The sequence below is a fragment of the Chlorocebus sabaeus genome, chromosome 23 (genome assembly GCF_047675955.1).
Source record: "Chlorocebus sabaeus isolate Y175 chromosome 23, mChlSab1.0.hap1, whole genome shotgun sequence".
NCBI lineage: Eukaryota > Metazoa > Chordata > Mammalia > Primates > Cercopithecidae > Chlorocebus > Chlorocebus sabaeus.
The window spans coordinates 4,553,332-4,681,556 of NC_132926.1; the positions used below are offsets into that span (position 1 = coordinate 4,553,332).

General features: G+C 51.4%; 5 protein-coding genes across 27 annotated transcripts; 4 read left to right on the forward strand and 1 right to left on the reverse strand.

The window, feature by feature from the left end:
- Positions 1-1,643: 1,643 nt before the first annotated feature.
- On the reverse strand, positions 1,644-5,775 carry TMED9 (transmembrane p24 trafficking protein 9). Its single transcript, XM_008015465.3, has 5 exons — positions 5,548-5,775; positions 5,271-5,371; positions 4,135-4,260; positions 3,473-3,619; positions 1,644-2,487 (listed from the first exon to the last, which is right to left on the reverse strand). The coding sequence occupies exons 1-5, from the start codon at positions 5,729-5,731 to the stop codon at positions 2,338-2,340; spliced, it is 708 nt and encodes a 235-aa protein (XP_008013656.1). The 5' UTR covers positions 5,732-5,775; the 3' UTR covers positions 1,644-2,337.
- A 43,137-nt stretch (positions 5,776-48,912) lies between these two features.
- Positions 48,913-85,582, forward strand: FAM193B (family with sequence similarity 193 member B). Of its 17 annotated transcripts, none has more exons than XM_073010467.1 (14): positions 49,212-49,310; positions 50,213-50,395; positions 56,262-56,322; positions 65,597-65,839; positions 66,636-66,870; positions 68,287-68,674; positions 72,402-72,600; positions 73,523-73,762; positions 75,973-76,011; positions 76,099-76,170; positions 79,826-80,846; positions 80,998-81,073; positions 82,946-83,146; positions 83,259-83,358. In XM_073010467.1, the coding sequence occupies exons 4-13, from the start codon at positions 65,726-65,728 to the stop codon at positions 83,133-83,135; spliced, it is 2,574 nt and encodes an 857-aa protein (XP_072866568.1). In that variant the 5' UTR covers positions 49,212-49,310; positions 50,213-50,395; positions 56,262-56,322; positions 65,597-65,725; the 3' UTR covers positions 83,136-83,146; positions 83,259-83,358. The 17 variants fall into 17 exon arrangements, with proteins under 17 accessions (XP_072866565.1, XP_072866566.1, XP_008013645.1 ...); XM_073010468.1 differs by lacking the exon at positions 49,212-49,310 and adding an exon at positions 55,767-55,798 and having other exon boundaries at positions 49,339-50,395; XM_073010471.1 differs by lacking the exon at positions 50,213-50,395 and having other exon boundaries at positions 49,238-49,310.
- Positions 85,583-88,614: 3,032 nt separating this feature from the next.
- DDX41 (DEAD-box helicase 41) lies at positions 88,615-93,999 on the forward strand. The gene is made up of 17 exons (XM_008015439.3): positions 88,615-88,720; positions 88,803-88,913; positions 89,159-89,318; positions 89,413-89,487; positions 89,617-89,677; positions 89,785-89,921; positions 90,348-90,420; positions 90,537-90,690; positions 90,769-90,905; positions 91,741-91,903; positions 92,107-92,238; positions 92,496-92,567; positions 92,702-92,798; positions 92,932-93,081; positions 93,184-93,255; positions 93,371-93,481; positions 93,649-93,999. Exons 1-17 carry the CDS (start codon positions 88,694-88,696, stop codon positions 93,783-93,785), a joined length of 1,869 nt encoding a protein of 622 aa, XP_008013630.1. The 5' UTR covers positions 88,615-88,693; the 3' UTR covers positions 93,786-93,999.
- A 103-nt stretch (positions 94,000-94,102) lies between these two features.
- DOK3 (docking protein 3) lies at positions 94,103-103,284 on the forward strand. Of its 4 annotated transcripts, XM_073010475.1 has the most exons (7): positions 94,552-94,657; positions 94,997-95,320; positions 95,903-96,085; positions 97,002-97,307; positions 100,113-100,212; positions 100,308-100,480; positions 100,562-103,284. In XM_073010475.1, exons 3-7 carry the CDS (start codon positions 96,020-96,022, stop codon positions 101,237-101,239), a joined length of 1,323 nt encoding a protein of 440 aa, XP_072866576.1. In that variant the 5' UTR covers positions 94,552-94,657; positions 94,997-95,320; positions 95,903-96,019; the 3' UTR covers positions 101,240-103,284. The 4 variants fall into 4 exon arrangements, with proteins under 4 accessions (XP_008013631.3, XP_072866576.1, XP_072866577.1 ...); XM_008015440.3 differs by lacking the exon at positions 94,997-95,320 and having other exon boundaries at positions 94,103-94,657; XM_073010476.1 differs by having other exon boundaries at positions 94,552-95,757.
- Positions 103,285-108,608: 5,324 nt separating this feature from the next.
- Positions 108,609-121,564, forward strand: PDLIM7 (PDZ and LIM domain 7). 4 transcript variants are annotated; one of them, XR_501836.3, is made up of 12 exons: positions 108,609-108,709; positions 112,678-112,829; positions 112,920-112,950; positions 113,409-113,527; positions 114,193-114,329; positions 114,433-114,469; positions 115,272-115,532; positions 115,682-115,916; positions 117,068-117,248; positions 120,784-120,904; positions 120,992-121,107; positions 121,244-121,564. XR_501836.3 is itself a non-coding variant. In XM_008015444.3 (12 exons), the coding sequence occupies exons 1-12, from the start codon at positions 108,614-108,616 to the stop codon at positions 121,328-121,330; spliced, it is 1,374 nt and encodes a 457-aa protein (XP_008013635.2). In that variant the 5' UTR covers positions 108,609-108,613; the 3' UTR covers positions 121,331-121,564. The 4 variants fall into 4 exon arrangements, 3 of the variants coding, with proteins under 3 accessions (XP_008013635.2, XP_008013637.2, XP_008013640.2); XM_008015444.3 differs by having other exon boundaries at positions 115,471-115,532; XM_008015446.3 differs by lacking the exon at positions 113,409-113,527 and adding an exon at positions 113,920-113,936 and having other exon boundaries at positions 115,471-115,532.
- The last annotated feature ends 6,661 nt before the right edge of the window (positions 121,565-128,225 follow it).

A 128,225-nucleotide genomic window follows, 5' to 3' on the forward strand; every position in this document is an offset into this window, starting at 1 on the left:
ATGTCTTCACAATTTTTCTGCAATTTTAAAGCTGTTCTTTAAAAATACTTTTTTTTCTTGACACAGAGTCTCGCTCTGTTGCCCAGGCTGGAGTGCAGTGGCGCAATCTCGGCTCACTGCAAGCTCCGCCTCCCAGGTTCACGCCATTTTCCTGCCTCAGTCTCCCGAATAGCTGGGACAACAGGCGCTCACCACCATGCCCAGCTAATTTTTCATATCATTTTTAGTAAAGACAGGGTTTCACCATGTTATCCAGGTTGGTCTCAATCTCCTGACCTCGTGATCCGCCTGCTCAGCCTCCCAAAGTGCTGGGATTACAGGCGTGAGCCACTGTCCTCGGCCTTTTTTTTTTTTTGAGACAGAGTCCCACTGTAGCCCAGATTGGAGTGCAGTGGTACAATCTTGGCTCACTGCGACCTCTGTCTCCTGGGTTCAAGCGATTCTCCTGCCTCAGCCTCCCGAGTAGTTGGGATTACAGGCACATGCCACCACACTAATTTTTTGTATTTTTAGTAGAGATGAGGTTCCACCATGTTGGCCAGGCTGGTCTCATGGTCTCAAGCCATCCACCTACCTCAGCCTCCCAAAGTGCTGGGATTACAGGTGTGAACCACTGTGCCCGGCCAAAAAACTTTTTTTTCATGTGGAAGAAGAATTAGTTGGCAGCATGAGCCCAGATTGCATCCTCCCAGTAGGGGAAGCAGCCCCCAGACTTGTCTCCTTCTTCCCAGTCGTTCTCACACACTGCTGTAACCTTCCTCACATTTCTTGTCAGAAGGTTCTTCTCAAAACTGCCTGCCCATTTGCCTCCCCCAACCCCCCAACAACAACCTCACATCCCTGATCAGAAACACTGTGATTCGGAGGTGCCAGCAGGGCTCTCAGTGGCTTTACCAGCCCCTGGGTGATTACTGCAAAGGGCCCAGAGGCCAGAGGGAGGGGGCAGGCATTTACCCCACCACCTGCTCAGTATTAGCCAGCCAAGCTGCTGCCTTCAGCTTGTGCCTGTGGGTGCCTGCAGCCCCTCTTGAAAGATGGGCATATCCAAATCGCTTCCCTGGGGCTCAAGGCTTCTCTAACTCTAATCCAACCTTCCTTTCCAGCTTCCTCACAACACCCTCTGCAGCTGAAACAAAACACCCATCCACCTCCATTCCAGCTGTTTACCTCCACTTCTCCAGTCACCTCTGTCCTGCCATCTCTTTCCAGCAGAATCCTTCCTCTCCTTTGTGGTCCTGGTTGAAATCACTTGCTGTTGGTTTAGCCCATCACCATCCTTGTGCCTGCCAGCCCAGGGTGGCTGTCCTGTAGCACTCCCTGCTCAATGCACCTCCTTACCAGGCACTTCCTGGCAGCACCCGTGACAATGCTGCTGACTCCAGAAACAGAGGGGACTTCACCAGGGAGCTGGCACGGGGGAAAGGGTGTAGATTTGAGCCCCAGCCCAATTTACTTGTTGTATAATCTTGAACAAACCTACTATTCCCTGCCACAGGAAGGCCTGGAGAAGAAGGAAAGAATGAAGCCCACTGGCGGGAATTCACTTTGGAATGTGAAGTGCTTTGCTCTCTGGAAGAACTGACGTTCTCTGAAGCTTCTTGCAGTTATGCCCACTGATGGTTGAGTAACTTGCACTGGACAAGTTTTTGTTTTTTTTTTTTTATTGGGAAACTCATGTAACAAACCTAAATTTATTGAAAATGAAATCAGTAAGACTCTGCAGGCCCCACCTCAACCAGCACCAAGGCTCTACTTGGTCTGGTCCCAGTTCTTTAACCCCCAGAATGGACAACCATGTGAAGAGGCTGAGGTCAAATGCAGGGCCACATGCCCACACTGCAAACCCCTCCACCCACCCTCAACTCACACACACCCTGGGATCAGCAGGTCTAGGCTGAAATAGAGAACAGTGAGGTTCCCAGGGTGGCAGGTAGGTATGACAGGCACCATACCCCAACCTGCTCAAACCCTAAGTTAGCAAAGGAAGACAGAAGACTGGCTTGCCTGCCCATTCCCCTCCCCCCACCCCCGACAGCAGCCTCACATCCCTGATCAGTAACACTGTGATTCTGAGGTGCCAAGAGGAGGGACTTTACCAGCCCCTGGGTGATTACTGCAAAGGGCCCAGAGGCCAGAGAGAGAGGGCAGGTATTTGCTCTACCACCTGCTCAGCATTAGCCAGCCAAGCTGCTGCCTTCAGCTTGTGCCTGTGGGTGCCTGCAGCCCCTCTCCCTTCCAGAACAGGTATGGCTGGAAACCAGTCCTCCTGCCAGAAGTCAGTTCCAGGAGGTCCTTTCTCCCCCAGCCTGGGAGGATGGGTTGTGACACCTGGGACAGCTACACAAGCTTCTTGGCTTCAAAGAAGCTCTTGAGGTGCCGCATCTGCCAGACACCGATGGCCACGAGGATGAGGGTCTGCAGAATGGACCACCACAGCACCCGCTGGTTGGTGCTCTCACTGGTCTGCCGGAAGCGCTCCTCTCGCCACTGTAGGGGAATATAAGGTGAGCCTGAGTGGGCTGGGGCTGCTAGAACTGCTGCATTCCCAGCCCAACAGGATGCCCAAGGTCAGCCAGCTTTTCCCAGGTTCCAACCAAGTGCCTGCAAAGTGTCACTCTACCTGGGGACTATCTTTACCCTCAGGCAACCTACTCATTCTCCCAAGTCTGTTTCTTCATCTGTCAGGCATAGTCCTCACCTAGTCCTGCCCTGGTGCCTGGGAGAGAGATAAGGTAGTTGTGGTATCACCCCACAAGGCAGAGCTGTCCTGGAGCATACAGGAGTGGATGTGCTCTAAGCCCTCTGCCTAGGTCTCCAGGCTGCTCCTTGAAGATGTTGGGCACAGGCTGTAAACTGGCAGGCTGGGGGCTGGATCTGGCCTTTATGTATGTTTTGTTGGGCTCACACGGTGCACAGTCTTTTGTCAACATTTAAAACCCAGACAATTTGTGCAGCAGCAATAGAAAAAAATAAAAAATAAATTAAAATGTTCACATAAAAATCTTGGCTATTTCCTCTTGAAAAAACGGGACATCTGTAAACTCAAGGCTGGTATTTCTGCAAGGAGGCCCCCAGGTGACACCGAATAGTGGCTGTGCTTGTTTAGATGGGTCACTGCCCTACTAGTCCTTCAGGTCACAGATTCATTCATGGTACTCTCTGGTTCCTGGTCACCGGTAAGTTTGAGACCCTGGTCCTGGGAGCATGTGGACCCACTGAAACAGCACCCAAGGTGTTGGTATCAAATCCTACTGTGCCATTCTGTGTGTAACTGTGATTTAGGGCAATGACAGCCTCTTATGAGTCTGTATCCCCAATTACAAGGTGGAGTTAGTAATGCCCACCCCACGGCCTACAATGCAGTGCAGGTCAGTCCCTTGGGGGTCTCAGAATGAATCTGATGTGAAATTCCTGACTGAGCCAGTGGGCGGCTTCTAGAGAGAAGCCCACTGCTCCTGGCCCAGTCACTCACCCGCTGGTAGTTCTGCTCTTTCTGGATCTGCTCCACTTGTTCCACCAGCTGTCGCACTCGTAGCTGCAACTCACTCAACTTGTCTTTAGCAGCAATTTCTGCATAGTCGTTGGCATGTTCACCTACCTGGATGTCCAGGTGAACTCTCTGAGGACAGACAAAGGAGATAAGGGAAATCTGGCAGCCCTGCTCCTTCTTCCTGCCAGAGACTGACAGCTCATCCCCGACTTTCCTTCATCTGTTCATGTAGCCAACAGACTGGGCCCTCTTCAGTGTCTTAGCCCCATGGGCCTCTGGGCACACAAGCATGTATTAAGCTTGGGCTGGTGCTCTGAGTGAGGCATATACAAAGAGCTCAATCATTGTGTCCTGGATATCCACTAGAAACCCAGTGTTCTTAGGAGACACAAAATCTGACACAATCCTCTCACACCCACAGCACCACCAGTCCCCCAGTCCTCACCAAAGGATGAAGGCTGAGAGCTGCAAGTCTCATGTAGGCCCACTTATCAGCATGCCTCCAGCAGAGGGAGAACTTGGGGAATTGGAGTGAAGACAGACCTGGTGCTCTCCAGGGGCATGTGAGGTGAAACTGAATCTGCCCTTGGAGCCATACAAAGGATGAAGGCTGAAAGCTGCAACTCCCATGTGGGCCCACTTACCAGCATGCCTCCAGCAAACAGGGAGAACTTGGTGGAATTGGAGTGAAGACAGATCTGGTGCTCGCCAGGGGTATGGGAGGTGAAAGTGAACCTGCCCTCCGAGCCATACTGCCGGGCCAGGATGACCTGGAGGAAGGGAACAAGCTTCAGTCAGTGTTATGGTAGGGATGGGAATGGAGGAAAACAGTGTTTAAGACTCTAAGTACCGAAAAGTTGACAAGCACAGCCTCTGGCACCTCACAACACTAAAAGATCCAAAGCTGCTCAGCAGCTCTTGCCATATGCTTGTCTGAGAACTCTCTGGGGCAGGTGTTTAGAGTCTGAGAGACTGACATCAGGGTGGCAAGTGACTGACTGCTCTTGGGAAAGGCTTTCCTTTATAGTTCATGCCCTTTCAACTCTTTTCGTGTGAGTTGTTTTTTGGGTTTTTGTTTTTGTTTTTGAGACAGTCTCACTCTTTGTTGTCCCAGCTGGACTGCCATGGTGCTATCTCAGTTCACTGCAGCCTCAGCCTCCCGGGTTCAAGCGGTTATAGTGCCTCAGCCTCCCAAGTATCTGGGATTACAGGTGTGTGCCACCACACCTGGCTAATTTTTTTTTTTTTTTTTTTTTTTTTTTTTTTTTTTAACTAGATACGGGATTTGCCAGACAGGGGTTGCCCAGGCCGGTCTTGAACTCCTAGCCTCAAGTCATCCACCCGCCTCAGCATCCCAAACTGCTAGGATTACAGGCATGAGCCACCACACCCCGCCCCCCGCCGTGAGTTTGTTTTTTAATGAAAGTTGACAGAAGGTGACAGCTGAAAGATTTTGCCGTTCGTTTTCATATCCTTATTTGTGAAGATTAAAAGCTGCTCATTTTGTGAGGAAAGTATCATGTTCTGTGAAATCTTAAAGTCTAGATGGCTTTAATAGTTGACAAAACTCTTTGATTTTTATCATCACAATTAATCCGCCCATTTCACAGACCGGGAAAATGGTTCCGGGAAGGTAAGTAACTTGGAAGGGTCATGCAAGAGTCAGGATATACCCACAACATCAACTGTCTCTCCCACTTTAGCCAGGAACTAGAAGAGGAAGTGCCAGAGCCTGCCTAGCTGAAAGCTTGATGGAAAGGAAGCGAGGGGATTGGCTCACCTTGTCCTCTGGGTCCTTCACCTCCACAAACATGCCAAGCCCCGGGGTGGCCGGCTGGTACTCCTCCCGCTGCTTGTCATACAGCTGCGTCCGGTAGTTTCCTGGAGGGAAGCAGGGCGACCCCACGTCAGAGGAGCGCGAGGTGGCATGTGCTCCCCGACCGCCTGGGCACAGCGAGGCCGTCTCCTCTCGGCTCTAGAGAGCTGACTGTCGCGCACCCCCTGCCCCAAGACCACGGTCACGTCCCAAACTCGCCCCTTCCTCCCCGCCCCCGCACCTATGACCATGGTCTCGTCCGGGATCTCCTCAATAAAGCACTTCTTCTCCGTCTCTCCGATGTGAAAGTAGAGCGCGCTTCCGCGCGTCGCCAGCCACAGTAGCAGCAGGAGGGTCCGCATCACTCTGCCCAGCCCGGTTCCGGGCCAGGGCCGGACAACCAGCACGCCCAGCTCCACAGCCATCTTGCTCCACCTGCCTGCGCAGCCGCAACCGGCCGCGCCACGTCGCCCTGCCGCCGCCGCGGTGCCTGCCGGGACCGCGAGTTCCTCCGGTGGACCACAAATCCCGAGATGTCCCGCGACCCTGGCGCGGCAGTACCTGATTGGGGCGCGGCTCTTACCTGAGAGAGAGCGGATGCCCTAAAATAAAAACTTATTTCAGTTGACTCTCTTCATGGCCTGGCAACTGACGATGGTTACCAGCTTTTTATAGATGAAACTGAGGTCGTTTGTTTGAGGTCACGGAGAGAATTGCGAACGGGGACAGGATTCGAACCTAGGATCCCTGACTTTCCTTGGCACAGCATCTACCACTCTTGATTTGCTTCTACCTTTAAAAAATGAATTTAAAGAGAACGACAAAATAATGCACAAATGTATTATCAAACAAGATTAAAAGAAAAAAAAAGGTCTCCCATTACCACTTATTTGTCCTCATGCCCTGTCCACTCCTAAATCGGGTGTTATCCTCTCAAGCATTTTTCCGACCACCAACACACACACACACACACACACACACACACACACACACACCCTCTGCTGCCGGATCCCGACTGCAATGACCCGTTACTATCAATTCCACAGAAATAGGATCATAAGAGAGTGCTATGAGCAAATATAACCCAACAAACTGGATAAAGTAGATGAAATAAACAAATTTATAGAAATGCAAAACTGACTCAGAGTAGATAATAGAATCTGAATAAACCTATAACTAGTGAGGAGATTGAATCAGTAATAAAAATCATCCTTCCTTAATATAGTTAAGATGTCAATACTACCCAAAGCAATCTACAGATTTAATGCAATCCCTATCAAAATCCCAATGACATTTTTGTAGAAACAGAGAAATTCATTCTCCAATTCATATACTCTCAAGGGATCTTGATTAGCCAAAACAATCCTGAAAAAGAAGAATAAAGCTGAAGAACTCACATTTCCTCGTTTCTAAACTTACTTCCAAGCTTCAGTCATCAAGACAGTGTAGTACTGGCGTATAGACAGACATATAGACCAATGGAATACAGTAGAGAGCCCCAGGATATGCCCTCCCATATATGGTCAAATAATTGTTAACAAGGAGGCCAAACCCATTCAATGCGGGGAGGAGGGACAGTCTTTCCAACAAATGATGCTGGGAAAACTGGATATTCACATGCAAAAAAGTGAAGGTGGATCCTTCTCTAACGCCATATATAAAAATTCTCTCAAAAAGACCCAGAACTTTAAAAATCCGGAGGCATAAAACTGATAGAAAATATATGGCAAAGGCTTTACCACATCGGGTTTGGTAACAGACTTCCTGGATATGACACTAAAGGCACAGGCCACAAAAGAAAAAATAGACCAACTGGACTTTGTGAAAATTAAAACATTTTGTGCATCAAAAGACACTGTAGCAGAGTAAAGAGGCAACCCACAGAATGGGAGAAAATATTTGCAAATCATATATCTGACAAAGGATTAATATCTGGAATATGCAGACACTTCTAAAACTAGCAACAAAAAAAAGAACTATCTGATTCAAAAATCACAACAAAGGACTTGAATAGACATTTCTCCAATGATCAACAAGTGGCGAGTGAGCACACAAAAAGATGCTCAACATCAGTAACACAAATCACAGGGAGATAAAGAACAATGAGATACTACGTCATATACCCATTAAGATGACAACTAGAAAAAAAAAAGGATAAGAAAGAAAGTACAAACATTGGCAAGGATGTGGGGAAATTGAACCCTTGTGCACTGTTGGTGGGAATGTAAAATGGTACAGACACTGTGGAAAATAGTATAATGATTCCTCAAAAAAGTAAAAATAGGCTGGGTGTGGTGGTTTATGCTTTTTTTCTCTCTCTTTTTGAGACGGAGTCTCGCTCTGTCGCCCAGGCTGGAGTGCAGTGGTGCGATCTTGCTCACTGCAAGCCCCACCTCCTGGGTTCACGCCATTCTCCTGCCTCAGCCTCCCGAGTAGCTGGGATTACAGGTGCCCGCCACCACGCCCAGCTAATTTTTTTTTTTTTTTTTTTTTTGTATTTTTAGTAGAGACGGGGTTTTACCGTGTTAGCCAGGGTGGTGTCGATCTCCTGACCTCGTGATCCACCCGCCTCGGCCTCCCAAAGTCTTGGGATTACAGGCGTGAGCCACTGAGCCCAGCCAGTTTATGTTTATAATTCCAGTGCTTTGAGAGGCAGAAGCAGGAGCATTGCTTGAGCCCAGGCGTTCGAGACCAGTCGGGGCAACATGACGAAACCCCATTTCTACAAATAATACAAAAATTATCTGTATCTGGTGGCATGCGCCTGTAGTCCCAGCTACTCAGGAGGCTGAGGTGAGAGGATTGCTTGAGCCTGGGAGGTCAAGGCTGCAGTGAGCTGTGATCATGCCACTGCACTCCAGCCTGGCTGACAGAGCAAGATGCTGTCTCAAAATAAATAAATAAAAATAGAATTACCATATGATCCAGCAATTCCATATCTAGATATGTGTTCAAAATAATTAAAAGTAGGGTCTCAAAGAGATATCTGTACACATATGTTCACAGTAGCATTCTTCACAAGCAAAAAAAAATGGAAGTGACTCAGTTGTTCATCAGTAGATGAATGATGGGAAACATGGCATTCCACACAATGGAAGATCCTTGCAGCCTTAGAAGGGATGGGAATTCTGACACACGCTGCAACAGAGATGAGCCTCGAAAACATCACGCTAAGTGGAACAAGCCAGACACAAAATGATAAATGCTGGGTAATTCTATGTATACGAGGCACGAGATACATCAAAATCACAGAGACAGACAGCAGAATGGTGGTTGCCAGGGACTGGAGGACAGGGAGAGTAGGAAGTTATTGTTTAATAGGTCTAGAGTTTCAGTTTTCCGAGATGAAAAGAGTTCTGTAGACGGATGGTGGTGAGGGTTGTATGGCAACATAATGTACTTAATCCCACTGAACTGTACACTTAAAAACAGTCAACTTTATGTTATGTTTATTTTACCACAATCAAAACAATTGGAAAAAATCCACTAAGTAATAACCATTGTATGATGTGCCACAGTTTGTTTAATCATTAATCATTGAAGGACATCTGTGCTGTTTCCAGTTTGGCACTATTATAAATAAAAATGCACAGTGGTGGCCGGACTCGGTGGCTCATGCTGTAATCCCAGCACTTTGGGAGGCTGAGGTGGGTGGATCACCTGATGTCAGGAGTTTGAGACCAGTCTGGCCAACATGGTGAAACCCCACCTCTACTTAAAATACAAAAAGTAGCTAGGTGTGCCATGCCTATAATCCCAGCTATTCAGGAGGTGGAGGCAGGAGAATTGCTTGAACTGGGGAGTTTGAGGCCACAGTGAGCCATGATGGCGCCAGTACTCTCTAGCCTGGAAGAAAGACCCTGCCTCTAAAAAATAAGTAAATAATAACAATGACAAATAAGCCTATGAAAATATGTTCATCATCATATGTCATTAGAGAATTGTAAATTAAAGCAAAATGACATAAATACTAGTATGCTCCAATTAGAATGGCCAAAATCCAGAACACTTGACAACACCAGATACTGGCAAGGATGTGGAGAAACAGGAGCTCTCATTCATTGCTGGCGGGAATACAAAGTAGTATGGCCACTTTGGAAGAGTTTGGCAATTTCTTACAAAGCTAAACACACTCTATGTTTTTTTGTTTTTTTGGTGTTTTTTTTTTTAATGGAGACGGAGTCTCGCTCTGTCGCCCAGGCTGGAGTGCAGTGGCTCGATCTCCACTCACTGCAAGCTCTGCCTCCCGGGTTCACGCCATTCTCCTGCCTCAGGCTCCCAGGTAGCTGGGACTACAGGCGCCCACCACCGCACCTGGCTAATTTTTTGTGTTTTTAGTAGAGACAGAGTTTCACTGCGTTAGCCAGCATGGTCTTGATCTCGTGACCTCGTGATCCGCCCACCTTGGCCTCCCAAAGTGCTGGGATTACAGGCGTGAGCCACCACGCCTGGCTGGGAAAGAGAGTTTATGAGGGATTTAATATTAGAGGGAAGTAGAGATGGTGGCAGTAGGAGAATATGAATGTGTATGTATGTATGTGTGTGTGTGTATGTAATTTGGAACATAAGTATATAAGTTGTTCCAGAAATGTGTTCAAGGAAACAGGGAATTAGAAACTAAGGGTGGGGCGCGGTAGCTCACACCTATAATCCCAGCACTTTGGGAGGTTAAGGTGGGCGGATCACGAGGTCAGGAGATTGAGACCATCCTGATTCACATGGTGAAACCCTGCCTCTACTAAAAAAGGTACAAAAAATTAACCAGGCATGGTGGCAGGCACCGGTAGTCCCGGCTACTTGAGAGGCTGCGGCAGGAAAATGGCGTGAACCCGGCAGGTAGAGCTTGCAGTGAGCTGAGATTGTGCCACTGCCCTCCAGTTAGGGTGACAGAGCAAAACTCCATCTCAAAAAAAATAAAAAAGAAACTAAGTAAGTCAGTGTTGATGGTAAATGGAGATCTTAATGCAAAGTACCTGAGTGTATTCAAATTCTGCAGACATGTGACAGGACAGCCTATAATACTGAACACTGTGCCAGGAAGTTATTTTAAGTTACGTCTAGCTAGACAGTAATTCAATGGCTGACAAGACCTACTGTAAGGTTTTTTAGTGAATTATAAGATAACTTTAATGACAGCACGGTGGCTCACATCTGTAATCCCAACACTTTGGAAGGCCAAGGCAGGAGGATTGCTTGAACCCAGGAGTTCAAGACCAGCCTGAGCAACACAGTGAGACCCTGTCTCTATAATAAATAAATAAAACTTTAATAGATTATTGACTCACATAGACAAAATCTTTGCACGATTGTTCAAGTTGGTTTGGCATGTTATGAAAAGAGTTGACTCCAAATACTCCAGTATTTTGAAACTTACACTTGAACAAGTATGTTCTTGCTTTTTATATCAATAGTGTCTTTTGAATTTATTTAGATCTCCTCAAATTTTTTAAACCAGCTTTCTTGTAGTTTTTAGCATGTATGTCTAGTGCATTTTTGCTAGATTTATACCTACATATTTTACCTTTTAGGGTTATTGTAAATAGTATTCTACTTTAAATTGCTGTGTTCATGTGTGAATTGCTAGTATATAGATATACAGTTGGTTTTTTTCTTTGTCTTACATCCTGCAAACCTGTTAAACTCATTTATTAGTTCTAGGAATATTCTGTAGATTTTCTGAGATTTTCAATGTAGACAGTCATAGCATATGCAGATAGAGACAGTTATTTCCACCTTTCTTCTCCTTTCTTTTCTCTTTTTTCTTCTACTTAGACATGGGATATGGCGACAAAAGTGACTCCATCTTGGATGCTAACCTGCCATGTTGACTTTTGATTAGTCCCAGTCTCAGGAATGCCTCCTGATTTCTACTTTATTTACTGTCCTTAGTGTCCCTAGTTTACTTGTCAACCTTGATGTTATCACACCAATTATAGGTGATTATGCATATAGCATTATTGCCTGTTCTGGCGGGTTGCCTCCCTGGAGCACATATCCCCTTTTCCTATGATATATAAGCCCTGGATCTGGAGAGTAATTGTGGAGATCTACCTGTTTTGCAACTTCCCAAGACCATGCTACTACCTGTAAGTTCCCCAATAAATCACCCAATACTGACAAACAGGATTTGTGTGCCTCCTTCTTTGATTCCCTGGCTCTTTTGGCATTTGGAGATCGTTTTGCGTATAAGACCCTTTCATGGAACACAGGGTCTCACTCTGTCACCCAGGCTGGAATGCAGTGGCGCCATCATAGCTCCAACTCCAGCTTCAAACTCCTAGGCTCTTGGGATCCTCCTGCCACAGTCTCCTGAGTCTCTGCTATTACAGGAGCATGCCACCACGCCCAGCTAATTTTTTTTTTTTTTTTTTTTTTAACAGAGATGGAGTCTCCCTCTGTTGCCCAGGCTGGTCTCAAATTCCTAGCCTCAAGTGATCCTCCTGCCTTGGTCTTCCAAAGGGCCGGGGTTATAGGCATAAGCCACTGCATCTGGCCCTATGTCTTCCTTTCTAATCTGTATGCCTTTATTTCCTTTTTCCTACACTACGACTATAACTATAACTTCCAGTACTGTGTTGAATAGCAGTGGCGAGAGCAGACTTCCCTGCCGTAATGCTAATCTTAGGAGGAAAGCCTTCCGTTTTACACCTTTAGGAATAATTTGAGGTCGGGCACGGTGGCTCATGCCTGTAATCTCAACACTTTGGGAGGCCAAGGTGGGTAGATCACTTGAGGTCTGGAGTTCGAGATGAGCCTGGGCAACATGGCGAAAACCCGTCTCTACTAAAAATACAAAAAATAGTCAGGCATCGTGGCACATGCCTGTGATCCCAGCTGCTTGGGAGGTTGAGGTGGGTGGATCACTTGAGCCCAGAAGGTCAAGGCTGCAGTGAGCTGTGATCGCACCACTGCACTCCAGCATGGGTGACAGGATGAAACTGTCTCTCAAAAAAAAAAAAAAAAAGTGAGCTGTAGCTTTTTTATAAATTTTTTTTTTCCAAGTTGAGGAATTTTCACTCTATTCTCATTTTTTAAGAGGTTTTTTGTTTTTTTGTTTGCTTGTTTTTTTGCCATGAGTGCAAGTTGAATTTAGTCAAATGCTCTTTTTATTTTTTGCATTGATATGATTGTGTGATTTTTATTCCTTAGGCTGTCAACATGGTAGATTACAGTGATTAATCTTTGAATATTGAAATAGTCCTTCATCTCTAGAATAAATCCCCATCCAGGTCATGGTATATAATTCTTTTTATATATGGCTGAATTTGTTATGCTAATAACTATGCTAATATGTTAAGGATTCTTTTATCTAAACACTATTAGTCTTCAGTTTTCTTTTGTTACACTGTTTTTGTCTGGCTTTGGTATCAGGGTATTTGTTACTAGCTTCATAAAATGAATTGAGAAGTATTTCCTCCTCTTTTATTTTCTGGAAGAAATTGTGTAGAATTGATGTAAATTTCATCTGAACAGTGTGGTAGAGGCTGGGCGCAGTGGCTCACGCCTGTAATCCCAGCACTTTGGGAGGCCGAGGTGGGCAGATCACCTGAGGGCAGGAGTTCGAGACCAGCCTGACCAACATGGAGAAATCTCGTCTCTACTAAAAATACAAAATTAGGCTGGGCGCGGTGGCTCAAGCCTGTGATCCCAGCACTTTGGGAGGCCAAGACGGGCGGATCACGAGGTCAGGAGATCAAGACCATCCTGGCTAACACGGTAACCCCGTCTCTACTAAAAAATACAAAAAACTAGCTGGGTGAGGTGGCGGGCGCCTGTAGTCCCAGCTATTTGGGAGGCTGAGGCAGGAGAATGGCGTAAACCCGGGAGGCAGAGCTTGCAGTGAGCTGAGTCGCGCCACTGCACTCCAGCCTGGGCGACAGAGCAAGAGTCCGTCTCAAAAAAAGAAAAAATACAAAATTAGCCAGTGTGGTTGTACATGCTTGTAATCCCAGCTACTCAGGAGGCTGAGGCAGGAGAATCACTTGAACCTGGGAAGCAGAGGTTTGGTGAGCTGAGATGGCGCCTTTGCATTCTAGCTTGGGCAACAAGAGGAAACTCTTTGTCTCAAAAAAAAAAAAAAAAGTATGGTAGAATGCTCCAGTGAAATCATCTGGGCCTTGAAATTTCCTTTTGGGGAGTGTTTTAATTATGAATTAAATTTCCTTAATAGCTATAGGGCTATTCAAAGTATCTATTTCATATTGCTAAGTTGTTATAGTGTGTGCTTTTTGAGTAATTGATCTATTTTGCCTAAATTGTTACATTTATGTATGTAAGGGTTCAGTCAGGATGGTGAGGAAAATTATAAAATAAAACACAAATCTTGGAAGGCCAAAAAGTTTTTGCATAGCTTTAGATAGTTTGGCTGAAGGTGGCCTAATCCTCTTTGAGTGATAGCAAGGGTAATTAACATAGGAATGTAAAGGAGTCTATCTAAATAGCTTGTTTACTTGTGTGGTTCTAAAAGTAACCTTTAATCACTTTCCGGCAGGATGGGGCTGGCAGGATGGGGCTCTCTGGGAGGCAGGGAAGGTGACCAGGTTGATTACCCTCTAATGGTGTTTACTTGAGACTTGTTGATTACCCTCTAATGGTGTTTACTTGTGTTTGATGTGTGCTAAATAAATGTGGAGAAGGCCAGGGAGTTAGGACCACAGTTGCAACTGTTTACAGCACCCTCCTCAGGGTCCGTAAGGGGCCCAGACACTGGGCCAGACTGACAAGCAGAATATCTGTGTCGGTGTACGTTATTCATCCTTTGTTGAGTCAAGGTCTGCAGCACAGAGCCCCACATATGTATGTAAAGTTGTCCATGGCTTTATTCTCTTATGATCTTTTGAAGTGGGCAGGGTCTGTACTGATGTCACCCGTTTCATTACTGATACTGGTGATTTATGTCTTCTTTCTTTTTTCTTCATCAGTTTTGTTAAGAGGTTTGTCAATTTTATCAGTCTTTTCCAAGAATCAGCTTTTTGTGTCATTTATTTTCTCTGTTGCTTTTCTGTTTTCAATTTCATTGGTTTCTGCTTATTTTTTCCTTTTCTGCTTGCTTTGAATTTACTTTGTTCTTCTTTTTCTAGTGACTTGAAGTATGACTTTGCAGTTTTTTTGTTTTGTTTTGTTTTGTTTTTTGAGACAAGGTCTCACTCTGTCACCCAGAATGGAGTACAGTGGCAAGATCTTGACTCATCGCAGCCTCCACCTCCCAGGTTCAAGCTATTCTCCTGCCTCACAGTCCCAAATAGCTGGGATTACAGACATGTGTCACCACGCCCTGCTAATTTTTGTATTTTTAGTAGAGAGGGGGTTTCACCATGTTGGCCAGCCTGGTCTCGAACCCCTGACCTCAGGTGATCCACCATCTTCAGCCTCCCAAAGTGCTGAGATTGCAGGCATGAGCCACTGCACCCAGCCAGAAGTAGTTTAGATATTGATTTGAGACTTTTTTAGTTAGGATTTTGGTTGCACTTAGCTGGAGGAATGGAGAAAAGTATGTCTATATCATCTTCTCAGAAGCAGAAGTCCTAAACTATCAGGTATGTTTTAAAGAAAAACTGGTTCCAAAATAAATTAAATCCTTATTCTCTCCATCCCTTTCCAGATGCAGCGGCTTTAATAACTCTGATTTGTATCTATTCCACTAATAAGGAATTTCAAAAACAGGCTGGGCGTGGTGGCTCACATGGGTAATCCCAGCAGTTTGAAAGGCTGAAGCAGGAGAGCTGCTTGAGGTCAGGAGTTCGAGACCAGACTGGGCAACATGGTGAAACCCTGTCTCTACAAAAAAATACAAAAATTAGCCAGGTGTTGTGGCGCGCACCTGTAGTCCCAACTACTTAACCAGGCGTGGTGGCGCATTCCTGTAGTCCCGGCTACTTAGGAGGCTGAAGTGGGAGGATTGCTTGAGCCCAGGAGGTCAAGGCTGCAGTGAACTGTGATTGTGCCACTGCACTCTAGCCTGGGTGACAGTGAGACCCAGCCTCAATAAATAAATAAACAAAAATAAATTAAAAGAAATAAATTATGGACCAGGCGCAGTTGCTCATGCCTGTAATCCCAACACTTTGGGAGGCCAAGGTGGGTGGATCATCTGAGATCAGGAGTTCGAAACCAGGCTGGCCAACATGGTAAAACCCAGTCTCTACTACAAATGCAAAAAGAAAATTAGCCAGGCATGGTGGCACACACCTGCAATCCCAGCTACTTGGGAGCCTGAGGCATGAGAATCGCTTGAACCTGGGAGGCGGAGGTTGCAGTGAGCTGAGATCATGCCACTGCACTCCAACCTGGGCGACAGAGTGAGACTCTGTCTCAAAAAAATAAAATAAAATAAATTATGGCACACTTCTATAATTAAATATCTTATAGCCATGAAAAAAGAATGGGCAGGTTTATAGGTGCTAATTTGGCAGATCTCCATAATAAATTATTACATTAAAAAATAATATAAATGCATATGTATATAATTGTGCATAATGCAGTGTTCCATTTATGGAGTAAACAAAGGGGCAGATATATGCATATGCACATACTTGTATAGACAAAATATTTCTGATTAGCAGTAAGAACTGGTGACTGTGCTTGCCTATATAAAAGAGGAACATGGGTTTGGGGATTTATAGTGGGAGAGTAACCTGCTTTGTAAATGTTTTACTGAAGCATACAACAAATGCAGAAAAGTGCATAAGCTAAATGTTTACATCTCAGTGCATTTTCATAAACTGAATACAATTTGTGAAAATACCAATACCAATACCAGATGCCATGAATTTGTTTAGTTGCTGCCTCTGCATCTATTTTTAGGTCTGACATAAGTTGTCTGAAACCCAGCCATACTCTTTCACCTTTGGCCTAGTTAAAACTTCCCGTCCCCATGTAGTTGCTTGTGATATAATTCACTCATTCCTCTTCCCACTGACTCAAAACCCAACACACTCATAGCTGCTGACCATGATAAAACCTAATGGTCATCACCAGGGTCATGTAAATGTTTCCCCCTTCATGCATGCTTTCTTTAAAATGCTCAACATCACTAATGATCAGGGAACTGCAAACCTAAACCACAATGTAATACTATCTTACTCCTGCAAGGATGTCCACGATCAAAAAATAATAGATGTTGGGAGGATGCAGTGAACAGGGAACACCTCTATACTGCTGGTGGGAATGTAAACTAGTACAACCACTATGGAAAACAGTGTGGAGATTCCTTAAAGAACTACAAGTAGGGCCGGGCACGGTGGCTCACGCCTGTAATCCCAGCACTTTGGGAGGCCGAGGTGGGCGGATCACAAGGTCAGGAGATCAAGACCATGGTGAAACCCCGTCTCTACTAAAAATAGAAAAAAAAATTAGCTGGGCGCGGTGGCGGGCGCCTGTAGTCCCAACTACTCGGGAGGCTGAGGCAGGAGAATGGCGTGAACCCAGGAGGCGGAGCTTGTAGTGAGCTGAGATCCTGCCACTGCACTCCAGCCTGGGCGACAGAGCAAGACTCCGTCTCAAAAAAAAAAAAAAAAAAAAAAAAAAAAAAAAAAAAAAAAAGAACTACAAGTAGAACTACCATTTGATCCAGAAATCCCACTACTGGGTATCTACCTAGAGGAAAAGAAGTCATAATACAAAAAAGATACTTCCACATGCATGTTTACAGCAGCACAATTCACAATTCCAAAAATGTGGAACCAACTCAAATGCCCATCAATAAAAGAGTGGATAAAGAAACTGTGATACACACACACACACATATATGATGGAATACTACTCAGCCATAAAAAGGAATGAATTAATGGCATTTGCAGCATCCTGGATGGAACTGGAGACTATTATTCTAAGTGAAGTAACTCAGGAAGGGAAAACCAAACGTCGTATGTTCTCACTTATAAGTGGGAGCTAAGCTATGAGGCTGCAAAGGTGTAAGAATGACACAATAGACTCTAGGGACTCAAGGGGAAAGGGTCCGAAGGGGGTGAAGAATAAGAGTCTACAAATTGGGTTCAATGTATACTGCTTGGGTGATGGGTGCACCAAAACCAAAATCTCACAAATTACCACTAAAGAACTTACTCATGTAACCACCTGTTCCCCAAAATCTTATGGAAATTTAAAAAAAAAAGAAACTTTTTAAAAATAGCCAATTCGGCCGGGCGCGGTGGCTCACGCCTGTAATCCCAGCACTTTGGGAGGCCGAGGCGGGCGGATCACAAGGTTAGGAGATCGAGACCACGGTGAAACCCCATCTCTAAAAATACAAAAAAGTAGCCGGGCGCGGTGGCGGGCGCCTGTAGTCCCAGCTACTCAGGAGGCTGAGGCAGGAGAATGGCGTGAACCCGGGAAGCAGAGCTTGCAGTGAGCCGAGATTGCGCCACTGCACTCCAGCCTGGGCGACAGAGCGAGACTCCGTCTCAAAAAAAAAAAAAAAAAATAGCCAATTCACACTGCCTGCAGGAAAGCCTAAAGAATAAAGTCCATTTACTTAATAAAGGCAGGTCCACAAGTCCTGTCTCATGCACCCCCACCCCACCCACTGGGTGCGTTCTCCACTGTCTCTGGACTTCCCAAAGGACTTCATGGCACCCCTCTTCTCTCTGGGATCTGTGAGTAATCAGGTGCCACTGCTATTTCATGTCTTTCATTGTGCTGTCCCTGCTGTGTCTCATCCGACTGACACACCCAAACCCAACTCTCCTGACTAACTTGCTAGGAATAAGCTGGACACAGTTCAGACAAGAGCCACAAGGGTGTGTGCCAGTATAGACAAGTTTCCTGTGACACGGACACCAGTCGCAGGCTGGACACTTGAGTGTCCATCTGCCAGGATTAAAAAAAAGTACCCTGGCTGGGCGCAGTGGTTCATGCCTGTAATCCCAGCACTTTGGGAGGCCGAGGTGGGCAGATCACGAGGTCAGGAGATCAAGACCTTCCTGGCTAACACGGTGAAACTTCATCTCTACTAAAAATACAAAAAATTAGCCAGATGTGGTGGTGGGCGCCTGTAGCCCCAGCTACTTGGGAGCCTGAGGCAGGAGAATGGCGTGAACCCCAGAGGTGGAGCTTGCAGTGAGCCGAGATCATGCCACTGCACTCCAGCCTGGGCAACAGAGTGAGACTCCATCTCAAAAATAAAAATAAAAATAAAAAATAAAGTGTCCTGTGAGTCTGGGCACAGTGGTTCATGCCTGTAATCCCACCACTTTGGGAGGCCAAGGCAGGAGGATTGCTTGAGATCAGGAGTTTGAGACCAGCCTGGGCAACACAGTGAGACCCCATCTGTACAAAAAATAAAATTAGCTGGGCATGGTGGAATGCACCTGTGGTCCCATCTGCTTGGGAGGCTGAGGTGGGAGGAGGGCTTGAGCCCAGTAGGCAGTGAATGGTGATCATGCCACTGGGCAACAGAGCAGACCTTGCCAGAAAAAAAAGAAAGGAAGGGAGGGAAGGAAAGGAGGGAAAGGAGGGAGGGGAGGGAGGGAGGGAGAGAGAATCTTGTGAAAGGTACACTGTAAACAGCTCCCCCAGATTCCCATCAGGGCAGGGCTAGAACTTACAGCCACTTCCCAGAAAGAGACCTCAAGACCAAATTCCAAATTGGAAGCACATACACTTTTTTGCTGTTTAAGGAATTTTTTTTTTTTTTTTTTTTTTTTTTTTTTTTGCCATGGGCATCTTTTCTCTCTCTCTTTTCTGTACTAGGGTCTTGCTGTATCACCCAGGCTGGAGTCCAGTGGCTCAATCATCATTCACTGCTGTCTCAACCTCCCAAGTTCAAGCAATCCTTCCACCTCCGCCTCCCAAGCAACTGGGACTACAGGCATGCACCACCACGCCCAGCTAATTTTTGTATTTTTTTTAGAGATGGAGTCTCGCTATGTTGTCCAGGCTGGTCTTGAACTCCTGGGCTCAAGCAATCCTCCCACCTCGGCCTCCCAAAATGCTGGGATTACAGGCGTGAGCCACTGCACCTGGCCATCTTTCACATTTTCAATGAAAAAAGAAGTTAATTTTAAAAAATCAAAGTTATCAGTGGCTATTGTAAAAAATATAGACAAGTTGGCTTATGCCTGTAACCCCAACACTTTGGGAGACCAAGGCAGGCGGATCATGAGGTCAGGAGATTGAGACCATCCTGGCTAACACGGTGAAACCCCGTCTCTACTAAAAACACACACAAAAAAAATTAGCCGGGCGTGGTGACGGGCACCTGTAGTCCCAGCTACTCGGGAGGCTGAGGCAGGAGAATGGCGTGAACCCGGGAGGTGGAGCTTGCAGTGAACCAAGATGGCACCACTGCACTCCAGCCTAGGCAACAGAGCGAGACTCTGTCTTTGAAAAAAAAAAAAAAAAAAAAAAAAAAAAAAAAAAAAACCTATAGACCAGTCTTTGAATATCCCAAACTTCAGAGACAGACATTGTTTATAGAACTATGTCAGAAAGACAGGTCCTAACTTGAGTTTCTGGCCTTCGTATCTCAAGCATGTCCCTGCAGAGACTTGGTATAATACGTGCAAAGGCAGACTCCTGGCTATGCATGGAACTCTCTGTTGATCCTTTCAGAAACCTCTCTCCTTTCTTTGGTCAGGATGATTTTCAGTGAAGAACTTCTGACCTCAAGGTGGCTGCCCCCTAGATTGGTCAGGAGACAGTAACCCTTCCTGTACTCACCCTCAACTATGAAGAGCAAGAATCAAAAGGGTTTGTGGTTTCTGGGATACAGTACAATGCATGCATGAATGTGGGCTACAAGGCTGAATGTCCCGACTTGCCCTACTACACAACAGGTTGATGTCTTAGCAATAGTAACATTTAACTGTGACTTTTTGAACTCAGATATGAGATTGAACTTGTTATCATTGAGAAGAACTGTCCTCAAGCACTGTTACTGAAAACTGAATGGCTTTTGAAATTAGCTTTTGCTGAAGACTTGATCATGTTTCCTTTTTTGACGTAGGGTCTGGCTCTGTCACCCAGGCTGGAGTGCAGTGGTGTGATCACAGCTCACTGCAGCCTCAACTTAAGGAGTTCAAGCAATCCTCCCACCTCAGCCTCCTGAGTAGCTGAAACTACAGGTGTGCAACACAATGCCCAGCTAATATTTTTGAAAATATTTTGTAGAGATAGGGTCTCACTATGTAACCTGGGCTTGTCTCAACTCCTGGACTCAAAAGATCCTTCCACGGCAGCCTCCCAAAGTGTTAGGATTACAGGCATGAGCCACCACACCTGGCCATATTTCTTTATCGATTCAACCTAAACTGACAAGGCAAAACAGATCTTCTATTCGAAACTGTGTAGGGGGTCCCCGAGACCACTCTCAAGTTCAGTGATTCACTAGAAGTATTCATAGAATTCAGAGAAGTTGTGGAACTCATGGCTACGGTTTATCACAGCAAAAGGATACAGATGAAGATCGGGAAGAAGGCCAGAGATCAGGAGAGACTGTGTGCAAGCTTCTCGTGGGCCTCTCCCACTGGCGTTACACAGACAGCACTAGTTCACTTAGTAATGATGTCTGACATGTATGAGTATTGTCAGTCAGGGAAGCTCACTTGAGCTGTGGTGTCCAAGGATTTGACCTCATGGACAATGTGGCTAATTCCCCAGAGGTCAAAACTGATACAGGTCGGGTGCAGTCGCTCATACCTGTAATCCCAGCACTTTGGGAGGCCGAGGCAGGCAGATCACTTGAGACCAGGAGTTCAAGACCAGCCTGGCCACCATGGTGAAACCCCATCTCTATTAAAAATATAAAAATTGACTGGGCGCGGTGGCTCATGCCTGTAACCCCAGCACTTTGGCAGGCCAAGGCGGGTGGATCACAAGGTCAGGAGATCAAGACCATCCTGGCTAACACGGTGAAATCCCGTCTCTACTAAAAATACAAAAAAAAGGTAGCCAGGCGTGGTGGCGGGCGCCTGTAGTCCCAGCTACTTGGGAGGCTGAGAATGGCGTGAACCTGGCAGGTGGGGCTTGCAGTGAGCTGAGATCATGCCGCTGCGCTCCAGCCTGGGCGACAGAGTGAGACTCCATCTCAAAAAAAAATTAAATTTAAAAAAATAAAAATAAAAATTAGCCAGGCATGGCCAGGTGCAGTGGCTCACGCCTGTAATCCCAACATTTTGGGAGGCCAAGGTGAGCTGATCACTTGAGGTCAAGAGTTCAAGACCAGCCTGGCCAACATGGTGAAACCCTGTCTCTACCAAAAAATACAAAAATTAGGCAGACGTGGTAGCTACTTGGGAGACTGAGACAGTAGAATCACTTGAACCCGGGAGGCGGAGGGTGCATTGAGCTGAGCTCATGCCAGTGCACTCCAACCTGGAGAAAGAGTGAGACCCTGTCTCAAAAAAAAAATTAAATTAAATTAAATTTAAAAGAAAGCCTGATCATGTGCTTGGATGTCATACCAATGTCAAATGTCTATAAAAATTTCCTAAACAATTGCTTCCAACCTCCCCTCCCCTTCCCTTCCATTCCCTTTCTTGAGTCAAGGTGCCGCTCTGTTGCCCAGGCTGGAGTGCAGTGGCACAATCATGGCTTTCTGCAGCTTCGATCTCACAGGCTCAGGAGATCCTCCCATCTCAGTCTCCTGAGTAGCTGGGACTACAGGGACATGCCACTATGCCCAGATATTATTAGTAGTAGTAGTAGTAGTAGTAGTATTTGTAGAGATGGGATTTTTCTGTATTGCCCAGGCTGCTCTCAAGCTTCCGGGCTCAAGCAATTTTCCTCAACCTCCTGAAGTGCTGTACTGCAGGCGTGAGTCACTGAACCTGGCTCAAATTTCTATACTTAGCTTGTTGCAGACCTGTAACAAACTTGAGAGACCAGGGCTGGCCTGCAGATCACACTGTGTTTTGCACTGTGCCATGGCAGTGGTCCAGTGGTCAGACTGCCCATAGAAATACCCTAAAGGGATAAAAAAGAAAAATTCTTTTTTTTTTTTTTTTTTGAGACGGAGTATCGCTCTGTTGCCCAGGCTGGAGTGCAGTGGCCGGATCTCAGCTCACTGCAAGCTCCGCCTCCCGGGTTTACGCGATTCTCCTGCCTCAGCCTCCCGAGTAGCTGGGACTACAGGCGCCAGCCACCTCGCCCGGCTAGTTTTTTTTGTAGTTTTTAGTAGAGACGGGGTTTCACTATGTTAGCCAGGATGGTCTCGATCTCCTGACCTCGTGATCCACCGGCCTCGGCCTCCCAAAGTGCTGGGATTACAGGCGTGAGCCACCGCGCCCAGCCGGCATTTTTTTTAAAATTTAATTTCAGGGATACATATGCAGGAGTATTCTGATTTGTTACATAGGTAAACATGTCCCATGGCGGTTTGCTGCACCTATTAACCCTAGGTATTAAGCCGTGCATACATTAGTTACCTTTCCTGAAGCTCTCTCTCCCCACTCGCCTGCCCTGATCAGTTTTATTTTTTATTGGATTTTACAAAAATACTCGTTTGTGAGGGGTTGGGAATTTAAACAACCATGGCCGGGCGCCGTGGCTCACTAAAAAGACAAAAATTAGCTGGGCGTGGTTACAGGTGCCTGTAATCCCAGCCCCTCAGGAGGCTGAGGCAGAAGAATCTCTTGAACCCGGGAGGCAGAGGTTGCAGTGAGCCGAGATCACGCCACCGTGCTCCAGCCTAAGTGACAGCGAGACGCCGTCTCAAGAAAAAAAAAAAAAAAGAAACAAACAAACAAACAAAAAACAAAAAATACGCTACCCCACCCCCCACCCCCACACACAGATTTTTTATACAGTTGATAGTACCGGTTTAGAATGATTCAGGACCATGGACAGCGCCTCATTCTCCCTCCCAAACCCTATCGTCATTGCCTCTGCTGTTTCCAGCTCCAGTGAATACCACCGGTGAGCTCCTAGCTACCAAATCCTATGGGTGCTTTTCAGCACGTGCCTTAATTGACGTTTCTAAAGCGTTTGACTTTTAACAACATCTGCATCTGTCATTTTTGTTTAACAATAATTCCCAATGAAATAATAGAAAACGTTCCCCTAGGATTATCGAGATGCCATACCGCTAGAATGAGCGGACAGTTTTTTGTAGCTGAAACATATTATTAATCTTAAGACACCGTATTAACAGTTTCCATGTACTTTTTAGCGGGTTCTTGGAGGCGGGAGACAGATTTTATTCAATATTGTATTCAACATGTATCATAAGGCCTGGCCCAGAGTTTGTGTGAGCAAATGCCTGCCACTTATCAGCGGGATGACCTTGGACAAAATATTACTAAACTTCTTTTTGATGCTGTTTGCCCCGTTATAAAATTATTATGATAATAAAGTCTATCTCATGGCATTGTATTTAAGATGAAATTAGTTAATACCCTTAAAAGTGCTTAGAACAGTGACTGAAACAGAAGGATAAAAGATATTATAATTTTAAGCCAGTCACGGTGGCTCATGCCTGTAATCCCAGCACTTTGGGAGGCCGAGGTGGGCAGATCACCTGAGGTCAGGAGTTCAAGACCAGCCTGGCCAACATGGTGAAACCCCAACTCTAATAAAAACACAAAAATTAACCGGACGTGCTGATAGGCACCTGTAATCCCAGCTACTCGGGAGGCTGAGGCAGGAGAATCACTTGAACCCAGGAAGCAGAGGTTGCAGTGAGCAGAGATGGTACCACTGCACTCCAGCCTGGGTGATACAGTGAGACTCTGTCTCAAAAATAAATAAAATAAATAAACAAACAAACAAATAAATAAAATAAAATAAAACATGGGAAATTTGACTCAACTTTTGGCATTATTTTCTATCCTCCAAATACTTTTCTCCAGGTAAAGGAAAGGCCGCATACAAAGAGGTAAGACTCACTGCCTCTGTCTTTAAAGAGTTGGCCATATCAGGGGGAGTATGTTCATTCTTATGGCTTCTGTAACAAATTGCCACAAACTCTATGGCTTTTCCATTATTCTCTCGCAGTTCCGGAGGTCAGAAGTCCAAAATCAAGGTGACAGCAGGGCTGTGTTCCCTCCAGAGGTTCTAGGGGTGAATCCTTCCTTGCTTCTCCCAGCTTCTGGTGGCTCCAGGCACTCCTTGGCTTGTGGCTGCATCACTCTCGTCAGTCTCTGTCTCCATCTTCACACGGATTTCTCTTCTGATGTCTCTTCTACTCTTCTGACTCTTATGAAGATTCATGTCACCTGGATTTAGGGGCCACCCAGGTAATCCCAGGTAATTCACCCAGAATGATCTCATCTCAAGATCTTTATATTAGTCATATTTGCATCTAGGTGCAGTGGCTCATGTCTGTAATCCCAGAACTTTTGGGAGGCTGAGGTGGGAGGATCACTTGAACCCAGGAGTTGGAGATCAGCCTGGGCAACACAGTGAGATCAAATCTCTACAAAAAAAATTTTAAAATTGGCTAGGCATGGTGATGCATACCTGTACTCCCAGCTACTTAGAGGCTGAGGTGGGAGGATCACTTGAGCCCAGGGGGTCAAAACTGCAGTGAGCTGTGATCTTGCCACTGCACTCCAGCCTGGGTGACAGAGAGGGACCCTGTCTCAAGAAAAAATTATTACTATATTTGTAAAGACTCTTTTTCCAAATGAGGTCATATTCAAAGGTTCTGGGGGTCGAAGCATGGCCATATCTTTTTTGTAATCACTAGTCAACCCATTATGGAGAGCAAGAAGTGTACACACGATAAGGTACCCAGTGACATTAAAAAATGGAACAATTAGCCGGGCACAGTGGCTTATGCCTATAATTCCAGCACTTTGGGAGGCTGAGGCAGGTGGATCATTTGAGGTCAGAAGTTCAAGACCAGCCTGACCAACATGGTGAAACCCCATTCTACTAAAAATACAAAAAAAAAAAAAAAAAAAAAATTAGCTGGGCATGGTGACGCATGCCTGTAGTCCCAGCTACTCAGGAGGCTGAGGCAGAAGAATCACTTGAACCCGGGAGGCGGAGGCTGCAGTGAACCGAGTTCACGTCACTGCACTCCAGCCTGGGTGTCAGAGCGAGATTCCATCTCAAAAAAAAAAAAAAAATGCAAGGCAGGGGGCAGCAATAAGAGCTCACAGAATTCAGGATGGGGTGAGACTCAGACGGATGGATGGATGGATGGATGGATGGAAAACGAGTGTGAGTAGAGCACTGAAACTTGGGAGGGTTTGAATCTGAAGAGAGGGAAAGGAATTCCAGGTGGGGATAAAGAAGCCTGCAGAGACACAAAGGCAGGAAGGATCTTAAGAGCACTTGAAGTGGCTTAACCCTTAATTACATAACATGTTAAGGTTAGAGGCTTTTTCTGAGACAATTGCAGCCTCAGCCTCCCAGGTTCAAGCCGTCCTCCCACATTAGCCTCCAGAGTAGCTGGGACTATAGGTGCATGCCACCACATTCTGGCTAATTTTTCATACTTTTTTTTTGTAGGGACAGGGTTTCCCTATGTTGCCCAGGCTGGCCTCCAACTCCTAGACTCAAGCGATCCTCCCACCTTGGCCTCCTAAAGAGCTGGGATTACAGGTGAGGGCTATCATGCCAGGCCAAGATAGAGGCTTTTTTTTTTCCTTTTTTTTTCCTTTTTTTTTCTTTTTTTTTTTGGAGAGTCTCTCTGTCATCCAGGCTGGAGTGAGGTGGCGTGATCTTGGCTCACTGCAACCTCTACCACCCAGGTTCAAGCGATTTCCTGCATCAGCCTCCTGAGTAGCTGGGACTACAGCCGCCTGCCACCACTCCTGACTAATTTTTGTGCTTTTAGCAGAAATGGGGTTTCACCACGTTGGCCACGCTGGTCTCGAACTCCTGACCTCAGCTGATCCACCTGCCTTGGCCTCCCAAAGCGCTGAGATTACAGGAGTGAGCCACCGCGCCTGGCCAATAGAGGCTTTGAAAAGGAATGGTTCAGCCGGGCATGGTGAATCCTAGCACTTTGGGAAGCCAAGGCGGGCAGATCACGAGGTCAGGAGATCAAGACCATCCTGGCCAACATGGTGAAACCCCATCTCTACTAAAAGTACAAAAATTTATCTGGGTGTGGTGGCGCGCACCTGTAGTCCCAGCTACTCAGGAGGCTGAGGCACAAGAATCACTTGAGCCCAGGAGACGGAGGTTGCAGTGAGTCAAGATCACGCCACTGCACTCCAGCCTAGCGACAGAGTGAGACCCTGTCTCAAAACAAAACAAAACAAAAAGTAAAATTAGCTGGGTGTGGTGTCACATGCCTGTAAGCCTGTAGTCCCAGCTACTTGGGAGGCTGAGGCAGGAGGATCACTTGAGCCCAGGAGGTCAAGGCTGCAATGAGCTATGATTGTGCCACTGCACTCCAGCCTGGGTGACAGAGCAAAACCTGTCTTTAAAGAAAAAAGTACACGTGGCCGGGTGCAGTGGCTCACACCTGTAATCCCAACACTTTGGGAGGCTGAGGTGGGTGGATCACCTGAGGTCAGGAGTTCGAGACCAGCCTGGCCAACATGGTAAAATCCCGTTTCTACTGAAAATACAAAAAATTAGCCGGGGGTGGTGGCAGGCTCCTGCAATCCCAGCTACTCGGCAGGCTAATGGAGGAGAATCACTTGAACCCGGGAGGCGGAGGTTGAACTAAGACTGCACCACTGCACTCCAGCCTGGGCAACAAGAGTGAAACTCTGTCTCAAAAACAAAAAAAATAAATACAATAAAATACCACATGTTGAAATGATAATATTTGGAATACATTTAGATAAATAAATTATATTAATAAAATTAGCTTCACCTGTTTCTTTATATTTTTTTTTTAATTTTTTTTTTTTTTTGAGACGGAGTCTCGCTCTGTCGCCCAGGCTGGAGTGCAGTGGCGCAATCTCAGCTCACTGCAAGCTCCGCCTCCCGGGTTCACGCCATTCTCCTACCTCAGCCTCCCGAGTAGCTGGGACTACAGGCGCCCGCCACTGCGCCCGGCTAATTTTTTTCTATTTTTTAGTAGAGACGGGGTTTCACCATGGTCTCGATCTCCTGACCTTGTGATCCGCCCGCCTTGGCCTCCCAAAGTGCTGGGATTACAGGCGTGAGCCACCGCGCCCGGCCTCTTTATATTTTTTTAATGTGGCTACTGGAAAATCTTAAATTAATATATACATCTTATTCTGTTCGAGTTGAATAGTGTTGCTCTAGCTCTCCAGCCACCTCCTGAGGTCTCTCCTCTGAGCTTTGGGAGCTAGAAAGTTGACAACATGATTAAAATGAGCCTTAAGGCAGCTGGGATAGGGAACAGAGTAAGGGTTTGGATCAGACCCTGGATTGACTTCCAGGCTCTGCAAGTCTCTAGCAGCATGCCTTCCAGTGAGACACTTACCATTCCTGACCTCGTAAATATAGTCTAAAGGTTCCATGGGACACGAAAGGCAAAGCACCGGGCACAAGACCTGGCACGTAGTAGGGACTCAATCAGCAGGAGCTAGTTTCCATCACAGAGGGCACTGCTCCAGTATCCGCTACTGTGCAAATATAACTAGACTGCAAATACAGGTCTAGACATGCAAATTTAACGGGGATCTGAGAGTTAAGAAATCCATTTCCTGGCAGGGCACGGTGGCTCACGCCTGTAATCCCAGCACTTTGGGAGGCTGAGGCAGGCAGATTGCCTGAGGTCAGGAGTTTGAGACCAGCCTGGTCAACATGGCGAAATCCCATCTCTACTAAAAAATACAAAAATTAGCTGGGAGTGGTGGCAGACACCTGTAATCCCAGCTACTCGGGATGCTGAGGCAGGATAATTGCTTGTACCCAGGAGGTGGAGGTTGCAGTGAGCCGAGATCACGCCATTGCACTGGAGCCTGGGTGACAGAGTGAGACTCCATCTCAAAAAGGAAGAAAAAAGAAAAAAAGAATTCTGTTTCCTAAACTGGGACAGCTTCCAAACCCCACTGGAGTGGGCCCGGGAACATCCTGCAGGAAATTGGGCAGCAATTCATGTTTCAAGTTTCCTGTGGCCTCAAGTGAACAAAAGATCAGTTCACAGGTGGGGCACTGGCTTTGGGCAGGTGAGAAGCAGGCAAAGATGTGTGAGGTCAGTCCGCCTTGGGAGAGTATCACAGGCAGGCAGGTGACATATCCCTCTGATATGGCCCGCTAAGAATAAGGGGGAGCAGTTTAGGGATCTTAGGCAGAATGATGTCTTCAAGTAGCCACTGAAGAGAATGATACCTGAGAAGAGAAAAATAGGACTGCTGGGTAGGGCTTGTAAAAAGTAAAGTAGAGGTTCCTCTTCAAAGACTTTCCTTCCCATCTAATTAGGAATAAATAGTAACTTCTCTTAGAAGCAAAATTTATTCAAAGACCTGTGCTAACATTCTTAAATATCTGCTAGCCGTAATAAAGAAATCAATGGACTTTATGTTCTTAGCTCCCACAATTTAGCCTGAATATTTGCCCTGGCATGCTTATACTAGTCCAAGCAAGCATTAGGTCATAACCTGTTCCTCTTCCTTATTTGAAGGTGTTTTTTTTCTCAGCATCTCACAAGTTACTTCCTCCTTGCTTTGTTCTCCTCTGTCTTTGCCTCTTTTAAAAAGTTCTAAGTTACTAGCCAATCAGGACAAATACAAAATGTGAGGTCCTGTTCCAGCCAATAAAAACTGGACACAGTAGGAAGGTGGACGCGTCAGGTTATAAATGACCCTGTCTCCTTTGTTCAGTGTACTCTCGTGGCAAAACTGCTGGTGAGTGTACCCTTTCTGCAAAAAGTAAAAATGGCCTTGCTGAAGAAATTCAATTTATATTAAAGTGCTATTTCTTTACAGCACCGAAGGACAAGCATTTCTAACAGGCCGAAGGTCAAGAGAGAGACTGACCTTCTAGATCTCTCCTCGGAGCTAGATCTGCAATGTGGCCAACCCACAGATTGCCTGCAAAGTCAGGGGAATAGAGCGAGCTGGATGCGGAGGTGGGCAGAACCCTGGGGAATAGAGCGAGCTGGGTGAGGAAGTGGGCAGAATCCTGGGGAGGAAGGATGATTAGGGAGAGCTCAAAAGAGGGATGGCAATCAGGAGAGTGGTGCCATGGCCTCCAGGAGATGTGGGTACATGAAGGCAGCATGTGTCAGCCTTGGTGCCGTTGAGAGGGCTGATCCAGTGGAGGCTGAAGTTTCCAAGACCCCCAAGACCTTACTGTCATGCTGATCCAGAGTAACTTCTTGATGTGAGGAAAACCGGAGCCAAGAGTGAAAGGGAAGTGAAAATGCGTCTTCTGCTTTTTGGAAGGCAGGGAGAAACGAAGGGCTATCCCTAGAGGATGGTCATATAGTCCATCTTCATTGTTGTCATTGTTAAAAATAGGATTAATAGGCCAGGTGTGGTGGCTTACACCTGTAATCCCAGCACTCTGGGAGGTCAAGGTGGTGGATCACCTGAGGTCAGGAGTTCGAGATCAGCCTGGCCAACATGGTGAAATCCCGTCTCTACTAAAAATTCAAAAATTAGCCGGGTGTGGTGGCGCACGCCTGTAATCCCAGCTACTCAGGAGGCTGAGGCAGGAGAATCACTTGAACCTGGGAGGTGGAGCTTGCAGCGAGCTGAGATCTCGCCACTGAACTTCAGCCTGGGCAACAAGAGTGGAACTCTGTCTAAAAAAAAAAAAAAAAAAAAAAGGTCGATAGGTCGTTTATATTCTTAGGAAGAAAATGTAGCAGAAACGGGATTTAAGATAACAGAAGAGAAAATAGAAGAAGCCAGGTCCTCAGCAAGGTAGGAGGAAGTTGAATCAGAACCCAGGTGGAGAGATTTATCTAGGATGGAAGGGAGTCGTTGACACCTGGGACAGAAGGGACACAGAAAGAGAGCAGTTTTATGTCTTCTATTCATGGCTCCACAGATATACTGTGAAGAACCTGCTATATTGAGGAAGTCTGTAGGCAGGGATCGGGGTGTCCCACCTCTATTCTTGCCACTTGAGGAAAGAACGAGGATAGGGAACTTTTTTTTTTTTTTTTTTTGAGACAGAGTCTCGCTCTGTCACCCAGGCTGGAGTGCAGTGGCGAGATTTCGGCTCCCTGCAACTTCTGCCTCCAAAGCTCAAGCGATTCTTATGCCTCAGCCTCCTGAGTAGCTGGAAAAATAGGCATGAACCACCATGCCTGGCTAATTTTTGTATTTCTTGTAGAGATGGGGTTTAGCCATGTCGCCTAGGCTGGTGTCAAACTCCTGGGCTCAAATGATCTGCCCATCTCAGCCTCCCAAAGTGTTGGGATTACAAGCATGAGCCACTGTTCCCGGCTGGATGGGGAAAACTAAGAACCTGAAGGGGATCAGAACATGCCACCCAAAATATGCCACTTTGACATATCAATTATTTTAAGCTACAGGCAACTGAGACACAGCAGATGCAGGAGGAGCTCTTTGACCTCCCCCTTTCTACCTAAAAGAAGGGTATACATTTCCCAAGAGAAAGGTGCCCTTCTAATAACAGGAAGTGAAGAACATTATAATCACTGGAGATGAGGAGTCAATGCTGAGATGAATCTGGACAAAACAAGCCTTATTCAAATAGCCCTTATCAAGCTGAGCACAGTGGCTCATACCTGTAACCCCAGCACTTTGGGAGGCTGAGGTGGGTGGACTGCTTGAGGCCAGGAGTTTGACACCAACCCGGGCAACATGCAAAACCCCATCTCTACAAAAAATTAGCCAGGTGTGCTGGCATGCACCCGTAGTCCCGGGAGGCTGAGATGGAAGGAGGTACCCGGGAGGCTGAGGTGGAAGGATCACTTGAGCCCAGGAGGTCAAGGCTGTAGTGGGCCATGATCACACCACTGCACTCCAGCCTGGACAACAGAGTGAGACTCTGTCTCAAAAAACAATAATAATATCCCTATTAGCTAGGCACAGTGGCACACATCTATAGTCCTAGCTACACAGAAGACAGAGGTGGGAGGATCACTTGAGTCTAGGAGTTCAAGACCAGCCTGAGCAACATAGAAAGACCCCGTCTCTTAAAAAGAAAAGAATTCATCTTTCATTAGCTTCCCCCATATATTTCCTAGTCACTTTTCCACAATTTTTTCAGTCCCAGCTCAACTCCCCTTTTTCCTTTGTCTTGTCATGTGTCCACAATTTATAATTCATTGTTAAAATGGTTTATAAGCTGTTTCTTTGGATCTTTATTTCTTTTTAAATTTACTTTTCTTTTTAATTTAATTAGAGACAGGGTCTCACTGTGTTGCCCAGGCTGGTACCAAACTCCTGGGCTCAAGTGATCTTCCTTCCCTGGCCTCCCAAAGTGCTAGGATTACAGGCATAAGCCACTGCACATGGCCTGGGTCTTCATTTCTTTTCTAGGAAGGTCTCCATGTACACATAAAAAATAAAATTTTAACATCAAAATTTGCATGCTTTCCTCCTGCTAATCTTAGATCCGTTCAATTCACAGAACCTAAGACGGGAGAAGAAAAGTCTTTCCTGCCATACAAGCCTATTACCTCATGGGGTTGCCGCGCCGAGATCAGAATCTCCTCAAAACCTTCGCATCTTCATTTCCTTGTAATCACCCTGGTTGTCCAGCATCAATGCTCCATGTCATAAAGGAATCTAGGGAAGCTCAGAGAGCGTCCCTGTTCTCAGCTTGAAGCTCCTTCCACTCTCCTATTTGGCTTCTATCCTTCACTGTTCACAGCCCCTCCCACTGTGGAGGCGACGGAGATCAGACTGCAAAAGCCACAGTGTGGGCAGAGCCCCACATCAGGTTCTTGGGGCAAATTCCTCCCCTCAGGTTAGATGGTGGCTTTCCAAAATTCTCAAATTCCCAAAACCTAGCATATCTTAGTCCATCCAGGCTGCTATAACAGAATACCATAGACTGCACGGCTTACAAAGAGCATACATTGGTTAGACGTGGTGGCTCACACCTGTAATCCCAGCACTTTGGGAGGCCAAGGCAGGTGGATAACAAGGTCAGGAGTTCGAGACCAGCCTGGCCAACACGGTGAAACCCTCTCTCTACTGAAAATACAAAAATTAGCCAGGTGTGATGGTGGGCGCCTGTAATCCCAGCTACTCGGGAGGCTGAGGCAAGAGAATTGCTTGAACACGGGAGACAGAGGCTGCAGTAAGCTGAGATCACACCAGCCTGGGTGACAGAGCGAGACTCTGCCTCAAACAAACAAACAAAATACATTGATTTCTCACTGTTCTGGAGGCTAGGAAGTTCAACATCAATGTGCTGCCAAACTTGTCAATTGAGAGCCTACTTCCTGGTTCAAAAACGGCCTTCTATTTTTTTTTTTTCACCTGGCCTGGTCTCGGACTCCTGGGCTCACATGACCCATCTGCCTCAGCAATTACAGGTGTGAGCCACTGCACCCCAGGAATTTTTTTTTTTTTTTAACTTCTTTTTACTACAACCTCATATGGTAGAAGGGGCAAGACGTCTGTCTCAGGCCTCTTTTCTTTTTTTGAGACAGAGTCTTGCTCTGTTGCCCAGGCTGGAGTACAGTGGCACGATCTTGGCTCACTGCAAGCTCCGCCTCCCGGGTTCACGCCATTCTCCTGCCTCAGCCTCCCAAGTAGCTGGGACTACAGGCGCCCGCCACCACACCCGGCTAATTTTTTGTATTTTTAGTAGAGATGGGGTTTTACCATGTTAGCCAGGATGGTCTCCATCTCCTGACCTCGTGATCCACTCGCCTCAGCCTCCCAAAGTGCTGGGATTACAGGCATGAGCCACCGCGCCTGACCTCAGGCCTCTTTTCTAAGGGCACTAATCCCATTCATAAGGGCTCTGCCCACATGACCTAATCACCTCCCAAAGGCATCATCTCAGGGCCAGGCCAGCTTCAGGTGTCAGGGGCTGCTTTTGCCCTTTCTCACAGTCTGATGTTAACACTATCGTATGTAAATAAATTGTCCAATAACTAATAAGTGAATTTTAATAAAAACCAACCCATCTGTTGTATGATTGCTTTTGCATGAGGTTCCTAGAATAGCCGAATTCGTAGCGACAGAAAGTAGAAGAGTGACTGCCAGGGGCTGGGGGAGGAGGAACGGGGAGCGGGTGTTTAACGGGTACAGAGTATCCATTTGGGAAGATGGAAAAGTTCTGGAGAGGGATGGTGGTGATGGCTGTGCAACGGTATGAAGATACTTAATGTCAATGAACTGTGCACTTAAAAGTAATTAACATGGTTAAATCTTTTTTTTTTTTTTTTTTTTTTGAGACAGAGTCTCACTCTTGTTGTCCAGGCTGGAGTGCAATGGTGCGATCTCAGCTCACCGCAACCTCCACCTCCCAGGTTCAAGAGATTGTCCTGCCTCAGCCTCCCGAGTAGCTGGGATTACAGGCACCCACCACCACAGCTGGGTAATTTTTTGTATTTTCAGTAGAGATGGGGTTTCACTATGTTGGCCAGGCTGGTCTCAAACTCCTGACCTTGTTATCCACCTGCCTTGGCTTCCCAAAGTGCTGGGCTTACAGGCATGAGCCACCACGCCCAGCCAAGATGGTAATAAGTATATTTTACTACAACTTATAAAAGGGAAGTATCTACGAGAAGTACCACTGCGGCGACTACCGAAGTGCACCCCACTAATTTAATGTGTTTTTTATTCTTTTTTTACTTTTAAAACAATAAACAATTTTAAAACAAAGATCAATTTTAAAAGATACTATTGAAATTCAATAAAACCACTTCATATATCAATTAAAATCTGCACTTTCCCACTGTTTTACATGCTAAATATAAATAAATGTGGTCACATACGGGATTACAGAAATGAAATAAGAGAATTCTGTTTCTTTGTCTTTAAAATCATTATACAGGCCAGGAGTGGTGGCTCTTGCCTCTAATCCCAGCACTTTGGAAGGCCGAGGCAGGAGGACTGCTTGAGCCCAGGAGTTCGAGTCCAGCCTGGGCAACAAAGAGAGACCCTGTCTCTACAAAAAATAAAAAAAATAGCCAGGCATGGTAATACACACCTGTAGTCTCAGCTCCTTAGAGGCTGAAGTGGGAGGATCGCTTGAGCCTAGGAGGTCGAGGCTGCAGTGAGCAGTGATCATGCCACTGTACTCCAGCCTGGGTGACAGAGTGAGACCCTGTCTCAAAAAATAAAAAATTAAAAATTAACAAAAACATAATTTAAAAGGGAAAAATCATTATACTATCATTTTTTATTTTGAATCTTTAAACACAAGAATATGTACTCTCAGGGGGTTGGAGCCACAAACTGCCCTTGACTCTCCGTACTCCCACCTCAGGGTCTTTGCATGTGCTCTTTGCTCTGCAAAGATGGCAGCAGCTGACCAAGGACAGGCAGTGAGGCTTCTGTGCAGCATACGGGTAGTCAGACATGTGTCTGCAGAGAATTTCGTAACAATTAGAACCCTGACTAAAAATTGGTCTGCATTCTTTTTGTCATCACCAAGCGCTGGCAGTTCTAAGCAGTGTCACTGATGAAATACTCTCCCTAGGAAAGTATTTTACCAGTTTCTGTTGGTCTAAGTTACTAATATAAACAGTTGCTGGAGTTACTGATAAGTTTTTTTTGTTTGTTTGTTTTATATTTGAGACTGAGTCTCACTGCATCACTATAACTCAAACAATTCCAAACAGCTACAATTTTACTTTTTTTTTTTTTTTTTTTTTTTTTTTTGAGATCAAATTTCGCTCTGTCGTCCAGGCTGGAGTACAGGGGTGTAGTCTTGGCTGACTGCAACCTCCACCTCCGGGTTCAAGAAATTCTCCTGCCTCAGCCTCCCGAGGAGCTGGAATTCCAGACCCATGCCACCATGCCTGGCTAATTTTCGTGTTTTTAGTAGACATGGGTTTTCACCATCTTGGCCAGGCTGGTCTTGAACTCCTAACCTTGTTATCCACCTGCCTCAGCCTCCCAAAGTACTGGGATTACAAGTGTGAGCCACCACACCCGGCCTTTTTTTTGAGACGGAGTCTCTTGTCTCGCTCTGTCACCCAGGCTGGAGTGCAGTGGCACGATCTCAGCTCACTACAACCTCTGCCTCCCAGGTTCCAGCGATTCTCCTGCCTCAGCCTCCCAGGTAGCTGGGATTACAGGTGCCCACCACCACTCCCGGCTAATTTTGTATTTTTAATACAGACGGAGTTTCACCATGTCACCCGCCTCAGCCTCCCAAAGTGCTGGGATTACAGGCGTGAGCCACCCTGCCCGGCCAATTTTACTCTCGAGATGAATGCTTCTCTGCTTTCATTTCAGACAGCAGTTGCGGGGAGTTGGGGAGGAGACAACTGTATGACTGGAAGTTCTCACAATTAGTTTCCACACAAAACACAATGTTTATTAAAGGGTAAGTAGAAAAATTAATGATTTGAAGCATACATATATATTATTAAAACTTATCGGCCAGGCATGGTGACTCACTCCTGTAATCCCAGCACTTTGGGAGGCCTAGGCGGAAGGATCACCTGAAGTCAGGAGTTCAAGACCAGACTGGCCAACACAGTGAAACTGCATCTCTACTAAAAATACAAAAATTAGCCAGGCATGGTGGTGTGTGCCTGTAGTCCCAGCTACTCGGGAGGCTGAAACAGGAGTATTGCTTGAACCCGGGAGGTGGAGTTTGCAGTGAGCTGAGATCGTACCACTGCACTCAGCCTGGGTGATACAGTGAGACTCAGTCTCAAATATAAAACAAACAAACAAATAAAAACTTATCAGTAACTCCAGCAACTGTTTATGTTAATAACTTAGACCAACAGAAGCTGATAAAATACTTTCCTAGGGAGAGTATTTCATCAGTGACACTGCTTAGAACTGCCAGCGCTTGGTGATGACAAAAAGAATGCAGACCAATTTTTAGTCAGGGTTCTAATTGTTACGAAATTCTCTGCAGACACATGTCTGACTGCCCGTATGCTGCACAGAAGCCTCACTGCCTGTCCTTGGTCAGCTGCCGCCATCTTTGCAGAGCAAAGAGCACATGCAAAGACCCTGAGGTGGGAGTACGGAGAGCAAGGAAGGCAGGTGCCTGGGATGCAGCGAGAAAGCGGAAAGGAAGAGCTCAGGAGGAGGAGGGCATCCGGTTAGGATTCTGGCTTTCACTCTAGGTGATATGCAGGTCTAGCTAACTCCAATTCTCACGGTCTGATGAATAATTGTCCAACAACTAATAGTTGTCCAATAACGATAACATGATTGGCATGTTCCTGGGTGCATCCAAGTAGCTGGAGAGCCAGAGGACTCGCCCCTGGGAGATAAAGGTATCACTGATATAAGGGAGGCATTTGCCAGATGAGACAGTGAGAAAATGCTTCATCCAAGAGCCAGGCTCTCTGAAGAACTATCTTACCTGTGAAAATCCTCAGCACTACAAGGTGCCCTCCAAGAAAGGATTTTTAGAGGGAGGTTGTCACTTTGTAAATAGCTGTGAAGATTTATCTGCAGAGGAAAAGGTAACCAGGTTAGTTTCTTCCCATCTCCCCAAGCAATGCCCCTCTTCTGGGACAGGAAATGAAGGAAGGCTTTGAAATAGGGGAAAGGAAGCTACTCCCAAACTCAAGGCTGCAAATGCGGTCCAGCCCAGCAGCAGAGAACCTCCGGAGGCTGTCACAGGGAAGAACTGCTTTTCCTTTCAAGTAGACAGCCAGGGCAAACCACATCCTGGGCCCTACTACTGTTTTCTTCCTTCCCAGAGGCACTGACAGTAGCAGAAATGAAGAGGACAGAGCCCCAGCTTCCCAAGGGCACTCCAGCTGCACCAGAAAAGCACCCCCGCCACCCCACCCCACTGTCCTGCTGGACCTCTGACCACACCATGGGGCCCCCGCAGCAAAAGCAGCCAGAGAAAAACAGAGTGCTTCCAGAGCTTCTCCAAGCTTTCCGGGGTTCTATCCTGCAAAAGCCTCACCCAATTGGCTGGGCACCTGAGTTGTAGACAGCACAGGGAGGTGAGGAAAAAAAGACATTCTCGGAATGGTAAGTAGGACTCCAGGCCAATTAATATGAACTTTTTTTTTTTAAGAGACAAGAAGCCAGGCGCAGTGGCTCACACCTGTAATCCTAGCACTGTGGGAGGCTGAGGCAGGCGGATTGCCTGAGCTTAGGAGTTCGAGACCACCCTGGGCAACATGGTGAAATCCTGACTCTATTAAAATACAAAAATTACCTGGGCATGGTGATGGGTGTCTGCAATCCCAGCTACTGGGGAGGCTGGGACAGGAGAATCACTTGAACCTAGGAAGTGGAGGTTGTAGTGAGCCAAAATAATGCCACTGCACTCCAGCGTGGACAACAGAGCAAGATACTGTCTCAAAAAAAAAAAAAAAAAAAAAAGAGAGAGAGAGAGAGAGACAAGGTCTCACTGTCTTGACCAGCCTGGTCTTCAACGCCTGGGCTCAAGCGATCCTCCTGCCTCAGTATAGCTTGTACAATAGGCATAAGCCTCTGTGCCCAGCATTAATATGAATGTTAAAAAATACATAACTTTCTCTGTGTGTGTAGGGGGAATCCAAGCTATTCCTGTCAGCATGATGTCATTTGAATAGCAGACCAGCCTGTTATCTGTGGTCAAGATCACTGTACACTGACTTATTGCCCAGAGCCAGAAAATGATACACCCTAGGGCAATGGGCAGTCAGATGCAAAGCCTGACCCTTGAGGCTCCCTAAATCAAGGTCTGCCACAGGCCTTCAGGGCTCGCTGAAATTATGTGCCTCTTTTTTTTTTTTTTTTTTTTTTTTTTTTTGAGACGAGTCTCGCTCCGTTGCCCAGGCTGGAATGCAGTGGCACGATCTCAGCTCACTGCGAGCTCTGCCTCTCGGGTTCATGCCATTCTCCTGCCTCAGCCTCCCGAGTAGCTGGGATTACAGGTGCCCACCACCACGTGCAGCTAATTTTTCGTATCTTTAGCAGAGATGGCGTTTCACCACGTTAGCCAGGATGGTCTCTATCTCCTGACCTCATGATCCGCCCGCCTCGGCCTCCCAAAATGCTGGGATTACAGGCATGAGCCACCGTGCCCGGCCTGATATGCCGCTTTCTCCTGACCCTGAAGATGTCCCTTACTTCTTTTGAAGGTGAACAATGCATCTACATTTTGTATCGTATTTTGTGTCTGGAGTGGAAGGACTCCTCTTCCCTTCTGTCCTGGCTGAAGACAACCTCCCTTGGGTAACCAACCTCCGAGGTGGCCCCAATGACTCATATTTCCTGGTGTTCACGCTTCTGTGTTGTCCTCCCTCACACTGAAAAGGGTCAGTCTGTGTAACCAATAGGCTGCGGAGAGGCCCACACGGTGAGGACAGGGGCCTCCCACCGGCAGCCTGACTGCACCCTCATGGGCATGGCTCCTCCAGCCCCATCGAGCCTGCAGATAGCTGCAGCCCCCAGTGAAATCTTCCTTTTTATTTTTATTTATTTTATTTAGTTTTTAATTTTTAATTTTTATTTTTATTTATCTTTTTTTTTTTTTTGAGACGGAGTCTTGCTCAGTCGCCCAGGCTGGAGTGCGGTGGCGCGATCTTGGCTCACTGTAAGTTCCGCCTCCTGAGTTCACGCCATTCTCCTGCCTCAGCCTCCCGAGTAGCTGGGACTACAGGCGCCCGCCACTACGCCCGGCTAGTTTTTTTGTATTTTTAGTAGAGACGGGGTTTCACCGTGTTAGCCAGGATGGTCTCGATCTCCTGACCTCGTGATCCGCACGCCTCGGCCTCCCAAAGTGCTGGGATTACAGGCGTGAGCCACCGTGCCCAGCTATTTTTATTTTTGAGATGGAGTTTCCGCTCTGTCGCCCAGGCTGTGGTGCAGTGATGCAATCTCGGCTCACTGCAACCTCTGTTTCCTGGGTTCGTGCAATTCTTCTGCCTCAGCCTCCCGAATAGCTGGGATTATAGGTACCTACCACCACGCCCAGGTAATTTTTGTATTTTTAGTAGAGATGGGGTTTCACCCTATTGGCTAGGCTGGTTTCAAACTCCTGCCCTCAAGTGATCCACCTGCCTTGGCTTCCCAAAGTGCTGGAATTACAGGCATGAGCCACCGCACCCAACCTTCGAGGGACATCTTGCCCTCACCTTTCATGAGAGATCCTGAGTCAGATCCACCACCTAGCTAGGCCACTCCCAAATTCCCAGCCCAAAGAAACTACATGAAATAATAAATGCTTATTTTTGTTTTAAGCCACACTACATTTTGGTGTAATCTGTTACTTACACACCCCTTCTCTCCAATTAAGCATCCTTCAAGAAACCACCCCCTCACCTTTTTCCAGACCCCCCTGTCATGGGCACTCTGGGTGTGAGATCCTATGCAGGATCCCCATTCCCTGCAGAATGGGTATGGATTTCAAGCCCATTGGAGTTCATGTCCCTTGCAGACCATGAGAGCTCTTGTCTCCTGGCCCAACTGTAAGCCAAGAGGTATCAGTGGGACCAGGAAGTGAGCAGAGGGAGATCACCAGCAGATTTCCTGTCTGCACTCTGCCCTAATCAGAATGACTTCCTGCCGGACCACGCATTTTCAGATGTGTAGGTGAGACCCTTCCTAATGTCCAGTGATGAAGACTAATTGTTCCTATTACTTTGGTTTGCCTATTTCAGTAGGAGCTCAGAAAAGGCTATGCGTCAGAAGCACAGATGTGGAGAGCCACTTCAGAACGGAAACTACTGAAACCCTCGGTTACATTATTACACCTATCAGAAAATTCACTCTGGGTCAGTGTATGGCAGGGCTGGAAGGTATAAATGTCTGGAGACAGGGGGCCCTGAGATGGGGCTGTTATTGTCCAACACAGCGGTGACGACTTCACTATCATTTCCGTGATAAGTCATTTTGTTAGCTGACCTTTTTCCTTTCTTTCTTTTTTTTTTTTTTTATTTAAATGGAGTCTTGCTCTTGTCGCCCAGGCTGGAGTGCAATGGCACGATTTCAGCTCACTACAACCTCCACCTCCTGGGTTCAAGCAATTCTCCTGCCTCAGCCTCCCAAAATGCTGGGATTACAGGCATGAGCCACCACTCACACAGCCTTGTTAGCTGACTTCTGATGGGCAGGCTGCATTAGTTATCAGAGGCACTGAGAACCACACACCACATTTCTATTTTTTGAGAGGGAGTCTCACTCTGTCGCCCAGCCTGGAGTGCAGTGGTGGGATCTCGGCGCACTGTAACCTCCGCCTCCTAGGTTCAAGCCATTCTCCTGCCTCGGCCTCCTGAGTAGCTGGGATTACAGGCATGAGCCACCGTGCCTGGCTCCACACCACATTTCAAGATGCCTTGGCCTTTAACTCTGTCTGTGTCAGGCTCTTGTTAGGGTGCTCTTGTTTTTGTACACCCTACTGTATGTGCCAGACACTCTGCTAACATCTCCATTTATCCATAAGACACTCTTTTTGTTTGTTTTTCAGATGGATTCTCACTCTGTTGCCCAGGCAGGAGTGCAGCGAAGAATTCTTGGCTCACTGCACCCTCCGCCTCCCAGGTTCAAACCATTCTCCTGCCTTAGCCTCCCAGGTAGCTGGGATTACAAGTGCACGCCACCACGCCCAGCTAATTTTTGCATTTTTACTAGAGACAGGGTTTTACCATGTTGGCCAGGCTGGTCTGGAGCTCCCGGCCTCAAGTGATCCACTCACCTCAGCTTCCTCAAGCGCTAGGATTATAGGCGTGAGGCATCGCACCTGGCCAAGGCACTACTTTTATCCCTATTCTCTAGATGGTGAGACTGAGACCCAGAGAAACTGAGGACTTTCCTGGAGTCACACAGCCAGGAAGTGGCAGAGCTTTTAACGTAACTGTCTGACTCCCAAGCCTTTCCACTACAATGTACAGCAGAGTGAGTCCACAGATGGTTTCAAAGAAGAAGGCACCCTTGACCTGGTCCTTGAAGGATCAGTACAAGTTTATCAGCCCCGGGAGGCGTAAGGGAGAGAATCCAGAGAGTTGAGCACATCAAAGTTGTAAGATGTGGCTAAAATCCAGGGTTCAAGGTGGAGAGTGATGGGGAAAGATGCTGCTGTCAGACAAAGTCCAGAAGGAAATACCAGGCCTGGGCTGAGCATGGTGGCTCATGCCAGTAATCCCAGCGCTTTGGGAGGCCAGAGGCAGGCGGATCACTGGAGGTCAGGAGTTTGAGACCAGCCTGGCAAACATGGCAAAACTCCATCTGTATTAAAAATACAAAAATTAACCGGGTATGGTGGTACATGCCTGTAGTCCCAGCTACTCAGGAGGCTGAGGCAGGAGAATCGCTTGAACCCAGAAGGCAGAGGTTGCAGTGAGCCAAGATCCCGCCATTGCACTCCAGCCTGGGCGACAGAGCGAGACTTTGACTTAAAAAAAAAAAAAGGCTGGGCGCGGTGGCTCACGCCTATAATCCCAGCATTTTGGGAGGCCGAGGCGGGCAGATCACGAGGTCAGGAGATTGAGACCAGCCTGGCTAACAAGGTGAAATCCTGTCTCTACTAAAAATACAAAAAAAAATTAGCCGGGCGTGGTGGCAGGTGCCTGTAGTCCCAGCTACTCGGGAGACTGAGGCAGGAGAATGGCGTGAACCCGGGAGGCACAGCTTGCAGTGAGCCGAGATAGGGCCACTGCACTCCAGCCTGGGCGACAGAGCAAGATTCCGTCTCAAAAAAAAAATTCTGGATTTGGTTTCAAAAGGACTTAGGGAAAAGAAGTCTCAGACATAGCTGAAAAGTTCCAAGAAACATCAAGAGCAAGAGGAGGGGGAGGAAGGATTAGGGGAGATGTCTATTCCTCACTGTTTCCAGGTGGTAGGCCCCACAGGCCTGCTACTTCTGCACCGAGGGGAGAGAATGCGTCCTCTGATCCATGAGTCTGGAGAGTCAGGCGCATGGTCTGCTCTGTTCTGCCCTTCTTCCTCTTGGGATCTCCCTGCTTGCAAGGGGTCCACACCCACCGCCCCCACAGGGAATCTGAGAGGAAGGCCTACCCAGTCCAGTACTGCCATGACTCAGGGGTCTGGGAGGGTGTCTGCCTAACTTAGGGGCTCGGTCATCGGCCCACACCGAACAACATACTCTGACCTGGGGCATGACTAAGTTGGTAATAAGGTGAACATTGAGACTCCATCTGCCTTTCCTTTGCTTCATTTCCCAGTGTGTTTAGAACCCTGGTCAGGGAGACACAGCCATTTCTTGAGGGTCTTCCAGAGACCCCAAAACAGAGGTTGCTGGAGCCTAGAGAAAAGGAAGGAAGGAAGTGAAGAAGAGAATGGAGGGAAGTGACAAGAGCATCTGAGGGGCCCCAAGAGGGGGCACAAAATCCAAGAGCAGAGAGAACTTATCCCAGGAAGCAGCAACGGTCAGCATGGAAATGGCTACGAGGTGTGTCCAGGAGAAGACCTTAGATAGCCTCACCCAGATTCCCACAGGCAAGAATGGCTGGAGGAGGAAAGCCAGCTGTGGGGAAGAACGAGCCAGGTCTCAGCACCAACCAGTGGGGACCAATGACCTCTCCATGAACGCCTGTGGGGACAGATGACACTAAGAACTAGATCCCCCCAACACGCACACACTCACCCCCAACACGCACACACTCATAAGGCCCTGAGCCCTTATGCCCAGAGAACCCTAAGTTAGCTGAGATTAAATTTCTGTCACTCCAGCAGAGTGCAAAGTAGAAAGTAGGTGGAGTTACAGAAAACTTTATATTTCTTGCACACTTGGGTTTATAAACAGAGATTCATCCTAGCCGGAGTAAATATTTTGGAAGCAGAATCAACAAGACTCAGAGGTCAGATGATGATCGAGTGGTGAGCAAGAGGAAGTCTCTCCTCCCTTATTTGGGAGGTTTGTTTCCCAAACACCCCAGGCAAATTCAGGTTCCTCGACACTGTCTGTGATGTTTTATCCCTTCCCCTGGTGGTGTTCCCTCTTAGGGCCTCTAGTATAGGTTTAATTGTTCTTGCCCAGTTAAGTAATGATCAGGAGTAATTACCATTTACCTTAATGATGCAATCTACTTTACTAGCAATTTACTATATACTTCATAGAAAAACATTATCTGTTAAAAAATACACCATTAAAACTTTCAATAACAGTTACTATAACGTTTAGGCCTGTAGGGCTTGGAAAAGATCAAGGCAAAGTCCAGCATGCTTCACCTCCCCAGAGGGCCTTATCAGGATTTCCCTATTTCCTTCTTCTTCTGTGCCCCAGCTCCATCACCCTTGAGGAAGGTCCAATCTCATCCTGGGATTCAAGATCCCCGACACCCGACCCCATCCCTCACCCTCTGCAATCATATTTCGTCTCCTCTAAACTCCTTCTCCCTCTCCATGGAGGTGGGGAAAGTCTACCTCAGGCCTTCCTGCCCAAAGGTACAAGCCCATTCTCAATGTTAGAAGGAGGAGGACTGAGGAAGAGGGGATCAGAACTGGTTTCTTCCCTCAAAAAGTGCTAAGAAATCCCTCTGACTGAGGTCCAACTCCAGAACTCAAGGAGAGGAAGGGGCTTGGATCTGCTTTCCTCTGGGATGAGGGGGATTGGGCAGATGGTGCTCAGTGACTTCCCTGGAGCTGGATGAAGCACACACCTGTGAGGCTCATCAGCACGGAACATTACCTGTGCAGACGGAAAACAATGCTGAGATGGTAATCTAGTTCGCATTGCCCTTGCAATTTCCCCTTCCTTCCTCTCCACGCAAGCAACTAGGGATTCCGTGCGTGCTGCCTTGGGAGGGGAGACTAAGTCACAGGGTGGAAAGGAGGAGGCCTTGCAAACCATCCTGGATTTGGAGTTCCAAAAGCCCAAGCGCTTAGTGGCTTTCAAAACTTTAACTTGCACTGGCGCAGTAGCTTACACCTGTAATCCCAGCACTTTGGGAGGCCAAGGTGGGTGGATCACATGAGGTCAGGAGTTCAAGACCAGCCTGGCAAACATTTTTTCTGCCTTGGCTTCCCAAAGTGCTGAGATTACAGGCATGAGCCACTGCACCCATCCTTTATTTATTTCTTACAGATACAGGGTCTTGCTTTATCATCCAGACTGGACTGCAGTGGCAGTGATCACAGCTCACTACAGCTTTGAATTCCTGGCCTCAAGCAAGCCTCCCAGCTTAGCCTCCTAAGTAGCTGGGACTACAGGCATATACCACTTGCCAGGTTTTTTTTCTTTCTTTCTTTTTTGGAGAGACAGGGTCTTGCTTTGTTGCCCAGGCTGGTCTCAAACTCCTGGCTTTAAGTGGTCCTCCCACAGTGTTGGCAATACAGGCATGAGCCACTGCACGTTAAATATATTTTCTTCCAGTTCTCAGAGCAGCATAATAAGCTAATTTAATGCATGAGAAATGTTTGTCATGACCGCTCATCAGCACCGAATGGATACAAAATGTGATACTTCCGTACAACGGAATACTACTCAGCAGTATAAAGGAATGAGCTATCTAAACACGCTACGGTGTGGGTTAATCAAAATAATTATACTGCAGGAAAGATGCCCGGCAAAGCAGAATACATACTGTATGAAAATGCAAAATATTCTGCAGAAACAGAAAGCAGATCAGTGCTGCCTGGGGAGAGAGGAAAAAGGAGGAGGGAAGGATTATCCTCTGGGGGAACCATGCGGTGGAATTCTCTCCCGATGGCGTGTGAGTAAAAGTGATGTATATTCATTTCTGGGTACAGCTCATAGAAATGTCCCATGCGTGGGAGGCTGAGGCATGAGAACGGCGTGAACCCAAGAGGCGGAGCTTGCAGTGAGCCAAGATCAAGCCACTGCACTCCAGCCTGGGCGACACAGTGAGACTCCGTCTCAAAAAAAAGAAAGAAAGAAAAGAAAGGAAAGAAAGGAAGGAAGAAAGGAAGGAAGGAAGGAAGGAAGAAAGGAAGGAAGGAAGGAAGGGAAGGAAGGAAGGAAGGAAAAAAAGAAAGAAAGAAAGAAAGAAAGAAAGAAAGAAAGAAAGAAAGAAAGAAAGAAGGAAGGAAGGAAGGAAGGAAGGAAGGAAGGAAGGAAGGAAGGAAGGAAGGAAGGAAGGAAGGAAGGAAAGAAAAAGAAAGAAAGAAAGAAAGAAAGAAAGAAAGAAAGAAAGAAAGAAAGAAAGAAAGAAAGAAAGAAAGAAAAGCAAGCAAGCAGGGAGGGAGGGAGGGAGGGAGGGAAGGAAGAAAGGAAGGAAAGAAGGAAGGAAGAAAGAAAGAAAGAAATGTCCCAGGCAACCCTCACTCTATCACCTTTCCCATCCTCTAGATGAATGAAGAGGACTTTGAGAGCCCAGGTGAAGGCAGAGCCACAGGATCAAAGGAGACTGGATCCCTGAGTGACTGCAAAGTCCTCTTCAATAGGCATTGGCCTGCGACACGAATAAGACAAGATCTAACGTGTTAAAACTCTTGCTATGTGAGGTTTGTTTGTTACAGCAGCTAACCAGCCCTAATACATAGTCCAAAGTAATCACCCTGCTAGAAGAGAGCTGGGTGTGCCCCTCAGAGTAAGGTTCCACACAGGGGCTCTGGCTGGTTCCTGCAAATTGGACTCAACACTGAGAGTAGATAGGTCAGCCAGCCTTGGGGAGGAGACAGTCCAAATTGCTGGGCCAGTTTTCTCATGGAGCCATTGAATAAGTTCTTAAATAGTCGGGAAGAGACAATCTGACAGCCACGGAAACGGCCATACTGCCCATTGGGCTTTTTTTTTTTTTTTTTTTTTGAGACGGAGTCTCGCTCTGTCACCCAGGTTGGAGTGCAGTGGCCGGATCTCAGCTCACTGCAAGCTCTGCCTCCCAGGTTCATGCCATTCTCCTGCCTCAGCCTCCCGAGTAGCTGGGATTACAGGTGCCCGCCAACTCACCTGGCTAGTTTTTTGTATTTTTAGTAGAGACAGGGTTTCACCGTATTAGCCAGGATGGTCTCGATCTCCTGATCTCGTGATCCACCCGTCTCGGCCTCCCAAAGTGCTGGGATTACAGGCTTGAGCCACCGCGCCCGGCCCCATTGGGCTTTTAAGAGGTTCTTTTGATGAACGTTCATCTGGGACTCAAATAGCCTTATGTTCTTAAGCCATTCTGGGCAATCTTTCCACATCTGTCATCCTCAAAACTTCCTGTCACTAAGGCTGCAGGCTTTTTTTTCCCCCAAGTCCCTCAACAACAGAGTAAATCATGATCCAATGGCCAGGAATTGATGTGTCTTTATTTCAAGGTCTTTGCATGGATTTCCCTTTTCGATGCCCTTGGGCCCTGTCTGAGGAAGGCTAGAACACGCTAGCAATTTGCTTCTGGCTGGAGCCAGCACGCCACTCAGAGCCATCTGCAAACTGGGCTTTGGATTTTTCTTCCTTAGTCAACTCATCATTAAACTGTTCATGAAACCATTGATCCAGGTTGAGGGATGGAATGGAGAAGAGTGTGGCACCAGAGGAATGTAAGTAACTTGCTCTGGCAACCCACTTGTGCTTTAGGACTTGCGTGGACCCAACCCACACATGTCACTTCCTCTTCATGACAGGGTGTTGCTAAGCACCCCTGATTTTATGGCTGAGTAGATCAGATGACACTCAGTTCAGGTCACGCAGTCACGTGGTATGCCAGAATCAGGCATCCAATTTCACCGGACCCCTGAAGCAAGCCAGGAGCTATTTCTAAAATGGAGTATAACTATTTACTGAAAGAAAGCGTAACTTTGCTCCAAAATCCAATGTCTAAGTATTAAGGCCAAAGCCAGAACTATTTACTCTGCAGCCTGGTCCAGTAGGAAAACTTTCTCTTTTTGTATGATCCTGCCTTAAAGTTGGCAGCTTTCAAGTGACCCAGTAACTGGTCAAAATAATGTACCTAAATACATCTATGTTACCCACCAAGTCTAAAGAAGCCCAAGCCCAAGTACTGAATCTCTTCCTTAGCAGGGAGTGTGATCTACTCTTTTCCTTCACTTTATAGGAAATATCTCGACATATCCCAGACTCCTAGATGGCTTACTGACAGGCCCCTATATATTTGTGAGATTTATTATCCATCCTCTGGCACACACATCATGCTTTACCAAATCATCCAGGATATCTGTGATTCCCTTTTCTTAAGGTCCATCAAGATGATGTCATCAGTGCCTTGGTAGATTAGCCTGATATCCATTAGAATGGAGATTTAGTTAAAAAAAAAAAAAAAAAAAAAAATCCCTGTAAACTGGCAGGGTGCAGTGGCTCACACCTGTAAACCTGGCACTTTGGGAGGCCGAGGCAGGCGGATCATCCGAGGTCAAGAATTCGAGACCAGCCAGGGCAACATGGCAAAACCCTTTCTCTACTAAAAATACAAAAAATTAGGGGGCGTGGTAGCATGCGCCTCAAATCCCAGCTACTCTCGAGGCTGAGGCACAAGAATCCCTTGAACCCAGGAGGCAGAGGTTGCAGTGACCTGAGATTGCACCACTGCACTCCAGCCTGGGAGATAGAGTGAGGCTCTGTCATAAAAAAAAAAAAAAAAAAAAAAAAAATCCCTGTAAACTAAGTGGCTGGGTCCAGAGAGTGACATACCCTGAAGCCAGACAGTGAGGGTTTACTGCTGCCTCTGCCAGATCAATGCAAGGGAATCCTTGTGTTTGGTACAGAAGAATAACCATTGACCAGACCTCTTGCTGCCTATTAGAGGCCAACAAATGTGCTGACCTCTCCCAAGAAGGACCACATCTGGAAGAGCGCCTGAAGGTGGGGTTCTTACCAGAATAAGTTTATCATAATGCTCTGTTGTTCTTCAAGGCCATCTCTCTCTCCTATTCTGGACAAACTGAAGAGGTAATGGTGATGTGATGGGACTCACCCTACATCTTTCAAATCTTTGAGAGTGGTATTAATCCCTGGGTAAGATAAGGTACTATTTTTGATTTATTTTCTTGGTAGTTAAGGAGAGCTCTAGGGCCTTCCATATAGCTCTTCCTTTCAAAATAGCCCTTGCCCCATGGGTTAGGAAGCCAATGTCAGGATTCTGCCCTTCTTGATATCAATAGCAACTCTCCATATAACCACAGTTTCAGAGTACATAGCCTAGGCATGAGACAGACTTCACTCACAACTTTTTTTAAAATTTGTGCCATGTGCATGTATTACACAGTATATTCACAAAAATAAAAGAGGTGGAAATCCCATTTTTAACAATTAAATACATAAGTATTAAGTTTTAAAAATTATCCCTTGTGTACGATTCCAAAATCCTCTCCTGCATATACTATTTTTTTGGAAACACCTAGTCGTCTCATCGTTATCACACCGGTTGTAACTATGTACCGACGTGTCTACCTTCTCCATCAGACTCTAGAACAAGGAGTCGGATCTGAGTCCCATGCCCCAAGCACAGAACGCTGGACTCCCAGTAGACCGTATGTTGCAAATAAAGACCGTCCCTTTCAACTCAGGCCGTCCACGAGCCCAGCAGTTCCAACAAAATGATGTACAGCAGCCTTTTGCAAGCCTTTATGTTGCCTCAGTATTTCTCCCCTGCAAAATGGGAATGATCCGTATCTGCCTTGCTGTGCTGTTGGAAGGAGTCAGACGACGGGTGTGAAAGTATTATTGTAACACTATAGAAATTAATTCACTCATCCATTTAACAGGCAATTATTAAGTGCTAGGGTGCTGCACCGCGATTACCACCGCGTTACACGCGTTTCTCCAGCAGGTAGCATCCTTCCCGTCCCGCGTAGGGGGGAAGGGCGTCTCCCCACCAGGCTTTTCTCCCACGGAACTCCGGGTGATGACCTTATTCAAAATGGCGCAGGCGGCCTCGGGGGCTAGTGCGGCGGCGCGGACTCCGCGTGCCCTCTGACCTGCTGGCAGCAGGCGGAGGGGGGAGCCGGGCGCCGCCATATTGGCTGTTGTCCTGTGAGGGGAGCGGTAGCGGCGGCGGCGGCGGCGCGGCGTGTGGAGCGAGGGAGCGGCGCGAGCGGCAGCATGACTCGGAGGCGGAGCAGGCCGAGCGGCGGCGCGGGTAGGCGCGAGCGGGCTCAGGCCGCGGGGCCGCAGAAGCCCCAGGCGCCCGAGCCCCCGCCGCCGCCAAGCCTGGAGGCGGGAGCGGGTGCAGGCCCCCCGGAGGCGCCGGCGGAGCCCGATCGCGACGGCTCCAGGGAGGACGACGAACCCAACCTGGTGCCCGGCCCGCAGGTAGGAGCGAGCGAGGCGACTCCGGCGGCCCGGGTGCTTTCACCTCCCACGAGCGGGAGCGGGAGTGGGGCGGGGTTGGGGATGGGCCATCCTGCCGCGGCTGGGGCAGCAGCCTTCCCCCGGGTCCGGCGCCGAAGCTTTCTCCCCCGGGGCGGGAATGGAGGCTGGACCCCTCTCCCCAAAGCCGAGGCTCGGTCCGCGCTCCTGCGACTAGGCTGAAGCTGCTCCCCTCTCCCCGCCGCCTCCGGCCTGGAGCGGAGACTAACGTCCGGCCGTACACCCACACTGGGACTGGGCTGTGATCCCGAGGCCGCAGCTCCTCTCTCGGCCCGCCACCTCCCCCTGGGCCCACCTGCTCCCTCAGCCACAGGCCACCTCGGGGCTCTGGGACTGGACGGCCGCAGCCTCTTCCCTCTCCCCTCGGGAACGGCTCCACTCCGTCCCCTGCACCGCCTGCAGCCGCGGCCGCTCAGCAGCTGTGTCTCCTGGCACCTCCTCGCCATACCCAGCAGAGCAGTCGGAGCAGACAGCCAGGCTGCCCGGAAGAGTTTTTGGTGGGGTTTCTGCATTGAGGTGGAAACCCAGCAGAACCTGCCCTTTCTCCCTTCCCCTGCCCCGCAAGGCAGCCCACCCCGACCCTGAGATCCCGGGTTTGGAGACTCCTGCTGAGAGTGAACAGTAGGAGGATTCCCCAAAGCTTCCAGCTTGCCACCTGGAAGAAGGTCACTTTCTTTTGAGCAAAGGAGATAATGGGAGGTACCCTGCCAATGTTCACTGAGAGGCGGGGGTGACATGGGCCACGGTTGCTCTGGGAGGGTTGTGGCACTCGGGGCTGGGTGGCTCTCCCTAAGCTTGCTCTGACAAAAGAGTTTTGAGTTGGTCTTTTGGCTGAGCCTGCCCAGGAAGGCAGGCTCCTGCAGGAGTCTTGGAGGGTCGGATGCGGCGCCGGATGAGGATGAGGCGTGGCGGAAGATGCGTTTGGCTCTGCAGACACTGCATCGGGCAGCAGGGGACTCTGGGAGGCTGGTGCAGCCAGAAGGCATGGCTCTTGACAGCCTTCTAGTAGAATCTCTGGAATTGTGCATGTGAGTGGGGTTGCCATTTGGGGTACCTTCCTACAAAGCCTCCCCTGACCTCCCCAGTTGCGTCAGGTGCCCTCTCTGTGCCCACAGCCCTCTGTGCCTCCCTCTGGTAGCACTCCCCTTTCTGTGATGAAACGTTCTGTTGATATGTCTGTTGCCTGCCCTGGACTGTGAACTCCGCAGGGACACAGGCCATGCCATCTATCTCTGATCCTCCACGCCTGGCCCAGGGCCTTGCTAACACAGAGTAAAAATAACTAGGTGAATGAGAGAGAAAATGAATCAGTCCAAAACCCGTGCTTATTGTAACCCAGTTTTCATGCTGATTTCCTCGTGTCTCAGATCACAATAAGGTTTTTAATTAATGAAAATGTCACCACTTATTGAATGTCAGAAGCTCCACCTTCATCCCCATCCCCATCTCCTATCCTAGGCTGACACTGCTTCCATAGGAGACTCCCCAGGTGGGACCCCCGACCCCTACTGGGTCTAGCTGCCAACCCTGAGGCTGCTTCCCCCACCAGCCTACTCTGGGACCCCCCTGGGAGTGCTGTTACCCAAAAAGGGAGAGTGGGAGAAGGGAGAGCCGGGAAGCTGTTGTCTTCTCTTCTTCTCATTCAGCAGACCATAGAATACTTTAGGGTCTCTGCCACATAGAGATGCCAGAAAGCCTGGATGATGGCTCAACCATTCAGTTTTTATTGAGGATATAACTTTGCCAAGAGCTCTAAGCTTCATCAATTGCTTTGACATCTAGTTTCCTACCGTGTTCTTATCTACTCCACTGCTTGACCTACTGATTCATTTATTTGTGCTGGGCACTTTACATACCTTACTTATAATCTTCCCCCCTCCACTGTATTTCTCCGCAGCATTTAGCACACATATGATGAATTGACCATTGATTTGATTATCTGTTTTTATTTGTGAACTCTGTGAGTTCAGGGGCCATGTAAGTCACCATTGTACCCCTGTGCCTGGTGGTTAACAAATGTTGATCAACAAACTAGAGGATATAAATATTATTACCCCATTTTTCAGATGAAGAAACAGAAACTCAGAGCAACTAAACATTTGCCCAAATGACTCCAGCTATAGGTGTCAGACAAAAGAAAAGAAAAGGACTCTTAGGTAGTTTGGGGGATTTTTAACAAGTCTTTTTTTTTTTTTTTTTTTTTTTTTTTAAACTACAGCCCCAAAGAAGGGAAACAAACTGGTAAATTCAGTTCTGATTATGCCCCACTTTGACCGGGGGTGAGGTCTGGAAGCAGGCTTTTGTGCCCTGGTGCAAAGCACCTAGTAGAAAGGTAGGGTTCAGTCATTGCTCTGCCTGCAAGCATGTCTTTGTTGAGGTTCTCTGGCTCTCACTGCCACTCATAGCCCTATCTTACATATACAGAGTGGATAAGGAAGATGAAACTCAGTGTCATACACCAAACTGAATCCCAGGGTGGCAAATAAGACCACTCCCAGTCCACAGGCTTGTTGGAATGCCCCAGCTCACACATTGTTTTGTTTCTGTTTGTATTTTCATTTGAGACCATATTTTAAAGATCAAAAGTTTTCCCACACATTTGGATTTGGGGCTCTTTTTAAACTAAAGATATGGTGATGCTGGGTCCACTTTTCCACAAGGCAGTAATTAGTAGTCTCTGAGTAGCATTTGGCCCTTTTAGACAACGTGTGCTCCTTAGGCCTCTTCTGGTTCTTCCCAGGCCCCTTCACTCATCTGCATAACCTGTACACATTTAAAGCAGAACCTTGAGTTTAATTGGGATCCCAAACGGCTTAACTCTCAATTGTTTCAGGCCACTAAACCACATTGATCTGTTTCCTAACAACCCAAATCCTTGTTTACAGCACAAGAAGGCTGAAACAGTTACTACCTTATTAGCAAAGGAAAAAACAAACAAACAAGGAACAACTGAAAAAGCAATTGTGGGAGGCAGTGGGGAGTAGTGTTTAGGGACTTGGACTGAATTCCCAGCTTAGCTTCCTAGCTTTGTGACTCCGCAAGTTGCTTCTCTCTGACACCATCAAGAACTTCACAAGAGGCCTTGGTGGCTCACGCGTGTAATCCCAGCACTTTGGGAGGCTGAGGCAGGAGGATCCCTTGAGGCCAGAAGTTTGAGACCAGCCTTGGTGACATAGTGAGCTCTCTGGTTCTACAAAAAAAAATGAAACCAAAACTTAGCTGGGCATGGGTGCATACCTATAATCTTAGCTACCTGGGATGCTGAGGCGGGAGGATTGCTTGAACCCAGAAGTTCAAGTTACCCAGGACTTCAAGTGCACGCCACTGCACCCCAGCCTGGGGCACAGAGGGAAACCCCATCTCCTTCTTCTTAAAAAAAAATAAATAAATAATAGTTCACAAGAGAAGCAACCTATGTAGCAGCTAGTACATAGAGGCGCCTCACCTAAGAGAGGTGGCAGGAGCTGTGCCAGGTGGCCATACAAAGCCTGAGTGTTCTGGCCTATTAGCTCTGCTAGCTGTCTTTCGTCTCTCTTGGACCACTCAGTTTGTAATCCAGGTACACTCAGTAAGCCCCCAGGAGACTTGCTAGGATGTAAACCAGCAGTTGGTGAAGAGAGGTGAGCTCATCCTACCCTTGTCCACCTCTTGTTCCCCTCCACATTGTCCTCTGGGCCTTTGCCCAGTCTAGTTTAAAGGGACTCTAGAGTTCCGATTCTCCCACTGCTCCCTCAAGAAATTGGAGCAGATGATTATGTTTAGTTCACTCAGTAGATATCAAAACAACCTCTGTGCCAGGACCTTTATTTGGGGTGCACAGATGGATAAGACAGTTCCTATCTTTGGGAACCTCCCCCTTAGAATCGCTGCCTGCCCAGCCTGCACAACTTCCATTGTCAGTAGGAGGAAATGATACTGAGGGGATCCCTGCCACCTCTAGTTCTTCTTTGTAAGCCAGTAGAGACTCACTCAGTAAAAATGTCAAAAGACCTTTGAAAATGAAGACTTACCGACTTAGGATTTTATTTATTTATTTTTATTTAGAGATAGGATCTTGCTATGTTGCTCAGGCTATCCTCAAACTCCTGGACTCAAGTGGTACTTCTCCTTAAGCCTCCCAAATAGCTGGGACTACATGTGCATGCCACTGCACCCAGCTGAGTTTTAAATTTTAATTTCTGATATCAGATAGATGATCCTAACACCTTTACTTACCTCATCTAGAAGTTTTTAGAGCAGGGTCTATGTTTTAATTTATTTGGGGGGTATATACTGTGTGTGGTCCTGTGGTCCTTATATACTCAATGCCTGGCTGTTAAACTAAATTCTAGTAAGTGAGGATTCTACCACTTCGTTCTTATCTGCCCCCAAACTGGGCCAGGTTGGCAGTTATTCGTTCATTTAGGCCAGCCATTCGCATGCTGTGATGCCCAGTCTTATCTCACATGGCATTTATTGTGCAAATATTAACCGATCCCAGCTCTGTGCCAGGCCTGGGCTAGCTGCGCACGCAGAAGTGAATCAGACATAGTCCCTTCCCACAAGGGGCTCATAGTCTAGAGAACGTGTGTATAGTAATTGCAGTGATGCTAGGAGGTATAGCATCGGCTTCTTCTGAATGAAGGTTCAAATCCTGGACACTTTTTTTTTTGAGATGGAGTCTCACTCTGTCGCCCAGGCTGGAGCACAGTGGTGCGATCTTGGCTCACTGCAAGCTCCACCTCCCGGGTTCACACCATTCTGCCTCAGCCTCCCGAGTAGCTGGAACTACAGGTGCCCGCCACCACTCCCAGCTAATTTTTTGTATTTTTAGTAGAGACGGGGTTTCACTGTGGTCTCGATCTCCTGACCTTGTGATCCATCCGCCTCGGCTTCCCAAAGTGCTGAGGTTACAGGTGTGAGCCACCGTGCCCGGCCATCCTGGACCCTATTAAGTGGCCTTTGGAAGTGTTTCAGCCTCTTGGTTTGTTTTCTTATGTATAAAATGACAATCCAGGCCAAGGGTGGTGGCTCACGCCTGTAATCCCAGCACTTTGGGAGGCTGAGGTGGGCGGATCACAAGGTCAGGAGATGGAGACCATCCTGGCTAACACAGTGAAACCCTGTCTCTACTAAATATACAAAAGAATTAGCCGGACGTGGTGGCGGGCACTTGTAGTCCCAGCTACCTGGGAGGCTGAGGCAGGAGAATAGCGTGAACCTGGGAGGTGGAGCTTGCACTGAGCCAAGATGGTGCCACTGCACTCCAGCCCGGGCGACAGAGTGAGACTCCGTCTCAAAAGAAAAAACAAGACAATCCAGTCGTACAAGGTTAATGTTAGGGTCCAACAAGTGCTGTGTGCTTAACACGAGAGGCAGCTGGTGTCGGGGTTGCCCAAGACGTAACCTAGAGGAAGATGGGTCAGAGAATGTTTCTCAGAGCTAAGTCTTCAAGGTTCTCCAGAGAACAAGGTGGGAGAAAAGAGTCCAAACAAAGGAAGGAACTTGTACAAAGACCCAGGGCGAGCACCACTCACTTGGAGAGTCGGGAGAGATCTGGCTGAAGGGGCTAGCAGGGTTCTTGAAAACCACACCAAGAGGTTTGGGCTTTATCCTGTAGGTGGTGAGGAATCAATGAAAGGTTTTAAGCAGAAAAGAGAACGTCATGTGCTTCAATTCATTCTCTGATAGCATGTGAAGAAGTAATTTTCAGTGGGAGAGACAGCTGTGATTGCTTGATTCCACCTCTCCCTTGCCTCAACCTAATAATCATCAGATCCCCTGTGCTTTGCTGGACCCTATCCCAGACTTACAGAATCAGTCTCCAGGTCTGGATCCCAGGTGTCTATTGTTGAATTGTCTCCAAGTGACTCCGACATGTGGCTGGGTCTGGGAGCTGCTGAATTGAGGGTGCCAGGGGGATCTTTGAGAAGACCTAGGGTATTCAAACAATGAGCTTCCCAGGGAGGAGCTTTTCCATAAGCAAGAATAGAAACAACCTTAGTTTAAAATAGAACAAAAAACCTTCCCCCAGTTCTGATCTATTAATGATATTTGCCAACTGCTAATCTTCCATCGTGTATCCAAACACTTACCTGTGCCTACTCTGTGCTACAGGCTCTGCTGAATGACTGCAATACAGTGACTTGTGGGACACAGGCTCTGCCCTTGAAAAGCTCACAGTATTGTGGAAAGGACAGATTTCAACCAGTAGAATATATTTGATAAGCTCTATTCTAGAGATATGTTTTTAAACAAAAAAGTGTTAGGGTATCCCAGAGCAAAGCCGAGTTCATTCTTCCTATGGACTTAAGAGGATATAACACCCAGATCGAGCCTTAAAAAAAAGAGAAGAAAAAGGCAGAAGGAACAGCATATGTGAAGGTGTGACTACTTTATCTATTTGGTCCTTCTTGGCAGGATGTGCAGAAACAGAGAAGGACTGAGGAGAGGTATGCTATGTCTTGGGAAGGGCCCTGTGTTTGTGCCTTCAATTCTGTGCCTGTGAGCCTGCCTTCGTCCTTCAAACTCTGGGTGGCTCCCAGCACAGCAGCTGCATGGTTGCGCAGCCTGTGGGCCAACATGCTGCCGTCCATCTCCCCTTCATTCTCCACCAAAGGCCGTTAGCTCCCTTTATTATTTCCCGCTCCATTCTTAGCATGCTTAGCACAAGTGGTAGCTACAAGTAGATCTATCTGCTGTGAAAAATGATGTAGGGAAACTAAGGCAGAAAGAAGGGGCTGGTGGAACTGCAAACACTGAAGGTTTTATTAGGAAGTTATAGCCAGAAAACAAGGAGCTGGGGGTTCAAAGAGGCCTTGAAGTCACTTGTCTAGTCCTTCTGTCCTTTGCTTCAAGAAATAAATTTGGTTTGGGCAAGTCTCACTTAGTAAGTTTCCCTGTCATTTCTTCCAGGGCAGAAGAGGAAAGAAACTAACGGGTATTGAGCACCTACTTTGTGCCAGGCCCAGGCCAGGTACTTTACATAATTTATTTCCTTCTGTCCTCACAGCTCTGTAAAATATGGTTTTATTCCCATTTCATAAATGAGGAAATTGAGGCTCAAAGAAATTGAGTAATATTCCAAGATCATATTGAAAACGACAATTGGGATTTGAACTCACAACTGTGTGTCTCATCCCCAAAGTTCATGTTCTTCCTCCTCCATGAGTAACGTGTGCTGGGGTTACAGTAGCAGAGTAGCAGTTTGACCTGAGGATTCAGGTAAATCTGCGGCTTTGGCCCTCCTTGTGGCTGATTGCACCCAGGAGGCAGTTCAGCAGATGAGCTAGCCTTGTGGGGATATTAAAACTGAGAAAGTTTTAGGGTTAAGGTCACTAGGATCAGAGAGACTCACTCCCAACCAAGCTTGTACAACCAGAAAGGATTCTCCACTGACTAGTCTTACAGTGTGAAACAGCTGTTCTACCTCCTGGAAGGGCCTGAGCCCACAGCCTGCATGGAAGTTTGGGTAACAGCTCCAGGGCACTGAGGTAGGGTTGTGTCAGCTCTCTTAAGAATTAACTGCAGCTCTGATTGTCAGCATTAGAGTGGTCTGAGATTCTTCTCACTGATTGCCCTCTCATCAGTGGCTCAGAGTGACTTATAGCATGTTGGAAAATGCACTGGTTTGACTCTGTTTTACATTCTGCCTTTGTGTTGAAAAGCTGAGACATGAGCCAGGTGGGCTTTAAGCTTTCATTTGTTTATTCAGTGAATGCCTGCAATGTGCCAGGCCCAAACCAAGTTAGGTTCCTGGGCATACTTAAATGACCAAGGTCCACACCCTGCCCCCAGAGAGCTTACATTCTACCAGGAATTTAGGAACAGACAGAATACATCTATGGCACATTTTTATGATGCTGTATTAAATAGAATCAGTTGTGCTTAGCTTGACCAGCAAAAGCTTCATTGACCTTTGACCAGAATCTTAGGGAATGAATAGGAATTGTCAAGGATAGATGTTTCCCAGCACTTAGCACAATTGGCAGGAGATACGGACTCTGAGAATGTTGAATGAGGGAATGAATGGGTGAATGGAAGAGTGAATGATGTTAACTATGACAGTGAGTTTTTCTAGGCTGAGGAGTGATCATTTTCTCTGCTTCTGAAAGGGAATTTTAGCTGCTGGTATTGTCCTCTGCCTGCCTTGGTGACAGAGAGGCTCTTGGAGTTGGGTGCCTCGAGAGTAGAGTGCTCCAGTGGGCCATTTCAAAATAGAATTTGGGATCTGTTGCAGGGCAGCTGGTTAGATACAGCATGTGTCTTGGGGAAATCCTGTACAAACATACACAAACCCTGGAGATGAAAAAGAATCCATGGGATGAATGAGGCCAAGTTGAGTGCTGGAAATTCAGTCCAGCTTCAGAGTAGTCTTTGACAGCTGTCTGGTCTGGCAATGGGTTATTCCCAAATTGGGGATAGAAAGGCCAAGCTAGAAAACTGAGTCATGTCCCCAAAGAGCTTTTTTTCTTTTTTTTTTTTTTTGAGACAGGCTCTCACTGTTACCCAGTTTGAAGTACAGTGGTGCAGTCTTGGCTCACTGCAATGTCCGTCACTTGGGCTTGGGCTTGAGCAATCCTCCAACCTCAGGAGACCCTTATGTATTCCTAAAAATGATTGAGGAACCCAAAGAGCCTTTTTTTTTTTATTTTTATTTTTATTTTATTTTATTTTTTTTGAGAGGATTCTCACTCTGTTGCCCAGGCTGGAGTGCAGTGGCTGGATCTCAGCTCACTGCAAGCTCTGCCTCCTGGGTTTACACCATTCTCCTGCCTCAGCCTCCCGAGTAGCTGGGACTACAGGCGCCCGCCACCATGCCCGGCTAGTTTTTTGTATTTTTTTAGTAGAGACGGAGTTTCACTGTGTTAGCCAGGATGGTCTCGATCTCCTGACCTCATGATCCGCCTGTCTCGGCCTCCCAAAGTGCTGGGATTACAGGCTTGAGCCACCGTGCCCAGCCTTTGAGCCTTTGTTTATGTTGTTTATATCTATTGATATTTACCAAATTAAATATTAAAGCTGAGAAAGTTTTAAAATATTTTGTCACTAATTCATTTAAGAAAGACAGTATTGAAGCTATCATGTTAACATAACAATTTTTAATGAAAACTATATTTTCCAAAACAAAATTAGGAGAATGGCCAGGCGTGGTGGCTCATGCCTGTAATGCCAGCACTTTGAGAGGCTAAGGCAGGCGGATCACTTGAGGTCAGCAGTTCGAGACCAGCATGGCCAACATGGTGAAACACTGTCTCTACTGAAAATACAAAAATTAGCCAGGCGGGCCAGGCGCAGTGGCTTACGCCTGTAATCCCAGCATTCTGGAAGACTGAGGCAGGCAGATCACAAGGTCAGGAGATCAAGACCATCCTGGCTAACACAGTGAAACCCCATCTCTACTAAAAAATACAAAAAATTAGCCGGGCGTAGTGGCAGGCACCTGTAGTCCCAGCTACTTGGGAGGCTGAGGCAGGAGAATGGCGTGAACCCAGGAGGCGAAGCTTGCAGTGAGCGGAGATCGCGCGCCACTGCACTCCAGCCTGGGCGACAGAGCGAGGCTCTGTCTCAAAAAAAAAAAAAAATTAGCCAGGCGTATTGGCGGGTGCCTGTAATCCTAGCCACTTGGGAGGCCGAGGCAGGAGAATCGCTTGAACCCGGGAGGTGGTGGTTATAGTGAGCTGAGATAATACCACTGCACTCCAGCCTGGGTGACAGAGCGAGATTTCATCTAAAAAAAAAAAAAGAAAAATTAGAAGAATGGTCTTCTTTTCATTTTTGCAAATTAATTTCCATCTGGCTTAATAGACTAAAGCTGGCTTCTCATGTATGCTTCTGTATTCAGTCTGTTGCAATACATTGTTTTGGTTGAAGTATATGAAAAAAAATCCAACCTCACACAAATATGTAAGTGAAAAAGAGAGGAGTGTTTCAGTAACCTTGCCAGATAATTTCCAGTATTAAATTTGAGCCCTTATCAGTGAAGTCTTCATACTCATTTACACTAAAATCTATTGGTCAAACCAGTGCTTTGAATCCATCATGCTTTGGTCATTTGGAAAATAGGCTCACTGGATTTTGCAGATCTTCCAAATGTTTTCCATTTCATTTTACAGTACCAAAAGATAACATTTGTTAATATCATCACCAATTTCATCAGAAAAGTCTTCAAGTATTTGGCAGCTGTGAAACTCGTGGTGGTGGACAAAAGTTTCAGAATTCTAATCTTCACTTGAAAGCTTGCGTTTTATATCATTGACTATAAATACTGTCAGTTGTTTTCCTTGAAATGACAGGCTAATTTTATTCATTGTTCATCTTTTTGAGAAAATGTCTGCCAATTCCCAAGTCTAAATAGTAAGTCATTCTTTCAGTTAAAAAATGGTGTTCCAGGGCTGGGCGCGGTGGCTCAAGCCTGTAATCCCAGCACTTTGGGAGGCCGAGACAGGCGGATCACGAGGTCAGGAGATCGAGACCATCCTGGCTAACACGGTGAAACCCCGTCTCTACTAAAAATACAAAAAAATAAGCCGGGCGAGGTGGCGGGCGCCTGTAGTCCCAGCTGCTCGGGAGGCTGAGGCAGGAGAATTGCGCGAACCCGGGAGGCGGAGCTTGCAGTGAGTAGAGATCCGGCCACTGCACTCCAGCCTGAGCGACAGAGCGAGACTCCGTCTCAAAAAAAAAAAAAAAAAAATGGTGTTCCATGAAAAAAAGTGGCTTCCTCTTCCTTGGATTTTATCTCTCTTTTATCCAGGAAAAACTAGAATGCCCTAAGTTAATGCTTCTCAGGTCAAGGCAAAAAAGTCTTGGGCCTGATCTGGTAAGGAAGCAGAGATAATGGTTTTAATGGCTACAGATGCCAGCCCCCTAGGCCCTGGAGTGTACCTAGAGCTCACTTGGCCCCTTCACTGCTCTGGGGCAGTGCATGCTACAGCATGGATCTCCTATGAGTAATCTCACACTCTCCAGAGATTCTGGTTTTGCTTAGAGTGAAGAAAAATTATCTTGGAGCTTTTTTGAGGAGATCCAAAATCAGTAGAATCCCCAGAATTTTTCTTCCCTCATCTTTTGCCTAAGGCTAGACCTGCATCCTCAGAGTCTCTGAAATTTAAACTGAGGTGAGCAAGAACAACGGGCTGCTGGATTCAAGAATCAGTTCCATCAACCTTTGTGATGAAGAAAAATGGAGTTTTCATTCATTCGATGAACATTTGCTGATTATGTTCTTTGTGTAGGAATACTGTGCCAGGTGCTAAAAATACAGCTTGGGAGCAGCTGATTGAAAGTCTGGGTTGACTGACTTTTCAGGGCATAAGGGTTCATGAATGCCAGAATTTGGAAAATGGCAGCAGATGACAGTCAGAAGGAACTCTGAACCAAGAGCTATTCTCTGCCAAAGCAAAAATTTGAAGGAACCAGTGGCATTACTGACTGAATATAACATCTCTAGGGCTTGGGATTCTTATCACCCTCTAGCAATTAAAGCAGAGATGAAAATAGCAGAAAAAAGTTCCCAGTTCCACAAGGCATCATACCCAGGGGCAGGCACCAGGGCCTAGAGTTAAGACATCAGCTTTAGGAGTGGCCTTCTCAAACTGCCTGGGCCTGAAAGAAGGACTCAAGTGTACCAAACTCAGAGAGGACAGTGGATAAACTAGTCTTCAATGTAGACTTAGAACAGAACAGCCGGCCGGGCACGGTGGCTCACGCCTGTAATCCCAGCACTTTGGGAGGCCGAGATGGGCGGGTCACGAGGTTAGGAGATCGAGACCATCCTGACTAACACGGTGAAACCCCGTCTCTACTAAAAATACAAAAATTAGCCGGGCGCGGTGGCGGGCGCCTGTAGTCCCAGCCACACGGGAGGCTGAGGCAGGAGAATGGCGTGAACCCGGGAGGCAGAGCTTGCAGTGAGTGGAGATCGCGCCACCACACTCCAGCCTGGGAGACAGAGCAAGACTCCGTCTCAAAAAAAAAAAAAAAAAAAAAGAACAGAACAGCCAAGGGGCTTAGATAATAGATTGAGTGCCTACTGCCTGGATCCCTTGAGCTAAGTGCTTTGTATCTCTAATGTGACTTAATCCTATGGGTAGCTTTATGCAGCATGGTTGGTATCATCACTCAGTCCTGTGGGCAGCTTCAATTAGAGCTTAATTAGCTTTTCAGGCCCTGTGTTTCTTGCTTTAACTGGGAAGACAACCTGTCCTGTAAGGTCACTTCCAGTGATGGCTAATCTCATTTATTTTGTGTACCATTTTGGCTCTAGGGAGAGTCACATTATTTCGGTTAACTGGGGGCATCTCATAATCCCTAAAGAATGCAGTCTTTTACTCTAATGCGGTTAAGATTGGAACCATTCTGGAGGTCAGGTGGACAGATGGGCCCTTCTCTGTAGGAAGCAGTAATTTCAAGCAGTGTCTCATTGGACTGCCTGATGGCTGCATTGCCACGGGGACACCTAGCAAATCTGAGTTCTCTACCACATGCCCAGCTGAGCCCATGCCTCACGCCAGGCCCTGTGCTGCTCCTTGAGGGATCCAGACAGGAATCAGACCTGGCACCTGCCTCTTGTAGAAGGGACAGAAGATACAGGTAAATAAATTAAATAGAAGGCACAACTACTATAACCAAGGCACAGTGTACTAGGAGGAGATGGGAGAGGAGAAGTGAATTACAAGAGGGACTCTGTAGGAGAAAGCCTGGAGGAGGTTGGACTTAAATTGGGCCTTTCGTCTCAGCTACTCATTGGTAAACATGAGAAGAAAGTGGATTTTAAGCAAGGGATCCCCTTTAGCAAAAGCATGACATAGAAAAAGGCAGAGATTATTTTGGGAACTTAGGGAATGACTTCATGGGGTTGAGGGGAGAGATTAAGATTTCTAACAAGTCAGCTTAGATACATCATATATGAGAGACTCATGTTCATGTAAAATACAGTGACCATTTATTGTTTCCTATTGTTCCTGTCGTGTTAATGATTAATACCATATGTTGAGCAACATCTATATGCCTAGCAGTGGACTAGGTGCTTTATCACATTTATTTCTCACAGCTGACCCTACAAATTGAAACTTAATCCCATTTTACAGATGAGCAAACAGAGAGGGTAAGTAGAACTAGCGCAGCATCATACAGCTGGTAAGTGATAGAGGTCAGGATTAATGCCAAAGCCAGTGTTTCCACTGCACCCCAGTGCCTTCCACAAGTACTTTGGCACTAAATGCAGTCACATTAATTACACGCTTAATTTATAAGAATTGTGTATTTGCTTTTAAAAACAGAAAACACATGTATCATACTTTTTATTATACATTTGAATTATTGGTTATAACTACAAAACCATATACAGTCATTCCTCCACATCTGTGGATTCAACCAATTGTAGATAGAAAATATTCAAGGAAAAAAAAAGGATGATTGTGTCTATACTGAACATGTGTAGACTTTTTGCCTCGTCATTATTCCCTAAACAATATGGTATAGCAACTATTTACATAGCATTTACATTGTATTAAATATTATAAGTAATCTGGAGATTGTGGGAGTATGTGCATTGGTTATATACAAATATGACACCATTTTATGTCAGAGATTTGAGCATCTGCAGATTTCGGTATCTGTGGGGTGTCTTGGAACTGATCCCCCATGAGTACTAAGGGATGACTGTATAGTGTGGTTTATATGCCATATAAAGAATTTCAGGCCAGGCGTGGTGGCTTACACCTGTAATCCCAGCACTTCGGGAGGCCGAGGCGGGTGGATCACGAGGTCAGGAGATCGAGACCGTCCTGGCTAACGCAGTGAAACCCCGTCTCCACTAAAAATACAAAAAATTAGCCGGGCGTGGTGGTGGGCGCCTGTAGTCCCAGCTACTTGGGAGGCTGAGGCAGGAGAATGGCGGGAACCCGAGAGGCGGAGCTTGCAGTGAGCCAAGATCGTGCCACTGCACTCCAGCCTGGGCGACAGAGCGAGACTCCATCTCAAAAGAAAAAAGAAAAAAATTTTTTTCAAGAATAACTATACAAGATTTTAATTATATGTACTGGCTTTTGAACCTAGCATGCAAATGAAATGAAACTTGTAGTAAAAGTACATGTCCTGGTGCTCACCTTGTGGTCATCATCATGGCAGGAAAAGGGACTCTATCTAGAGTTACTGTGGCACTTCGTAGCTATGGAAAGTTTCTTCTTTGCCTTAATTTCTCTGAATACCATCCTTCTCTATCAACCTTCCACTCCTGCAGTGGCCATTAAACAACTGTCTTGCTCACTGAAATGTTCCCTTGGCAGAGACTGATTTAGGCTGTATCTTTTGTGAGTTCCACATGTAAAATTAATGTCTAAGTTCCTTGTACTTCCCGAAATGTTTCATTATGCTTCTGGTACTATTGTTTGGTTCTCTTCTTTTTTGAGAAACCAAGGACCTAAGTCAGTGTAACTGGTAGCATTACAGGTTTAAGGATACCCTGGTGCTAACTCATTATGAGAAAGTAATTTCATGGGAGAAAAATGATGGCATTATCTTATTGGTAGGATGAGGGTGATACCCTTATTATTCCCGTAGGCCTCTGCAGACACATGTTACCTACTGTTGAGTAAGTTTGGAAGGTATGTCCGTTAACTACCATTGCATAACAAACCACCTCCAAAACCTAGTGGTTTAAAACAATACCACTTTCTCTCTCTCACGAGTCTGCTCTCAGCTGGGCTCACTCATGTTTCTCTGATCAGCTGGCCAATCAGCTGGGAAGGCTTCGCTTTCTCCACAAGTCTCACATCCCTCTAGCAGCTAGCCTCGTCTCGCTCTCAGGCCATGGCAGAGGTACAGGAGCGAGCAAGCCCAGCCATGCATGGAAACAAATGGAAATGCATACACACTTTTCAAGTTTATGGCTGGCAGCCTGTTTGCTAACATCCCATTGGCCAAAGTGACATAGCCAAGCCCAGTGTCAGAATGGGGGCAGATACAAAGTTGCAGGATATAGGAAGCTATTAATTGGAGGCATTAAATGCAATCAGTCTCCCAGTCAGGACCCCTCAGTGCGAAAGCAAACCTATAGACTTATATTTATTTTTCTTTTTTTTTTTTTTGAGACGGAGTCTCGCTCTGTTGCCCAGGCTGGAGTGCAGTTGCGTGATCTTGGCTCACTGCAAGCCCCACCTCCTGGGTTCACGCCATTCTCCTACCTCAGCCTCCTGAGTAGCTGGGACTATAGGCACCTGCCACCACACCCAGCTAATTTTTTGTATTTTTAGTGGAGACAGGGTTTCACCGTGTTAGCCAGGATGGTCTCGATCTCCTGACCTCATGATGCTTCCACCTGGACCTCCCAAAGTGCTGGAATTACAGGCATGAGCCACCACGCCCGGCCTGACTTACATTTCTAAGTCAAGTTTATCATAGAAGGAAAAAAAAAAAAAGTCCAAATAATGACTGTATTGGGCCTATGTTATGGGCATACACAGGGTAGACACTTTACATGCTATGCAGTGATGATCCTTACAACAACTCTGCAAGGTAAGTAGGAATTGGAGCCCAGAGAAGTTAAATAACTTGCTCAAGGTCACCCAGCCAGTATGTGTTCAGGCAGGGATTAGAATGCCTGTTTGATTTCAAAGCCCAGATTGTTTTCACCATACTCACTACCTCTCAGGAGTACCAACCAAAGCCTTACCTTCCCTCTGACACAATTTCCCATTGAGTTGATACTTTCTGACTAGCTGTACAAACGCCTCCTCCAAAATGTTGCTGCGATCCTAAGGGAATTGTGCAATTCTTCAGAAAACCCACACATTCTCCTAAACTGTCCATTGACTAAAAGCATTATTTCCTTCCAGATGGGCATTGGTCCCTGGGCTGCACAGGCAGCCCAAGAATTGTAGGCACTCCCAGCCATGCCAGAGAAGGAAGGGCCTTTAACCTTTAAGATTAAAGGTTTTTTTGGGGATGTCAGAGAATTAGGACATTTGAGCATGAGCTTTGGAGTCAGACTCACTAGGGTTCAACCACTCGCTAACTTTATAACCTTGGGCAACTCATTTAACTTCTTGAAATCTGTTTCTTCATCTTAAAAAATGGGAATAAGAACACCTCATTTGCAGAGCTGTTACAAGGACTAAATTTAAATTATGTCTATAAAGTGCCTAACCCAGTGCCTGGCACGTAATAAGTGGCATTACTAACATTGTTACCATTATTTTGAAGGAGAGCCTTTCCCCTCCTGGGAAACCCTGTTTCTGTCTGTTGGACAGGTCCCCCCCGCCTCCAGCCAGCCTGTGCAGACTTGCTGCCTGCTGTGTCACCGGGAACGCAAAGGCTGGGAAGAAGGCCCTTCTCAAAATGGACTGGTGTTGCAGGGTGAGAAGCTGCCCCCTGACTTCATGCCAAAGCTCGTCAAGAATCTCCTAGGCGAGATGCCTCTGTGGGTCTGCCAGAGTTGCCGAAAGAGCATGGAGGAAGATGAAAGGCAGACAGGTCGAGAACATGCAGTGGCGGTAGGTAACCACTGACAGGGGTCCCTGAATGCAGGAGGGCTGCCTTCCCAAGGAAGTCAGGCTGTTCCCTGGCCTCAGGTAGCTCTCCTTGGGCAGCTCCCATGCCCAGACACTGAGAGACTTCTGGGCTGCACTGGCACAGCATTGGCAGCTCAAGTTCAGATTTGGGGGAAGAAGAGAAACTTCTGGCAGCCCATCGGTCAGTCCCTCAGGGTGGTCTGCGCACAGGATGAGGGCCCACTCATAAGTACTGATAGATCACGAGCCTGCTGTCTTTGGCTCTGTGGCAGCTTGAAAGGCAACCAGTAAGACATGGAAGACAGAGATGAGTTTGAGGGTCTGAAATGTGCCCTAGTTAGAAGGACAGACACCAGGGAGCCATCTAAGTCTGCTGTCTCATGAATCACGATGACCAGACTTTCCTTATTTCTCACGTCGCTGCAGATCTTCCCTTTTACCCAGGATCAGTTTAGCTTCAGGACTCCTGGCCAAAAGGCCCTTCATGTCATTGGCAGCTCTCTACTCCCCAAAGGCCCGCAGTTCACAGGCAGTCTCTGCCCCTACCAGAATCTCTCCCCAGTCTCCACACATTGCACGTAAGTGGGACCACCACAGCCCTTTCCCAGCAAAGGCCTGGCCCTCATTTGTTCTTATAGCTGGAGTTGTATTCATTGTGTTTTTGCTATGGCACATGGCCTGGAAGAGAAGGGGCTCCCTCAGCAAAAGCCGAGGCAGCAGCGGGTCAGCTCCAATGTTTGCTCTTTGACCATGAGCCTTTTTCCTCCCACTTCTCCAGATCTCCTTGTCACACACATCCTGCAAATCACAGTCTTGTGGAGATGACTCTCATTCGTCCTCGTCTTCCTCTTCATCATCCTCATCCTCGTCCTCTTCTTCCTGCCCTGGGAACTCAGGAGACTGGGATCCTAGCTCGTTCCTGTCGGCCCATAAGCTCTCGGGCCTCTGGAATTCCCCACATTCCAGTGAGGCCATGCCAGGCAGCTCTCTTGGGAGTCCTCCTACCATTCCCGGTGAGTCTCCAGGCTCGGGAGAGAGCCAGGCCCTATACAGGTGGATAGCTGTGCTTTCCTGTCCACTTTGTTCAAACAAATCATAAGACTGGTTACTAAAATAAGTAAAAGTGGAACTGTTCTGGGGGAAGCAGGGGCAGCTTAGACCTTGACTATCTCTGGAACTCCTTTCCCCACAACTCTGAACTTGAAAAATACTGCTAGTAGAAAACCGTTTGCCTCTCAAAGTTGTCATTGGCTCTGGTAGTTCACATTGGATCAAGAGGGCACCCAGTGAGGTCTGAGTAGAAAGTGGAGTCGTAGGACTTAGATCACCTGACCCCTGCAGCACCACAGAGGATCTGGGCAACCGTGTCTTCCTAGGCCTTGATTTCCCCACCTAAGGGATGGGTATAAAAGCATTGCATTTCTGTAATCCCAGCACTTTGGGAGGCTGAGACGGGCGGATCACGAGGTCAGGAGATCGAGTTCATCCTGGCTAACACGGTGAAACCCCGTCTCTACTACAAAATACAAAAAAAAAAATAGCCGGGCGAGGAGGTGGGCGCCTGTAGTCCCAGCTGCTCGGGAGGCTGAGGCAGGAGAATGGCGTGAACCTGGGAGGCGGAGCTTGCAGTGAGCTGAGATCCGGCCACTGCACTCCAGCCCCGGCGACAGAGCGAGACTCCGTCTCAAAAAAAAAAAAAAAAAAAAAAAAAAAAGCATTGCATTTAAATGCCCAAGAGATTGGCAGTATAAGCCGTAATGGTTATTAGCTAATTTAGCAGCTGTGTAAGTCTTCTTTGACTCTGAAATAACTCTCAGAGACCCAGAGACAAAACTCTTGGGTTATTGGTTTATTATGTAAATATGATTTACTGTCGTACTTCTAAATGAAGGAGCTGAGTTCTTCAAAGTGGTGCTGCCCCCAGAATTATGAGTGTATATAATTCCATTAGTTTTTGTACATAAGCTAGAGAGTCATCAGAACCTTTTTCCCACTTCTATGAAATCTGGGGCCCTCAGGGGTCTGGCGTGCCCTTTTGCTTTGCTGCACGTGGCACAGAGGCAGAGCCTGGGCCTGCTGCTCCACTGGCTTCTGCAGATCATCCTCCAGGCCTGAGGAGCACCTGTGTACAAGCAGATCCTAGAGAGACCCTGAGAGACAGAATATACATCCCCTGCTCATGCTACAGAAAAGGCATGGGGCCTTCTGTGGAATCAGCATTCCTAGTACCTTCTTGCTTGGGCCTGGGCTCCTTGAGCCCGCTCACCTGTGTTGCTGCCCACAGAATCTTCTCCAGCTCCAGGGTCCCCTGTGCTGAGAGGCTGTGCTCTCTGGTCACAGAAGCAGGATGCTGTGGCAGTGAGCCTGTGGGCTTTCCTTCCCAGGTCTGGGCTCCTCTTCTGACCCCTTTCTCCTTCCTCTGCCCACAGGTGAGGCTTTCCCCGTCTCGGAGCACCACCAGCACTCAGACCTCACTGCTCCCCCTAACAGCCCCACCGGCCACCACCCCCAGCCAGCATCTCTAATCCCGTCTCACCCCAGCTCCTTTGGCTCCCCACCCCACCCACACCTGCTGCCCACCACCCCGGCAGCACCTTTCCCTGCCCAGGCTTCAGAGTGCCCTGTTGCTGCTGCCACCGCCCCCCACACTCCAGGGCCATGTCAGAGCTCCCATCTGCCCTCCACCAGCATGCCACTCCTGAAGATGCCCCCACCATTGTCGGGGTGCAGCCACCCCTGCAGCGGGCACTGTGGTGAGCACTGCAGCGGGCCTCTCCTCCCACCCCCGAGCTCTCAGCCACCCCCTAGTGCTCACAGGTAAGTGCGCTGCGTGAAGGGCACACTCTCTACCCACTTGAACTTAGAATTGTGGACAATTTGGGGGTAACTTTGAGGTGGAAATTAAAGAGTAGACTATGTCTTTCCTTTCATTATTTTTCCAATTGTAAAGAAGTATGTATTTTGGCCTGGCACAGTGGCTCACACCTATACTCCCAGCGCTTTGGGAGTCCTAGACAGGAAGATCACTTGAGCCTAGGAGTTTGAGACCAGCCTGGGCAACGTGGCAAGACCCCCTTCTCTATAAAAAATTTTGAAAATTAGCTAGGCGTGGTGGCATGCAACTGTAGTCCTAGCTACTCAGGAGGCTGAGGCAGGAGGATTGCTTGAACCCAAGAGTTTGGGGTTGCTGTGAGCATTGATCATGCCACTGCACTCCAGCCTGGGTGACAGAGTTTAAAAAAAAAAAAAAAACCAGTACGTGGGGTTTTTTTGTTTTGTATTTTGTTTTGTCTTTAACTTGGAACAATTCAGAAATGTATAAGGAAAAAAATGTCTTCACAACCTAAGCTTCTACCACTGTGGTATATTTTCACCATGTTTCTGTATATAAATAACATAATTAGATATTTGATATACCTTTCGTGTAGTAGTAATTTTTTAACATCATGTCATGATCATTTCCCCAGTTAAAATTCTTCAAGAAACTTTTCAATGGCCATATAATGTCTTACTGTATAGCTCAGGCATACTTTATCATTCCCCTGTTCCTGGACATGTAGGCATTTCCAGTTTAACCATGATGAGTGAGACTGTAGTAAGCATCCCTGCACCTAAATCTGTTTGAATGAGAAATCATATCTTTTGGGGAGATTCCTAGAAGTAACTCTAAGTACTGAGAAAGGTTATACTAACATGTATTTGAAAGATAATTCTTTGGAGAAGATAGAGGTATATTTTTATGTTAGAAATCAGATCTGTGTTTATCATGCATTTCTGTTTTCCTATTGGAAAGCTTCCTGTGTCTTGCACATGCCGGACTGACAGTGTCTGCAATCTGCCACCCGCCGGTTTTCACTTAGTGTTGCCTCCTCAGCATACTTGTGTTCTGGTGTGGTGTTCTTAGCCCCAGCTTCAAAGGCTGGAGAACATTGACCGCAGTTCATGTTATTGTTCTCCAGTTGCTGAGCATTTGGGTTATTCCGACATTTTAACATTACCAACAGTGTCTCTAAATATGTCTTTGCTTAAAGCCTTTTCCCTCTTTTGGATTTTTCTTGTTGGAATCAAGTTCTCAGAATGAAAAAAGTTACTAGTTAAAGGCTGTTTAGGTGTTTTTTGTTCTTTTTGAGGGTTCTTAATACACACTGAAAAACTGCTATCCAAAGGGGTCTCCAAATTGATGTAACCACCAATGAGTGCTGGTTTCCCATATTTGCAGGCACACTATTTTAATTTTTCTAAAATCAATTTTGTGGCCTGGTGCACCAGCTCATGCCTGTAATCCCAGCAGTTTGGGAGGCCAAGGCAGAAAGATTGCTTGAGCCCAGGAGTTGGAGACTAGCAAGGGCAACATAATGAGACCCTGTCTCTACAAAAAATTTAAAAACTAGTGGGGCATAATACGCATGCCTCTAGTTCCAGCTACTCAGGTTGTGGGGGCTGAAGTGGGACAGGACCGCTTGAGCCTGGGAGATATAGGCTGCAGTGAGCTGACATCGTGCCACTGAACTCTAGCCTGGGCAACAAAGTGAGAGCCAGTCTCAAAATAAAAAATAAAATCAGTTTTGCTGGCCAGGCGCAGTGACTCCTACCTGTAATCCCATCACTTTGGGAGACTGAGGCGGGCAGATCACAAGGTCAGGAATTCCAGACCAGCCTGGCCAGCATGGTGAAACCTTGTCTTTATTAAAAATACAAAAAAAAAAAAAAATTAGCCGGGCATGGTGGCGTGTGCCTGTAGTCCCAGCTACTTGGGAGGCTGAGGCAGGAGAATCGCATGAACCCGGGAGGCGGAGGTTGCAGTGAGCCAAGATTGTACCACTGCACTCCGTCCAGCCTGGGCAACAGAGTGAGACTCCGTCTCAGGAAAAAAAAAAAAAAAAAAAAATCAATTTTGCTAATGCAATAGATAATGAATGGTTGATTTAGAATAAACTTCTGTAACCACCACTGACAGTGATTCCTGCCACCATGTTTTTTAATCCATGTCACATGCTTAGCATCCTTTCTAGTAGCAGAGAGGGCTGCTTTGGACTGCCCTGGAAGCTGGGCTTCTACACAGCTCCTTGAGCGCCGTCCTTGCTCTCGGTTCCCTTGCCACCTCAGCCGCAGCCTAGCACTGGGACCAGCCCAATGGGTGCTTCAGCTGCTCATGGCCCAGCCTAAGGCTTCAGCTCTTCCTGGCTCAAATTATGGGATGTTTCAGGCATATGTCTCATTCTTACCCTGGGAAAATATTCTGTATTACAAGATATCCCAGTACTTCCTGAAATCCAGAGGCAGAACAGTACAGTGGAGAGAGTAGAGTTTTGCATAGAGAGAAACGTGGGCTTGAGTTCCCCACGTCTCCCCTGCCTGCACCCACCATGCACGCCTTCTCAGGGCACTATGCACACCTCACTTTATCCTCCTGTTTATCATGCATTATTGTCACGGTCTGTTTGCATCCTTGAGTCCTGGCCACCTGTTGGGCAAAGCAGTCAAGTACTCAGCTTCACTCTCCACCACTGCAAAGTGGGGATAATGACACTTATTTTGCAGGACTTGGGGGATGGTTAGACATAATATGCCAAGGCTGGGCACGGTGGCTCACACCTGTAATCCGAGCACTTTGGGAGGCCAAGGCAAGTGGACCATGAGGTCAGGAGATCGAGACCATCCTAGCTAACACAGTGAAACCCTGTCTCTACTAAAATACAAAAAAATTAGCCAGGCGTGGTGGTGGGCACCTGTAGTCCCAGCTACTCGGGAGGCTGAGGCAGGAGAATGGCATGAACCTGGAAGGTCGAGCTTGCACTGAGCCGAGATTGTGCCACTGCATTCTAGCCTTGGGCAGCAGAGCGAGACTCCATCTCAAAAAAAAAAAAAAGAAAAAAATAAGATGCCGAATCCAGAACCTGGCACAAACAGTGGCTCTTACAGTTGGTGTCCCAGAAGTCACTGCTTGTTCTCAACTCCATGCCCCGTGGTTAAGGCAGCTCCACCTACTGCTCCAGAGCACCAGAGTCTGCTCAGAAGCACCTTAGAAAGTGAAAGGAGACTGACCTCATGGATAGCCCTGAGTGTTCCAGAGGAGCCTTCAGCCCACCAATGGGTTCAGGCCTATTTACTGAGCAGCTGCTGTGTGCTGGGTTGTTATGCTACACACTGGGACCCAAAACTGAAGCAATACAGCCTCTGCCCTTGAGGCGCACAGTCCAGTTTAAGAGACACATGCACAGACAGACCGTGACCGTGACGCACAGTAAGCAGAGGATAGAGTGAGGTGTGCACGGCAGCCTGAGAAGGGGTGCATGGTGGGTGCAGGCAGGGGAGGTGTGGGGAAACCTTTCCAGAAGAGCCACATTTGTGTTTGGGATGGGCCTTGAGGGACAGTGCAGGTGTTCGCCCTGTTCTGGTGAGAGGTTCAATGTAGTTGGACTGCCTGGGACCTCTGTGGAGTGGGGCAAGTGAAGGACGGTCAGGATGGCAGGTGGTGGTTGGGATGCTTCCTGGGCTCCTGCATCACCCTCCCTCACCTCTGGGCCTTCCTCCCCATCATCAGGGATCCCGGGTGCAAGGGGCACAAGTTTGCACACAGTGGCCTGGCTTGCCAGCTGCCCCAGCCCTGCGAGGCAGATGAGGGGCTGGGTGAGGAAGAGGATAGCAGCTCTGAGCGAAGCTCCTGCACCTCGTCCTCCACCCACCAGAGAGATGGGAAGTTCTGTGACTGCTGCTACTGTGAGTTCTTCGGCCACAATGCGGTGAGTGAGCCTGCCCAGGCCAGAGAGGGCTGGGGGCCAGCCCAGGTGAGCAAAAGGAGCACACTGCTCTCCCCAGAGAGACCCCTTTGCTCACAGTGGCGATCACCGCGCTGGGGCCATGAGTCCTTGCACCTGCGGCCGCTCGCTTGATCCTCACAGCACATTCGTGAGATCGGGGTTTTTAAACATTTTGCTACCTTTGCTCTTCTCGTGGTTTCTCTTAAGATTGACTTTTTTTCCTTAGGCAAAAGGAAAGGAAATGGCAGAGAGAAAGCTATGATTCTGATGAGTATGTATACGTGTGTAATCCCAGAGAAGTGAACGCTTGGGCGTGATGAAGGCAGAGTGGAAGCAAAAAGGCTCTCAGTCCCCCAAGTGTGACAGCCAGCCGAGGGACAGGCCGTGAGCACAGACGGCGCCAGGAAGGAGGCTCAGATCAGAGGGCATGCTGGCTCTGGCCAGGGGGAGGAAGCAGTGCAGAAGTCTCATAAGGTGAAGAGGAGAGGGCTGCTGGTTAGGGTAGAGCAGTTGAGGATAGAAGAAATGAAAGTAATTAAATTGCTAGTCACCTTTGAGCTAGGGGTTATTATCCTCATTTTAGAGATGACAAAATTGAGGCTCACAAAGACTTGGTGACTCGCCCAAGGTCATACAGCTTCCCGGTGACGAAGCCCGGGCTCCAACTTGCTTTCCTGGCTCCCCAGTCAGTGTTTGCCCAGCTCTGCCCTGTTCCCTCCTAGTCCCTTCACCCACTGCCACCTGGGTTCAGCCTGGCTGACAGGGTGAAGCCATGTGGCCTTGGTGGCTAATGGTAGAGAGAACAGTTGTCTTGCTTCTCATCACATACTTGGTGCCAGCGGGTGGGAGTGCTATGGGCCTCCCAGGCTCAGGGTGTAATGTCAGCACCTCCCCCCCCCACCAGCCGCCCGCTGCCCCGACGAGTCGGAACTATACCGAGATCCGGGAGAAGCTCCGCTCGAGGCTGACCAGGCGGAAAGAGGAGCTGCCCATGAAGGGGGGCGCCCTGGGCGGGATCCCTGGGGAGCCCGCCGTGGACCACCGAGATGTGGATGAGCTGCTGGAATTCATCAACAGCACGGAGCCCAAAGTCCCCAACAGCGCCAGGGCCGCCAAGCGGGCCCGGCACAAGCTGAAAAAGAAGGTGGGTGTAGGGAGAGCCCAGCTCTGCCATCTCTCCTCCCTGAGGACCCTCGCCCCAACCCCCAGGACTTCTGGGGCGTGAACGATGCTGGCTGCCAAAAGCCTCAGCTTGGCTCACTGTTCTGGGAAGGTCCGAATGAGCTGGGGAGGCATCAGGGTCAGGGAGCCTGGGGGCAAATAACTGGAGGAAAAAACGTGTCGTGGCCTGAGAAGCTGCTTGCTGGATTCCTCCAAGCTGAGGACTTGCTTCAGTCATGTATTCATTCAGCAAACACTTCTACAAATACTGGCAGCCAAAGTGTGACACAGTTAAGTTCTCACCCAGGAGAAGCTGCCCAGTGGGGAGACTGACACAAAACTGGACAAGCATATTAGCATGTGACAAGTACTGGGATGAGGGAAGTCCCCCATCCTGCCTGGAAATGGCTTTACAAGAGGCTGACTGTGAGTACAGACTCCTCAGGAGGGCCCTCCTGGCAGCAGGCATGGCACATTCCACAGCAGCTTGACAGCCAAAACTGAGCAGAAGAGAGGCGGGATGGACACTGTTGTTGAGGGAGGGCCCTCGAGGCCCTGCGGAAGAGCTTTGGCTTTATCCTACCAGTGAGAGAAGTCACTGAGGGTTTTAATCAGAGAATGCAGTTGGTCACACCTGCATCCTAAGATTATGGCATGGTCAAATGGAAGGTAGCTTGGAGGGTTCCAGGCAGGAAGACCTCGAGTTTGATGCCTCAGGCAGGAAATGCAGGCCAAGGGAGCGATGACTGATGGTTGGGCCAGAGAAGAAGAGAGGGATTTTCAGAGAAAGCCGAAGTGATGGGCCTTTGATCTGATGGCAGGAGAGGGAGATGGAGGCAGGGATGTCTCCCAGGTGTTTGCTTGGTGACCAGCAAGATGGTGGTACCTTTCACTGAGCCAGGATGGGATTTGCAGAAGACAGTGAATTCAGTTGAGGCATGTTGACTTGAAGGTTCCCGTGAGACATCTCAGAGGAGAAGTGCAGGGCTAGCCTTTACCAGCGCAGAGATGTAATTGAAGCCAGGGGAATGAACCAGTCCTCGGGACTGAGGACAGAACCTGGTGAACTATTCCTGGGCAGCCTTCCTGCCAGATGAGCCCCGGAGCTTGATGGCTTGTCCTTTGTGGCTTCATTACCTGTTCACCTGCCTACTCCCAACTGCATCTGCACAGTGACACGCTTGGGAGCCCAGCATCCGAAGAGATTTGGGTGTAACAACCAGCTAGTTCCAGTTCCTGGGTGGTCAAACAGCCCTAGTGCTTTGGAAAGCAGAAGTGATTCACCATCCTTTTTCAGCCCCAAGGACAACCAGGATCCTGCTCCTGCCGCCTGAAGTAGTGAGCCAAGGGGTCCCACCGCTGCCTTCTGAAAGGAGTCAGCACTATCTTTCTCCCATGCAGAATCACCTAGCCAGAAAGGTTCAGTGGCTGCAGCAGTCTCTGGCCTTTCCTGGCTTCTTAGGGCAGTGCTTCCCAGTTAGGTCCCCAGAGAGCACACCCGGCAGTTCCCAAGTCTGGTGTGCTTTTCATAAATATGTGTGCCCACATGTCTCTTCCCTTTTACTGATAATGCTATCTTCTCTCACCTTTTCTTCTGACAAACTTTCCTTCCAAGTTCAGTTCAGCTGTTTCCTCCTTCATAGCCATCCTTGGGTAACTTCCACTGTACTCCCATCCCACTTCACATATCTGGAGGCTCTGCTCAGTCATCCCATACTGCACAGCTCCTGTCTGGCAGGCCCAGGTGGAACCAGGCAGCCCTCCCTTTCCAGACTTAGTCGTGGGGCTGCAGGCAGGGACAGACACGCAGTGGCAGTGGCATGCATGAAGTGATTATGGTCATTATCTCTGTAGACAGCAGCCTTCTCCCTTGTCTCCCTCCACCTCCTGGACTTCATAGTCTGGCTCTCCACGAAAGCCCAGCTGCTCCTTCTCTCCTGCCTCAGGAGATGGACAGAGCTCAGTGTCTCTCTGCTCCCTTCTCCCACTGCCAGGCCGTGACTCTCTCACCTTGTCTTTGTGTCTTCTGTCTACACGAAGGTGAGAGAGTCATGGGCTGGCAGTGGGAGAAGGGAGCAGAGAGACGCTCACCCTGCTCCTTAAAAACTGTACCCCTGGCTCTGTCATCTGTGACCTCCTGGCCACTCCTCCACATCCACTGAAGACTCTCCTCCCCCTTTCTCTTCTTCCCAGGCCAATCCGTTCCTCACTCACTTGAATGGAGTAAGCATTGTAAGTATTGGTAGGAGGGCAGGCAAATTACCCATCTCTCACTCACTCACCAGTACTCAGTTCCTTGTCCCACTATCTTTCTTTCAGACCCACTCAAACACCACAGCCCTGGGTTCCACTCCAGCCTGGCTCTCCCTTTCTACAGCTCAAGAAAAGCATGTGAGTGAATCTGTGGCAGGCGGCCATGTGGGCTTCTGCTTGCTGAGCTCCCGTGTCACCAGGCGGGCCTCTCATGGTTCCCTGGGCTTCCTGTGCCTTAGCACGTCCATTCCCCACAGTCCTTCTGTCAGGCCTCCAGTCTTCTCAAACCACTAGACCTTCCCAGCCCACACCTTATTTTTTGTCAAATAACCTCACTTTCGATTTCAATGAGGAAAAAAGCCATTGTACAAGGATTCTCCCACTGTTTTGCCATTCCCACCTGCAAACATACTTTCTTCCTTGTCATGAGAGTCACCCTTTTCCTGCCTAAGGCCCGTGTAGTACTTTCTTGACCCCTCAGCCCAGCAGTAGGCTCCTGGTCTAGCTTAGCCTCTCCTCCGTGCTGTTTCCATCCACATTTCATTGTGCCCATCACTCTCTTTTTTGGAAGCAAACTGCTCCCTGAGACTGTTACCTCTCTCTCAACCCCTCTCCAGCCTCTTTCCTCTCATCACAGCCACATTTCTTGAAAAATGATGTCTGCATTCACTGTCTTCACTTCTACCTATTAGCTCACTGCAGACTGTTTTCTACCCACACCCTCTCCAGAGTCACTGGTGACTTTTTTGTTGCCAAATCCATCCTCCTCTCCTGTTCCTGTCGTATTCGTCCACTAGAGAATAGCTGGCATTTTGTGTTTGTTCTCCTTTTCATGCATTGTCTTTGGCTTCTTTGACCTCAGCCAGGCAGGAAAGGGAAGGGGGAGTATCATGTTCTCCAGATGTCTTGCCTGCCTCTGACATCCTTTCTGTCTCCTTTGTGAGCTCCTCTTCCTCCACTTGACCACTCCTTCATGGGGACATCTCCCTGGGAAAGAGAGATGCCATCTAGAAAGAGCCAAATAGTGTTTCCTCCCCACCTTCCATATCCACGTCTCCAACTGCTACTGGACACCTCCTCATGGACGTCCCACAGGTATCTCAGACTCCGCACATACAAATTTCAGCTTGTTGTCTTTCTCCAAACAGGCCTGCTAGCCCTTCTCTGTTGTCTCTCTAGTCAGTGGCACCGCCTCCCACCCTGTTGCCTGAGCCGGAGCTCTGGGCGCCAGCCTGGGGAGTGCATTATAGCAACCTGGAGCAGCATGCCTGGAACTGGATCTCAGTTTGACACTTGGCTCAGCCACATTTGCTGTATGACATTGGGCAAATCACTTAACCTCTAAGCCTCAGTTTCTTCATCCATAAAATGAGAATAACAGAACCTAAGTCATAGATTGTTGCGAGGATGAAATGGAGCAATGCATGGGAAGACTGGGCAGAGTGCCTGGCACGTGTGAGTGTTCAGGCAGTGGGGCTGCTGTGGCAGCCATAGTGGCCGTCAATGTTTCTCTGACTTTTCTCATTCTGTCTCCCTACCCATCACCAAAAGCCCTATCCATGCCACGTCGCTGATAGCTCAGACCAGTCCACTGCTCTCCACCCTACTGCCACTGCCTTAAAAGCCATTAGTAGCTGGACGCTGCCCTCGGGCACAAACTCTGTAGGGCCTGCAGGGCTCTTCACGATCAGCCCCTGCCAGCTTGCCAGCTTTATCTCTCAGCCTCTCCTTTCTGACCTTCCTACCCACCTGCCCCACCCAACCCCCACATCCCCCAAAAAATCTGGGCTGCAGCTGTACTTTTAAATGATTTGCATTCCCAGAAGATACTGAGCTTTCCCATTTCCAGCCTTTCCGCTTGCTATTCCTTCTCTCTAGAAAATGCTTGTCCCACTGCCTCCAGGATGATCCCACTCCCCCTTCAGTGCTCAGTGCAGATCCTGCTGCCTCCAGGAAGCACTCCCTGGTGACCCAGTCTGGGTTGGGAGCATCTCCTCTAGGTTCCCAGATCACCCTGTGCCTTCTTCCATGCAGCGTTTGTCACTGTCACTCTGAATTCAACAGGCTGTTTGCTGTTGTCTCCCTCAGCAGACTACAGTCAGCGAGGCAGAGAATGTCTCACGTACGCTAAACTCACAGGGCCTGGCCTGCTGCCTCACAGCCCCAATGGTCGGTAAATGGTCGTCAGATGGAATTGAGAAACACAGGAACTTCTGAAGATCAGGACTGGGTGTATTGTCCTGGCTCTGCCACTTCCTAGCTGCCGCCACCTCCTGTTCTTTCCAAAGTCGAGGTTTCTCTCCTATAAGCAGAGGGTCATGATGCAACAAAGACAGTGGCAAGGATTAAAGGAGACATCTATGGGAAGTGCTCATGGTACAAAGCAGAAAGTGTGTGTTTCTGTGCTTTCTCCTCTTGATACCAGAGTGTATATGGTTCCATGTCATTCCCTCCACACCAGTAGTCAGACTTTTTGTTTTAGCAGCAAAACTTTTCTGTGAAATCTGTGTGGTGCTAGGGGAGCGAGCTGAAGGGCCCTTGGTCCTTGTTGGTCCAACCCAGGGCCTCTAAGCCCTACCCACAGCTAGAAAAGCTGCTCCCTGCGGGCCATGAAGCCCAGCCCCACCTTTGCACATGGGAAAGGACCCCACAGAGACTCTCAGCTGTCCTCATTGTGACCCTGGAATGTAGAGATACCTCTTCCTCCTAACTTACAAATAGGGAAAGTAAGGTTCAGAGAGAATAAGTGATTTGTCCAAGGTCCCACAGAACAATCGACTGTAGTCCATTGTGGAGCCAGGATTCACAAAAGATAAGTGCCTGCCTGGTGGGACGCAGGGTCACCCTCTTTACATTGACTCTGAGGTGGCAGCAAGCCCTGGTTTCTCTCACCAGCTGCCCTTTCATGTTTCTCTTCCTCCATTCCCAAATCAGCTGGAAGTACAGGAGGCAGTGGGAATCAGTGGTGCCAGGCACATCACAGCCACCTCCTTCCCGAGGGTTTTGGTGTCTGCCTCCTGTCTCCCTCTAAAGGCGTCGTTGGCCTTGAGGTGGGATGGAGAGGTTGGGGTGACTCAGATCCCACAGACTTTCATTTTGATTCCCTAGATCCAGGTCTATCGAAGCCAACCAGCAGGGCGTGGCCTCTCTCAGCCTTCCAGGCCTCACCTGGGCAAAGGAGCAGCCTTCACATCTTGGCTGTGTAGGACAGTGTGGTTGTCCATGGCATGCCATTGGGCACAATCTAGATGTGGCCTTGATTACTTGAGACCAAGTGTGTAGCAACTGGCCTTTCTATGGGAACACTGTCCTCTTTAGTAATACCCAGATATAGTATCAGGAAGGCACATGTCCTCCCAACCAGAACAATCTCATCTACCCCCACACCTGCCTGCTGTAAGACCCCGTGATGGCATGGCTTTTTCCCTACCAAGCGCAGGGGTAGAGAGAATGCCTCTCTAGTAGTGGTCTTCTTCACATGCATCCCCACTTTGGCTTTACTCCGAAATTATTGTCCCCATTTTGCAGATGAGTCCACTGAGACTGGGGCTCTGGGTGAACAAGCTGTAAAAACCCTACCCTCTGTGGGTGTGACTGTACCCCTGCCCCCAGGACATGCACCTGTCTGGCTGCAGTTTGCTGTCACTCCTGCAGGGTGGGTAAGCAGGCTAGGATTTTAAGGCTTTGCCTCCAGCAAGTTAGTGGCAAAGCTGGGCCCCAGGCTGATGGGTCAGGTATCACATTGTGCCTGGCAGTTGACAGCCCCTGCTAAAACTGCCTCTTGTCTTGGCAGGAAAAGGAGAAGGCCCAGTTGGCAGCAGAATCTCTAAAGCAGGCGAATCGTGTTTCTGGAAGCCGGGAGCAAAGGCCTGCCAGGGAGAGGCTCTTGGAGTGGCCCGACCGGGAACTGGATCGGGTCAACAGCTTCCTGAGCAGCCGTCTGCAGGAGATCAAAAACACTGTCAAAGACTCCATCCGTGCCAGCTTCAGTGTGTGTGAGCTCAGCATGGACAGCAATGGCTTCTCTAAGGAGGGGGCTGCTGAACCCGAGCCTCAGAGTCTACCCCCATCAAACCTCAGTGGCTCCTCAGAGCAGCAGCCTGACATCAACCTTGACTTGTCCCCTTTGACTTTGGGCTCCCCTCAGAACCACACGTTACAAGCTCCAGGCGAGCCAGCCCCACCATGGGCAGAAATGAGAGGCCCCCACCCACCATGGACAGAGGTGAGGGGGCCCCCTCCCGGTATCGCTCCCGAGAACGGGCTCGTGAGGAGACTCAACACCGTGCCCAACCTGTCCCGGGTGATCTGGGTCAAGACACCCAAGTCGGGCTACCCCAGCTCCGAGGAGCCAAGCTCAAAGGAAGTTCCCAGTTGCAAGCAGGAGCTGCCTGAGCCTGTGTCCTCAGGTGGGAAGCCACGGAAGGGCAAGAGGCAGGGCAGTCAGGCCAAGAAGAGCGAGGCAAGCCCAGCCCCCCGGCCCCCAGCCAGCCTAGAGGTTCCCAGTGCCAAAGGCCAGGTTGCTGGCCCCAAGCAACCAGGCAAGGTCCTAGAGCCTCCCAAAGTAGGCAGCTGTTCCGAGGCTGGAGAGGGGAGCCGGGGGAGCCGGCCAGGACCAGGTTGGGCTGGCAGCCCCAAAACTGAGAAGGAGAAGGGCAGCTCCTGGCGAAACTGGCCAGGTGAGGCCAAGGCACGGCCTCAGGAGCAGGAGTCTCTGCAGCCCTCAGGCCCAGCAAGGCCACAGAGCTTGCCCCAGGGCAAGGGCCGCAGCCGCCGGAGCCGCAACAAGCAGGAGAAGCCAGCCTCCTCCTTGGGTGAGTGCACCAGGAACCGAGCGGCTGACCCCTACCCCAGCCAGGCCACGGGGTGGAGGGGCAGCCTTTGTGTGTAGGCAGTGCTGCCCCCAGAGCATAACCCCAGAGGCCTGGCCATGGGCACTGAGCCCTCCTGGCTGTGTCTTCCTAGACGATGTGTTCCTGCCCAAGGACATGGACGGGGTGGAGATGGATGAGACTGACCGAGAGGTGGAGTACTTTAAGAGGTAGGTGTGGGCTGCCTGCTCTCCCACTTGTGGAGGACTCCAGGTCCTGCCCACACTCAAGCCCCGTGTTGTGCCTCAAGCCTCAAAAAGGCCTGCTCCCTTGGCCCTGACCCCTTGGGGAGGCTCACCGCCCCCCCCCAGGCCCTCTCCCACCAGCCTGCCTGCTGAAAATCCACGGAGCAACTGGGCAGGATGGCACATCTAGGAATGTGCAAGAGAGACAGGAGGAGGCATGTCAGGCCCCTAGAACCAGGGCTTTTTCCAGCTATATTCACTTTGTGTCTTCACTTGCACATTCTCTGCTTTGCCTGGGCTGAAGTCAGTGAAGCAGTCTGGACTAGGAGTCTAGATGGCCATGAACATGCAGCCTACTGTTACATGGCATAGGGTTGGGGAGGATAGAAGGGGTGGGGGCTGGCCAGGAGGCCTTCCTAGGAGAGGTGGTAACCAAGTTGAAACCTGAAGAGTAAGAATGAGTTGGCCAGACACGATGAAAAGGTATTCATGCCAAGGGGGGCAGTGAGTACAGAAGATTAGGGTGAAAGAAACACAGCATACAGTCACCCTCCATATCTGCAATCGAAAATATTCAGGAAAAAAAAAATAGCAATACATTACTAAATAATGCAAAATTTTTAAAAATTAGTATTTTTGGCCAGGCACAGTGGCTCATGCTTCTTACTCTAGCACTTTGGGAGGCTGAGGCGGGCAGATCACCTGAGGTCAGGAGTTCAAGCCTGGCCAACTTAGTGAAACCCTGTCTTTACTGAAAATACAAAAATTAGGCAGGCGTAGTGGCACGTGCCTGTAATCCCAGCTACTCAGGAGGCTGAAGCAGGAGAATCGCTGGAACCTGGGAGGCAGAGGCTGCAGCGAGCTGAGATTGGGCCACAGAGCAAGACTCTGTCTCAAAAAAATAAGTATTTTTACAGGCGTTGGCGCATACCTGTAATCTCAGCACTTTGGGAGGCCAAGGGGGGTGGATCACTTGAGGTACTTGAGGTCAGGAGTTCGAGACCAGTCTGGCCAAAATGGTGAAACCCTGTCTCTAATAAAAATCCAAAAATTAGCCAGGCATGGTGGCAGTGCCTGTAATCCCAGCTACTTGGGAAGCTGAGGCAAGAGAATTGCTTGAACCTGGGAGTCAGAGGTTGCAGTGAGCCAAGATTGTTCCATTGCACTTCAGCCTGGGTAACAGAGTAAGACTCTGTCTCAAAAATAAATAAAAATAAAAATATAACTACATAGCATTTACATTGTATTAGGTTTTTTTTTTTTTTTTTTTTTTGAGAGGGAGTCTTGCGCTGTCGCCCAGGCTGGAGTGCAGTGGCGCGCGATCTCAGCTCACTGCAAGCTCTGCCTCCCGGGTTTGCGCCATTCTCCTGCCTCAGCCTCCCGAGTAGCTGGGGCTACAGGTGCCCGCCACCTCACCCGGCTAGTTTTTTGTATTTTTTAGTAGAGACCGGGTTTCACTGTGTTAGCCAGGATGGTCTCGATCTCCTGACCTCGTGATCCGCCCGTCTCGGCCTCCCAAAGTGCTGGGATTACAGGCTTGAGCCACCGCGCCCGGCCATGTATTAGGTATTTTAAGTAATCTAGAGATGATTTAAAGTATATGGGAAGGCCAGGCACAGTGGCTTCCGCCTGTAATCCCAGCACTTTCGAAGGCCAAGGTGGGAGGATCGCTTGACCTCAGAAGTTCAAGACCAGCCTGGGCAATATAGTGAGACCCCATCTCTTATTAAAAATAATAATAATAATAAAAGTATATGGGAAGAGCCGTGCAGATTATATGCAAGTACTGCACCATTTTTTATATAAGGGACTTGTGCATCTGCAGATTTCGACATCTGGGTAACTAATCCCCAGCAGATTCAGAGGGACGACTGTACTTAAGGGAATGATGGAAGCCAGCCCAGCAGAGCTAGAGAGTCAAACACCAGATGAGGAAGGAAGTAGAATCCCAAGGCAGTTTCACTGTCTTCATATGTTGTCCCCTGGACCCAGTCCAGAAGCCACCAAGCCAGCAAAGCTCCTATGCCTGCTAAACACTAACACCTGAGAGCCAAAGAGGTTTGTAGAGAACCTGGTGTCTTAAAAAATGGGGACATGGTACCTTAGGAGTCCAGTGAGGAAGAGAAGGAACCTCTGATTGTGCTTCTCCTGTGTCCCCCAAACCCAACAGGTTCTGTTTGGATTCTGCAAAGCAGACTCGTCAGAAAGTTGCTGTGAACTGGACCAACTTCAGCCTCAAGAAAACCACTCCCAGCACAGCTCAGTGAGGTACAGAGACCCTAAGAGTTACATCCACTGCCTCTCCCTGTGCTTGGCCACACTCTATACCCCCGCCAGACCATTCTGTGCTCTGGGGCATAGGGAGTTGGGCTTTGGGTGTGGAAGCCCTGGCCTCTGTCTACACCTCCACAGCAATGGCACAGTTGGCTACAGCCTCCAAAGATCTAGGCCCCATCTCCTCCTACAGCCACTCACCTGTAGGCCTCTGTTCTCCTGTTACTCCTCCCTGGGCCCTCCTGCCCATGCTCCTGAAGGTCCCTGGAGCATGGCATCTCCTGGACTGGCATCTCCTAGGGCATCACCAGCAGGGTCTTACCAGCTGCTTTCAAAAGTGCCCAGATAGCCATCAGACCCATGGGGGCTGTCCTCACCCCTGATGTTATCAGTCCTTGTGTCAAGTCCCACTTCCTGCCCTGGGCTCCTCAGTGTAGGCTACCAAGGTGCTTCCCAGCTGAAGCAGTGTAAGAAGGGGCCAGCCCTGAGTGAACATCGTGGGGGTGCAGATGGGCTGGGCCGAAGGCTTGTAGGTCATTTAGGCATGGAGGGGTTGATGGCAGCTCCCCAAAGCAGGACAAGTTCCATGAGGATATTGGTAGCCACACTGCCTCCTATAAGAAGAGACCTGGGTGCCAAATGGCTTTGGAATCCTCTCCCAGCCACCCACACAGGTTCTTTTGTCTGAAACGATGTACCAGATGATGATCTGGACTGGGAACAGAAAACTGGAGAAGGCACTGGGCCTGGAACCCTGCTGATGAAGAGAAGGGCAGCTAGCAGGCAGGCCTTAGGCTGGGCTGGGGGCTGAGTGGCTCTGCAGTTTCATACCTCAATCCTCAGCTGCGTTCCTGGGGTCAGGCCTTTTCCGGCTGGCAACCACATAGCTGTCCTGGAGACTACAGAAGGCTGGGGCAGGCAGACTGAGCTCACAAACAACTCGCTTCTCCTATGATGGCCCCACCTGTCTTTCTTCTCTTTCCAGTGCCAGGCCAGCTCCTCTCTGGGCCTAAGCAGCAAACTTCCTGGACCCTCAGCTCCCCAGGGGCAGCTCAGAGAGCCTGCAGCCAGGACAGCCTTCAGAGCTAGGGCTCCCTATGACCCTTGTGCCGCCCCAGAGTCCAGAGTCTTTATGCCCACTTTAGTCCTCCTCTGCTCGGAGGGGGCTGGGCTCAGTCAGCCCCCTTTGCCAAATTGAGATGCCCACAAGCCCCAGAAGCATCTTCCAGATCCAGGGTGCCATCCTGCCTCTCTTCTCCACCTCCATGGGAACCAGAAGTAGCAGGAACCCCAGGCACTTCCTCTGTTATCCCTACTGAGAGAAAGGAGATCGCGTCTCCTACAAGCCCAGTTCTGTCATCCAGGAAATCAAACACAATTGTCTCCTTCCACTCCCTCCTCTTGACCCTTTTTCACCTGGTCTGGCCTCTTTTCCAAGATAGCAGATGCCCCTTTCCCCACCCCCTAGTAAGTGCTCTCCTTTGACCTTCTTCACCCTCCCCCGGGCTGTGTACCTGGAGTCAGAGGCAGGAGCACAGCTGCACAGCTAGCCTCCTGGCCCCTGCTGATGGACTTCGAGTGCCAAAGGCTGGATCTACTCAAGGATTGTCCCACACCTTGTCAGGATCCCAGGACTGGGGCTTTGTCTCCCAACCCATTAACCTGCCTCCTCTGCTACAGGTGATTCAGGGAATCTGTTCAACATTTTCAGCCCAGGAAACAAAAATAGCCAGCTGTTTCTGCTACCAGAGACCCATGGGTACCCAAATGGCATGGGGAGGCTGGAGCATGGGCTGTTGCTTACTGTGATTCTGCTCTTTTTCTTTCTCAGGCCCTGCCCAGGCTGAGCTTCTTCAGGGCGTCCTGAGGCCCCGACTGCCAGCTGAAAGCCTACAATTTTTCCGTGTGCCCCACCTACCCGCCCAAGACCTTCTCTGCTCCCCACCATCCTGGACCAACCAAAATCTGAACGGATGCCACACTGTGCTGGGGCCCCTTGACCTCAGCAGAGCCGCTTCCTGGTGCTACGCAGCCTCCACACTCAGAGCCCGTGGACTGGGCTGGCCTAAGGGCCGGGGCTGATGGTACTGCTAGCCCAACACTGCTCTCTTTGTGTTCGGTTTTTTTGTTTTTGTTTTTATTTTATTTTTTTCCAATTCTTTACTTTTGATACTGTGAAGATCTTTCATGCCGAAAGATAAAGCAACATTTGGACACAGAGTTGGCATGTTGGTGATTTGCGGGTCTGGGCAGGGAGGGAGTTGAGGGTGTGCTCAGAAGCATGGGCTCTCCCTTAGTCACTAACCCTAGCATGTGCCATGCATCAGCAGTTTGGTGCTGCTGTCCCATTTTACAGGTGAGGAAACTGAAGCCGATAGGAAAGTGACTGAGCTGAAATCAGTCTAGCTGATTAGGCTCGAGCACAGACTGGTATGACTCTGGCATCTATGCCCTTTTCTCCTGTTGGGAGGTCTCTGGTATGTGAGCCTAGGGCAGCCCCTTCCCCACTCTTTCTTGTTTCCCTCTTTGCAAGATGGGTGAGTTGGAGGGGTTGAAGTTGGTCTCTGTGCATCTGGATGTCAGAAGAGGTCTAGGAAAGACCCTGAGGATCTGTAGCCTGGGCCATCAAGGCCCCTCACACTGACTTCACACAGTCAGGGGAAGTTGGGGGTAAACTGAGGTTTTTTTATAAATTAGATCTGATTAGGCTGGGCGCGATGGCTCAAGCCTGTAATCCCAGCACTTTGGGAGGCCGAGACGGATGGATCACGAGGTCAGGAGATTGAGACCATCCTGGCTAACACGGTAAAACCCCGTCTCTACTAAAAAAAAATACAAAAAACTAGCTGGGCGAGGTGGTGGGCGCCTGTAGTCCCAGCTACTCGGGAGGCTGAGGCAGGAGAATGGCGTGAACCTGGGAGGCGGAGCTTGCAGTGAGCTGAGATCTGGCCACTACAGTCCAGCCAGGGCGACAGAGCGAGACTCCGTCTCAAGAAAAAAAAAAAAAATTTAATTAGATCTGATTTTCCAGTGGGGGTGGGACATGTAGCTGAGGACTTGAGAGTTAAGAGGATAATGAACTCTTATGTAAAGTCAAGCAAACTACCTCATCCCCTGTAAATTTGGATTTTAATATAATGAGTTTGCCCAAAATGCCCCTCACACACTTGTGTCCAAACTCCATGCCCCAAAGTTTAGTTTCTGCTCCTAAAACCAACTCAAGTTTACGTAGGGAGCTAACAGGGTCACTAAGAGCCATGTATTTGGGTGTTGTGAGCAGGACCAGAAACCATGTATCCTCCTCCATCCCTCCCAGGTTGAGACCTACCAAGGGACTGGCAGTAAGCACCAGCTTCTTTATTTTTTTTACAGAGATGGGGGGTCTTGCTATGTTGTCCAAGCTGGCCTCGAATTCCTGGCTTCAAGTGATCCTCCTGCCTTGGCCGCCTAGAGAGCTGGGATTACAGGAACGAGCCACTGTGCCCAGCCTAAGCTTTCTTTACTAAAGAAAAGAACAGCAGTGCCCACAGACTCACAATTCCTGGTCCCTGGCCTTTCCCAATCCCCAAGGGAAATGTGGACGCTGTGAAACCTTTCTCTGTAAATTTATTGGCTGTGTTCCCCTCTCCCATGGGCTCTTGTATTACACTCCTGCCCTGCAGTTGAATTGGCAACACTACCTAAAATTCTGCTTCATTCAAAATGTGCAGGTCTGATCAAGCAGCCCATCTACCTACGGAAACAGACTTCTGTGGCATTTGAGACCTTCGTGCCTGGGCCCCTGACTCCAGTACTTGTTCCAGCCATGCTGGACAACCTTCCTCTCCAGTAAGGTCTCACAACCACAGGTCTCCCAACTTTCACATATTTTCCTCCTCTAATTTTCCCCGTTTTTCATGAATTCCTGTGTATCCTTCACATCCCAGCTAAGAGACCATTGTACTATGAAAACTATTACACTTCCAAAAGCGATACCTTGTCTTAGGTTTTTTGTTTTGAGACAGAGTCTCGCTCTGTCGCCCAGGCTGGACTGTAGTGGCCGGATCTCAGCTCACTGCAAGCTCCGCCTCCCGGGTTCACGCCATTCTCGTGCCTTAGCCTCCCGAGTAGCTGGGACTACAGGCGCCCGCCACCTCGCCCGGCTAATTATTTTTAGTAGAGACGGGGTTTCACCGTGTTAGCCAGTATGGTCTGGATCTCCTGACCTCGTGATCCGCCCGCCTCAGCCTCCCAAAGTGTTGGGATTACAGGCGTGAGCCACCGCGCCCGGCCCCCAGAACCTTTAACTTCAAGACTAGTTATCTGTCTATATTTCTAGTGTCAACTAATCCATAAGCTCCTCGCACACCAGGTATGTGTCTTGATTGTCATCTGCTTGAGCGCAGTGCCAATGCCCAGCACACACTTTTGAAGGAAAGAAAGCACAGAGCTGACCAAGTCATTCCTCCTTAGAAGTCTCTAATAAAGTTGAAACCACTTACTCTGAGAGTCACAGCAGGTATGCTCTGGTCGCAATCTCCTTTTCTGGCCTTAGCTCGGGCTTCCCCATCCCACCCTAGCCGCAATGCTGTTGCCTGGTGAATCTGTGTACTTGCACATCGCCAGACCTGCATTCCTGCAGCGCCCTGGCCCAGGACGCTTCTCCTCTCCCAGCCTGAGATTCCCACGCTTCCCTGGAAGCGCCCCCCAGGCAGCTCTGTTAGGGCATTTACAGTAATAACCGTTTACATTTATACAGGGCCTCCCAGTTCAAAACCACTGCCATCCGTTTCTGATGCGTCCCCCACCACTGAACATAGGTGTCACACAGGCGCAGTCAGGGCGGCAGGGTGCGTGGAGCGGTTTATCCCGCAACCCCGGCGGCCCTGGCAGGGATGGAAGCGCAGGCGGCCCACGCGGACTCGGCCCATAGCTCCCGGCCCTAGAGGACGCACTGTCCGCCAGTAGGGGGGTGCCCAAGACGCCATGCTCTGGGAAAGGTTGGGCACCCGGCGGCCGGCCCCGACTCCGGATCAGCTGTCTCCGCTGCGTGCGTCTTCCTTTTCCAGCGGGCCCTGGGTTGAGCCTTTTAGCTCATGCTCCAAGTCCTCCGGTGTCCCACAATGCCTTGCAGCCGGTTTCGCCCTCGGTCCTGGCAGCTGTCGCGTAACCACCCATGAAAACGTCGACGCTTCGCCGTGCGATAGCAGCTCCGGAGCAAATTTGTCCCTCTGCGCGATCCGGAACTCCGAGGTCGTTGCTAGGCGCCGACGTTCGCTTCTTCACATCGGATTGGGTCCCACGCAAAGATGAGGCGGGGTTTCGCCGTGGCGCGCATGCGTGCAGCAAAGAATGGAGGAGTCGGAACCCGAACGGAAGGTAGGAGAGAGGCGAGGCTCCTCGCGGGTGAGAGCGGGCGTGAAGTGGGGAGCAGGCCGTGCCTGACTTAGTGTGCTTGCAGCGGGCTCGCACCGACGAGGTGCCTGCCGGAGGAAGCCGCTCCGAGGCGGAGGATGAGGACGACGAGGACTACGTGCCCTATGTGCCGTTACGGCAGCGCCGGCAGCTACTGGTGAGGGGCCCGCGTCCGGGGAGGGATGGGGCCGTGACCGCCGGTCGCAGGGAGGGCAGTCTGAGGAGTGAGCTTCAGTACACCGGGGCGCAGCCCCCAGACAAACGAGGGACCGACGGCCTGATCTGAGGGGTAGGGCGGTTCTGCGCCTCGGGCACAGGATCCTCGTCCCAAAGCCAGGATCCTGACGCTGGCCCTGTGGACCCGATTCCCGTTCTATCTGTGGGTCTCGGCTGGAACCTCAGCTCCAGAAGCTGCTGCAGCGAAGACGCAAGGGAGCTGCGGAAGAAGAGCAGCAGGACAGCGGTAGTGAACCCCGGGGAGATGAGGACGACATCCCGCTAGGCCCTCAGTCCAACGTCAGCCTCCTGGATCAGCACCAGCACCTTAAAGAGAAGGCTGAAGGTGGGCTGGGCAGCACTGCCGGGGCGGGAAAGCAGAAGCCGAGCCTGGCGCACCGTGTTGGTATCTGTCTGACATCTTCCACTTCTTTTCTCAGCCCGCAAAGAGTCTGCCAAGGAGAAGCAGCTGAAGGAAGAAGAGAAGATCCTGGAGAGTGTGGCTGAGGGCCGAGGTATGGTTGCAGCCAGGATAGTGAGGAGGTAGACTGAGTCTCCTCCTCCCAGCCCCAGGCATGTTATATCTCAAGGGATCTGGCTTCTCAGAAGTAGGAGCCAGCCCCGAGCCATGTCTTTCTCCTCAGCATTGATGTCAGTGAAGGAGATGGCCAAGGGCATCACATATGATGACCCCATCAAAACCAGGTATGTTTGTACAGTCTGCAGTTGCCCTTGCTTAGGATGGTACATGCAGGGTTGCTCCAAGGCCAGCTGTTCCCAGAGCTCTCTTGATCCCTGTTACCCATCCACAGCTGGACTCCGCCCCGTTATGTCCTGAGCATGTCTGAAGAGCGTCATGAGCGCGTGCGGAAGAAATACCACATCCTGGTGGAGGGAGACGGTATCCCACCACCCATCAAGAGCTTCAAGGAAATGAAGTTTCCTGCAGGTAGTCAGGGACTGGAGAGAGATACCACATTTTATAATCAAATGCCTGTGAGGTTATGTCCGAGCCCACCCTGAGTTCAGCCACATCTGCATTGGATCCAGTCACTGGGGCTGGAGGGATTTGAGGAGAAGTGTCTTTAGGTTCCTTGTTGCCCCAGCTGTACATGTTCATTGTTCTCTGCTGTGACGAAGCTTCAGGAGGAAAGAGCCACTGGGCATAGACACTGGGTACAAGTCCTGGCTGCACCTAGCCTGTGGGCCTTGGACAAGTCTCTTTTTTGTTTTTTTTTTTCCTCCCTCTCTCTCTCTTGCTCTGAGCCTCAGTTTCATCATCTGCAACTTGTAGGGGTAGTGCCAGTTTTACAGGCTTTGGGGCTCTCAGAAAGTACCTGTGAGTCACAAGGACGATGTCTGTTGGTTTTCATAGCCATCCTGAGAGGCCTGAAGAAGAAAGGCATTCACCACCCAACACCCATTCAGATCCAGGGCATCCCCACCATGTGAGTGTGGACTGTGGACCTGGGGTCCTTGAGGAGGGCGGGAACAGCGAGGAGCAATGGCTAGGTGTCCTTCATCTTCTGTTGAAATTGGCTCTCGGGTCATCCTCTCCCAACAGTCTGTCTGGCCGTGACATGATAGGCATCGCCTTCACGGGTTCAGGCAAGACACTGGTGTTCACGTTGCCTGTCATCATGTTCTGCCTGGAACAAGAGAAGAGGTTACCCTTCTCAAAGCGCGAGGGGCCCTACGGACTCATCATATGCCCCTCGGTAAGACAGGCTGGCCTGGAGGGCAGGCCAGAGACTGGGGCTGCCATCTGGTACCAGCCTTTGTCCCTCTGCCTGCAGCGGGAGCTGGCCCGGCAGACCCATGGCATCCTGGAGTACTACTGCCGCCTGCTGCAGGAGGACAGCTCACCACTCCTGCGCTGCGCGCTCTGCATTGGGGGCATGTCCGTGAAGGAGCAGATGGAGACCATCCGACAGTGAGTGCTGGCGCTCCCTGCCCCCACCTCTGCCACCTGCGAGTCTGTGGAAAAGCTAAAGGACCCTTTACCTTAGCCACTCCACAGATCTTCACAGAGGGCTGCTGTGAGTCCAACCGTCAAGGAGCTCCCAGTCTAATGGGGAGGACAGAGGGATGTGGTCCGGTGCTGTGGGAGCACAGCAGATGGAATGGCGCACCTTGCTGGGGACATCTGGGAGGTGGGAGCTCAGAGCAGGCTTTGCAGGGAAGGTGATGTTTGAATTTGGAAGAGGAGCAGTCCAGGCTGAAAACACAGAGGTGGACGGCCCAGGAATGTCAGGGTCATTCAGTGGTCAGTAAAGGAGGTTGAGGCACTGGGGTAGGGCTGGATCCCAGTGGCACTTGTGTCCTTTCCGTGCTGTGCAGTCCTCTGCAGACCGCCAGAGGCCCTGGACGAGGCCCTCTGTTTACAGATGGGCCAGACCCCATCCCAGAGGCCTTTCTCTATGGACTTCTGAGTCTTAGGGAGATGTGGGCACAGAAAAGATGAAGCCAGTGGACCAGGAAAGTGAGCCCCAAGTAAAGCCTCTGGAGCTTCAGGACAGCGCTTCTGGGTGAGAGGACTGACCCAGGAGAAGGGGGAAGGGCGTGCCAGGCTGAGCGGTGGTGAAGATGGCTGCAGCGCCTTGGGAGAGAGTTGTGTGCTATCCATAGGGCAGGTGGTGGGAACGATGAGAAGGGGACAAAGAAATAGGAAGGAGGACAGAGAGCAGAACAGATGCAGAGTGTCTGCTTGCCTTTAGGTAGGTGTTAGGCCAGTGGCCCCAACCTCAGGGTCTCTGCTTGGTCCCCAGCGGTGTACACATGATGGTGGCCACCCCAGGGCGCCTCATGGATTTGCTGCAGAAGAAGATGGTCAGCCTAGACATCTGTCGCTACCTGGCCCTGGATGAGGCTGACCGCATGATCGACATGGGCTTCGAGGGCGACATCCGCACCATCTTCTCCTACTTCAAGGTGCCTGCCCCCACCCAGCCAGGGCACCCCTACACCACCCCACCACCACACACCACATCAAACTGTGGAGACCCCACGCCTCTGACCACACCACCCACTGCTCGTACTTCGTGGGCTGTGTCTCAGTTGCTCAGCTTCCTCAGACCCCATGCCCCTCAGCCCAGCCCTGCGTGCCCTTGGTCGCAACCCCCCCGCTTCCTCAGGGCCAGCGACAGACCCTGCTCTTCAGTGCCACCATGCCGAAGAAGATTCAGAACTTTGCTAAGAGTGCCCTTGTAAAGCCTGTCACCATCAACGTGGGGCGCGCTGGGGCTGCCAGCCTGGATGTCATCCAGGTGGGCCGGCGCTCCTGATGGGCGGTCTCTCACCTGTGGGGGCTGGATCTGATAAGGCTCCCTGAAGCTGATTGGAGCCAGGGGTCCACCTTGTGGGAACTGGGGGTTTCATTCAAAGCCCCTGAACCTTAACCAGGGAAATTTTTAGGACACCCAGCCCTTGGCGGCCAGGGGCTTCTGGTCACCTCATGGTCCAGATGACGGGCTGTGGCACGGCTATGGCGGGTAAACCTAACCTCAAGATCACCTTGTGGCAGGAGGTAGAATACGTGAAGGAGGAGGCCAAGATGGTGTACCTGCTCGAGTGCCTGCAGAAGACGCCCCCGCCTGTGAGTGCAGCCAGGCCAGGCTGGGGCCAGAGTCCCTAGGACCAGGCAGGGCTCTGGAGGGGACAGAGTGCCGGGGGAGGTGAGGTGGGTGCCCAGGCAGTTAGCCCCTGACTGGAGTTTGTCTTTCCGGACAGGTACTCATCTTTGCAGAGAAGAAGGCAGACGTGGACGCCATCCACGAGTACCTGCTGCTCAAGGGGGTTGAGGCCGTAGCCATCCATGGGGGCAAAGGTCAGGGTGGTGCACGCACTGGCTTGGACCCTACCGCAGTAGCGGCGCTTTACCCCACGCCTTCCCCTGCTTGGGCGGCCTGCCACTCCCCATCCGGTGGCGGCTCCGACAGTGTCTGCCTGACCCTCCCCAGACCAGGAGGAACGGACAAAGGCCATCGAGGCGTTCCGGGAGGGCAAGAAGGATGTCCTAGTAGCCACAGACGTTGCCTCCAAGGGCCTGGACTTTCCTGCCATCCAGCACGTCATAAATTATGACATGCCGGAGGAGATTGAGAACTATGGTAGGGGCCTGGGGCCCAAGGGCATGGGCTAGGCTGGGGAAGGGCCAAGCCAGGCACCTAGTGTCCAGCGGTGGGCCAGAGACTCTCTCCCTCTCTCTACAGTACACCGGATTGGCCGCACCGGACGCTCGGGAAACACAGGCATCGCCACTACCTTCATCAACAAAGCCTGTGGTGAGTCTGTCACCAGAGCCACCTTAGCTATTCCCCGGGTCCCCTGCCTGTGGCCACCCAGGTTCTGGCCACAGGGCCCAGGATGGGCCCTGATGCTTCCTCACTCCTCCACCAGATGAGTCAGTGCTGATGGACCTCAAAGCGCTGCTGCTGGAAGCCAGGCAGAAGGTGCCACCTGTGCTGCAGGTGCTGCACTGCGGGGACGAGTCCATGCTGGACATTGGAGGTGACTGCGGAGCGGGATCCCTGAGTCCCCCAGCCGGCGGGTGGCAGGAGGGGGTGCTGGAATTCAGAAACACGAAACAGGGACCGAGGGTGCCTAACAGGGTGCCTGAGGTCCAGGGCATGGATCCTGGCCCTTGACTTGGCTGATCCGTGTCCCCATTCCCCCAGGAGAGCGCGGCTGTGCCTTCTGCGGGGGCCTGGGCCATCGGATCACCGACTGCCCCAAACTCGAGGCTATGCAGACCAAGCAGGTCAGCAACATCGGCCGCAAGGACTACCTGGCCCACAGCTCCATGGACTTCTGACCCGATGGTCTTCCCTCCTCTCCAAGGGGCCTCGGTCCCCAAGATTGCTGCCAGTCTACACACACAGCAGCCCCCTGGACAGAACCAGCATCTCAGCTCGGCTGGCCTGGGCTGGGCCAGACTGGTCCTGGTTGCCTGTTCCCTGTGCTCCTCAGAATTACTATTTTTGTTTCCTTTCACCCCAGCTGCCATTAAAGCACAAACCTCTATCCCAGCCCTGGCCCTGCCTCTGTGTTTCATCTCATCCGCCCCCTGGTTCCTGGGCAGACATCACCTCTGACCTCTGGAGCCCCTCTGAGGCAAGGCCCCAGCGTCTCCCGCTAGCACTGCCAACACCCGGCCTGCTGGTACGTGGGCGTGGAAGGAGCCACCGAGCTGGTGCCCGCCTCTGGGGACTCAGCATCTCTCCATTGGGTTGTGTGAATTTATGACTCAAGGAGGGACCACACTGGCAGGCCAAGGAGAAGTGCTTGGATTCTCTGGTCTCCCTGGCCAGCTGTCACAGCTCTCGGGCTCACTCTTCCTGTCAGTGGTGTGATGTTTTCAGGGGCTTCTCCTGAAGCCCCTTGGGAGGCTGCTGCTTGCCTCAGGCTCCCCACCCACTGCCTGCCTGCGCCAGCCACCTGTAGGAAGCCCTCTGCTCTGTTGACTGAGGAGGCAGCAGATGTCATAGAACTGCCGTTCAGGCCACAAGCTCCCCCTAAGCCTGCTCTGTGCCCAGCTCTGCTGAGCTGTGAGGACCCAGACGGGCCAGGGAGATGGCTACCTGGGAAGCTCTCAGGCAAGGGGAGAGAAAGACGCACACACAGAAACGTGGACGGCAGTCACAAGACCGCTGGCAGATGAAGCAGGATCTCGGCATCTGGCGAGAGGTAGGCAGGGAACGGCACAGGCAGCCACACTTCCTCTGAACCGGGCACTTTGTGTGTATGGCCACATGCTCATTCCAGTGGGACGGTGGTTGCTCAAGCCGTATTTGTCACTTGGTGTGTGGTCTTGGGCAAGTTACTTCATTTTTCTAAGCACTGATTTCCTCATTGTTGAAATGGCGATGAGAATGCAGAGGACATGGTGTCTGAGGTCGCTGGAGCTCAGCGCTGCCTGGGCACAGTGGGCACAGAGCCGGGTGCTGGGAGGCCTTCAGGAAATATTTCCTGGCCAAGTGCATGCCCAAACGGCATTCCTTAGCCTGCTTCCATGTTCTCTCCCAGAGGTGACACTGAATGACCTGAGACTGTTCCAGAATAAAGATACACACACACAGCCCCGCTACTGGTCTCCTGCTAGGCAAGCCAACAAAATGAGCCCCCAGCAGGAAGCAACGCTTTAAATGAACATGTGACCTCTCCGGGGCCCACTGGGACCTGCCACCCACACTCACGTGGTTGGGGCCATTCAGGGGTGTGGATCCCATGTGGACTGGATACCCAGCGTGAGTGTATACCGTGAGGGCCTTTGTGCTCTCGGACAGCGTGTGGTGGTCAGGGAAGGCCTCCAGGAGGAAGAGGCGACCCACCACCCCAGGCAGCACAGTGGTGAGGAGGCCCCAGAGAGGCTGGTCTGGGGGAATGAGCCTGGGAGAGATGGAGGCCAGAACACATGGGTCCCTGAGTGTTGGGCTGAGGAACCAGGGCTGCAGCCCAGGAAAGGGAGAGACAGGGTGGTCTTGGGTTGTGGAAAGTGCTGCATGGGGCCCGGGGGATGCCAAGGCTGGCAACGTTCAGTGGCTCGTCGGGTGGAGAGGAGCAGGTGAACACGAGAGATTTCAGGGAGAAAGAACAGCAAGATGGGGTGAGGCGCTCAAGCTGGGACGCCAAGTGGGAAAGCCAGGAGTTGGCTAGAGAAGGGTCCCGGCTGGAGGCACGGCCAGGGAGTTCAGGCCAGGGTGCACAGCTGCCCAGGGCAGAGAAGGCGGGAACGCATGACGCAGGGAGCCAGCCTGCCACCAGACACTCGTGCCCAGCTGAACCAGGTGCGGGCACAGGCTGTTTGCCTTCAGGTGGCCAGGGACTCCCTCCAGGTAGGTGTGGGCACCTTGGGCAGCCAGAACCCCAGGAAGGAAATCCACGCCGCCCCAGCCCGAGCTGAAGACAGATTCCCCTCCCCCCGGCCTGCAGCTGCTTCTGGACGGAGGGACGGGAAGTGGCCAGAAGGGGAAGTGTGAGGAGTTCCCGTCCAGCCTGTCATCAGTCTCCCCAGGTCTTGAAGCGGCGGCCCTGCTCCCTGCCGTGACCATGGACCCTGTGGAGACCCCTATCAAGGATGGCATCCTCTACCAGCAGCATGTCAAGTTTGGCAAGGTGGGGACTCCTGGCTGCCAGGCAGCTGCCAAGGACCGACAGTGGGTGGAGAAGGCAGCCTCCGCCCCTGCCTCGGACAGCCCAGGCAGACCTGGGAGACTTGGGAAGGGAGTCAGGGTGAAGGATCCCACCCCAGGTATGGGGAGTGGAACAGAGCACGGGTCTCGGCCAGAGATGGCAGGGGCTGAGCGGAGTCTGCCAGACCCTGCCTCTGGGAGAGACGGGGAATACAGGAGTGGGAGAGGGTTGAAGGCTCAAACCTCCCAGCAGGGAAGAGCTTCACGGCCTCTGACCCACTGCGGGCCCTAGGGAGGGTGAGGGGCTGAGCTGGAGCCCCAAGGGTGGAGCCCCTCCCTGCAGCAGCACTGTCCTGGGAGCAGCGAGGCAGGGGGGTCACCTCTCCTCGGCAGCAGCCCCACACCCCCACAGCTCAGCTGCAGCTGCTGCCCAGGCAGATAAACCGTCGATTTCCTTTGCTCGAAGCTATTTGCATGTTTCCTTCCTTACCAGCGTGAGGTGGAGGCCTCCCTCCCACCCCAGCCCTTGGCGTGTGGCCCAACTGCCCCTTTTTGGGGGCAAGAGGGAGCCAACATAATGGCAGTGTCTGGTGGTCTGCCCGGCCACTGAATGCTTTACAAACATGACCCGGTAGCAGCCCCAACTCGTGTTCTCGTGGCCTTTTGAGAGACGACACTGATGCTTGTGGAGGTTGCAGTTCAGGAAGAGCGGGCTGGGATTTGAACCCAGGGCTGACCAGTCCCAAGCCCAGCCAAGGCCTCCTTCCTGGCGCCCTGAGAAACTAGGGAGCAGAGGCCCGCTCCTGACTGGGAGCGTTTGCCAAGCAGCTTGTGCTGAACCGAGTGGCACGGAGAATCTGCCACCCAAGAGTCTTCGCTCTCCCCCTCCTCTCCCGCAGAAGTGCTGGCGGAAGGTGTGGGCTCTGCTGTATGCAGGAGGCCCATCAGGCGTGGCACGGTTGGAGAGCTGGGAGGTCCGGGATGGTGGCCTGGGAGCAGCAGGTGACAGGTCGGCAGGGCCTGGCCGGCGAGGGGAGCGACGGGTCATCCGCCTGGCTGACTGTGTGTCGGTGCTGCCGGCCGACGGTGAGAGCTGTCCCCGGGACACCGGTGCCTTCCTGCTCACCACCACCGAGCGAAGCCACCTGCTGGCTGCGCAGCACCGCCAGGCCTGGATGGGCCCCATCTGCCAGCTGGCCTTCCCGGTGAGTGCGGCGGGCAGGGGGGTGGTTGGGCTGGGGCACCTGCCCCCCACTTGTCCACCTCCATGCTCACTCACATCCCGTCACCCAGCAAGCTCCACCGAGCACCTACAGTCCTGGGAAAAGTAAATCTATAACGACTCTCAGAGGGCCACGCGCGCCGTGGAGAAAATGGACCACCAGGGGAGCAGTAGGAAGTGAGGGTACGACAGGCAGGGTGGTCAGGGAAGGCCTCTCAGAGGAGGGCCCTGAATGACAGGAGCCCACTGGGCAAAGGTCTGAGGACAGGGGCAGCCTGGGGAGTTGTGAACAGAGGGAGTCCCGTGGGCAGAGGCCCCGAGGTCAGACAGTGTGGGGTGTTTAAGGGCAGAAAGAAGGCAACATGGCTGGAAGGATAGGAGTGCAGGAGGAAGCCAAGTCACGGAGCTTAGGGGAGCGGCTGAAACGCCCCAGGCCATGTGTGTGGTTCTGTTCTGAGTGTGAGGCGAAGGCTTTGGAGGGTTGTAGCCAGACACGTTTGTAAAGCCCCACAAGATCTGTGATGGGTCAAAAGGAAGTCAGCCTGGGGGTTCTTCAAAGAGGTAAACAGAGTTACCATGTGGCCCACAGGTCCACTCCTAGGTGTGTGCCCAAGAGAACTAGAACAGGTGTTCAAACAAAACATGTACATGTGAGGCAGCAGGATCGTGTGAGCCCCAGAGGTCGAGGCTGCAGTGAGCCGTAATCGTGCCACTTCACTCCAGCCCAGGAGACAGAGCAAGACCCTATCTCAAAAAAAACCCCATAGCAGCACTACTCATGGCCACCAGAAGGTGGAAACAGCCTACATGGCCATCAGCTGACAAATGGATAAACAAAACGTGGTCTGTCCACAAGATGGAATACTACTCAGCCATAAAAATGAACAAACGGGCCAGGCGCAGTGGCTCATGCCTATAATCCCCGCACTTTGGTAGGAGGATTGCTTGAGCCTAGGAATTCAAGATCAACCTGGGCAACATAGTAAGACCCTGTCTCTAAAAAAAAAAAAGAAAAGGAAAAAAGAAAGAAAGAAATGCACAGACTAGGTAACTCCGTTGGGATAGAAATCAGATGAGTCTTGCTAGGAGCTGGGGGAAGGGAGAAGTGGGGAGTGGCTGCTCACGGGTACAGGGTTTCCATGTAGGATGATGGAAAAGTTCTGGAACTAGACAGTGGCAACAGCTGCACAACCTGTGTATATTCTTGTGAATATACTAAAAAGCACTGGTGGCCGGGCGTGGTGGCTCATGCCTATAATCCCAGCACTTCAGGAGGCTGAGGTGGGCGGATCACCTGAGGTCAGGAGTTCAAGACCAGCCTCAACACGGAGAAACCCCGTCTCTACTGAAAATACAAAATTAGCTGGGTGTGGTAGTACATGCCTGTAATCCCAGCTACTCGGGAGGCTGAGGCAGGAGAATCACTTGAACCTGGGAGGCGGAGGTTGCGGTGAGCCAAGATGGCGCCATTGCACCATTGCACTCCAGCCTGGGCAACAAGAGCGCAAGTCCATCTCAAAAAAAAAAAAAAGCACTGGTGATACACTTTAAGATGTAAAATGGACCGGGCGTGGTGGTTCACACCTGTAATCCCAGCATTTTGGGAGGCTGAGGCAGGTGGATTACCTGAGGTCAGGAGTTCGAGACCAGCCAGGCCAACATGGTGAAACCCCACCTCTACTAAAAAAAATTTTAAAAAATTAGCCGGGCGTGGTGGCACATGCCTGTAATCCCAGCTATTACTTCGGAGGCTGAGGCAGGAGAATTGCTTGAGTCTGGGAGGCAGAGGTTGCAGTGAGCTGAGATCGTGCCACTGCACTCCAGCCTGGCTGACAGAGCAAGACTGTGTCTCAAAAAAACAAAAAAAAATGTAAGATGGTTAAAACAGCAAATTTTATGTTCTCTGTATTTTATCATATTTTAAAAATAAAAAAACCAAAGGCAGTTGAGGTTAGGCATGGTGGCTCACACCTGTAATTTCAGCACTTTGGAAAGCCGAAGCACGTGGATCACCTGAGGTCAGGAGTTCGAGATCAGCCTGCCCAATATGGCAAAACCCTGTCTCTACTAAAAATACAAAAAATTAGCCAGGCATGGTGGTGGGCACCTGTAATCCCAGCCACTTGGGAGACTGAGGCAGGAGAATCACTTAAACCCGGGAGGTGGAGGTTGCAGTGAGCTGAGATCTCGCCATTGCACTCAAGTATGGGTGACAGAGCAAGACTCCATCTCAAAAAAAAAGGCAGTTGACAGGAGCAAGGAGCCCAGTGAGGAAGCTGTGGCATTTGACCCGGCCGTGTTGCTATGAGCCAGGGTGGTCCTAGTAGACGGGCTAAGTGGGAAAGAGCTAGAGAACAGCTGAAGGCCTGGTGTGGAGATGAGGCGTAGGCAGAGATTGGGGGCACCTTGCAGGGTCGTAGCAGGTGGTTGCAGTGAGATGGAAGAAGACAGCTGGGGTACTGCTCCCCGCCCAGCTCACACGTGTGTCCCAGCCGGAACGCTTCTGTCCCTATACTGCTCGAGGCTGTCAGAGACATGCAGAAGCCGGCCCAGCCAAGCCCAGGGGCTGCAGGGGACATCCCCTTGTGTCCCCAGTGATCTGCAGCTCTGACACCCTCAAGCACAGCACCTCTCTCCCAGCCCAGCACTCTCAGTGGGGAGCCAGGTGGGAGAACAGGCTCAGAAGGGGACCCTGGCTTGTGGTGGAGTCCTGGGATACTGACCCCAAGGGAGGGGACGGGGCATGGGAGTGCGGTGCTCCCACCTTTGACTTGAACTCATTCCCCAGGGGACAGGGGAGGCCTCCTCAGGATCCACAGATGCCCAGTCTCCCAAGAGGGGTCTGGTCCCCATGGAGGAGAACTCCATCTACTCCTCCTGGCAGGAAGGTAAGTCGGAGGAGGTGCAAGGGCAGCCTCGACCCCCCACACCCAGGGCTGGGTCTTTGGGGGACTGACCGGGATGTCCTGGCCACCTGCCACAGTGGGCGAGTTTCCCGTGGTGGTGCAGAGGACCGAGGCCGCCACCCGCTGCCAGCTGAAGGGGCCGGCCCTGCTGGTGCTGGGCCCAGATGCCATCCAGCTGAGGGAGGCCAAGGTCACCCAGGTCCTCTACAGCTGGCCCTACCACTTCCTGCGCAAGTTCGGCTCTGACAAGGTGAGGTGCAGGGGTGGGAAGGGTGGGGAGCCGACAACCTGGACCCTCCTGCTAATCCCCACCCATGTCGCCTGTGCCCAGGGCGTGTTCTCCTTTGAAGCCGGCCGCCGCTGCGACTCGGGGGAGGGCCTCTTTGCCTTCCACACCCCCTGTGCCCCCGACCTGTGCAGGGCTGTGGCCGGGGCCATCACCCGCCAGCGGGAGCGACTGCCAGAGCTGGCCAAGCCCCAGCCCTGCCCCCTGCCCCGGGCCACCTCTCTGCCCTCCCTGGACGCCCCCGGAGAGCTGCGGGAGATGCCACCAGGACCTGAGCCACCCACCTCCAGGAGGGTGCGCCTGGCTGAGCCCGGACCCCAGAGCCTGCCGCTACTGCTAGGCCTGGAGCCCAGTGATCCGGCATCCGGGCTCTACGCCTCAGTGTGCAAGCGCGCCAGTGGACTCCCACGCACTGAGCACCTCTATGAGAACCTGTGTGTGCTGGAGGCCAGCCCCACACCGCACAGCGGGGAACCTGAGCGGCACGAGGGCCCTGGCGGCCGCAGCCCCACAGCCAGTCCCATCTACCACAACGGCGAAGACTTGAGCTGGCCCAGCCCGGCCCACGACAGCAGTCTGGAAGCCCAGTACCGGCGGCTGCTGGAGCTGGATGAGGCAGAGGGCACAGGCCGCCCTGACCCTCAGGCAGGCTTCAAGGCCAAGCTGGTGAACCTGCTGAGTCGTGAGCGGAGGAAGGGCCCTGCCCCTTGTGACCGGCCCTGAACACCCAGCAGAGTGGTGGCCAGAGGGGAGAGGTGCTCCCCCTGGGACAGGAGGGTGGGCTGGTGGGCACATAGTGGGCCCATGCGGACACACGCCTGTGTCTACCCTGGCCTGCAGGAATGAGGCAGGCCGCCTGTGGAGGACCTCCGCCCTGCCCTGCCCTCCACATACACGGTGTGCAGACTCGCAGATAATAAGAGCAGCACCCGACAGGGGCACTCACGGGCACACGCCCCTGCCAACGTTCATTGCGGCCAGCACCAGCGCCCTGTGCCGGTTCCAGGGGCACAGGTGACCTGGGCCTGACCTGCCACCCATGGGCTCAAATCCACTGCGGTAGCAGACAGGATGGAGATCATTAGGACTCCGTGTGGCCCTCCATGGCCAGAGTGACACGAAGAGGCAGGCGGAGGGAACCGTGAGGCTTATTTGTCAGACTGGGGAAGGAGCAACATGAGGGCCCAACTGGAGACCCGGAGGCCCGAGCTGGGAGGAGGCAATGGGGGCGGGGAGCAGGTGGAAGGGATTTCAGAGACGCTCTCGCCCCACACACTTGTTCCCTGCTGAAACTCCAACAATTTGCAGATAGATACTTCTGGGAACCCCTGGCCTCAGTCTCCTCATCTGTAAAGGAGAGAGAACAAATGATGTATCAGGCATCATCCTAGATGAGAGTTTTGCTGTGTGCCTACTCAGTGCCAGGCACTGGGGGACATGGCCGTGTTCAGGACAGCCTTGGTCCTGTTCGGGGGAGAGAAGTTTCCTGAAGACTTCCATGCTGCGTTCCCTCCTCTGCTCCTGCTGCTGTTGCCATCCTAGGAGCCAGCCATGCGCACGAGCATCATGCCTCCAGGGGTCTGGCTGCTTGGCCCCTCACCGCAACTCCACCTCAGCCGCCCACACCCTTGGCACATCCTGAACCTCATTTTCAGGACGGACACATAATTTTTGCTCTCTCCTGTCCAAGCCTCATCCTCTGGCCACCTCCTCCTTCCAGCTCACTTCCTCTCGCATGGCCAATACCACCCCTGCCTAGCCACATCGACCTTCAGGGACCCTTTTCTGGCTCTTCCAGGCCTCTGCCCACCATCCCCTCTGTTCTCCATAGTCCCTTCCCCCCTTCTCTCTCCTTTCATCTTATTGGTCTGGCAAAGCCCCCGGCCTTGGATGAGCCCAGACCGCCTCTGTGCCTGCACACAGCTGCCCATAGCCAAAGAAATCCATTTAAACAGGCTGACTGCATCCTTAACGGTGCAAGGTGGGCCCTCCCTGCCACCAGAGACCGTGTTGCCTAGAGGGGCATCTTTTCTCCTCCCCAGAACCTCCTGTCTGTCCCCACCCAGTGTCTCCTCACAGGCATGTTGGGGAAATGGGCCAGGCTCTCCCACTGCATCTGCAAGTGTACTGGCATCCATCCGTCTTCTTCCTACCCCTACAGTAGCAACATTGTTTGTCCCCAGCTATGCTCTGATCCCGGCTCCTCTCACCTCAGAGCTTGGAAACTTCAGCTCTCTCCTGGGCCCATTCATCCTATCAGCAGCTTTTCCAGCCACACCCAAGCATGCTCTGTAATGTCACCTTTTAAACCTTCCCTTGCCCTCACATTCCCCTTTGGCCACCTCCCTGTTTCTCTGTTCCTCTTCACAGCAAAAACTCTTCAAAAGAGTTGTTGATTACTTTCATTTCCACTTTCTTACCCCTATTTTCCCCTCAATTAACTCCTTCATCCCCATGATGCCATTATGTGGCCCTTATTAGAGTCACCAACGTTATTCTCCAAAACAAAAGCAACAAGGACTTTGACTTCTCAGCAGCACTCAGCTCTGGTTCTTGAAACACCCCCCATTACTTGCTTTTCCTCCTACCTCATGACTCTGTCTTTCCCAGCCTCTACTGCTGCCTTCTCTGAGTTCTTCCCAGGGTCCTAGGCTCAGATACAGTGTAGCTCAACCCTGCTACACAAAGAATCTCCTGAAAGCCTGTAAAACTGTCCATGCATGTTCTGTGAGTGACCTACCAAGAGAATAAACAATTTTAAAAATCCATTTCACATGCAGGGGCTCTGAGTTCATCGGTCTGGGTAGGTGGGGTCTGGGCCTCAATGCTCATTGGGTTTCCGGATGATTGTAATATGCAGTCTAGGCTGGGAACCACTGGCCTCAGCAAGCCAGTCATTCTCCAGGTGTCAGTCTTCAGTGCAGACCTCCCCCTGAGCTCCAGATTTAGTAATCCCACTGCACACGAGACACGTGGATGTGGAAAAGGCATCTCCAGATCCCATGGGTGAAAGGGGGTTGGGGGAATGGAGGCTGGTGTTCTCCCAGCATGTGTGTGGACACAACGAAAAGCCTGGAGGGATGCTAGAGCCATGGGGAGGAAGATTTCAGCTTACTCATTCATGCAAGCACTTCTTGATGGGTAAGGCCTTAGCAAGCTGAGGCCAAGAGGCGAGCAGTCAAGGTGCTGCTGCAGGCACCCCCACTCCCTACAGTGGCAAACCCAAGCCCAGTCCTTGGCCGCTCACCAAATCCCAGGGCACACTGAAGGTCACCCAGAGAGTCAGGGGCATGGCTAGAACCGACTCTGGGTGCCCAGCATGGCATCCTTTCCTTCATTACAAATCTGAGCTTCTTTGTTTCATAGGGATTTCTGTGATATTCCAAGGGGACTGTGGAAAAGTCCTTGGAAACCACCAGGACGCTAGAGGCCTGGGCCTGGAGCCTCAGGAGTCTTGGCCACCAGAGGGCGCTGTGTCCCTGTCCAGGTCCAGTTGCGACCCAGGGGCTGCCTGTGCTGGGAGGCTCCCGGGCAGTCGGGGACACAGACCTGTGCTTTCCACCAGCCCAAGGAATGGGAGCCAGGAGTCCTCTCTGCTGGAGGACTGCCAGGACCCCCAGGCTGCCACCTCTTCCTTTGCTTATTTGCTGTTTCACTTTGTCAATCCTTCCTTTCTTCGTGTGTTCATTCACATCCACTGTGTGTAGGCCCTGGGGAAATGTTAGACAAGACACATAAGCTGTGTGTCTTCATTGTCCTAACAAAGAACACACCCTGGAAAGAGCACCACAGAGAGTCCCCATTCCCCCATCTCCCTCCACACATGAACTCTGGAGATGCCTTTTCCACATCCAGATGTCTCGGGTGCTATGGGATTCCTAAGTAAACAAACACTTCATACGGAATGTCAGATGAAGGAGATGCTATGCGGAAAAATAAAGCAGAGGGAGGGCCTAGTGTGCAATGCGGGTGAGGCATCAGGGGATTGCTGTTTCAGATGTGATCAGGGAAGGCCCTGGGAGGAGGCAACATCTGAGCAGAGACCTAAAAAATGTTGGAAGCCTGTTGCTGAGATACCTGGAGAAGTGTTTCAAGGGCCAGGCACCATGGCTCACGCCTGTAATCCCAGCACTTTGGGAGGCCAAGGCAGATGGCTCACTGGAGGTCAGAAGTTTGAGAGCAGCCTGACCAACATGGAGAAACCCCATCTCTACTAAACATATAAAAATTATCCCGGAATGGTGGTTCATGCCTATAATCCCAGCTACTCGGGAGGCAGAGGCAGAAGAATCACTTGAACCCGGGAGGTGGAGGTTGCAACGAGCCAAGATCACACCACTGCACTCCAGCCTGGATGACAGAGTGAGACTCCGTCTCAAAAAAAGAAAAAAAAAAAAAAGAAGTGTTTCAAGCAGGGGAACTGGCCAGTGGACAGGCCCTGAGGCAGGAATATGCTTGGCCTGCTGGGGGAAATGTGAGTGAGGAGGCCAGGGTGGCTGGAGTGGAGGGAGCGAGTGGTAGGAGTCAGACGCAGTTTATTCGTGTTCTGTAGGTCTTAAGGACTTTAGTTTTATTTTGAGTGCAATATGATCTCACTGGAATGTTAAAAGCTGAGAGTGACATGGTGGTGTGATTCTGGCTTTAAAAATATCACTTTGGCTGCTTCGTGAAGACTCTGGAAGGGGCAAGGGTGAAAGCAGGGATACCTGTTAGGAGACTGTTACAGGGGCACAGGCACAAGATGGCAGTGGCTGGGACAATGGTGGAAGCAGCGGTTAGATGTGAACATGCTGAAGGTGGAATTTGCAGAATCTAGGGGAGGACAGAAGAGAAAGGAAGGATAACTTCACCGTTTCTGCTGAACCAGTTGGATAAATGTTGGTGGCACTTCTTGAAGTCAGGAATGAGTTAGGGAGGTGGGAAAGGCACAAGGTGGGAAAGGTGGGCCATGATGGTCTGAGATACCTAGCACAGTGGTTCCCCAACCTTTTTGGCAGAAGGGACTGCTTTCATGGAAGACAATTTTTCCACGGACTGAGGGTGGGTTGGGGATGGCTTCAGGATGGTTCAAGTGCAGTACATTTATCATTAGATTCTTTTTTTTTTTTTTGAGATGGAGTCTCGCTCTGTCACCCATGCTGGAGTGCAGTGGTGCCATCTTGGCTCACTACAACCTCTGCCTCCCCGGTTCAAGTGATTCTCCTGCCTCAGCCTCCTGAGTAGCTGGGATTATATGCATGTGTCACCACGCCCAGCTAATTTTTGTATTTTTAGTAGAGACGGGGTTGCACCATCTTGGCCAGGATGGTCTCGAACTCCTGACCTCAAGTGATCCTCCCCCACCTCAGCCTCCCAAAGTGCTGGGATTACAGGTACAGGCGTGAACCACCGCACTCGGCCCATTTATTATTAGATTCTTATAAGGAACGAGCAACCTCGATCCCTCGCGTGCACAGTTCACAATAGCGTTCACGCTCCTATCGGAATCTAATGCTGCTGCTACACTCAGCTTCTCTGGCTTGCCGCTGCTCACCTGCTGTGCAGCCCAGTTCCTAACAGGCCACAAACGGGGTTGGGGACCCCGATCTAGTAAACATCTAGGCAGCGTTTTGGATAATGGAGTCTGGAGTTCCTGGGGAGAGGTCAGGCTGGCCATGAAACATGAGATGCCTTGGCATACAGGTGGTATTGAAAGCCACAGGACGGTACGGGGTCTTAGGGGGTGAGACTAGAGATGGCATCAGACGGCCAAAGCCAGAGGCAGAGGAGGATGGGGAGGAGGGGCCGGTGGGGCAGGGAGAAGCTGTGAAGTCAGGGAAAAGGGTGTTTCGGGGGACGAGAATCCACCCAGACCCATGCTGCCCCTAGGAAGGGCAGGATGAAACTGAACCACCACGGATTCCATGGCCCGATGGCCGTCCAGGTCACAGGTGACCTTGAGAAGAAAGATCTCAGGGGACCGGTGCGGACAAGAGCCTGCCTGGCATGGCTTCAAGAGATAACTGAAGGAAAGCAAGTGGAGACGCGATAAACAGACAACTCCCTGGAGGAATTTTCCTCTCAAGAGCAGAATTAAAGGCTAGAGTTGGAGAGGGATGTGGGGTCAAGAGAAGGTCTTTAACGATGAGAACTCTCACAGCGTTTTACGCAGAATAGGGTGGGTGTGATGACTGTGGATGGAGAGGGGAGAACTGCAGCAACCATGTCCCAGGAGGAGCTGACCGGCCGCGACCACCAAGCGAGTGGAGGGTGGACGCCCCTTCCCTCACCCCGACACCCGCATGCTCTCAGTGTCCGCGCCGCGGGCCCTAGTGCCCGGGCTGAACGCGGGGCCGGGACTCTGAGGACGCCTCCCACGGGGCGCAGTCCGCTCTGGCCAAGGTGGAGCGGGACGCGGCGCTTCCGACGGTGTGCGGGTCGGGTCGGGGTTGCAGGGATGCGAGCGAGGGCAAGGCCCGCAGGCCAGGGACCCCCGGCGTCCGCTCCTGCCCTGTGTTCCTGCCTTCGGTAGAGCGTTGCGCAAATCTAGCTTTAAACGCCCCTGTCCCCCTCAACTTCCCCACCTTATCTCCTCCCAGGCCCTCTGATTTAGAAATCCTGCAGCCCCCGATGGTTGCACCTACGATACCGACCCTCGCAGCAGCCCTGCGAGGCGAATATGATCGTCTCATTTTTCGGAGTAGCAAACTAAGGTTCAGAAACGACTAGGGCCCAGGTCGGTCTGGTTTGCAGGTCCGCTTTCCCCTCCCTCCGCCAGCGGGCGGTGCGAGGGACTGGGCGAGGCAGCTCCTTCCTAATGAGGCGACCCGCAGCCCCGGCCCCGCCCCGACTCCGCCCCACTGCAGGGCCCAGGTCGGGGAGGCCCCTCAGCTGGCGCCCGACGGGACGTGGTGATTGGGCGGGACGGAAGAGTTGGGTGGGGCTTTCCACCAACGGAGATCGTCTAGTGGGCGTGGTCACGACGAGGGCGTGGCCTGGTGCCCCGCCCCCTTCCGCGAGCTCAAAGTGGAGGGTGACTGCGGGGGCGGGGTCAGAACACTGGCGGCCGATCCCAACGCGGCTCCCTGGAGCCCGACGCCGAGCAGCGCACTGGCGGGGCCGAGCAGGTATCGACGACCGCGCGGGGCGTCTTGGGCTAGACCAGGCGGGCGCCTGGGGCCTGCTGAGGACCACAAAGGGCACTGGGGGTCGCGGTCCAGGCTGTGCTTCCTCCCGCGGGCCCTTGCCCCTGCCTCCGCCCCCGCCCCCGCCTTCCTGCCGCGAAGCCGGCTGCGGCGGGGCCGATTGGCGCCTGCGCTGCTTCCTGCGGCCGGGGCCAGTCTAATGCATGGGGCCCGGGCGGGGGACTGGGGGAAACTGAGTCACGTCGGTGTGGGAACAGTTCTGTGTGGGAGGCACCATCCCCATTGGGCTCCGGGAAGGATCCCCCTCCAAGCTATGCTTTAGGGTCCCAAGCTATGCCCCTGTCTCCACAGGGGCCGCACCCCACTCCCGCCTTCCCCTTCTTCAGCACCCAGGGGTCCCGCCCTGGCTCCCAGCAGCCTCGACTAGTCCCGGAATGGCTGGGAGGATCCGCTGCAACCGCCTCCCTCCCCTCCCCCTCGTGTCCCAAGCCCCCGTGTGCTCCCTGCGCTGGCTCTCCGCACAGTGTCAGCTTACACGCCTTATATAGTCCGAGCAGGCTCCAGCCGCGGCCTGCCTGCCGGGACCTGGGGGCGGGGGAGAGGAGAGCCGGCCCCTGACTCACCCGGCCGCCCGAGGCTCCAGGCTGGCTTGCGGGGAGGCCGCGCCAGTTTAGTCCCTCGGCCCACCCCTGGTTGAAAAGAACCTCCACCCTGGATTCAGGCACCCCTCACAGTTCCAGTCCCAAGGGGAGGGAGGCTGTTCCTGTCTTTCCAAAGTGAGGTCCGCCAGCAGCCCAGCCCAGCCTGACAAAATACCTGCCTACTATGGCTTGCGTGTGCTCAGAGGCTGCCCGTGCCTGCCTGGCCCCTGTCCAAGCGTGGTATCTTGAGTTGGGCCAGCCTGCCTGCCTGCCCGCCCACCATACCGGCCACTCACCTTCTCTTCTCTCCTCTCCTCTCAGGAGCCGGCATCATGGACTCCTTCAAGGTAGTGCTGGAGGGGCCAGCACCTTGGGGCTTCCGGCTGCAAGGGGGCAAGGACTTCAATGTGCCCCTCTCCATTTCCCGGGTGAGCCTAGGTTTGGGGAGGGGGCTCCCCTAGCGGTCTTTGGGTGCTCAGGTCTCCAGAGGGTGATGGGGGAGTCCTAACAGGAGCTGGTCAGGGGCCAGCAGGCCAGGAGATGTCCAGGTCCGAGATGTAGTGGTACCTGCCCGCTGCAATGACTCCCAATGAGGTGGATACTGGGAGGGAGCACCCAGGCTTCCCCAGTCCTGCACGGTACCCGATGCTGTTCTCCCAAGCTCCTGTGGCCACTTCTGAGGGCGGGAGGGAGGACCATTGTGCAGGATGGGAGCCTGACAGTTCCAGGAGGTGTCTAAACTTGAGGTGGCAATGCTTGGAGCCAGGCCCCAGGCAGGGCACTGTGACTGTAGCATTTCACTTCAGACACACTTCTGCCCAGGGAATAGCAGTCCTCATGCTGTTTTTCCAGATGAGAGAAGAACTCATGAAGAGGTGGAGGGGCTCGCTCATCGAGTCCATGTTGAAGCAGGGATTGGAATTGAAGCACTGGATGGTGTGCATTTTTTGTGGGTAGAAGGGGTCTCTCCCCAGCCTATGTAAGGACCTGCATCCACCATTCCCATTCAGGATGTGGTGGCCTTTGACCCCAAGCAGAAGTGCAGGACAGGGCTCCTCTCTAGGGGCTTAACTTCAGCTTCCAAGAGCCTTCCCTGGTGGGGGTGGAGCTGGAGGCTGGCTCCTCCCTGTAGCAGGGGGATTGCCTTATAAGCCCAAGAATGCGGCCCCACGCTGGGATGGCCAACAGTGGCTGCAGTCTGCAAAGCTGAAAAGGGCTGGCCTAGGCCTGGCCCCCTGAACCCCACTGCTGGGCCCCTCAGCTGGTCATCAGGCTGCAGCTCCAGCTGTATGGTCCAGTTGTGAGACACAACAAATTGCCTGCCCAGAGTGGGTGAGGCCAGCCTGTGGGCTGGCATCTCTGACTGGCCTGGGGGTCAGCAGGGGGTGGGGACTTCCTGCCCCTATATCCGCCTGCCCAGAGAGGCCCCCCCAGGCGATGGGTGGGCAGGCAGCTGTTGTCAGGAAGCCCAGGGCAAGCCCAGCCTGGAAAGGCGCAGAGGGTTGTGGCCTGAGGAGGGCGTCAAGGTGGAGTCTGTCTGTAGGAGTTGGGCATGTGAGTTAGGGTAGGCTCTTCCCAGGGGTCCTTTCACGGTGTTCTCCGGGAACCTGCCCCGCCAGCAGGGTAGTGAGGGCAGTGGTCGCCCTACCACACACATCCTCCTACACAGTCCTCACACAGCTCTGAAAACCTACCCGGCGTCCTGCCCCTTGGGAAAGTGCTGGCCCAATGCATCTGGGGACCCTGAACCTCAGTTTCTTCCCTGATGGAGATGACTTTCACATATGGCCTGTTGGGGGCACTCCCAGCTCCAGCTCCCTGGTCAGCATCCCCAGCATGTGGGTGGGGCCACTAGCTGATCCCAGCCCTGGAGTTGGACCTGGGCCCACATGGGTGGGTGAGGTGGGCTTTTCTGAGTTAGGCCAGCCCCCTCCCCCTCCCCTGACCCCAGGATGGAGGGAGGTGGGAGGGGTGAGGGCTGGCCGAGGGCCCAGGCCTGGGAGATGAGGTAACGTCTGGGACTGGGGGGTTGGGCTGCTCAGGCTGACTCACCCCCACCTCATGCAGGGTCCAGCCCCCTGGCTTTTTCCCTCCTTGGTTCCTCTGGCCTTACCCTGCTCCTGGCCTGAGCCCCTCCCTGCCTCTCTCCAGCCACCCACCCAGCGCTGTCTCCTGCTCTCCTGCCGCCCTCTCCATGCTCTGAACACTCCTCATCCTCTGTGCTTTCTGCCCTCCTCACTCTGGGAAGGGAAGCCGTCCCCGTCCCCACCCCCTCTCCAGGAGCCAGCTAGCTGCTCCTGTGCACCCCAAGACCTCCATCTAGGGCTCAGCCCACACCTCCCAGGAGCCAGCCCTGTGGGCAGGGAGTGGCTGGGCCAGGTTTCCCTTCTACTGACTCACCATGACCTTGAGTAAGTCACTTCCCCTCTGGGGTGTCACTTCCCCACATACCGTATAAGGGGTTGATTTAGTTGGATTGAACTAAAGGTGCGGGAGGGGCTCAGGGTGTCTCCAGGTGGGCTGGCCCCTCGGTGGGGCCCCCATGCTCAGCAGAGGTGGCCCACAGTGCCTTAGAGTCAGGGACACTTCCTGGCCCTGCCTCTTACTAGCTGGGTGACTTGAGGCAAGTTGTTTAACCTCTCTGTGTATATTTTCTTTTTTCTTTTTTTTTTTCAAGACGGAGTCTTGCTCCATCGACCAGGCTGGAGTGCAGTGGCGCCATCTCGGCTCACTGCAAGCTCTGCCTCCTGGGTTCACGCCATTCTCCTGCCTCAGCCTCCCGAGCAGCTGGGACTACAGGCGCCCGCCACCTCACCCGGCTGATTTTTTGTATTTTTAGTAGAGACGGGGTTTCACCGTATTAGCCAGGATGGTCTTGATCTCCTGACCTGGTGATCCACCCACCTTGGCCTCCCAAAGTGCTGGGATTACAGGCTTGAGCCACCATGCCCGGCCTCTGTGTACATTTTCAAGTGCAAAATGGGTAAAATCCCTGATTACTCCACAGGGTTGTTGGAAGATTCAGTGTCAATATGTAGCATACTTGGTGCTCAATAAACGGAAGCAACTGTTCTTATTTAGCGAGTGAGGAAGGGGCCACTGAACTCTCTTAGCCTTCTGACCTCCCATGCAAGCAAGAAATCATGTCGAGCCCAGCTCGCCTTTCCTTTCCTGGTGCTGTCAGGCTCTGTGTCTGGCTGCCCTGCCCTCTGACATCTCTCTGAAACCTCTTGCCTCCCTTTTCCCTGTCTCAGCTCAGTCTGTGCACTAGCCCACCTGAGGAGCCTCCTGGGGCCTCTGGCAGCCTGGACCCCCCAGATCCCCCCCACCCAGTGAAATTGTCTTCCAGCACTGCCTCACAAAAGCCTACTTACTGCAGTGCCAGGCCTCTTGCCAGATGGCTGGGTGGCCCCTTGGGCTCAGACCCAGTCAAGCTGCCCTGCCTGTGTTGCTGGGGCTGGCCTCGAGGCCTGGAAGGGGATTATCAGGGTCACCCCTCTCAGGGCCTGGGAGATACCCCATCCCAGACATTAAAACTGCCAGTGGCTCCTCTACCCTCAAAGCCAAGCCCTAGTTCCTTCTGGCATTCAAAGCCATCATAAGCGAACTCACCCACTAGGCAGCACACCCCATTCTCCTTTACCGAGGCTCACAGCATCCTTGAAGTCATTCCTGATGGTCTCAGCTCATCCTGGTGGCAGCCGTTTCTCCCAGCCTACTGTCTCCTCTCATTGCCACAGGAACCAGGGACTCCCAGCTCAAGAGCCTGAAGGATTGGGGTTGGAGAAAGTTGGCAATTGAGGGCTTGGGCGTGACACCCATGTATGGCCTGTGAAGCCCCGGCTGTCACCTTAGGCCCCATTCAGGCAGTGTTCACAGGGAACCGGAAGATAACAGGGCCTGTTCTGGCGCTCAGAGGGTCCTAGGAGACCGCTGCAGATGGCCCCTCACAGGGTACTGGGGGGTAAGAGGTCCGTAAGAGCCCCCGGTGGTTTCAGGGAGGAAGCCGCCCCCTGCATGGGTCAGACGGCATATCTGGTAGGTGGAGCAGCCTGGGCAGGAAGCCAGCAGGAGCCTCAAAAGGCAATGGTTCTCCTGAAAAACTTGGGCTTTAGCCTGAGCCTGGCTGTTTGTGGACATCATAGCAATTTCTGGACTGTGGGGGAGGGTCGTGGTGGTGAATAAATAAGCAGTGTGACTGGGGAAATTGTGAAGCTCGGGTGAGTGCCACCACCTGGGTTGCTTTAGTGTCCAGCAGCTGCCTAGAACTCTGTTGAATAAGAGCTCTCTGGGTTCTGGAAGTGGGGCAGCTTTGGGTGGGGCAGGGTTACCACCATCAACCTGGCTTGGGTCTGCAGGAGACAGGGCCTCAGTCACTTTGCTTCTCTCTCCATAGCTCACTCCTGGAGGCAAAGCGGCACAGGCCGGAGTGGCCGTCGGTGACTGGGTGCTGAGCATCGACGGCGAGAACGCAGGGAGCCTCACACACATCGAAGCTCAGAATAAGATCCGGGCCTGCGGGGAGCGCCTCAGCCTGGGCCTCAGCAGGTATGCGGGTGGGCATGCATGGGTGCGTGGGCGCTGGCAGAGGGGATCCCCGCGGGCCCAGCCCGCTGTCATGCTTTCCTTCTTCTCCAGGGCCCAGCCAGTTCAGAGCAAACCACAGAAGGTAGGAGGCAGGCCGAGACATCTGGGCGCGGGCGGTGTGGGCTTGGACGGCCGGGCCTGCTCGCCCTCCTGGCACATTCTCGGTACCCCAATCCCTGGCCGGAAGTGGAGGGCGGAAACGAGCTAAGGCGGGTCTGGGGCCCTGGAGTTGAGCCAGGGGCTGCCGCACGGTCCTGGCACCACGCATGTCCGCCTGTCTGTCCGCCTGCCTGCCTCCCGCCATCGGCGCTGCGTGCTCGCCCGCACTGGGTCAGCCCTCGGTCCTGCGTGGACTGAGATCAGCACTCCCAAATGGGCCCCTTGAAACCTGTTGTCCTCTCCCCTTAGCCTCCAGACAGATGTGGGGGGTGGGGGTGGGGGGCTGGAGCTGCCGCTGTCCTCTCGCGCAGGCGCCCCACTCCCACCCAGGTCACCACCCTACCCCGCCCGCCCTCCCTGCCCGGCTCTGTCTCTGCCCAGGCCTCCGTCCCCGCCGCGGACCCCCCGCGGTACACCTTTGCACCCAGCGTCTCCCTCAACAAGACGGCCCGGCCCTTCGGGGCGCCCCCGCCCGCTGACAGCGCCCTGCAGCAGAATGGGTACGTCGGCCCCTGCCCGCCCGTGCCCACGCCCACGCTATCAGGCCCCCTGTGGCCCCACGCCCGCTGCCCGCTGCTGCTCAGTCTGTGCTGCGCCCCAGCCTGGCGGAACCGTGCGGCAGCGACCCCTGGCGGCCGGGGTGGGGCTGCAGGCACAGGGCCCCTCCCGAGGCTGTGGCGCCTTGCAGGGCACCGCCCTGGGGAGGGGTCTCTGAATGAGGCCGCGCCCTCCGCTGGCGGCTGGGGGTTGGGTTGTGGTGTTGGGCCAGCTGAGCCCCAGACACTCAGTGCCGCCTTGTCCCTGGCTGTTCTGACCCCTCCCCATCTTTCTTCCTCTCCTGTGTCTGTCCCTTTGTCCCTTTATCTGTCTATCTGTCTTATTTCCTTCACAGGTGCAGACCCCTGACAAGTCAGTGAGCCCCCTCTGCCTGTCCCTCTCTTCTTCCTTTTGGCACTCTGGGCGGCGGCCCCTCCCCACCCTGGCTGCCCTCCTCTCCACTTCGCCCTCCTGTCCTCTCACCCACCCGCCCAGCAGGGCTCCTGGCCTCACCCTTACCCACTCCCTCCCATCACTGTAACCCAAACCCACATATACCAAATCCTGGGAGGGGCTGCCCCCACTGCCCACCCCCAGTGTGGGGTTCTGAGCCACACCCTCCCCACAGACAGCCGCTCCGACCGCTGGTCCCAGACGCCAGCAAGCAGCGGCTGATGGAGAACACCGAGGACTGGCGGCCGCGGCCGGGGACAGGCCAGTCGCGTTCCTTTCGCATCCTTGCCCACCTCACAGGCACCGAGTTCAGTAAGTGCCAGCCCAGGGCAGGGGGTACTCTCCTGGCCCCCAGCCCAGGCGTGAGCCCTGACCCTCTGTCTCTCTTGGTCAATGCCTGCCTCTGCCCTCTCAGTGCAAGACCCGGATGAGGAGCACCTGAAAAAATCAAGGTACAGGGACGGGCATGAGCCCCTCTCCCACCTCCTGCCTCTTCCATTCCAGCTACTGCCCTATGTCTACTCCTGAGGCTCCCAGCTGGGGCTCTCCATTCTCCTTCCTTTCTTCCCTCCCTCCTTCCTTCCTTCCTTCCTTCTTTCCCTCCCTCCTTCCTTCCCTCCTCCCTCCCTGCCTCCCTTCCATCTCTCCTTCCTTCCACTTCTTCCTCCCTCTCTCTCTGCCCCTCAGGGAAAAGTATGTCCTGGAGCTGCAGAGCCCACGCTACACCCGCCTCCGGGACTGGCACCACCAGCGCTCTGCCCACGTGCTCAACGTGCAGTCGTAGCCCGGCCCTCTCCAGCCGGCTGCCCTCTGCCTCCCTCTTTCTGTTCCTCCTGCCCAGGGCACCCCCTTAGTGCCTCCAGCTTCTGCCTACCTCACCCCCCACTTTCCTGCCCCTGGCCTGAGCCTCCTGCTGGCCTGGCCCTGGCCGCACGACTGGGTTCATCTGACACTGCCTTCCCTCTTTGCCCTATGGTACTGCTGTTTGCCAGGTCTGTGCTGCTTTGGGCCTGGAAATAAACATTCTCAGCCTTGCTTGCTCTGCCTCTGTTTTCTATCTTTGTGCACCTGGTTTGCATTTGGGGTGTGGGGGTGTTTCATGGTTTGGACTCAGTTTGGGCCCTGCCGTCCTCGTTTTCAGTGGGAGGGGGGTACCTGGCAAAGGGGCCCTGCCCTGCCATCACAGATGGCTTCCTGGCATGAGGGGGGCCCCAAGAGCTGCCTCAGAAGCGGGAGCCTTGCTCCATCTCCCAGCTATAGACAACACACCAGCTACCTGGACGTTGCTATGAGAAGCTGCCCTTCCCATCCCTACCCCAGTGGGACCTGGAGTCCAGCTCAGCAGTTTCCATGCCCCCAGGCATCTCCTTTGGGGCCAGCAGGACCCAGGTTGGGGGGTGGGGCCATGCCAGGAAGCTCAGCCATGCAGGGCCTTGAATGGCAGATCTTGCAGCCAGGTGCCCAGGACAGAAGCCCCAGCCCCAGCCTCATCTACACCCCAGGAGCCCTGGCCTGGTGAGAGGGAGTGGGCTCGGGCCTGGGCAAGGGTGGGCAGCCTCCAGGGCATGGGGGTGGCGGGCTTCTCTCAGCTGCCTGGGGCTCCACCCCCTGTCCTTTGGGGTCCTTGGGCACCCCTTTAGAGCCACTTTCCCCGGCCCCGGCAGGCCCTACCACCCCCAGCCCCACCAGCCGCCCGCCCTGGGCTGTGGACCCTGCGTTTGCCGAGCGCTATGCCCCGGACAAAACCAGCACAGTGCTGACCCGGCACAGCCAGCCGGCCACGCCCACGCCGCTGCAGAACCGTACCTCCATCGTGCAGGCAGCTGCCGGAGGGGTACCAGGAGGGGGCAGCAACAACGGCAAGACTCCTGTGTGTCACCAGTGCCACAAGGTCATCCGGTGGGTGTCCTGTTCCCGTCCATCCCTGGCTTTCCCATCCTGCAGTCCAGCCCCACCTGTCTGCCCACCCATCTTGCCTCAGCTGCGACTGGGGGAAATAAGGATTCAGTTCCCAGCTGGAGTAGGAGTCGCGACCTGAGCTGGGTCCTCAGATTCTTAATCCCATGCTACCTACCCCAGCCTACCCACAACACTTGCGAGCAGCATCTGCCCTGGCGAAACGGCCAAAGGGCCAACCATAGGCTGAAGCTGCAGCCCTACCTTTGCTGCTCTCTGGGCCAAGAGGGGCCTGCCCCTTCCCAGTGCCTCTGCCCCCACCTCCTGCTCTCTGTCTCTCTCTGCTCTCAGAGCATACAGGCCTAGAGCCCCTCCCTCTGTGCACTGCCCCGTGGGGCCAAGCAGCATCAAACACCCCCCAGCATCAGCATGCTGGATTCGAGAGCCTTCCTAGTCCTCAGCCCCAGCCTGCTCTTGAATCTGTCGCCCTTTTTTTCTTTTTCTTTTTTTTGAGATGGAGTCTCACTCTGTCGCCCAGGTTGGCATGCAGTGGCACGATCTTGGCTCACTGCAACCTCTGCCTCCCGGGTTCAAGAGATTCTCCTGCCTCAGCCTCCTGAGTAGCTGGGATTACAGGCGCAGGCCACCATGCCTGGCTAATTTTGTATTTTCAGTAGAGACGGGGTTTCACCATGTTGGCCAGACTGGTCTCGAACTCCTGACCTCAGGTGATCTCAGGCCTGCCTCAGCCTCCCAAAGTGCTGGGATTACAGGTGTGAGCCACTGTGCCCAACCAACTCTATCAGCCCTTGCCAGGTAGATCAGGCAGGCCAGCAGGATAGGATGGCCCCAGGGTTTGCCCAGGGGCTCCTCAGCTTTCATGAGGCTCCAGTCGTCAGCCCTTCCTCCTGGAGTCCTCCCTGCTCTAAAACTGCCTCTCCTGTCACCAGCAGTTCAGTGTGACGGGCTGGCTCTGCAAGCTTCATGGCTGTCATGGTCACTTCCCAAGCCTGTCTTCTACCCTATGTGGAAAATGGGGAGAATGAACTCCTCCCTCCCAAGGCTTCCCGGTGGGTGGTCAGTCAGCCTGAAGGGGACCAAGACCTCCACCTCCTCTGCATGCGCTCCCTCTCACTGCCCTCGCCTCCCGGCAGGGGCCGATACCTGGTGGCACTGGGCCACGCGTACCACCCCGAGGAGTTTGTTTGTAGCCAGTGTGGGAAGATCCTGGAAGAGGGCGGCTTCTTCGAGGAGAAGGGCGCCATCTTCTGCCCGCCATGCTATGACGTGCGCTACGCACCCAGCTGTGCCAAATGCAACAAGAAGATTACAGGCGTGAGTAGGGCTGGCTGGCGGGGAGGCGGGCCCAAGCCTGTCAGTGGGAAGGAGAGCTGCTGGGCAACCCTCAGGCTGGGGGTCTCCCCGAGTGAGCCCTCCGGGTCCTTACCAGCCTATATAGGCTGCTGTACTGGCCTCACCCTGCATTAGTCAGGATGCTCTTAACAAATGACCATGTTCCTGCTCAGAAGCTGCCCAAGGCTGCAAAGAGCATGAGGACCAAGCCAGGAGAAGCTCTGGGCCCTCATGACTCCCACTTTGGGCTCTCCCTGCCCTGGTGAAATGGTAGAAGGGCCAGCTTTACATGCTGAAGCTGCTCTGTCTCATGCTTCCTCCTTATTTCTGGATCCAGAGCCAGGGCTGCCAGGGGTAGCCAGAGAGCTCTGTGATGGTGATGTTCATATCAGTGAGGTTTTACCTTGACCACAAGCAGTGGGAAACTCAAAATAATGGTAGATTATTCCTCGCCTAAAAACATCTAGGGGTGGGTGGTCTGGGACTGGTCTGGTGGACCCAGGCTCCGCCTTGTTGCTTGACTGTTCACAGCACTTGCTTACTTACCACTCATAGAGAAAGATACTTCAGCCTCTGCCAAAATGCCCACCTTCCAGCCAGCAGGAAGTTGGAAGGGGAAGAAAAGGGACAGAGCTCCATGGAGTCCATCCTTAGAGGATGCTGCCACCTGACCCTTTGCTTCCGTCCCATTGGTCAGAACTCAGTCACATGACCACACCCAGTGGCAAGGGAGGCTGGGAAATATGGTCTTTATTTTAGTTACCCATGTGTCCAGCAAAATTGGGGGTTCCATCAGTAGGCAAGAAGGGGAGAATGGCTGGGTGCGGTGGCTCACGCCTGTAATCCCAGCACTTTGGGAGGCCGAGGCGGGTGGATCACGAGGTCAGGAGATCAGGACCATCCTGGCTAACACGGTGAAACCCCGTCTCTACTAAAAATACAAAAAATTAGCCAGGCGTGCTGGCGGGTGCCTGTAGTCCCAGCTACTCAGGAGGCTGAGGCAGGAGAATGGCGTGAACCTGGGAGGCGGAGCTTGCAGTGAGCCAAGATTGCACCACTGCACTCCAGCCTGGGCGACAGAGCGAGACTCTGTCTCAAAAGAAAAAAAAAGAAAGAGAAATCTGCCTCTCAGCCTTGGGCTCCCGCCCTACCAGCCCACATCCCTGGTAGAGCCCTGTCTATGCCCAAGTTCCTTCACTGTGACCTTGTCTGCTCCTATACAACAAGCAACACCAGACAGTGAGAAGAGCCAGCCAGACACGGGCACAAAATCTGTTTCTGTGATCTATTGGCTGTGTGAGCAGGGGATATAGTTGCTTTCTCCAGGCCTCGCTAAAGAGAAGGGTGGCACTGTGCTAGGGCCAGCACGGTTGCAAGGTAGATGTAAGATGGGGTACAGGTGTTGTGGAGGGCAGAAATGCGCCATCTGAAAGCTACGTGTCACCCACACGTAACGTCTTGTTTGGCCTCCACTGTTTCATTTTAAAATCAGTAGCCAACAATTTAAAATCAGAAGATTTGCCTGATACAGTGGCTCATGCCTGTAATCCCAGCACTTTGGGATGCCAAGGTGGGAGGATTGCTTGAGCCCAGGAGTTCAAGACCAGTATGGACCCCTGTTTCTACAAAAAAAAAATTAGAAAATTAGCCAAGTGTGGTGGTGTGCACCTGTGGTCCCAGCTACTTGGGAGGCAGAGTGAAAGTGAAATCTCCTGCTTTTTATTTCTTTATGTATAACGATAGGGTCTTGCTCTGTTGCCCAGGCTGTAGTACAGTGGCATGATCGCTGCTCACTGCAGCCTTGATCTCCTGGGCTCAGAGGATCCTCCCACCTCAACCTCCCAAATAGCTAGGACTAGAGGTGCCCACCAGCATGCTCAGCAGATTTTTAAATGTTTTTATAGAGATGAGGTTTTGCTATGTTGCCCAGGCTGGTCTTGAACTCCTGGCTTTGAGCAGTCCTCCTACCCTGACCTCCCAAAGCACTGGGATTACAGATGTGAACCACTGCGCCCAGCAGATTTCACTTTAACACCTAGATTTCAGCCTGAGCCAGGCAGGCATTCCTGAATGAACCAGTAGCACCGTTGTCAGAAGAAGAGGTGCTCCTCCGTATGACACAGTCCCCACTTGGCCCTTGCAGGGATTGGATCTGGGATCCCTGGATTTAAATAAACTCAGGGCCATCCTCATAACAGCCTCACAAGGCTGGGATTCGCTTCCCAGTTCACAAGGGAAGAAACCAAGACTTGAGAAGGTCAAGGTCTGGCCAAACCCACAGATCTCGGACCCTCATGCCGCCTTGAGGCCCCATGCTGCCCTCTGCCTGCTCCAGAGGTGAATACTGCTGGCCCTGGCTGGCCCCGAGGCTCCTAGCGAACAGCCCAGCCCAGGGAGAGCTCAGCGCCTTGTGCCTCTGGCCTCTCCCACCTCCTGCGGAGCCCAGTCAATTCACCCACAAAGGGCCAGGCACTGTGGGGCTAGATCAGCTAACAAAACAGTTGATGCTTCATGCCCTTCTGGGCCTTACGTTTTGGCTGGAAGAAGAGGGGAGAGGCAGACAGTAAGCAATAAGCGCAATAAGTAGATTGCCTGGAAGTAATGTTAGATCACATTATGGAAAATAGGAAAGAGTAGAGCAAGAAGCGCTTGGGCGTGGTGTGGGGAAGGCAGCTGTCTGCTACTCGTGTGGTCAGGGTGGGACCTCGTGGAGAAGACTGCATTCGAGCGGAAACTTGAAGGGGCTGAGGGGTGAGCCTTGAGATATCCGGGGCAGAGCAGTCCAGGCAGAGGGGACAGCCAGTGTCAAGCCCAGGACAGGAGCGTGCCGGGTGTGCCAATTTCAGGCAAGAGGCCAGTGTACGGAGGCAAGGTGAGAACGCAAAGGAGAGCAGTGGGGAGACGGGTGGGAACGAGGTCAGACCTGCTGGCCTCCAGCGTCTGCATGGGGCTTGGTTCTTGCTGGGAGAAATGGGAAGCAGTAAGGGGTTTCATGCAGGGGGATACAGCCTGTCTCGGGTTGCAGGGGCCTGCTGCGGCAGCTGGGATCAGAGGGAGGAGCTGTAGGCCAGTTGTGTGTGATCCCAGGGGCCAGATCGCTGTGGCTCACCTCGCATCAGGGAGGCTGTGAGCAGCACTCAGAGTCTGGATATGCCTTGGGGGTGGGCCCCACTGGATTTCCTGGGGGACCTGGTGTGGGGTGTGGGAGGAGGGTGTGTTTGGCTGCAGCAAACGGGAGAATGGAGTTGCCATCCGTGTTACGGGGATGCCTGTGGGAGGAGAGGTTTGGGGTGAGGGGATCAGGAACTGAGTACTGGACATGGCAGGTCTGAAGGCGCAGTGGATGTCCACTCAGAGACCTTGGAGTTGGAGATGGAGGCATGGGAGTCCTGAACTGTTAGATGTAGTGTTTACTATGAGAAGGAACAGGGCCCGCGGCCAGCTGCCCTGTGTTCCCGTGACCCAGGGGAGGGCGGGAGGGGCCTGAGCCTGCCGAGTGACTGGCACCTCCTTCCAGGAGATCATGCATGCCCTGAAGATGACCTGGCACGTGCACTGCTTCACCTGTGCCGCCTGCAAGACGCCCATCCGGAACAGGGCCTTCTACATGGAGGAGGGCGTGCCCTACTGCGAGCGAGGTACCTGCTGGCCAATGAGGGTGAGGAGGGATGGTGCATGGGGCGGGCATGAATCCAGGTCCCCTTCCTCTCTCCTCCCATCCTCAGACTATGAGAAGATGTTTGGCACGAAATGCCATGGCTGTGACTTCAAGATCGACGCTGGGGACCGCTTCCTGGAGGCGCTGGGCTTCAGCTGGCATGACACCTGCTTCGTCTGTGCGGTGAGAGCCCCGAGCCTTGGCCTCAGCCCCAAGTCCACCAGCCCTCTGTTCGTTGCCTGGGGGATGCAGGAGAAGCTGGGAAGGGGCCTCTACTGCTGCCCCCAACCCCATGTGACTGGGCCTTTGCTGTCCTTAGATATGTCAGATCAACCTGGAAGGAAAGACCTTCTACTCCAAGAAGGACAGGCCCCTCTGCAAGAGCCATGCCTTCTCCCATGTGTGAGCCCCTCCTGCCCACAGCTGCCGCGGCAGCCCCGGAGTCATGGCCCGGCATTTCTGGGTAGGGCTGGCAATGGTTACCTTAACCCTGGCTCCTGGCCCGAGCCTGGGGTTCCCCGGCCCTGCCCCATCCGCCTTATCCTCCCACCCCACTCCCTCTACCACCACAGCACACCGGTGCTGGCCACACCGGCCCCCTTTCACCTCCAGTGCCACAATAAACCTGTACCCAGCTGTGTCTTGTGTGCCATTCCCCTGTGCACCCGGAGGGGTAGAACTTGAGTCACGTGGCAGGGTGGAGAGTAAGATGGATTTCTTGGGCTGGCCATCTTGGTGGCCCTCGTGATGCGGGCGTGGCAGGCTCATGGTTAGTGGAGGAGGTATAGGCAGGACCCCATGTGCTAGGTCTGGTGCCCACAGACATGAGGGACGCCACTGGTCTGGCCTGGCTTGGAGGTTAGAGAAGGGTAGTTAGGATGGGTGTGGTGGATCACGCCTGTAATCCCAGCACTTTGGGAGGCCAAGGCGGGCAGATCACTTGAGGTCAGGAGTTTGAGACCACTCTGGCTGACATGGAGAAACAACGTCTCTGGTAAAAATACAAAAATTAGCTGAATGTGGTGGGGCGTGCCTGTAATCCCAGCTACTCAGGAGGCTAAGGTGGGAAAATTGCTTGAACCCGGGAGGTGGAGAGTGCAGTGAGCTGAGATCATACCACTGCACTCGATCCTGGGTGGCAGAGTGAGACCCTGCCTCAAAAAAAAAAAAAAACACACAGAAGGGTAGTCGTCGTTGGGGGTGGATCTGCAGAGATACGAGGTGGAAAACAGCAATGGCCACAGCAAAGGCCTGGAGGGGCCAACTGCCGTCCAAACAGAAGATGGGACTGGAGAGGGTAGCCTTTAGGTCCTGGGAGGCCACAAGTGCCAGGCAGTAGAGCTGGGGCTGTCTCTTGAGGTCAGGGCAGGGCACGGCACAGCAGAGTTTGAAATAGATTTGTGTTGTTTTCTAGAAAGAGGCCCCAGGACACTGAGGGGGTACAGGAGGGAGGCTGGGAGGAAGAGTTGCAGCAGTGGCCTAGGGGCGGGGGCCAGGCAAGGGAGGGGCAGAGGGTAATATGGCAGAGATGGGACCTAGTGACAGGTCCAGGGGATGAGGGATGGGGAAGGACAACAGCTTTGCCAGGATCTAGCCTATACCAGACACGCTCACATCTCCCGCGAACCTCCTAGCAACCTTGCACCATGTCTGTGATCACCTATTTCATTTTTTCTTTTTCATTTTAATTTTTTTGTTGTTGTCGGTTTTAAGAGACAGAATCTCCCTAGGTTGCCCAGGCTGGTTTCAAACTCCTGGGCTCAAGCAGTTCTTCCTCGTCAGCCCCAAAGTGCTGGCATTACAGGTGTGAGCCACCACACCTGGCCCAATTATTTTCTACATGAGGCACAGAAAGGTTGGGAGACTTGACCAAGGTCACGCTGTCATTGAGCTATGAGCCAGACTAGAATCCAGGCCTGAAGCTGGGTGCGCTGTCCCGGGACTGGCTGGCGCTGAGCACCATTTGGCAGCGAGCATCTCTCTGGGATGCTGACTTCTGCCCGGTACCTGGAGGACTGTAGGCCTTGGTGGTGGCACCGTCACTCCGGGGCTTCCTGCCTCCCACTGATGCTCTCACCACCCTAGAGGGACTGTCATCTCTCCTGTCCCAAGCCTGGACTGGAAAGACTGAAGAGAAGCCTTAAGTAGGCCAGGACAACTCAGTGTACCATGGCTGCTCGTCCTTCAGGGGTCCCTGGCATGAGGACCTACAACACATCTTTAAGTCTTCTCAACAGGCCCTTGGCCCAGTCCCCTTTAAGAGACGAGAAGGGCTGGGCAGGGTGACTCACACCTCTAATCCCAGCACTTTGGAAGGCTGAGGCTGGAGAAGGGATCCAGCCTAGGAGTTCAGGACCACCCTGGGCAGCATGGTGAGACATGTTTTGTTTTGTTTTTTTGAGATGGAGCCTTGCTTTGTCGCCCAGGCTGGAGTGCAGTGGTGCAATCTTGGCTCACTGCAACCTCCGCCTCCCGGGTTCAAGCGATTCCCCTGCCTCAGCCTCCCAAGTAGCTGGGACTACAGGTGTGCACCACCACGTCCAGCTAATTTTTTTTTTTTTGAGACGGAGTCTCGCTCTGTCGTCCGGGCTGGAGTGCAGTGGCCGGATCTCAGCTCACTGCAAGCTCCGCCTCCCGGGTTCACGCCATTCTCCTGCCTCAGCCTCCCCAGTAGCTGGGACTACAGGCGCCGCCACCTCGCCCGGCTAGTTTTTTGTATTTTTTAGTAGACACGGGGTTTCACCGTGTTAGCCAGGATGGTCTTGATCTCCTGACCTCGTGATCCGCCCGTCTCAGCCTCCCAAAGTGCTGGGATTACAGGCTTGAGCCACCACGCCCGGCCCAGCTAATTTTTTTGTATGTTAGTAGAGACAAGGTTTCACCATGTTAGCCAGGATTGTCTTGATCTCCTGACCTTGTGATCCGCCCGCCTCGGCCTCCCAAAGTGCTGGGATTACAGGTGTGAACCACTGCGCCCGGCCTGGCGAGACCCAGTTTATCTAAAAAATATTTAAAAATTAGAGGCCGGGCACAGTGGCTCTTGCCTGTAATCCCAACACTTTGGGAGGTCAAGGCAGATGGATCGCCTGAGGTCAGGAGTTCCAGACCAGACTGGCCAACATGGTAAAGCCCCGTCTCTACTAAAAATACAAAAATTAGCCAGGCCTCAGCTACTCAGGAGGCTGAGGCAGGAGAATCGCTTAAACCCAGGAGGCTGAGGTTGCAGTGAGCTGAGACTGTGCCACTGCACTCCAGCCTGGGCAACAGAGTGAGACTGTCTCAAAAAAAAAAAAAAAAAAAATATATATATATATATACACACACACACACACACATTAGAGGCCAGGCGTGGTGGCTCATGCCTGTAATCCCAGCACTTTGGGAGGCCATGGTGGGCAGATCACCTGAGGTCCATAGTTTGAGACCAGCCTGGCCAACACGGTGAAACCCTGTCTCTACTAAAAATACAAAAATTAGCCAGGTATGGTGGTGCATGCCTGTAATCCCAGCCACTCAGAAGGCTGAGGCAGGAGAATCCCTGGAACCCAGGAGACAGGTTGCAGTGAGCCAAGACTGCACCATTACACTCCAGCCTGGGCAACAGAGCAAGACTGTCTAAAAAAAAAAAAAAATCAGCTTGGCCTAATGGTGCATTCTTGCGGTCCCAGCTACTTGGGAAGCTGAGGTGGGAGGATCACTTGAGCCCAGGAGGTTGAGGCAGCAGTAAGCTGCACTCCAGCCTGAGCAACAAAGTGAGACCCCTGCCTCTAAAAAAAAAAAAAAGGGAGAGAGAGACAAGAAGGGTCTCTGCTGTGTTTTCTCTTGGAACCCTGGAGAATGAGTGCAAAGCTTCGTGTGTTATTTTCTTTTTTTTTTTTTTTTTTTTTTTGAGACGGAGTCTCACTCTGTCGCCCAGGCTGGAGTGCAGTGGCCAGATCTCAGCTCACTGCAAGCTCCGCCTCCCGGGTTTACGCCATTCTCCTGCCTCAGCCTCCCGAGTAGCTGGGACTACAGGCGCCCGCCACCTCGCCCGGCTAGTTTTTTGTATTTTTTAGTAGAGACGGGGTTTCACCGTATTAGCCAGGATGGTCTCGATCTCCTGACCTCGTGATCCACCCGTCTCGGCCTCCCAAAGTGCTGGGATTACAGGCTTGAGCCACCGCGCCCGGCCTCGTGTGTTATTTTCATGTGTTTTTATTTTCTGCCCGCCTCAGCCTCCCAAAGTGCTGGGATTACAGGCGTGAGCCACTGCGCCCGGCCTCGTCTTATTTTCATGTCTTGCCAGAGTGCCTGTATGTCAGTGCCTGGCGTATAGTGGATGCCCAGTAAGTGTTGAACGAGGCGCCTGTGGGATATTTAGGAGTCAGGAAACAGCTGAAGATTCAAGTCTGGATTCACGTCCGCTTCAATTCGGGAATGAATTTGAGACAGGCTCAGGGCAGTCAACATACATGCTGGTCACTGCAGCCTAGGGAGAGCCGGGAGCGGCGCCCACACAGGGAGCATCCGGAGTCAAGCAGGTGGGATGTGGTTTTCTTTCGACCTGGACGTCCTTCGCATGTTAACCAGAGAGTGGCTTTCACTTCCACGAGGAAATGTGCTCTCTCCCAGTTCTCTTGAACTGTGAAGCCCTCTCAGTCCATCCTCGGTTCCCATGGATACAAGCAAGAAGGGCACAAGGATGGATGGTAACTGCAGCCGGGAGCCCGTCTGGGAACGCCAAGCAGCGCGGCCAGATCTGCCAGTTTATCAACAGCGTCCAGAGGTTCAGATTTGTGTGTGAGATCTGGTGTTTGAATATTGGCAACTACATTAGATTTTTTTTAATCCTATTAGAAAAATAACAAATGTGGGCCAAATCCAGCATGAGGATGGCCAGGGCCCAGCATAGTGAGGAGGTGAGACGCCAGAACGCCAGCATCACAGCACCGGGCAGGGACAGCATGGCCAGGGTGGGAGGACGACGACCTCCAGGGAAGGTGCAGGGAAGCCCAGACAGGCAAGAGCGTGTCAAGAAGCTGCCAACAGTGTCAATCGGGCAGATAAGGCCGAGGAGTCCCTCGTGGCGTTTCACAACAAGGTGACATTTGCCAGATCAGTTTAGCCGAGCTGGGGCGGCTGCCAGGGTTAAAGAGGAACAAGGCGGGAGGGTGGGGAGGATGTGGAAGGAGAGAGTGCAGACAGCTCTTTTAAGAGACTTGGCTGTGGCGGGCCAAGAGGACCGCCAGGCTCAGCTGAGAGACCAGGGTGTGGGCGGCTGGAGGGGCCTGGGAGGCGTCTGCTGGAGGATGGTGGTAGAAGATGGGAGACGTTGGGAGGGGGCTGTAAGGAGAGAGTGGGGTGGAGGGCAGGGGCCAATGCGGAACCGTGGAGCCAGAGCTAGCCTAGAGTGGGGCAGGAGCAGGTACCAGGCACCTCCTTGAACTAGCCACCCTCACTCTGTAGGTGTGATGCAATCACATGTCATTTAATCATCATAACACCTTTGAGAACACATTATTAAAGGCATGTTTCAGATGAGGGTACTGAGGCTCAGAGAGGAACAGTGACTTGTACAGAGTCATCCGGGAATGGCCTGGCCTGCCGCTCCAAGGATCAAAGGCCAGAGTGTTCCCTGCTGACCCGCCAGCACTCCCCAGCTCCTGTCATGTGTCCCCCATCACCTGGGCTCCCATCCAGACTTTGCCACTCCATCAGCTGTGTGCCTCTGGGCAAGACACTGCCCCTCTTTAAGCCTTGGCTTTCCCATCTGTAAAGTAATAGCATCTGGGAGCAGTGGCTTACACCTGTAATCCCAGCACTTTGGAAGGCCGAGACAGGTGGATCACCTGAGGTCAGGAGTTCAAGACCAGCCTGGCCAACATGGTGAAACCTCATCTCTACTAAAAATACAAAAATTAGCCAGACGTGGTGGCAGGCACTTATAATCCCAGCTACTCAGGAGTCTGAGGCAGGAGAATTGCTTGAACCCAGGAGGCAGAGGTTGTGGTGAGCCGAGATTGTGCCACTGCACTCCAGCCTGGGTGACAACAGTGAGACTCCGTCTCAAAAAAATAATAATAATAGCAACCACAAGCTGCAAAGATCACAGTGTTCCAAAGCTGGGGTGCAAGGCTGTGCGGGTGGAGGCCATGGGGACTGGGAAGTGAATGTCCTCGTGCCAGGCAGGAAGGCGATTAGCACCCTTGGAGGGGGCAGAGACCATGGCAGGGGGCTGAGTGGGCAACTGAAGAGGCAGCAGGCAAGGGAGGGGCTTTTCCCAGCTCAGAATGGCTTGAGCTCATTTGGATCAGCAGGGAGGGAGGCGGTGGAGGGCGAGGGACTGTTTTGCCAGAGTATGGAGGCAGGCACTCATGATTCTGCTACTGCCTCTTCAGTGCGGGGCCCCACATGGCCTTGGTACACACAAGGTACGCACCATCCTGATTCTCCACACGGCCCTGTTATAGGAAGGGAGCTGAGGCCCTGGGCTAAAGGGCTGGCCGCAGGTCAACCTTTGAACTTGAGTCTGCCTAAATCCAAAGCTGACCCTGAGAGTGGAAGAAGAACCCCTCCCAACTGAGGCCTTAAAGGAAGGAGGGGAGGGGACCAGGGTTCCGGGGGTCATGGTGGAACAAGAACAAGCTTGCTGACTGACAGCCTGGGGGAACTCAGAAAACCAGCACCAGCCGCTTGGGAGATTGTGCAGGGGGAGCCACTTCCGAGCCAGTAAGGACCCCAGGACCAGCCTGGCCTCTCCTGCTCAGGTTTTGGGGGTACTGGAAGATCAACTGAGATTTCACCCATGTCTCTTGCCACTGACAAAATGACCATTACTTGGGTACCAGGCAGATTAGGTAGGTCTCTCGGCTGCAATTCAAGCTAGTTTAAGCAAAAATGGGAATAACTGAACTGAAAAAGTGAATGGTTTCAAATCTGGCTGGATCCAGGTACCCACGGCGGCGACCGGGACCCTCTCTCGTGCTCTCCGTCTCTCTGCTCTGCTGTTTTCGATGCTGGCTTCATTCTCAGAAGGCCCTCCCCACTATTGGCAAGGATGGCCCCCAGCAGCTCCAGACCCATACCTGGCCAGCTCAGCAGCCCCAGTGGACAGAGGGAGCCTTTCTTTTCTTTTCTCTCTGTTTTTTTTTTTTTTTTTTTTTCGAGATGGCGTCTCACCCTGTGGCACCGGCTAGAGTGCAGTGGTGTGATCTCAGCTCATTGCAACCTCCGCCTCCCGGATTCAAGCACTTCTCCTGCCTCAGCCTCCTGAGTAGCTGGGACTACAGGCGTGTGCCACCATACCCAGCTAATTTTTGTAT

Bases quoted from the DNA above. Each gene is read 5' to 3' on its own strand.
- TMED9 (XM_008015465.3), bottom strand. From the start codon at position 5,731: ATGGCTGTGGAGCTGGGCGTGCTGGTTGTCCGGCCCTGGCCCGGAACC. The intron at 5,372-5,547 runs GTGCGGGGGCGG...GCTTCCCTCCAG, and splicing joins GGACGAGACCATGGTCATAG to GAAACTACCGGACGCAGCTG. The intron at 2,488-3,472 runs GTGAGTGACTGG...ATTCCCCTACAG, and splicing joins AAGAGCAGAACTACCAGCGG to TGGCGAGAGGAGCGCTTCCG.
- FAM193B (XM_073010464.1), top strand. From the start codon at position 49,101: ATGACTCGGAGGCGGAGCAGGCCGAGCGGCGGCGCGGGTAGGCGCGAG. The intron at 80,847-80,997 runs GTGAGTGCACCA...GTGTCTTCCTAG, and splicing joins GAAGCCAGCCTCCTCCTTGG to ACGATGTGTTCCTGCCCAAG. The intron at 81,074-82,945 runs GTAGGTGTGGGC...AATCCCCAGCAG, and splicing joins GAGGTGGAGTACTTTAAGAG to ATTCAGAGGGACGACTGTAC.
- DDX41 (XM_008015439.3), top strand. From the start codon at position 88,694: ATGGAGGAGTCGGAACCCGAACGGAAG. The intron at 89,922-90,347 runs GTAGTCAGGGAC...TGGTTTTCATAG, and splicing joins GGAAATGAAGTTTCCTGCAG to CCATCCTGAGAGGCCTGAAG. The intron at 92,239-92,495 runs GTGGGCCGGCGC...ACCTTGTGGCAG, and splicing joins CCAGCCTGGATGTCATCCAG to GAGGTAGAATACGTGAAGGA.
- DOK3 (XM_008015440.3), top strand. From the start codon at position 94,544: ATGGCTACCTGGGAAGCTCTCAGGCAAGGGGAGAGAAAGACGCACACA. The intron at 94,658-95,902 runs GTAGGCAGGGAA...CCCGGCCTGCAG, and splicing joins ATCTCGGCATCTGGCGAGAG to CTGCTTCTGGACGGAGGGAC. The intron at 97,308-100,112 runs GTGAGTGCGGCG...CTCATTCCCCAG, and splicing joins TCTGCCAGCTGGCCTTCCCG to GGGACAGGGGAGGCCTCCTC.
- PDLIM7 (XM_008015444.3), top strand. From the start codon at position 108,614: ATGGACTCCTTCAAGGTAGTGCTGGAGGGGCCAGCACCTTGGGGCTTC. The intron at 112,951-113,408 runs GTAGGAGGCAGG...GTCTCTGCCCAG, and splicing joins TTCAGAGCAAACCACAGAAG to GCCTCCGTCCCCGCCGCGGA. The intron at 115,533-115,681 runs GTGAGAGGGAGT...CGGCCCCGGCAG, and splicing joins ACCCCAGGAGCCCTGGCCTG to GCCCTACCACCCCCAGCCCC.